This window comes from Coloeus monedula (assembly GCF_965178545.1).
Source record: "Coloeus monedula genome assembly, chromosome: 2".
NCBI lineage: Eukaryota > Metazoa > Chordata > Aves > Passeriformes > Corvidae > Coloeus > Coloeus monedula.
In genome coordinates, this window is record NC_138782.1 from 54,396,896 (window position 1) to 54,507,584 (window position 110,689).

Below are 110,689 nucleotides of genomic sequence, written 5' to 3' on the forward strand. Positions count from 1 at the left end.
AGAAAAACTAGCACTGTATTAATGAGGTTTTATTCATGCAACTGGCTGATTCCACTGAAGAGGCATCTCTCAGATATGCAGGTTACTGTATTCATCTTCATTCTTTTTCTGTTCCATGTCCTGTATTTCAGAGCACACTCCAGGGACTTTAGAAAAGAATTTAATCAACCCATACTATAAAGGTAGAAAACTACAAACAGGTTACTACAGAAAGTAACTGCTGAAGGACAATTCAGAAAGTGCAAGAAATTTGTAAGAAACAAGAATGGGTGAAGCCTTACAGCTGATCCTTTTCCACACTATAGGCACTACTCTCCAGCAGAAGAGCAAAGGCACATTAAGGCAAGGAAATGTTGCACAGAGCAAGTGCAAAACACAGAAGGAAGCATGAATTATTTGTGTTTAAGTACAGAACTCTGTGTTCTGCAAATGTTAAATTATTTCCAAAGCTACTTGCAACAGGGGAAGAGTGAAAATATTTGGCAAAATTGGGAATTTTTTGTTATATTTTGATATTGATACTTCATTTTAAAAGGAGTTAAAGAACAATAAAGGTAGTCATGTGTTTAAATTAAACTCATTTTCTTACATATATACTTCCCATGGGCAGGCAGATGTTCAGCCGTCTCCAGGAAAGCTGGGTTCCATCATGTGTAATGGTTACTTGGGAAGACACACACTGTAACTTCAAACATCCCCCCTTTCCTCCTCCTTCCCCCAGCTTTATATGCTGAGCATGACAATGTAAGGTATGGAATGTCTCTTTGGTCAGCTGGGGTCACCTGTCCCAGCTGTATCCTCTCCCAGCCGCTTGTGCCAACCCCAGGCTGGTGGGGTGGTGTGAGAGGCAGACTTTGTGCAAGCGCTGCTGAGCAGTAAAACATCCCCATGTTACCAACCCTGTGTTCAGCACAAACCCAAAACACAGCCCCCTTCAAGCTACTGTGAAGAAAATTAACTCTACCCCAGTCAAAAGCAGCATACTGTCTTTTGAGGTGCTTCTGACCGTCATATAACTCTTATGTGCATGTAGAGCTTTAGAGCTGATACTGGTCACAAACATGGAATAAAAGTGAGATTTAAAAAATAGTTTAAAAAAGTTATTCTGTCAGTTAAGAGCTCAGTGTTCCATTTTATTGTGGCTCAAGTCTGTGAGCTTAATTTTGGTACTTGGAGGAGGCATTTTTGATAATGATTTATTTTAATATCTGCAAGTTCTTTACAATGGTACTGTTTGAGAAAAAACAAAACACCACCCCACCCTCCCAAACAAACAAACAAACAAAAACCATGTAAAAGCAACCAAAACCACACTCAGTGCAGTAAAAAGGCCTATTAAAGTACAGGGTAGACAGAAACTTTGGATACAGCGATAAAGCAATATGGCATTTTCAATATTCATGCATGACAGGAACTTTGTTTTGAAATTTCATGTGACGAACCATGTGCTCAGCTTTGTGCAGGTGGACTTACTAAAGCAGAGGACTGACTGAAGGACAAACCTAGGAACAAAAAAAATCTCAAATTTCAAGCCACCTCTGTGGGTGTTTTTAGATCAGTTTCCAAAAAGAAACAGTGCAATATTATGTAATGATATTAGAATGTGTCCTGTATCTGTATTCTTAGGTATTTAATCGCAAACATTATTTCAAGGTCTTAGCAAGAAAGAAAATAACAAAGCATTCTTCATCAGGAATGAGGAGATAAAAGGCATGAAGCAAGCAGAGCTAATGGTGAGCAATGCAGCAGTTGTGATGTACTGAAATAACTTACCGAGCCTCATCCCTGTGAGCATAGATGCTCTGCTGTGGAGGCGTGAGCATGGAGCTGAGCCTTCCCAGAGCACACAGCCCTGGGGGAAGGTCACTGCTCTGAATCCTCAGAACAGCTGTCTGCACCTGCTACACTTCTACCTCATGGAGTAGTTCCCCTTGCCCCTCATAGTAAAAACAACACAACCAGTTGCAATAGCAGGCAGAGGAGCTGGCCTTCCTCCCAGACCGTATTTTATTGTCAAGAACAACACTCAACAAAAGGGAAACTATTTTCCCTGCATTAAAAGATGCTTAACCAAAAGATTTAAAAATTCAATATTAAATCCTTTTCTTAAAAATTCATACACCTACTTCCACTCTCAATTCCCTTGGTTTTATTTTGTATGTCAGGCCCCTGAAACAGGAAATTCTCTCTCTCATTTGAAGCAAACCTAGATTGACCGTAATGATAAAATGGTCTTAATCCAGCCTTGTTAAAAAATACAAAGCAAAAAACAAAGTACATATGAGAAATAAAGCAGGCCCATTTTTGCTGCAAACAGTGAAGGAAGTGTGCTGAAATCTCCCAGAAAACAGACCAGCATAATTTATAACCAATCCTAAATAGCTCAAAATCAAGACAATTTACACTTGATCCTAAATGAATCCTAAGACTTCAAACTGACGCTAAATGTTACTGTTTCTTTGCTCTGTTTCTAATTGCAAGTGACTCTGTACTGATTTTCCAGTAAAGAAATTAGAGAATACCTGAAGCAAAATTTTAAGCAGACCAGCAGTAGACAGAATAGTCTTCCATCAGAGACTGACTCTTGCTTCAACTATGCAAGAAAATGAAAATATAAGTAGAAATAAATATTTCAAACAAGTTTTATTTGGTACTTACATGCTATATATAGTTTTAAAGAAAAACTACATATTTTTGACACTTCAAAATATTGTGGCTATGTACACGGAAAACTAAAGAAAGCAAGAAAGGAACCCAATTCATTTTACTGTGTCACAAGTTACTAGTGAAAGCACTGACTGAATGGCTGTTTTTTCCCTTCCATAAATATTCTGGCAGATGAAGTCTCTTTCATTTTATTTCCATTGCTTTTATCGCATCTCCTCTATAAGATGAACACATGGCAGCAGCAGAAATTTCTTCAAAAATTCTTCAGCTTTTGTCTCAGAGGATTTCTTCTGCTAGCACAGACTTTCTGCACAGCTTCCTAGAGGCCTCGCTCAGTGCTCGCTAAAGGCAAGTGCAGGAATCTTAATGGTAGATTCTCTGTTAGCAGGAGCTGAGAGCCCATGAACCTCCATTTCCCCTACCCAAGGATCTTCTCACTGATTCAGACAGCAGTGCCTCAAGCCTTCAGTGATGCTTCAAACTCAGATACCCAGAGCAAGCTTTGCCTCCAACAGCATTGTTTAGCAAAGCACAAAAATGTGCAAGATTTTACAGTTCTGCACAACAGCAACCAAAAGTGTGGGATGGAGCAATGAATGACAGTAGAAATCAGCATCAAACTAAAGAGAAAGCAACCTGCATCATTCCTCTTACCACTCAAACCGCACTGCTTTATAAAAACCACACACTACATAAAAAGCACAAACAATGACCATTTTCCATTTGCTCTGAAACGAGCAAATCCCAAAAGTCCCAAAACCTGCATCATCATCCGAAACTCAAATATCCTAGGTTTCACACAGTCTTCAATAGTCTGATAAGGCAAAGGAAAAGTCTTCCATCATTGGGAACAGCAGCAATTTACAGGACTCAGAACAAGGTATTTCCTTGTATGTGTGTGCACACGTGTGCACATATGCATACACATCTTTTATAGTATTGTGAACATGGATGTAACTAAAAAAAAAAAATCAAGTTTGCTGTATCTTTTTACCACATTTGTCTAATTTATTCAATTAAATTTCTGTACTGAGCAAAATTCATAAATACATCATCTAGGAGAACAATAGGTTTTCCTCTTGTCCATGAAAAAATAATGCTTTCAAATTTTCACATTTTAAAACCTGTCTTGTTTTGTGTTTTTAGAGAAAATGTGAGAAGATCATAGTGACGTCTCAATTTACAGAATGTCCCTGTAGGAATTACATTTACAAGAACCTGATACAGAAGCCTATAGTGTGCCCCCATAATTAGAGTTCTCTGCAATAACATTTAAACCAACAGGTTTAAATAAAACACCCCATTAACTCTACTTGTAGAGCAATGAGGCATTTATTTTTCAAGTATTAGAACTACAAAGTGTAAAAGATTCTTTGCCAATTTTAAAATTATGCCTTTTAAACCAATACCCACCTTTTTAAAAAAACAAAAAAAATCAGTCCCACCACCCAAATCAGCCCATTACTTTCAGATTCCAGTGTCTTGTGTCTTAAGGAATGCAGAAATATTCATTTACTAATAAAAGAAGCTTGTTGGAAATAGCCATATTAAGTAACGCACGTGAAGCATGATTTTTTCTAGTGATGAAAGCTATTAGAATGGTGATCCAAGTCTATTCCTCTCATTTCTTCTGCTGGTTTTACTAAAGTCCTTCCAAAAAAGATACTCAAGAAATCTTTAAAAAACTGGAGAGAAAAAATAAAACACTCCTTCATTGCATGGAAGAAACTCCACTGACTGCAGAAATGCTCATATCACCTTTGGTTCTTCAGAAGAAACAATCAGATCACTTCTAAAAGAGAAGATAAAAATGACAGATCAGAGTGGCAATTCTTACTTCAAGATGTTATGTGCTTATGCAATTATTTTACTGTAAGATGATTTTCATTGCATTTTTAGGCCAGAGAAAAATAAAGTGCTATCCAATTTAATTTGCTAGATTAGTATTTGTTTACCAAACATTCTTGAAAAGTTATGATATAATTCAGAAAAATCCAGTGTCCTGCAAACCATCCCTCCATGCCTGCAAGAACTTAATGAGGAAAGCACATCCAGAATTTCAAAAAGTAGTTTGTAAAAAGTAGTAGCTCCCCTTCTGCATGTGCGTGTCAAGCACTGCACTTGCAAAACTGGAACCCAGTGGCTGATCATAAGGCCAGAACAACAGCTGTCACCTATCACTTCTGTGTGAAAGTACATGCCAAACCTTTCCAAGCAACCTCAAATGGCAGAAAGTAAAATATATGTGAGAAGCCCTCCTCCAGGAAAAGATAAGGCCTCAGCATCTTTTGCACTGCATCTATATGTGTTTGGCATGCGTAGCTTTACAAAGAGGACATGTGTCTCCAAATAATGTGGAGTTTAAAAATGCTTAAATGAATCAACTTATATTAATTGAGAGCTCTGGGACCTCTGTCAAATACAACACATTACAAGTGTTAGTGAACCACAGCAAACCTACCTGCTGTTTGATGTGTTTGAACACTATCTACCTGAGGCAAGAGAGTCCCCTTATCTTCAAAGGCTAGAATAGGATTCAAAGGAATTTCGGGACTATTGTTTCCATCATTGTTCATAGCATCCAGCCGGGATGGTTTAGAACCAAGAGGCAGGTTCATGATCTCTTCAAAGTTATCATTCTGCATAGACATTCCATTTTCATTTGCGTTTTTCTCTGGATTGAGATTGCTGAAAGAGAAACATAGAAATTTTTCCTTACATACTTTATCTAGAACAGAAATTTAGTCATCCTCAAAGCTATAGTACAAATGTAAGAGAAGTCTGCATCAATCCCAAGCATTCTTTTAGCCAGAGAAAACAAAACTATGCTTCTACAAGAGTAGGAAGTACTCTTTTCACAGCCAAGTACTTGGTATTCCTTCACTCAAACCCACGGGATAGTAGTTACTTTTGGCTACATGAGAGCCAGAACTACAGGGTGCTCTGTGGACACCGCAGTCTGAGAAGTGACTGCAGCACCACCACTACCTGGAACCACGCACATAATGCAATTTACAGCCTCTAATATCTTTTTCAGATCTCATAGTCTTTGTTGTACCCTTCCTCTTATTGCAAACCAATGTGATTGCCCTTCGATAAGATCACTGTAATTTTTATTATTTCTTGGATCACCTCCTGCCACCAGTTCTGGAGCAGCCTCTTCTATATACCACTTATCCAGAGAAAAAACTCCCTTGTCAATGCAGTGCTCCTTTCAGTCCCTCCTCCCATACAAGCTCTGAGGGTTTATTTCCAAGATACTACGCAGCTCCACATTTCTCCTGTTGATCATGTCCAAGCCAAAAGCGCCTCCCTCCCTCCTCCTGTCAATCTGCACTTTCATTTCCCATCTCCCACATGACAGAGATGCCTTATGAGCGAGCTCTTGTACATCTCCCCCAGTCAAGAGCAGCACAAGCACAGACACTCTGCTGTTACACATACTCTCCCCTGATGATACTTGCTCATGTCTTGCAGCCTTTCTCCTCCTCTCCCAACCCCTTTATTAGGTGCTGCAATTGCCAAATCCCTCTCACTCTGCAGATGGCATGTTCTATCCTGCCAGAGGGGAGAAATTAAGATGCTACTCCAGTGAACAGGATGACAGTAATGGGACCATAAGGTCCTCAAGCAAGAGCTAGTACTCAACAAATACTCAAAAATCTTATGATCTTTCACAGGTGCTTCTTAAGGTCCTGAACAGTTAGATCCTGACAACCTTGAGTACCTATTCCCTATTTGGACCACATCATAAGTGTTCAGGTTGTTTGGAAATGTTTCAGTCACAAAGGCTCAGATGCAATTTTCCTAGATTGAAACTTGGCTATCAATTTCCTTAGGCCATTTCTCAGTAGGTGGCTTGGTTTCACAGGCTAATTTTCTCCTGACAGCACATTTACTAGTCTTAAAAAGAAACCTGCTTATAATTGGCATACAGTATATTTTCATTTGTTGGCTTCTTTGTGTTTACAACTCTGCACCAACAATTAAAGAATTGTTTTACAGTATTCCCCAAGAGACAGAAAACAATCATTGCTTTTTTGAAAGTGGCAATGCTTTATCCAAAGCCCAGATTTCCTGTGAGAATCACATGCTGCTGTTCATATCAAGCCTTCCCAGGTTTTTCAAACCATCACCAGTTCTTTCTCAGAAAGGCACTCCTTTTTTTTCAACTGTGGATATGCTGGGCAAATTTCAAAGTGAAAAATATGTTTCACTGCATTGAATTTGGGAGCAGACACAGAAACCCTGCTGGCTGCCTGGAGAGCTCCTAAACCACATCACCCTTTTGTGCCAGAGATCCACATCTGCAAGACAAAGAGCAGAATCTGTGAAATGCTTTAGGTCTATTAAAACCTGCTCTGTAATGTACAGTCATTAGGTTATTATTCACTATAAAGTATCCTATTACTTATTTTATCCCCATCTACTGCCAATAACCGTACTAGAGCTAGGATAACATGTCAAGTTTGATGAATGGGGTAAGCAAGAGGTACGAAGAGAGCAACTGCTCATTCAGATAAATTAAACAGCACGGTAGTTCAACAAGTATTAGAGCAATGAAGAAGCTTATTGCTTCTGCAAACAGAATTTTTCTACCCAATTTATCAGCTGACAATGAAAAAATAATTCTTCATATTTAGTATTTGTCATTGCACTACCAGTATTACACACAGAGTTAGATCAGGATTCATTCAGACTTGAACGATGCCTTTTGAGACAGAGGAGTCTCTGCAATCACAAACAAGGTACAGAAAAGGAAATCAGGACTATAAATACTCTAAATTTTGTGGTATAAAATCTTTTAGATTCTATGCTTCTTGATCCACCTAATTGCTAGAGGAGCAAATTTAGACAAAACAAAGGAGAAAATAGAACAGTGGAATTAATTTCCACTGGACATCTTAGAGGCCACAAGCTCAAAAGAAGATTAGATAAATTCCTAGGAGATTGGTATGCCCTCCAGCTTCTGGTAATTAGCAGCTTAGGGACTCCTTGAGCCTATGGTTGCATTTGGACCACAATGCTTAGCAACCCTTCATTGGCCAGAGGATCTCCTGGTAATTACCTTTTTTTCCCCTTTACATTGTGCTACAGGCCATTAAAGCAAAGAACACAAAAAAATAAAAAAGGGCTTTTGACCTGCTACAGCTGTTCTTTCTGTCTTATATTACATTCTTAATGTTGTCTAAGTGTCTAATGCAACACCAGAGATGTCCTTTTCAGGCATACAATTCTGCAGAAAGAACTGGATAATTTTGGCATTCTAATATATTCCATAAGTATGCTTGTAGCAAGACACTTATGTAATAGAGGGGAAAAAAAAAGTTGCCTGAGTTGTTCAGAGTGCATTTCCAAACATAACAATCTTGCAAGCATCTGAAGGACATCTCCATGGCAGCTGAAAAGCATCTCTGCAGCTTCAGACCAGGACACATCAATATTAACAAGATAGACTGGAAGATGTTGAGAAAAAAGAAGCCAGTTTACTTAAAGGAACTGTAACATCCAAAAAATTTACAATTACTGAAAATTATATCTGTTGTAGATAATTTTAGCCAAAACTCTATGTAGCCACAGACTGAAATTAGAATTACAAGAGACTAAAAATAAAGAAAGAAGGCCAGAATTCAGTATATCTGTTTCTCACCATTCAGCGGAAAGCATCACTGAATAGGAAAAAATAAAATACAAACTTGCAGGCCTTTGAAAAATGCCAAAATATCTTCACAGCTGGTATTTCTGATCTGAAGGACAATGTCAGTCACCTCATTTATCGAGAGGATTTTTGCAGAGGAGACATAGATAGACATTAACAGCAAAACGGATGCCAGACTTTTGGATGATAAATGGTGCTTATTTTTAATCCACTGAGACAACAGCACTGAAACCAGCCAGCAATAAGGAGTTTTCTTTTCCAGGACAAGATATGAAGGCAATCACCCAGACCAACTGTATATTTCTAAAAACTGGTTATCTAACCTGCCCAGAGACCCAACTCCATGCACACAGGATGGAGACACGAGGTGACCTGTGCTCACCGAGGCATTTTGCACTGCATTGCAAGTGTTTGTAGGAAACAGCACAGAAAAGAGGAATTACAGAGTAAGTACCATAAGGAAAGTACTGTCAACATAAACCACTGTACTGAAATAACTTTTTCTAAGAAGTAGCAGACATGATCTATCATGGGCAAAGAATTAGAGAATGGAGTACAAGCAAAAATCTGCAAGTGGGCTATGGATTAGGCAGCTGTAGGATTCTGCATCACACTGTCCTCTCACCCACACAAGCACATGACACAAGTTCCCCAGGTAACAGCTTTTTAACTTCTGCTCAGAAATCTCAGCACTCTTGCCCTTAAAAAATGATTAAGTCTTTTTCAGACAAAAGCCAGATCTTGCTGAGGGCTGATTATGAGTGAGGTGCTCACTCAGGAGACAACCTGCACCCACTGCCCCTGTGTGTGCTACCATGTCAGGTGTATCTGGCTGCCAGACAACCACAGCACACAAGATGCAGTAGCAGTGGTGTTGGCACCTGTGGCTTTTACCATGTGACAAAATCTATGGGACACTACCAAGTGCTTCAGGCTTCACCTCCTCGGTCACTGTGGATGCACCTCTGAAGCAGACACATTCCAACCTGGCATGCCAGTTCTCCCTTCTACAACCTTACATGCTCTTCCTACTTTTGTCAGTGTTCTTTGATCTCATTTATTCGTTCTTCACTGTGGGCATTCTGAGGTTCCTTCCACACAGATTATAATGGTAGAGGACAGCACTCATTAGCGTGGCACATTTTGTATTTCAAACATCAAGGTGCTTGTAAGGCTGGGAGTGATTAACATTTTAATAGCTGCCCAAGACAATTATGAGGCAGCTCATCCAATGTAGCTCAGTGTCACTGACAGAACTTCCCTCAGCAGGAGCATCCTTGTCAGCATGACAGCAGGCTGAGATCCCCCAGGCATATGGAGGGATCGAGAAAGGGCAAATTCCTCCTTCAATTAGTGCCAATCACACCCTGAAGCTGTGTCCATTACAGACTGCACAATGGCTTCCCACATTCAAGTTTTTCCATGCATATTCTGGCACTACCTGCATAAAACATGAAAGGACTGTGAGATTATTTGGCTTTCTGCATCACTAAAATTAAAATAACTGACAGCTCATGCTTATGTAACAGATGTCACTCAGTTCAATACTGAGGTTTCAAGTGTTTCAACAATTTCTCAAAGTCTGAGTGACTTGTTTCATGGCTACAGAGAGCTCCCAACATACAATATCTGCCTCCCCAAATACTCCTTATGAGGAACAAAGCTGTTTTCTTAAAAAGCATAACCAAAGCGACTAGTCCCGTATCTCACACAAAAGACGTATCTACAACAACACTTGCTAATACTTCAAGCAGTTCAGAAATCAAAACAACTAGGCTGAAAGCACAGTAGTCATTATTCCAATTAAGAAAATCACCAGTACAAGCCCAGAGTGGGTTTTACAAAGCTTAATTCAGGGAAAGGAACAGAAAAAATTTCCCTTTCCATTAAGTTTCAATAAATATAATAATTGCTGGCAAACACACTTTGTTCCAAACACTGCAAAGAACATGCTCTATTTTTTTTTTTAGATTTTTCCCTATCAGTTAGCAAAAATCAGTTACTGCTATTTGAAATATGATAAAGCTCTTTTCTGAACACAGGACAAGATAAAAACCAGGAAACAAGGCAGATTGAACAGCTGCCTCTTATTTAGTTAATGAACACATGGATCTGAATATAATTTATTACTCTAGTAGCCCTCATCCTCCAAACACTTCCCCTGACACTTGGCAATGTTTTACCTGTCCACATTTATGGGGGGCTGGTTTGGAGCCACCACGCGCGTGCAGGCGGCCGGAGTCCCATTGTGCGGAGGTGGCACTGCGTGCTGGAGCTGAGGCCCTGCTGCAGGCTCCAAGGGAGAGGCAGGACCGGCTGCGACTGGACAGAGAAAACAGGCTTTCATAAAACCAAGCAGCAGCATCTACCCTGTAGGTCAGGGTAAAATATTTTCTACAAAAGCCAGCAAAGCCAAGGCGAGTTACAGTTTTAAAAAATACACGGTTCCCACGCCCTCCCCTCTCTCTCTACCCAACCCTATCTCCTTTGTCGAGTTTTTGGGCACATAAACCCTTTTTCAGGTCCAAACTAAACGTCACAGATTTCAAAGCCATAGCTTTGTGAACAAAAATAAACATTTTACAGTCATATGCACAATTCCAACACATAAGGCAGTGGGCAAAAGAGGCTGGTATCTGATAGAATGTTATGCTGGCACTTTTCAAGCAGCAATAGAGAATGGAATAGAACAACACTGGGACATTACTAATTCCATACATTGGTATTTCTTGATTCCAGTAACTCAAAAAGAAATCAAGAAATAAAATCCCCATTGGGAAGGATACTTCTTTAAATAAGTACCAAATTACTACTCTAAAACATTGCAGAGAGCTACATAAAATTAGGTTATCTGTGTCCCTCATGCTGAGACCACGTGATATGTGTTTCTAGCCTGCCTCCTGGTTTCCTTTTAAAGTACAACTACAGCCTTCTGCATTGCATCTAGAGTCCCTCTAATTCATACACAGGTCAGTGAAAGGAAACAACTGCACCCCACCCATTCTAACATCTGCTACAGTAATTGCAAGGACTATTCAGTATTCATAGGCTTGGACACATTTATACCCATTACCCAAAACCTCATCTGAGAAGCCCCTCCTTCAGCTGCTCTGTTTTGCTGTATTCTAAATGTTTGGGCTGAAGACTTCTATACCGAATGTCTTAGTCTGATCTTTGGCAAGTTTTTATATGGAAGATACTGGAAATAGAGGTTTCTGTGCTTCTACAAATGGAATAACAGGAAAATATATTTGCTTTATTATTTAAAGGGAAAAAGCAGAAGCAAAAGTTGTTCTGCTTTAGAAATTCGAAAGAACCTCCTATTTTGAAGCAGAGGCCAAACAAATGACCAAAAGGTGATGGATTTTTTCATTGTATGATTTGGCCATTCCCACAAAGGTCTCCTCAGGTTTTGGCAAAGAGTAAGACTTAAGAAAAAAATTTTAAAACAATCTATTTGTGGATAGTCAGAGGTCTGTTAAAGTACAATATGAAAACTCATGTGGCCAGAATGTGCCCATTAATCCATACCTTTAACTCAGTGGCATATATAGATAATGAAAAGCCAAACAGTAGAGCAGCCCTGAGGCTGAGAACAGTTTTCTCTTTATTCAGTCACTCAAGGACTCCAGCCTTCCCTTGGGCCTAGGGAAATGGAGATCCAAAGTCTCCTCTGCCTTAGGAAACTGATAGAAGACTACTTCTCTTCTATTTCTAGAGGGAAAACACTAGCCAAAGGTTATGGAGCCCTTTATAGTTTCAGGAATTATTTAAATGGTTTATAACACCTTCAACAATACCCACAGACAAAGATGGCATCCCAGATGAATCCTGTATTAGTAGCTTGCAAACTTTTTGACCCAAGATACTATGTAAACAAATAACATACACATGTAATGAAATCAGCATTAAAAGGTTTCCTGACAGTGCTAATTATAGTGTTCACTTTAAACATCAAGAAAAAAATCATCCATCAGCCAGTGCTGCTATCTTCCCTGTTACTCAACCCAAATACAAAGGAGAAAAAGTTTAATGTCATTTAATTTGTTATGGTACAATAGGATAAGCCATTTGATAGCGTGACTTCAGTAGCTTTAAACAGTGCTAATTCACACCTGGCGATTGTTGAATATAAGCTATATTTTCTTTTTCTTCCTTTATTATAAGTATTAAAGTCTTATATAGAAGATTGCCTAAAAAGAAATAAAGATAGACAGAATGGAGTAGAAGGAAAGCATAAGAGTGTGGGTGTGACAAGAAGACTAAGCTTTTGTAGTAGCTCAATTTTGTCAAAAAAAGAAATAAAGACCAAGTGAATAAGGCAGCAGGTGTGGAAGAAAGAAGTCACAGGGTGATGTTTAGAACAATGAACACTTTGTTTTGATGACTAAGAAGAAATAATCTTTTAAGCAAGTGAAGTAAATCTGCAACCACATCTGAAATAATATAAGAAAGAAACTGTAGAATTGGTTTCTTTTGTGATCCAAAGCACAAAATAATTTCCTTTCACTTTATAAATAATTAAACTTGTTAAGAAAATTCCTTTTGCTAAACACCAATGTGACAAAGTTGGTAAAACATTGGACTCATTTAGTAATGGCTAACTACCTATACAGAAAGGCTGAATAATTTATGTCTGCTAAGATTTCATTTATACTCCTCTCATAGTTTACTGCAATTAGCGTGCCAAGTTTCAGAACTGTTTCTCAACTCCCTGTGCTCAGTAGGCACTTATTCACCTGTTGTGCTCAGGGCACAGTTAAACACAATACCTGCTTCTCCAGTGATATTTGCCTTTGCTATATGTCCATTTTGCTGGTCATTGGGTTTCTACAAAGGAAGCACAGTTTTGCAAATTAAAAATGGCACTAGGGAAAAAAAACTGAAATGTGTTCAATATTTACACGTGTTGAATAGCAGCACTGACCTTATCTACAGCTTCTACCCGCCTAGTTCTCTTCATGATCTCCTCAAGCCTCTACAATGAAATGTAAAGGGGTAAAATAATATTTGCTGGCATTAATTTGAATATCTTTCTCCCAAACCACAACTGCTTGTCATTTATCAGCTGTATCTGTTTATTGCAAAAAAGATGAATTATTCATTACTGTTGGCAATATTCCCTTCATTGTCACATCAGGCCAATGAGGACTGCAGCTTTTATGAGAGCACATTTATATAATTTACTTCCTACTGCCGAGGTGGAAACAGACTTCTAAGGCAAAACCAATCACAGTTTCTCTTCATGGACTGAGTTACCTTCTTCCTTTCCAAGCGCTCTTGCTCTTCTCTTTGGAAATGCTTTTCACGTTCTAATCGAATCCGCTCTGCCTCTTCCCGCAGGCGAGCTTCCTCTTCTTTCTACGTTGGTGGTAAAAGAAAAAGAAGTGGGGAATAATTTACTATTTGAGGACAGTTTTATACTCTATGCTTAATTATGCATATCTACAACACCCTGAAAAGACACTTTTGAGGTTTACAAGTCACCAAAAATCTTGTCAGGTGGAATTACACATTTCTTGATCAATCTCCATGTTTTGCATAGCATTAGGAGAGTGGAACTTAACAGTGGACATCATGTTTGGTTCTGTGCCTGTTCCAGAGCACACCAGATAACAAATAAGGAATAAATTTTCTAGCCTTCAGCATTAAAACAGCATCCAGAAAAATATTAGAGAGATCCATGCTTTGCGTGGTGGATGTTCTCGAGAGTAAAACAAATGCAGTAGAATGCTTTGTTTGGCCAACAGAGTAACTGTTTAATGAGATCAAGGGCAAACAGCCACAGGCCTGTTTGCACAAACTTTCCATTCCTGCTTTTTTAATTAAATGCAAAATTTGTCTGGAATATACTGTAGAGGGGCCTTGCTCCCTGACAGTGACACTGTTGTATGATGGAACTACTACAACCGATCATTTGTCGCATCTGTAACATCCAAAAAAGTCTTGACCGTGTGCTATTTCTGAGTGCCTCAGTTTAACATTTCAAAGAAAGTAGCACACATCTTCTGAAAAAGGCGAATGGAGCTTCTCAGCCATATTCACTAACACAATCCTTTATCATCAATCCTTTTATTATCAGAATCATACATTTACACACCAGAAGAAAACCTCGTGTCTACAAGGCAAATTGAAGTGTTGGATTGTGGAAGAATAAAGCACATGTAAGAAGTAAGAGGACATGTGAGAAGAGAAGAATTCTATCCAGAATGCTTACCACAGCCTCTCCTGAAGTCAGTCATTACGTCCATCAAAAATGAAAGTACTTGAAAAACTTAATTTTCATTTATTTACTCTTATGTCTTTTGACTAGCTACTCTGATTTCAGGAAGACTGTGCCACATAAAGGTTCTCCTTGGTTTGATTAAATCTCCCCCTTCCCACCAGTCCCAAAAGCAGTATTTGGCACAGGATTAGAACTTAGCAGTACTGTATCTCTAACACAGTGAATAGTTATCTTTGCATCTGGACTTTCTATATCTGTTGGGACAAAGAATTCTCTGGTATAACAGCATTTATCGAAACTCCCCAATACAACTGTATTGATTTTTTTCATCACAATTTATGAGGAGTAAGAAAGGATTTGTTCTAAATACATTGTAAAGGGAGAGGGAAAAAACCAAACCAAAGCTCAACTCCTTATCCCATGTTTTTGTCAAGTAGAAATACCTCTACTCTTTGAACTACTCTATGGAATGAACTCTGTCCCAACACCTTTCAGATAGAATTTAAATTTTAGATATTGCTCTAATTTAGGTGCTGTGTAAGAGGTGCTGCTTCACCCACTTCACTGTCAACTAGATTGGGCCAGAAATTCCAAGAGGGAAGCATACTTGTTTCTGAATGCGCTCCATCTCTTCTTTCTCCTTCTGCTCCCTCTCTTCTGCCTGGCGGCGCAGCCGTTCTTCCTTTTCCCGCTCCTCTGCATCCTTCCTTTGTTTCTCTGCTTCTTGTCTGCGAGCTTCCTCCTCTTCCCGGCGAGCTCTTTCTTCAGCTATCCTCTGTGACAACTCTTCTTTCTTTTGCCTGCAATCATTAAATAAGCATAAGAGAAACAGGTAATAAAAGTAGGGGAAAAAGCCAAACCACCAGATTCCTGACCCAGCACTGCTATCCCAACTGGATAAAGGATGTACTGCTGTCTTATTCCTAAGTTGTTCTGCTTCCCATAGGGACCAAACATGAAGCCTGATGGAATACAAAAAACTTTGCAATGCAACACCAACACTCCCCCAGCATACATCTGCCTGATCTATGACTCACATACTTTCTGAATCAGAAATAGTATCTTTGATTAATTTATTTTGCAAAACAATCCTTTTTGCTATTTCATATAATCATATTTTGAAATAGTATGCATTTTTGGCACCCATCTCACCTCATGGCAAAGATTAAGAAAAAGTATCTAATTCTGCTGGTTTTTGAAGGTTACTTCCTAACCTTACTAATGGCCCCTCATCCTTGTATTATGGAGTGAGTAGCTTTTCCTCTTAACCTTTGATGTTTCCCAAATTATTTAGGAATTTTTAGGCTATCTTCCCAGCTGAAGAATCCTCACCTGTTCAGTTGATATTCATATGGGAACTGTATGGTACTTGTGATCTTCCTTGATGTCTGTCTGCACTTAATTTTCTAGTTTTACTGATTTTACTATCTCGAAAAAATATAAAACTCAACATTCAAAATGTAGATTTATCTTGATTAGTTCAGAATGACATTTTCATTTTGTTCTTGTTTTCTTTTAACTTGTAACAGTTCATTTACTTTGTCAACTGTGACTCACCTGATACTTTCATATATTCAACCCCAGACAAGATCTCTTCCCTCAGAAATAATTTGGCCAGAGACCACCAACACAGGAGTCAAGTTAGGATTATTTCCTATACACATTCCTTTATGCTTATCAGTACAGCAATCCAGCTTCCATTTTGTATCTCAGCAACATAAGGTATGTCTCAGCCTGTTCACAACTGACATCTCACTGAAGACCAACATCATCTCACTGGCCTCAACTCCTTTCAATTTCTTTTATGACGGCATTGCACAGACACTGGAAACTCCTTTCACTGTGAAAGCTGATTTTTTACTTTTTATTTTTGGTCTTTCAGTCCTAGTATATATTCACCATATTACTCTTATACCACAGCAGCTTTTTTTCTTTAAAACTCTTTTTGAGAGTGTTGGTATTGTGAGCCTTTTGGAAAGCCAGGATATTCTAACTGGTTCTGCCTTGTTCCTATCAGCAAAGTGGTTAAAGAAGTCCAACAAATTCCAGAGATATGGTAGCCCTCTAAAAAGCACTCAACTTGTGCTATAGCCACAGTCATAAGTATCCAGAAGGGCTACTCATTTGCTAATAGGAAGCGAGATGCAACATCAATTACCCTCCAAAACTGTTGGGAGGGTGGGGGGGTTCTTTGTTTTAAACGAGAAAACAAAGAGGTTTAAGTCACAACAGTTGGACGCCTAAAGCACCACCCACGATAGAGATCTTACAATTCAAAGTAAGAAACTTTGTGCCAATCACAAAGTTAAAAACAGCCATGCAGAGTTCTCTAGCTGGAACAAACAAATATAGCTTTGTTAATCTCTGAGAAAACAATGAATCACAACTGCAAGGATCTGCTCTCTCCTCCTGTCCTGTTTTAAAGCACTACTTAGAATAAGTTTTAATTAACCTTACAGATCTGCTTAGGTATATATTGCACCAACTGAAAAACCCAACAGGAAAATACGGTTTTGGGGAATAACTTGTGCCTCCCGCAGTTCAGTGCTGTGCTTCATATATAACAGCAAAATACACACAGGAAGCTGCTAAAAACATATCTTCTCTACTGCAAAGAAGATATATATTACCTTTCAAGCTCTTCTCTCTCCCTCCTTTCCTGCTCCTCCCGTTCCCGCTGCTCACGGGCAAGACGCCTCTTTTCAGTAAGCAGCCTTGTTGCTTCTTCTGGGTCAGTTGTACCTGCAGAGGGCTTGGGGGCTGCTGGGGCTGGAGAAGGAGCTGGTGGAGCAGGAGGTAGGGATGGGCTGGCTGCTGAAACAGATGGGAAAGAAAATTAGTTTGTACAGACACAGTAGCCGAGATGTCACTCTCTGGAAAGGAACAGAAAATACTTTTAAATGCACTGCAAAGTATTTTCAAGCTTATGTGTTTTTTTAAATGATTCAGAGGAGGAAGGGGTTTCTAGATGCTAGAGGTTCACATACCTCCAGGGAAGTTTGGTTTTACAGGGTATGTGAAAACAGCTGCAGCTGAAAGGGTAAGTCAAGTTTTCTGTCAGAACAAATGCTGACAGGAGCTTAACAGGAGTTATGCTGACTCAGCTAGTCCCTACCATCACATTTCTTAAGCTTGCCCAGTTCTGTTCGAAAAGCAGAAATGAAACATTGTGAAATTATATTTTCTTCTGTCTGATCATCTACGTCTGAAGATCAGAGCCAGACTGTTTGGGGATAGTCACTTTTGGTGACTTGGTGATCTCAAACAACTGTGTGAAGTGATCTGCACCAAGGGTAGGACTCCAGCTTTCATCAGTTTTGCAGCTGCTCCAACCTGAGGCAACTCATGGGACACAGATTTTTTAATTTTGCCACTATTGGTGAACTGTGGCTTATGTTCAAATTTCAATAGTGCCTTCGTATCAATTCTTTATTCAGGGCCAGCTTTGTCCATGTGACAGAGAAAATGTTACAGGTTTTTTTCAAGTAAAGACTAGTTCATATTTCTCTAAGTTTGCCTGGCATTCTCTAGCACAGGTACATCACTTTTTCTCTAGATACCAAGGGACCATTACCAACATACAAGCTAACTTAGGGAAGCATTCCCAGAGTAATCCCATCTGGGAAAGCTGACAACAAGGAGAGGGAAGACTTTGAACTGTCAATGAAATCAGATTCTGACCCTAGGAATATATATGTAAAATAAGTCATAAGGAACAGCAAGGAGATTATTTTAGATCTGCATTTCCAACCACCCACTGGGTTGTGACAATTTTCCTCACCTCACTAACAACTTCCAAAGAGGGGTTTCCTCCCTGATTCCCCCCCTTTTATACCTCATCATGTAAACAAACAAATTCAGTTGCTTTCTGTGCTTAATTCCCATCTGCTGACCTTTCTGCTCTCCTCTTCTATCAGCTAAAAACTACAGAGGTCTTTCTGTAACTGCTTCAGGGCTTTCCCTGTGAATTCAAATTATATTTCTACACCAGTAATTTAAAGAGTGCCAGGGCCTGTTCTCTAACCTTGAGGTGAGCTGGCACAGTTTAGCACTAGTGCAATGGAGAACTATTCTCTCACATTACCAAAGCAGGTATTCAGCCCAACCCCAGGGAACAGCCCAGGCCTGGGCTAACCTCCAAGATGTAGCTGGGAACTCAGAAAATTCTGGGATGTTGAAATATAAAAAGGTAGGCAATTTGATCACTCTAAATCTTGGGAGCCCTTTAGAGCCATGCTCTTAGTAGCTTTGGGGACAGAAGGTAAGAAAATGAGAGGCTGCAATTACAGCCTGGATCAGAAACATACCAGAGAGCCTTTGTAATTGTAAACAGTATAAATGACAGAGCTCCTGCACCTCAGCCCTTTTTAATTTACTAACATGGGCCAAGGCAAGGCTGTTGCTTTGAAGGGAGCACAGCTCTGTGCTGCTTAGGGCTCGCTTCTTGCCTCAGGTGCTCAAGTTGACAGCATAACAAGTAGCTTAATGCACACCTGCCCTGCTGAAAAGATAACACCCAAAAGACCTTTAAAGCTTCATTGGTATTAGTGAAGTTGTGTAAGATTTGCCTGCAAAAGCTGGAACAGCTTCATCAGCAATTGCTACCTGCTGACCTCCTGGCTCCTCTGAACACAGAGCTAGAAGGCAGCTGAGCCAGACCAGTGAAAGGCCAGTGCTGTTACCTGTAGGGAATGAGTTGTATTCACCTGCAACACAGTCCCAGGAGAATCAGCAGCATTCCTCTAGCCCCAAATGCCATACTTGCACCTCTCTAGATTCTTGAATTCAACCAGTGAGTAAGTTTTGGCATGTGGGGCCTCCATTGGTAGTTCAAAGCCATCCTATAACCTCACATGTAAAATGCTCTGTCTGAGCTCTCCGTCTTTGGTCCCAACCACCACACCCTCTGGCTTTGGGAAAAGACATTAAATTTGAAGGGCTGCTCACCACTTTGACTATAGTATCCTTCTCTTGCATTTGTCTCCACTTTATATTCTTGTTTGTATTCTTTATTGTGAATACAAACTTTTGAATACCTTTATCCCACAAAACCTGTTTCAATACTAAGAGACCTCATCACGAACTCAAATATTGACTGATGTTGCAAAGAAGTGGAGTTTCTCTTCCTCCTGAACTAAACAGTCAAGCAAGCATGACGGTTTTCTCTGGCCTGTGCCTTGTACTGGGGAACTACAACTTGTAAACACTTGCAAAGTTATCTCAGTGGTATCCCTGAAACAGTTTTAAAAGGAAGCTTTCTCCTCAAAGGGAAGCAGGCAAAAGATGGCAATTAAATCTCCTCTACATGCCTATGACCAACAGATACATCCATTCAGTATTATAAATATCTAGCTTTTTGTGGGGTTCCACCTTGTGTGGTAGGACCTGGGTATCAGACAGGAACTGCTGTAACAGAGCTTAATAAAACAGAATAAATCAATTCACATGAGGTTTTTTCACAGAACAAGCCCAAACTACACCTGCTGCAGTTAAATGCAAGATTACTAATACTTAAAACTGTTATCTGAAAGATAACTACAGGGCAGTCTACGAATTTTAAGTTCAGAATCCTAACTAACCCAGCTTGTGGATCTCAGTGGTCACATTGGCCTTTCTATGTCATCTGCAAGAGACAGTTTATGCCATATTTAGAATGAACTAAAATGTCTGCTAGAACAAACATACATTTTTTCATTTCAGATTTACCTTTTGCCCTTTCTACACTTTATGATCATTATTTTATTTTTTGTATGCATCCTTTTCTGCATTGCTGCTTTTCAGGGTTGGTAGGGTTTGTTGTGGGTTTTTTGTTTGGTTGGTAATTATTTTTAGTAACTCATTTTCCCTTAAAAATTCTCCCTATTCCTTTTTACTCTTCTCCTTGCTTTTTGCATTCCACTTTATTCTGCTAATCTCTCCTATGATGTGGTCCTCTTGTAATATTATACATAAGCTAGCAGTGTTATCAGCACAAGTGCACTGTGTCTAGCAGAGTTGGATGTCCTCACTGCTCACACTACCTTATGTGGTGTCTTCTGGTACCATTAAGTCTTCAGACCTTTATTGTTCTACTTCAACAGTTTGTAAAGAAGCTATGTTATGATAAGGGGGGGCAAAATTCCAGTCCAAAAGGGCAGGGAAGAGTCTTGTGAAGCCCCACTGTGTGAGGCAGCTAGGCGTGTTGTTTTGACTTTGAAGTAGGAGGGCTTCAACCTGTCTACAATTTCCTCATAATGGACACACATCTGCAGCAGTGTTGTGAAGAATTCAGATTAACCTTTGACAGAAAACTACTGAAAGCTACATCATCTCAGAGAAAGGGAAGGAAAAATATAGGAGGCTCTGACCCATTCCTTGTCTTAAAGTAGTACGTCTCCTTACCTTGAGTTGGCTCTGCTTGGACAGTGAGCTGTTCCTGACTTGCAGGTTCTCCAGCACCTGCTGAAGGTCCTTTACTCTCTTCTGTCCTCACCTCATTGGCCTTTTCAGCCTCCTTTTCTGCTCTTTTCTTCTCACCCTCTGGTTTGATCTCTTTTTTGACTGGCCGGATGTTGCCAGGAGAGGGAGGACGTGTCTGAGCAGAGGAAACTTTGGAGGAACCAGGTGGGGAAGTTATCTGCTTGGGTGTGCCAGGCAAAAAAGGCAAAGACTTTGACGCATGCCTGTGTAATCAAAGAGTGACAATGCTGGTTTCCACCTATATGTCACTTCTACAACCACAGCAGCTAAAAATAAAACCACTTCTCTGCTTCTCTATCAAGCAGGACTGCTGGCACAACTAATTTGCTTTCATGCAAAATGCCTCTCTGCAGCTCTCCAGATGTGTGACTACTGAGCCCAGCCAGGAAAGCATTTTCCTGCCCTTTCCCCTTCCCCAGAGTAGTAGCAAGATATTTTTAAAAGCAGGACTGTCTTTCATTTTTTTTTGCAGAGAGAAAACATCTACATCATCAAATAAGTTTGCCCTGTTTCACATTTAATTAATAGAACAATCAGAGCTCATGTCCAGCTAAGCGTGTACTTGACTTACCAAACTGGAGAGGGAGCTGATGATCTAGCTTTGAGGCTGGAAGTAAAATGACCTCCTTTAAAGTTGGCTGAGAAGCTGGATGACAAATGGTCCTTTTCTCTTTTGTCAGTCTATAGCTCAGCAAACAAAAAGACAAAGTCAAGCCAGAGTTCACACAGCTAAAGAAAGCAAAGCAAGCTCAGTTAAGAATGAGGAGTTGGGGGGCTGAGAAAAAGCAATGCTGAGTCAGTGGTTTCTACAGCTTGTTTAACAGGTTTTTTAATATAGCTCCTGTAACCTGACACCATCTTTGTCAGTAGATATACATTTGGCAACAAGAATCCTTCTTAATCATTCTCTACTGTCCTAAGATGCAATGGGCTAATTTGCAGAGGCTTATTTTTACACAGGCAAAAAATTACCTTTTATAGTTTGATCTTTGCTGATTGCCACAGAATACCTTCCACTACTTCCCATAAACACAGTATTTCATTCAAAGAAAAAACAAAACAAACTCCCCCTCAAGTATGACTCAGCTCATACTTGGTCACTGTCTTCCTGTATAGCATAACATTTTGGGTTCATGCTTACAAGGGAACACCAGAGATGTCATCAAAGCTCTCAAATATGGTACACCAGTTATCCTATTCTTTCTTTTCTTGGATGATTTTACAGCACATAATTTTTGCCATTGGTTCTTATACATGAAAGTGATATCCTTTTTCATTCTTTACTATTAAAAAATAAAATCCTAAATTGAGAAACATTTCTAACAATACAAACCAAAGCTATAACAGAACTACTGCTTTAAGGGAACATATCAGAATTTAGGCATCTATATACTTCCCCTATTTAAGTATAGACTAAAAACTTCATGGTTTTGTAATAATGAGCTGAGACTCTAGGAGCCTGAAGAATGTGAATAATGGAAAGTGCACTGAGCTGCCACTCAGCCAGCATAATGCAGAGGCTGCTGCTCACCACCTTGGCTGGGGCTTAAACACAACCCCTGCAGCAGGTGTATCATGAAGTGTGAGAGCCTCATCAGCTGAAAGCTGTGCAATGCTCGTCCCCTGAACTAAAAGCCAGGTTAACAACTGGAAAAGAAAGGCTGAAAACAACTTCATGAGCACATGATGTGCTGAGTTATCAAAATAAACACAGCCAGAATAAATGCATTACAATGAACAAGAGTTTTGGCTTGCTAGCAGTAACTCTCTATTGGATCTGCTTTATTAGTACTGAAAGCAGAGCATCAGAAAATTTTTCTTTCTATCAATAAAGTAAAAAGCTGAATTCATACAGAAGTTCACAGAAGAATAAAAGATTCTCCACATTATACAAGCTATTGGAAACAGCTCTTAACTCACTCATTTTATATTAACGACATTTTTACATCACCTCCTCCACCAAAGAGTAACAACCTTTCTTCTTTTAATTCAGAAGAAAAAAAAAAAAGCCAAACCCCAAACCACTTGTAATGAGAAAGACTCAAGAGGAAGAACCAATAGGCCAGGAGACTGCAATGCACTATGCATGTGCCATGAAATTTCTTTAGAGATACATCCCAGTGCTATGCCTTAGCTTAAACTTCAGTATACTACCCTCTGCCTGAAAGATTAAGTACTGGCTATGACCCATGCCGCTTTGATTAACACTGCTTCCAACAAGGATGCCAACAGCAGCACTGCCTCTTGACCTTCTGCCCTCCAGGCTGAACAAAAATGCAAGCACTTCTTACACAATCTTTTGCAGAGATAACTTCAACTCTTCTTGCACTCTAAACTAGCTCAGGTTGTAGAGTACCAGGAAAAATATAACTGCTCAGGTTCAGCAAATGAATTTGAACTGGATCTGACTGCATCCCATTGGCTTGGAGCACAGTCAACACGAGTTTGTTCTACCTGTATCACATTGTTCTGATTTTCCTAAAAGCTCAGACCAGTCCTAGTACTGCTGCTAAATTGTTCAGAAGGAACAGAAACCTGTGGAAAGCCTTGCCTATAAACCATGCTCCTAAACCAACTTCTTCCTTCCCAATGAGGAAAAGTTTACTAGCCTGGTCTTCTAAGAAAGTACAGATGAAATAAGAGTACTCTGTGCACTTGTGTATAGAGACATGTGAGTGCATGCATTCCCCCTCTTTATTCTAGGGGCTCAGCTGAATTTTCTAGAGGTCTCAGATGACATCAATTTCTGGAACCTTTGTGAAAACAGCCTGCTGGGAAAGACAAGTTCCCCTCTGAGGGAAAAGTGGCAACACCACCTTAGGCCTTAAAAGGCAACAAAGAATCCACTTGAGAACGAGGCACTGTGACTGCCTCTGTGAGAAGCTAAGGCATCTACTCTGCAAACATGGGTGTTTGGAAAACATCAGTGTTTTCCACATGGATTCTTTGGTGCATAATCAGGCTATGCCACCATGTAACGTGGCATGTTTCAGTTAAAATCCAGCCAACAATGACACAAACTGGAGAGAGTGAGGACAGTGCAGAGGGTAGGAAGCATCCCTGCAGCTATTCCAATCCTAACAAGCAGTGTGGTCAGGTGGTCATGGCATGGGACACTAAGCACAGGTGCCAAGCTTACCCCTGCAAGGTGCGTTGTTCTCCGACGTCCAACAGCATCAGTAGAAGCATAAAGTTTTGCTCGTTCTCCTGAATTCCTGCAGTTCATGGCCTTGTAGGACAGAGGACTGAGGGGGCTGCAAGATGCTGAACGGGGACAAACGGGGATAACTACGGTGTTGGTTGGGTTTGTTATTTATTAGTTTTAATTACAGAGTAGCATTGGAGAATTGACAGAGGAAAGCCAGCAGGAACAGAAAAGACCGAGAAAGACAGAAAAGAAAGAAGGTATTAATACATTGAGAAATCACTAATTATCAAGTCAGAACCATCATTTGACACGTTAGCTTGGCCACACATACAGTAAGGATGCAAGTTCAATAGGTGCTCGTGCACTTTTCCATTTGTAAACTAATCATTTCTTTTTTAAAAATTAAGAATTATGCCATGATAGTGGGTAGTAGATAGTATCAATATTTTCCTGTTAAGGTTTTGTACAACTGGTGGTTCTGAAAAAGCAGAAGAAACAATGGCTGGTCTGACAGGTTAGCTTAGTACATGCATTGAAATGAGTTTCAATTACATTCAGAATAGCAAACAATCGAACTAAAATCAGAATGCCTACGAATTGCATTGGAAGTGAAGAAAAATTAAAGGAGACATACACACAAAGATCAAAACCCATTAACAACACAAAACAGTTTCAACTAGGAAATCAATGAAATTGCTGTCTACAATTTTTAGCAAGTGATTTTTTTTTTTTTAATTCCTTCTTTTTAGGATTATTTTAACCCACCATATTTCTTGATACTGCTAGAAAAACAACTTACTCAAATACATTCTCAACAGCAAACTATTTTACACATTAAAAAAAAAGCAGGCTGACAACAACAAATCAGCTTGGCAATTAGTATTTGAGTAACCAGGATGGCAGCTTTTGTTGGTTTGCACAAGGAAAAAGATTATTACCAAAAGACCTGACAATAGCAGGTATCAGATATACAGTGTTCTGATTTTATCTTCAAAGAGAACTTTAACTGCAAAACATAGCATGGGAAACTTCTTGCAGCAAAGTGTTCTTGGACTTTCTCTTGATTTAACTGAAGGAGAAGATTGGGGAAAACTATACTGTTACTGCAGAGTTTTATTTGTCTGCTCCTCTTTGTCTCTTCTGGCCATTTAATTGAGTTTTAGCACAATTATTATCCAGCATGTTACTTGAGGAAAAAAAGGGGCTCTATATAGTATCTTTCCTATTCTTTTTTTTTTTCCCACATAAAAGAAATTTAACTCCTCTGTTTTCTTAATAAAAAAAAACCAAACCAAATCAATATTTCTTGCCTGTATATCCCTCTCTGAGCACACTTGAAAGAATGCAGTTCTACATACAGTTAATTCTTCTAGTCTGACAAAAGTACAGCTGCTGTTACAGGAAGAGCTCATAGACTTAACAGTACTAATGCTGCAAATTCTCCTGCACCAAGAGATTAACATTATGAATAAAGAGTCTCATGTAAGTGTTACAGCAATGGCACTAATGCTTGCCTTAGAGTTTACAGAGATTTATATTTAATGAGGAATTATGACTAACTTAAAAACAAGCAAGAAGAAAGAAAACAGGGATTTTTGTTTATGTTTTCATTTTGGTTGAGGGCATCGTTAAACCAGATAGGAGGCAGCAGCATAATGTATGTTTTACAGCACTTATAAATTTATGTGGCTTCTGCTCTGTGATTCAATTCCCCTTCTGCATGCTAATTATCTGAAGTTACCACCAAGGATGACATCACAAGTATTAAAAGACAAACAGTTCATTTTCATTTGTGATGTTGCCAAACAATGCTTTAGGCAGCACTTCCAATGAATCATGTACTAACAGGATTACATCTATTCAGAGGAGCTTTTTGAAAGCCATTGAAAAAACATTTTGGTATTGAAGGATTTATTTAAAAATAGATCCAGTTGTAGTCTTATGCTGGATGTCCGTAAGAGCCCACTTAAAATTTAAGGACATGAATTCATATTTAACTCAGTTTGGATTTTTTACCTTGCAATTTATTTTTACAGCCAAAGGGCAGGGTAATTTTCTAGGGAAAAATGGCAGGCTGGGATGAGTGGAGTGCTCAGAGCACAACTGTGAGCCATTGCTATCACCTGATCATTAATCTCCAGGAAGCATCCTGTACGAAGGGGCTGAAGCTATTGCTCCTAGAGAATAATACCTGGAAAACAATGAGCAGCTGGATTATGTTTCTGAGTGGTATGGTTCCAGTTAGCATAGGGAAGGCATTTCAGGGAATCATCTCAGACTGAACTGACAAATCAGTCTTTCCTGCTACTTGTAGCCTTTCTCAATACTCCACTCAGTTTAGACTTTGTTGTGCAGTATAAACAACAGCAGTCACAAAAAGCTTCATGCTTGCTCCAGGAAGGTAATCACTTGCATGCTACCTTCTCAACTATTCCCTAATGAAGAGCTGAATTTCCAATATCCTGCTTGGTAGGTGACATTAAATATTAATTTTACAAGGTATCATTTTCAAAGAGCAATAAAGAATTCTGCGCTTGTTAATTCAACTATTTGCAGAATATCATCCACATTTTTGCTCCTACAGCACTACCCCTGTGGAAATGTACTGCAGCCTAATTAGTTACAAGAGTTCTTAAGTGAAAGCTTCTTTAAAAGTAATCTTAGCAGATCTCTGTTCCTTCTTACCTTCTATGTTCTTTAATTAGAATAAAAATCCTGTCCACATCAGACAAGAAAGACTTGCCTAGACTTACAGTAATATATTGCTGCACGTGCTGTGTGTAATGGTAAAGTTCCCAGTGGATGATTATAAAACATCCTATTATAAAACATCCTATGATAAAAGAAGAGGCAGCTGTCACCTGCCTAAAACACATGATAAGCAAGTATCCCCCGGTTGTCTTTGCAATACAGTTTTGCCTGGGCCTTCAGTTACCCCCTAGTAATATCATCACATTTCTGCACATTAATTTTCCCTCAGTAAGTACCATCAGGGAGCTGTTCTGGGGTAGGCAGACAACTTTACAAATATTATAACCTCGCTAAACCTGCACATTTAACTTCACGTGTATTAAATGCACAGTAGCCAGGGCCTATCTTTATACAAGTCTAACTTTCTCCTTATGGGAAGTGCTCTGGTAGGGGCTGAAACTCCTTTGCAGCAAGCAGCTGACAGCTTTAGCAGTGGATGTGCTGAATCAGCTCTTTCCAACGAGGTGTGCATTTCCTTATACAGCCATGGTCATCGTGATGTTGCCCTGCATGTTTTGTACTCATTTATTGCATTGATGAAGAGGCAAAAGTAAGAAAGAGGTGGTAGGAGAAAGAGAAAGAGGCATAGCAAACAACTGTACAAAAAAGCTTTCATGCTGTCATGCACACTAATCATGGATATTCAAGTTCATTCTGGGTGCTACCACACACTCATAATTAGATCAATGACTTTACAACATCCTGCAGGGAATCTGCAAAAATAAGTGTCTGAGACATGAAGCCTCTGTTTTTATAGGATTACCTGCATCTCCAGACAATGCAGCTGTGCTTTTACTCCGAGCCAGGAATGAGTGAGTGGGCGTCAGGAGCCTGCTAACGATGCTGCTCTCCCATGGACTGAGCTGAAGACGGCGAGCTGAACATGCACCATACAAGCAAGATGTTAGATCAAACACTTCACAAATAAGCACATGCTGCAGGAGTATTAGTACTATTTCCTCACTGCTGCATACCATGAAAATCTTGAAACTATCCTTCAGAGATCAAAAGCATACAATAGTTCAGTGTTTTGCATTTTATTATTACTCCTTTTTAGCACAAGAACTCCTATAGAAACATATACACCTGAACATTTAATTTGTGCTACTGCCTGTGGCATTATGGCAAATTGTTACCAAATTAATACAGATATTTTGCACATCTGCCACATTCCGTATTAGGAATGATAGGATAATTTCCCTACTGGGAGAACAGTTGCCACTCCTAAATATAGACTTCAACAGAGATGTTTGTGTCCCAAACTCTTCCTACACAAAAGATGTATAAACCTTCCAGTTACACTTAAACACCTTCCAAAGTTTGCCACCTACCTAGAATAACCAAAGAAGGTTACTTACTGCAATACAGAGAATTGTGTCAATGAGGTTTTATTGAAGCGTTGCAAAAGGAGAGTGCACCTCAACTGCCGATACCAAGCTCAGCAGCTACAGTTGTGTCAGTAATAGGTGAAGCCACAGAAAACATTAAATATATTTGATCATGAATTCTCTGCCCAAAGATCTCTGCCCAATGATCACTTTCCATGTAGAACAGTAAAAAGAATCAACTTTTCGCATCGTTGCTCTGTTTTGAAAATGCACTAGATGTTGACTTGGCTACAATCACACTGTTGCTTTGCTTTTCCCAGTGTTGTCTAATGCAAACACAGCTTGTCAATTAAGTCTTTTTATCTTGTAAGGTTTCTTTACTTTTTAAAAAAATACTAATTAAACATTTATCATGGTGAAGAATTAATAAGAAAAACTGCATAAGTTAATCTCTGTGTTGAATTGGGTATTTCCTTGATATTCCAATACAACAAAATGTTTTATAATGAGCATCACAAACCAAAACATTCAAGTAGTTCCCAAAGTAGTTCATTATAGCAAGCTTACACTATAGCAATAACCTTGATATTGCAAGCGAAATCACGTCTTCTTACATCTTAGCATTCATTTGCCTTAGTTTAGCGTTTGCAGCAACAAAACTGCAGCTTGAATCTGTAAGGCTCAATCTCTGTAACATTCATTGAAGTGACTGGCTGTAATAAACCTGACATTCATTTGCATTTTTAAAGGAAGAGATCCATCACTTTTAATAGACATAAACTCTGAATCTGTCTTTAATCTACTCCTTGCTGAGCCCCATGAAAAGACAGGCTGATCTCAATCTCCTCCTATGAAAATATAATTGCTTAATCTGCCCCCAGTGCTGTTTTGCACTTCTCAAATTGCTGCCTTAAATTCTGCTAACTCAATAAGGGGCATTACTATAGAAATATAAGACTCTCAAACACAGCAGGCTCTCTTCATGACTGTCCTTTTACATAATGTACTATTGCCAAAGGTTTTTGTGATCAATGGTTCCATTCTGCAATGGTACAGATCACACAGACACACAGAATACCCTACAGAACCTCCATTACAGCACACACATTTATCATTAAGCTTGCAGTTTAACAATGAAGAAATCACAGAACTACCATTAAACTGGATGCAATAACAGTGAAGTCTTTGCTTCCTTTCATCTCCAGGCACCGTGCTCAGTATGATCACTGTTTAAAGCTACTGTTGCAAGACAACAGATTCTTTTTTGTGGTCTCAGGGTTTAAAAGTGAGGCTCACAGGTATGATTGTGGATCACTCTGGAGAAACTCTTCTACTGTAGTTTAACATAAAGATCACACAACTTGAGAAAGCAGTCCCTGATGTTTTAGGCCAGTAAACATATAAATACTATATATACACCATTCATTTCTTGGAGTTTATCTGTACATTATAAGTAGATGTCACAACATAAATATGTCCCTGTGGGGCAGCTGCAAGCCTTACCTCTCATTGAGGCCACAGAGAGGAAGTAATCTCAAGAGGATACAGCTAAGAGACTGATTATTTAGAATACCAGTCTCACCTGCCATGTCTCACATGTCCCTCACCCTAAAGATGAGTATGGCTTAATTATTTTTGGCCCTAACTCTGGGGAGCTCGTATCCTATTGGAAGCAGTCACGTGTCCATAGCATCTAACTAAAGCAGTGAGGCAGTGTTTGGGAGTGAGCTAGCTGATACACACAACAGTGAGCTAGGAGAGTCCTACAAAACCTTTCTTCTCCATATAAGCAATAAGCCTGGTTCAGAGTCAAAATAGTTTTAGCCAGGATCTTGGAGTGAAGTCTCCCTGAATCTCTATAATGAGTTTAGATCAGAGTTCTTTTAGATACACATACTGAATTTTCCAAAGGCTCAAGTCCCTGAAGGCATCATACTTGACACTTTCAATAGATATTTTACTGATTAGCACCACCATTCACCTAGAACAGACAAACTTTCACCCACTTAGTTCCGAGTACAAGGGTATTAACACCTAAATGCATTGAACAGCTTCAGTTTGGTGTCCGAACCACACTGGAGCAAAACTGAATACCAAACAAAGTGCATCCCAAAATAATAAGATCAACTTTAAGATAATGAGGTCAGGGTTTTTTTTCTTGCTCTTGTTTTTAATGCCTCAGGGTGACATTTTCAAGAGTTAGTGTTTAAAACCATCTGACAGACAAGAGCAAGCAGTATTTTTTGTTCTCATAATGTGTTAAGCTATCATTCTGAGGGCTGTTTCATAGAATAAAAGAATGGTTTGGGTTGGAAGGGACCTGAAAGATCATCTAGTTCCAACCTTCCTCTCATGGGCAGGGACACCTTCCATTATACCAGGTTGCTCAAGGCCCCATCCAGCCAGACCTTGGGCATCCACTACTTCTCTAGGCAACCTGTTCCACCTGTCTCCACCAACCTATCTCACCAGCCTCAGAGTGAAGATTTTCTTCCTAATATCTAATATTAATTACCTCTTGGCCCTATTACTACATGTCCTTGTAAAACATCCTTCCCCAGCTCTCTTGGAGGACCCTTTTGCTGTAAAGTCTGCCTGGAGCCTTCTCTTCTCCAGGCTGAACAAGCCCAACTCTCTCAGCTTTTATTGCTCTGTTTTCACACAGGAAGCACATTTGTGGTAGGGTTGCTGGTACAAGCAATTACCCTTACCCACAGCCATAAGCAGGTTATTTTTAACAGATTAAAGATCTTTATAACTTAACTTGTAACTAAAAATCACACAAAGTGGCAGGGAGCTGGCAAAAGTAAACTGGCTACAATCATCTGTATTTGTCTTCAGGATATACAACCTGAATACTGGAAAGTTGTCTTAGCAGCAACAGAATAATTTGCAAGTAAGCAAACAGCAGCAGTTGATTAGTTGTAGGAACAGATGGGAAGCAGGGATTTAACAGGCCTTCTGATGAGCACCACAAAGGAGACTCTCATTGATAAATGTGGTGTTTGCTTATACACATACACAATATGGTGACGAGTAGATAGGGGAAAACTGCTCTTTCAACAGGAAACAATACTGGAGTCCCTGAATGTCTTCTCTAATGGTTGCAGAAAATGATGATGCAATGATTGAGACCATCATCTGCTTGAAAGAAAAGTCACTGCAGAGAGGGGGAAGAAAACAACTAGGGTGCGAGTTTTGCGAAACTTAAAGTATATGACTCATTCTTCATCAAAAGTATTATCCCCTATTCTAAGCTCTCCTTAAAGAGCACAATTGCCAAAATCTAGTGGTCAACAGCAGTTTTCTCCACTTGAAGATGTGTGTTTATGTTTTGTTACAATTTCAACTATTCACTAACTACAGTAACATAAAAGCACAATGAGAAGCCTGTTCTAGCTGCCCAATTGTACAACTGTGATAAAGAGTTATATGGCAATGCAACACTTGAAATGCCATTAACCAGTCTTTTAGCCAATTAGCTAATGAAAACTTTTGTCTTTTGCTGCACCAAAAAAAAATATATCTATATACTGTCCTTCAAAGGATAAAAATGTGCTGCACAACAGATGACAAGTTCTTGTTGACAGCTGTAAACCAATTAGTAGGTAAGCTTATCATCCTTATCTCCAGCTCATGGTTTTGCAGGTAGGAGTCTGTATTACAGACAAAGTGTGATTGGGTGCCCTCTGGAAGGTGAAATGGAGAGCAGGCAGTCGCAGCCTTCCTTTAAGCACCTGCCCTTAAGAGGTTGAGGCCACTGGAGAGACTAGTGGCATTTCTCCAGATACATGGCTCAACTAGATTTAGGTATCTGACTTTGCATGAGAAAAAGCATTTATAGCATTTGGATTTCCTTTCTCTCTTGGAGTCTGTGAAAGTCACAAGAGACTCCTGAAGAGTTCTGTGCTGTTTTAGTAAAAATGCCAAGCAAAGAATGCCTCAGCATTTTGACATCAGGCCATCACTTCCATATTCCTTTTCCTTCCTTACCACTAGACTGCATAGTATTCAGTTTAACTTCTCCTGAATTTGAAATGGGTGGCAGAAGCTAAAACACTGTGTTACAGTCCATAAGAAACTATTCTTCATACTTAATGCCTGCTGCAGTTCACCTGCCCACATCACCAAGATCCTTCCTCAAAAAAGCATCCCCTGGCAAAGAACAGCAACCATCTGAAAAAAATATACACACCTGAAAAGCTAATAAAGTTAAAACTGACTGGATTTCAACATTTGGAGCAAGAAATGACTGGTGTTCAGGAATAAATTATTTCCTAATGCAATACTGTATTTTTCACCAGTTACCAGGCTGTACAACTAGGTTAGCCCACTAGGATGAACATGGCTCATCAAATCAACCAGATACACATGTTCAAGCAAACTTGGAACTTAATTCAGACACACAAATAATAACATCGACCAGACAACACAACTAGAAGTCCATTTAAAAAATTGGTTTTTAAAATAACTTTATGGATTGAAATGGGACAGAACTCATTCTCAGTGGAGGACAAAAAAAATCCCTACCAAGTACTTTACTATAAAGCTCTTTGCACAAGTTACACAAGAGACATTCTTTTATGAAACTTTTAAGCTCAATGCTTCAATCTCGTAAGTCCTCAGAACAGAGGCAGCAATTCAGCTATGTTAATTTTTAAAAGCTTGATGGTTTATAATTTCTCAGACTTGTAAACACCAAAAATGTACACTGAAATGAAGCAATCCTTGAGAAATAACTGGACACAAAAAGTCAATAAACAGACAATATGAGAAACACACATACCTCTTCCATAAAGATAACCAAAATTGGTAATAAAAAAATTGTAAGAAAGTAAAAATTGTAATAAGCTTGAAAGCTTCATGCAACATGTTCTTAGACATTCAAGAACTATTACCAGAAAAGAAAGGAAAACAAAATAATGACAAAGTGGTCTAATGCAAATAAAAGTCACACGATTGCATGCACTATGGAGTGATGTATTTTTTCAACAGTTGTACCTCATTTACTAAAAACCTGACAGAAGCACTGCTTTTATTGTTTGCTAAAGTAGGATTGTTTAGGTAAGCTCTCTTGTTTTGAAAAACAAGAGTTCTTTGTTCTCACAGGAAAAAGTGTTCAACCATTTACTTGTCACATTTGAAGTCTTTCCACTATCACTTAGATGAAATGAAAATGACTTCAGAAGCTTGTTTTATGTGCAAAGTAATACCTCAGTATAGAAAATTCTTTCTTGCTACTCTTTTAATGCTTTTTTTCTTCAAAACTGTACCTCTGTCTGGAGAATTTAGTAATGTTGCAGATGAGGAGGAGAGCCGCTTGTTAATGACTGGATCAACATGTTTCGAAAGGTTCATTGTTGAAACAGACCGCCTGTCTCGATCTAAAACAAATGGAGATAATGCTAATTGACAGCCCACATGCAATAGTGCAAGTTCCTAGCTCACTAGTGGGAGGAGGAAAACAGGACTAGGTCACTCCTGCTCTACCACAAGAACTTCCAAAATAGAATGGATTTCTCAGCAGATGTTGTACAGGTGACTCAAAGACTGGGCACAACACAATTTAAGCTTCAAATGCGTAAAATATTCTGTTCACTGTCACTCCATGGGTTGCAATCTAAAGACTTTCAATATTGTCAGAAAATCTTTGCTCATGACTTACAACAGAAAGCTTCAGGAAAGGACCAAGATTCTTGGAAACACAGTTATTCACAAAAAAAAACACCTTGGCACCTGAATAAAAGGTGACAGGGCACTGTTACTAGGTAGATGGTCAATATTGTGACAGTGCAATGCTGAGAGATTAGGGAAGACTAGCACACAAAGGAAGTGAGGGTAAGCACAAAATAAATTAAAAGATTTTGTTAAAAATCCCACAGTTATGTATAGGTGCTAAGCCACCCACCACAGAGTTATTTTCAGTGTGCTGAGAATGAAGTCGTAGTGAGTCAATCCAACTCAGCACACACCTTAGCAGATTAAAAAAAATCAGCTTCTGAGGAAGGTACTTATAATGCACCTACTTGGCATACATAACACAAAAGATTTATAATTTTATTTTAGTTTCTCTGCAGTTTCTCTAGCAGTATTACATCTTTTGCACAACTGCCGCAGTCAGCATCTGCACCCTGCTGAGGGGGTGATGGTTATTTCAAGAATAGAGACTGCACACACTTCATGCATATGCGTGTCACAGGAAGTTTGCTATGTCCTTTCTTTTCTCTCTCTCTAAAAAAACCCCAAACAAAAAGAGCTCCAAGCTCCATGTATCGACTACACATTCTCCATTACAAATTTCCATTTGTAAATCTGACGTTCAAAAGATGCTGTGAGAATCAACACTGCTCTTGCTTATGTTTTAGCATGTACTGAACCTCAGCACTACTCAGCAAGGCACTCAACCATGCTGAAATTCAATGAGGCTTGAGCATATGCATAACTGCTCTGCTGATTCATATTCTGTGTGTGCAAAACTTTGTCTGTACACTGTTTTCAAAGCAGATACAAATTCAGGACAATGACAGCATTAAGGATGGTGCTGCTGAAATATTATTTGCCATTGTTTATTTATGGCAAATGTATTAACACTGTATTTACCTGTTCTGTCCTAATAGATTAAATTTTACTCACTGTGTACAAAAAAATTTCATAGAAATAGAGTATATGAAAAATACCTTAACTCTCCCCAGTTCTAGGAACTATATAGGATTCACCATAACTGGTTAGACTGAAGAAAGATTCTCCCTACCCCATGTGATTATATGCAGGCTTTGATGTTAGAATGACTTGGCGAGGGCATAGAACTGGCGGACTGGATACTGGGAGGGGAACGAAACTCAGAAATGGGTTTTAAAAAAGGAGACATCTGAATGTTATAACTAAGAACAAGACCTCTGTAGGCTGGCAAGATGATCCCACATTGATCTACGGGGTAAATTGGAGAATGCCCTGTGCAAGTCATTACTGGAGACACAATGCTCAGGCTTCCTGAGAACAGAACAAGATTTGTGGGAATGGGGTGGTGATTTTGATCTCAGGTCTCATCTGCCATTGAGAAACTACGTAGTGTATCAGTACAGCCATAAAGTTTCTACATATGGCAGAAAGGCTGTACTGCATAAACTGGCTTTCTGAAGATGACAAATGACAATATTGAAAATCACCTCTGATATTAGGCATGACAACATTTCTCGTGTCAATGAACCTTATTTAAATGAATGACATTCAGCATAAGGATTTGCATACAAATGTCAGCAATACGAACCCTATAAATGTAGAATAGGCCAAATGCAATCTATTGCCTGGAAAATTGCTGCTTTCTTTATCCAAAAAAAAACCCAAAAAAGAAACAACAACAAAAAAGGAATTAAAATACCCATGAGCAACAAAACGGCCAACGCAGCTGGTTATGTGTCTGTGTTCATGTGCAAAATAATTGTAAATCCTGCGTGCAGTATGCAAAAAGTGTTTTAGAAAATAACAAAATATTCAAATTTCCTCTCCTTGAATTCCAGTAGATAGAACGTTATGCTTCATTTCAGTGAATTGTGCCAAATCTTTAGAGTCAGCCAGCAGTAACTCTCCACCATAAAAACAAACAATAATGAAAAATCTGGTACTAACAACAGTTCTAATCTATCAGCATGGTGTTAAGCATGCATTGCAACTACATGAGGGTGGTTTAGTTACTGATGATCTCACTTCCTGAGAACTAGCTATGGGTAAGGGAATAACAAACCACAGCATTATGTACCAGGTTTTCTAGCACCACCCAGAGATTTGAAGTGGTGCTCCAGGCCTGCTAAATCGAGAAAGGTGAATGATGATTCAAAAAAATAACCTAGGGACAGAATGCAAGACAATGATTTTTCACATAAAATAAAATAAAAATCAAATAAGTTATACAAAGTTAAGCAAAAAAGTAACCTTTTATGAAAAATAACTGTTTATTGAATTTATATATGACAAAGATTTCAGAGCATTCTTTTCTCAATTTTTTTTTTTTCTCCCCTGATGAAAGATTGGACACATTGAAACTATAATAGGAAGAAAAGAACTTTAAGTATAAATTTCTGTTATAAGAAGTAAAGGAAAAGTTCTCTTTTTGGGGTGTTGATTCATATTTAACAGGGCATATACACATTAATGATTGGCAGATTAAGTTAGAGAAGATAATTGGGGAAAAAAGCATACAGCTAAAATTCACTTAAATTTCCAATCTTTAAGTTTCTTTAGGGGAAGAAAAGGGACTTCTATTTCCCAAAATATCAGTGCAAGGCACAGATAGCTTATCACATAGAACAATTTTTCTTCCTTGTGTCTACTTTAATCTCAGTATTTGGTCATTTCCACCAGACCTACTTTTTGAGACGCATAGCTAGCATTTGCCACAGTAGCTCATATCACAAGATTGACACAGCACAAGCACACCCACATATACACTCACGAACAACAGCAAAGCTGCAGAAGCGAGAAGCTGCAGCAAGGGAGTTACAGAATTAGTCAACTCCTGAAACAAGCTGTAACTTTTGTTCAGATTTCTCCTTGTTATCTTTTTGCTACACAAGAATGTCACAAACATGCCATTGCTAACAATAATAGGACCAAGAGCAAAGAATTCAAACTAACATACACTGAGTTATCCTTCCTTTCAGAAGAAGAAAAGTAAATGTCAGTTAGCTGGCGGGGAAGGGAAACTGGCAGGCAAAGCAAGCCTCCCTCTTTACCTGTGTTATTAATGCGGTTGTGTAGTGCTCCTCCCCAGGACCACCTGTTTTGCCTTTGTTTTGGCTTCTGGCTTCTTTCAATTGTGCGACGTACAACGGCTTCATGTCGTTCCTTAGGTACAACAGGATAATACATTTGGATGCTATTGGACTTTTAACTGCATTTTCTCATCAAACCCTGCTACCCTCCATCCACATGGACAAAACCAAGCTGGCAGCTTACTATTGTGTTTAAGCTTACGTGCTGCCTACTGAGACACACACTAGAACAAAATTAAGCAGCAAGTAAGCCATAAATAAGTTAGAATGTTAACTGAAATTTTGAAAAGGTAAGATCTTGTGTAGTGGCCCCGCCACTCTACAAACACATCCTAGTGCTACTTCCCATCTACTAAATACCAGAGGAGTGGGAGAGATAGGAAACCAAACACCCACAAGGATGAGGTGACTTACATAGGATCACACTGCACGTACTTCCCAGCTTAACTGAGACAAATCAGCCAAGAGCATATTTCATTACACACTGATTTTTAAAAGGTTTTCTTAGAGCAACTTTTATTTAACTACTCTTAAATTGAATGGCTAAGAATTTACAGATAACCCTACAAACCTGACCCAATTTGTGTTTTTCTGCATGAGTTTGCGCAGTGCCATACACTGTAGTCCAGGCATGCTCAAACTTCACTGCATTTGATTCATAACAGAAGCAGTACCTGTGCAAGCAAGGCTTAAAATCCTTCCAACACACTCTGTCATACTGACCATGGTTCATGTTGCATTTTTTACATAAGCTCTTGGAGAAGAAGGTTGATAGTACCGTATCTTACGGCAAAAGAAGTTGAAAAGTGTTTTCATGACATTCATTCTTACCTTCTCCTCTTCTAGTTTCTGCCTTCGCTTTTCCTCTACGGCTGCTCGCCTTCTCTCTTCCTTTAGTCTCTGCTCTTCCAGCTTCTTTCTGCGTTCCTCTAGGTGTTTTTCATAATGTTGCCGTGCTCTCTCTTCTCTTTCTAACCAGACAGATTCTCTAGCAGCTGTGAGAAAAATCAGAAATAAAAGTATTAACTTGCTTTATGCAATGAAGTCTTTAATACATTTTGAATAACCAAAGTAGATGGAAAACCTTTAGAACTCATTTTCTTCAGACATATATAATATCTTTATCTCTCCTCCTGTATTAAAATGTACCCTGTCCACACATTGGTATCATTTAATCTCAATTTACTTATTATGAATTACCAACGGTTAAATTATTTGAGCATACAGTTTCTTCATGGAAGAAAGGATTTTTTGCTAGCTTAAAATGCCTAAATACTGAAGTCAGATGTATGTGAACCAACTTCTGTTACACAAACCATGATAATTCTCTGTAGTATTTTACTGAAAAAATACCAGAAAAAGAGAGATAAAACTATCATAACTTTCACCTTTACTGATTAATACAGATCTCTTATGATAGAAGTGGCTGGGATAAGAATTCTAGCACCTGGACCAACAGAAGGAAAGAAGTTATCCACCAAAGAAGTCTAAAGGTAAATATTAATCTGTCACATGATTCCACTTCTTCACAGCTTCAAACAACGTGTTTCAGAAGAACTAATCAAGACAAATCAAGAAGCCCTACACAAGATCAATTTTTCTCTGTATCAGGGTCTGAATTTTCATGAATTTTGTAGAACGGAGGCTTAAGCTGCAGTCCACATGAAACCATTGATGTAGAATAGTCTGGATCTCTCCCCACTGCTGCCTTGAAAGCTTTGGGGCCCAGAAGAGTGGAACTAGATTGTTCCCTTATGCAACATCATATGTTTGCAGTCTAAGTTAGAGCTACCTTCACATAGGAAATGCTCCAGACTCTTACAGTATTCTTCCACCATAGTGGTTCATAAATGAATAAAAAAAACCAAAAACCCAACCAAAGCAAACCAACCTACCACAAAAAACCCCAAATCCAGCACACAGATCCTGTTACACAGACCCTGAACACGCTAAGTAACCCAAACAATGTAGTTGTTCAAAATGAATTTAATCAAACCATTTTGCAGAAGTTTTGAAAAATCCATTCTCTTTGAAAGAGCTAAGAGCATCTAAGAAGCATAACTGCATATATCTCATGAAAATCCAGCTAGCTGCAGCATGTCAGCTTTTAATGAATAGTCACTTATGTACAGACTCTAATGATCATATCAAGACAAGCCACTGCTGTGAGCCACAAGACTTCCACAGATCCTGTGATGAACTGGCTTTTTTGTGCCTGGAATCTTCTTATAGTGGCAACCTAGCACAAAAAAGCTCTTTGGTTGTCTGCTGAAAATTAATAAATTAAGATAAGCAAAAAGAAGCCCCAACAGCTTTCTTAACTGATGCCACTGGAATATTAATTTGCCTATAAAAGACATGAAGATTATTTCTTCTTTCTGGTCTTAATGTAAATGGTTAGACTTTCTTGAGGTACTGGTTATGGTGATTTCCATAGGTTTCAGTCTGTCATGCTGATTAGAAAAAGTAATGAAAATAGAACATTTGAACTTTTAAGACTAAATTCAAGAAGAGAAAGGCTGAAAATATATTTATGTACATTCTTAGTGATGGTAAGACAATCTGGATGCTGGACCTCTGGGTAGAACACTTATCTTCAGCTTTCTGCTCCTCAGGGAAGGAATGATAAAAATCACACTTTTGTGATACAGCAAGACAGCTCAATAACAGAAAGACATATTAGTGATGGATTAACCAAGGAAAATGGAAGTGTTCGGCTGGAATAATTTTTAACAAAAATAATAGATCTGATTCAAAACAAATACCAAAGCTACATCTTTCCATCATCTTTAAGCTACAGGCAAAAAGCAGCAGAAAATGTGCGCTCATCTGCTAACATAAGGAAGTTACTAATTTTATGCTTGGACCAAGTATTTAATGAGCACATGAAAGTATGATTTATGATACATCTGTTTGCTGAAAAAAGTGCAACATCTATTTTCATTAATTTAACTTTTTTTGAAGATAGAGAAATAATCTTAACTACTTTTATTTTTTTTTTCAAGTATCAATTCCTTAATTTTATTTTGTTAGAGAATCAAAGGAGAACATCTGCTTTGTTTTCACTGCTTCCTATATATGCACTACTGACATTCTTCTGTGAAATTAAGGGCTCAGTTTTTACCACCTATAAGGTAGGTATGTGCAGTGAGATAAGTTAGTGTCCTTAGATATATAAGGGTATCTTCAGGGAAAATAAGAAGTTTAAAATAACATTTTTATTTCATTCTTATGTTCCTATTTATGAATTTACAGAAACATTTTCCTGCCACCCCACACAGAAATGAACAAATCGTCTTGTAGAATAAAAAGTTTACTCTTTAGACCTCTGATTTAACATAAAAAATTAGGGATATATTAAGCTTTATTCTGGACACACAGGTGTGCTTCTAGAAGCACACCATCAAATGCCTTGCTGATAGAAAGAATCAGCAGATGAGCCTACAGGAAACTGAAGGTATCTTTAAAAGGTTTCATCAACCTGAAAGAGCAGCCAATTTGAGGATGTCAAAGGGAAGAATACCAACATTTATGATGGCGAGTATGGTCCAACAAAAAGGCCTTTTCTTGGGCCTGAGCATTAACAGGTTCATGATCCTTCTCTCCCTTGTCTGACAACATGCAAGATTCATTCAAGGAAAGTTTGGTCATCATTCAGATAGCACCTGCATGCTGAAAGCTTGAATTCCATAGGAACAACTACCTTAAAGCTGGAAAGTACAAACAAAAGTCACAGCCTGATCCATTTTCTATTTCATTCCTTAGTACAATCAATACATTTGAACACAGTCATGTGCTATAAGGACACAAAAGTAGAGCATAAAAACAAGATTTAGAAACTGAGCCCTAGAAATGCTGTTAAATACCTTCTGCTTGTTTGCAAACTAGTAATGCTGGATTAGATTACAACGCAACATAATTAAGGCTGTGTTTCGGACACTTCTGAAGTAATAACAGAGCAAGAGAAAACAAGGTCAATCAAGAAAGAGACACTCCAATATTAAGAGACACATAAGACTTGAAACCAATTAATTTTACACTGGAATTAACTAAGGTAATGTGGAAGATGTTAGCTGCACACTGTGCATGTTTCTTTTTCGGAAACAATTTTGTAGCTTCTTTCCCCAACCATACACACACAGAACTATTCTTTGCAGGGGTTTTAGGCTGTGAGGGAAGGAGGAGCATGCACTAAGTGTCAAAGCCTTTACTTTTTGTGTATCTATGTGAAGTAAACAACGTGTCCCCAGATTCTCTTTTTCTGTCCCTTCTACTGTCTCTTCACTTCAGTCCTTTTTCTTCTGGTTTACTGCCTATATAAAGGCAGATCAGTCTAGCACCATGCTTTCTCAGTCTGCCTTTTGAATCCACCTCGGATGGACAGCTTACCTGAGTAAAGATCCTATAATCTTTGTCAATCTTCCCAGCCTTTATCTTTTCTAACTTTACAGCACTGACCTCAGCAATAGCTTTCTCCTCTGACCGCTCTTTCACCTTTGCTCACTGCCAGCTCTGCACCAAGGCTGTGATTGCCTCCTTGCTGCATTCGCAGTAAAATGGATCAGTGATGTTTTAACCATACCTAAAAATGGGGACGTTACACAAAAGTGGCTGACTGAACGAATCAGAAGGTGAACTTCAGAGCTGTAATTAAAGGCGAAGTTAATGTGAGATTCTCTAAGCCAACCTTTCCCCAGTAACCATGCTCTGAGGGACATACATCACAGAAATTTTTAAACTAGTCTTCCTTAAAAATTGTTTTCTTGTCTTATAAACCCTTTCGACATCCAAGTTCTCCAAGCACATCCCAAAATTATTCATATGCTAGGGTCAATGTTTCCCAGTTTCTGTGGGGCTTCTTTCTGTGGAAATGTTGGATGAAGTTCTGCCCCCAAGTGCCAAGGAAGAAAATAGACCAGAAGGAATTTACTCACAGAAAAAAAATTGTAATTTTTATTAATGTTACTATTTTGCCAATGATCACTTTCAAATGGGACAGGAATCTGCATGGTAATGTGATTTTTAAAATATTATTTTAATGCTTATGCCTGTAAGTATTAAGAATTTAATGAATTTAGCAAACTTGAAACTCAGATACATTCTAAGAACTAAGATTAATCACTCTTCATTTAAGGAGGCATGCTAAGTCAAAAGGCAGTATTACCATCTTTTGTTCCCAATGCCAGAAATGAAATGAACCACGTGTCCTTGTCAGGATCACAATAGTGATTTAAAAAAGGTCAGACTTCAAGCAGGATTAGTGTAGGTAAAACATGCACAGAAGTGAGACTTAAAACTGTTTTCTCAAGAATCAGGGACCAAGATACTGCTAAGTAGTAACATGGAAAATTCTTCTTCTTTGCTAGGTCACTACCTAAGGTTACCAGAATGAAACCTTTTTTAAAATCCCAGTTACTTTTCCTGTTGAAAAACACATTTTGATTTTTCTTTCTGGTTAGGCAGGACCAGGTCTATGCTCTGGAACCAGAGACTAATGGGCATGGAACAACTTTCACCTCTACTATTAGACTTCCACCCTCCAAAATGGTGACAGCACTTAATCAGCACATGCAGAAAAGCCCATGGACCTTCCCTGCCAATTCCCAAACCTTGTCTGGGAATCAGGAAGCAGACAGCTAGTTGGCTGGAGCCAAAACCCTGCCAGGATCCATTATAATAGCTTTAGAGCAAGAACAATTAAGTTTTAGCACCAGGGAATACTCTTCAGCACTGTTAAATTTGGCTGTACAGATACAATCATTATAGCAGATAAGGGTAAAGTCCACATGATGAAAAAGCAGTAGTTTTCAGTAAAATTTTCCAGTTTGACCAGGCCATCTACCATGTTTGCCTTCATAAACAAGTCAGTTCCAACATGTGTGTGTCTCAGTATCCAGTGCCAGAACACAGCTGCTCAGCCTGACACATGTAAAGTGCAAAGCTGGAGCCAGAAATGTGATAGCTCCCTTTGCTTTGGCCTCTGGGAACAGTCCCATTTGACAGCTATCACCCTCACCTACCACTGCCTCTCTTGGGATTTCCATCTTGCACAATCCAAGCGGGTTAGTCTCACACAGAGAGATCTGATATCTATGTTTTAAAGGACAGATGTTAACTTTTATGCATAGGTGCTGTGGGAAAGAGCGCTAGTGGAAAGAGCACAAAAATGAAAACGTGGTTACTAAAAAGCAAGTGACAATACTGGAACCATTACTTAGAAATTCAAGCAAGAGCACCCAAATAATCCTTTAAATGTCTGAATGTGCATATAAGCAATACACACATTAACAAATGGCCAGGAGAATAAAAAGATTGAAACAAACCCCCATCCCAAAATTGATACAACTTCAGTCATGCAAAATAGACTGCACAGAAAAATGTCAAAGAATTAATATTTTAGGCATGTTGGGATGGCATTTCAAAAGCAATGCCTTTCCTACAGTGAAGGAACTAAAAAATCATTCCTTCTTGATGGCGTGATTTGCTGATTGTGTCCCTGTGTATCTTCTGTGTTATCTAAAGAAAGGCCCAAACCAAAACGTGAATATACTAAAGGTGAAAGGGGCATTTTTGGAGAAGCTTCTTTAATCTTTTCAATTAGGTGGCTCAACATGACCCTCAAGAAACAGCAGATACCGACAGTCCCAGCACATATATGCTATATATATCCAGACAGCAAAAATGACAGCATTTCCTACTCTCTGAACTCTAATTAAAAACAAGAATTAGACACCCAAGTGTACTAAGTAGGATAAGACTGCTAAAATACTATTTCCAGGTGCAAGAAAATCCTCAAGAGTTCAGAGCACACACCAACCCACTTTACCACAGGAAAGCCAAATCTATCACAGCACAGCAGAACTTGAAAAAAATTAAAACTAGAGAGTAAAAAAAGGGGGGGGGAAAAAGGTCTTAAATCATCTCTCCTGTAACATCAGAATATTGCCCAATAAATAAACATAATCCTTATTAAACTGGTACTCCACATGTTCTTAACAGAAGGGTCAAACGACTTAATTTTCCTCAAAAGGCTGGTAACGACCTCCAGGAGTTCAAGCTGCTGAAAGTACAAAACAAAATTACCACCAGCTCTACACCTAGAGAGCTGAACACTGTCTTTTCCCTTTTTTTACAGCAAAGAATAATTTTACTTTAGGTATGACTGAAATTCTCAACTTCTGCTTAAAAAGAAGTCTTTGCTAAACCTGACAGATCCCCTGAATCAAAAGGAAAGGAATTAAGTTTAAATCCAACCTAATTCTATTGAAAAAAAAAAAATTCCCTCCTTCAGTTGCTTTACTGCTGCATGGCTGATGTCCCAGTATTAACAAAATCCAACTTTAATTTTTAGCAAGACACATTTATGTAACAATATTATACAACTTAATGTTTAAGAGCGACAGCTTAGGAACTTCTTTGCTGTGGTTCACATGACATGAGTGACTGATTATCTAGGTTCTGCACTAAAATAAAATAAAATAAAACAAAACAAAACAAAATAAAATAAAATAAATTTGCATATCATTGTAAAAATCATTGCTTTGCTGTACTGGAACACAAATCTCGAGAAACAGCTCCTAAATCATAGCAGACAAATATACAGATGAAAGTACAATGCGACTTTCAGTTTTCTTGTTAGTTCAAAATAATTCTTCATGCAAGAACACACAATACACCCATACATCATAGGGACATGCAGAACTCTCCCACTTGGAAATGAAGGATTCCATGTCAAGTTATAAAAACTCCTGATGGTGCTTTTATGTTGCTTTTAAAACATGTCACACAAAATGACACATTTCTCAACAGAAGTCATGTCCTTCTGGTAACAAATACTCATTTATCAATAGCTAAATCAAAGGTGAATTAAATTCAAGGAAAGCATCTTTCTCTACACTTGAGTAAAGCATTGTTATTACACAAGGATCAAACCTGAGAAAAAAACAAATTCAAGACATGGAACCAACATCTAAGAAAAATGAATTAAAATGGGCCAGTAACATCCATTTGCTCTGAAACCTGAAGAAACCAAGCCTACCATTAACATACCATTAACCTCAACTCAAGAAGCAGCTTTTCAGGGATTTGCAAACATCCTGTCATGTTACCCCTTGAGCAAGACAAAACCAAAACTTTCCTTTTCCCCTCCAAAACAATCCTAGTGCATGGCTACTGCAATGTTATAAGGTGCTGGAAAGAAGGGAGGATATAAATGCTATCAAGACCTAGGTGACAATTAATCATGGCTCTTCAGGTTAGAAAAAGCAGCATAACTGTCTGGAGTTATAATATAGTTCAATAAACTTCCAGAAGTTAGAAATAGGAAATAAAGAACTTCTGTTTCTCAAGTCCTAAGAACAATTCAGCATTGAAAGAAATCAGAGTAAACATATAAAAAAAGAGGAAATACTTGTATTTCCCAATCTCCCAATTACCACAGAACTTTGTGGCAACCAAACATATAAATGTTGTTCAGAAAGCCATCACTATGGCTTGACAGAATTCTTAATTCTCTCACCATCATATTCAGTATACTGCCCGTCAGTAGTCACTTGTTAAGTAGCCCTCACTATTCGCTTGAACTGTGTTATACATATTCAGGCACAGGTGACATAAGATATTGAGCACATCTATTTGACACCTACTAAAGGTTTGACCTGAAAAAAGTACCCCAAGTTTACATTAAAAAATTCAAACCATACATTGGCAACAAATTCTGCAATTCTATTTCATGGTATTCAACATTTTAAGTAGTCTAATCTTAATTGGTAAAATATTCTACAACTTCAAAATTCCATTTACATCAGTGAAGCTCCCTTGCATGATTTCATAATTAAACCTACTTTTCATTCACATTCATAAAAAGAGTGAGAAATATAATACTGATGAACTAAAAGATCTACTTTAAAGATATGGTAGTGTATCTAAAATGACACTATTGCATATCTAGCACTATCATTTTGCTGAATGCCCCTAAAAGTAAACTGGCCATAACACTGCATGCACATGATAGTCCATTAAAAACAAACAAAAATCAGAGCAGGCCTTACCTAGCTGTTTTTCTCGTTCTTCTCTTCGTTCTCTGGCAAGCCGCTGCCTGTCATCAACCCTTAGTACTGTTGGATGATCTACAAATGGAGGAAGAGAAGTATTAGGCACATAGCAGAAAATCAAGTACTACCAAACCCAAAATTTTAGGAAAATGGCTGTCAAACAACTCTATTTATTCTGCTAAAATAGAACATATTTTCAGAAATCCATCTTATTAAAAAACCCCAGAAAACTGATAATTAGAATGCACTCGTATTTTTAAAGATATACAATACTTCCAAAGAATAGACTAAGGTGTAACTGTGAATACCCAGCCAGACTACCACTTGTGAAAACCCAGGAAGAAGCTTTGTTTTGTTTCCAAGCCTAAAACAACTTGGCTGCTAGAGAGCATTCTGAAAAAATACTGTTTATTATTCCTGTCTCTCAGAAACGGATCCACAGGAAAATGTACTATAATAAAGCATCGTCTTTTCCTTGATAATGCCTCAGGACAACCAAGAATCCCTATTTCATGACACAAGAACCTCAGCACCCAAGCAAAACACTGATCTGGCTGAGTAGTTCTAAAGTAGTTCTGGCCGAGCCTCTGGAAACAGCATGACATTGATCTCAAAAGATGTTTGTGTGCACATGTGTTAAAAACTCTGGAAAATATATTAAAGACAGTGAGGGCATCACATGCATGGACTGGTATAATACCAGTCGAGTAAGATGATAGCTTTAACTAATCTTGTAGATTGAAATTTAGCTACATGAGTAGTTCACAACTGTCTGCAACTGGCCGCTTGGATCACAGCAGTTAGACTAAGATAATATGAAAAATCTCTGTCAGAGCCCAGGCTTCACTTTAAACATTCAGGTTTGGTTGGAAAAACATCACTTGCTCAGTGATGATTCTGGAAGACAACAAAGTGCTGAACTGCTAGCATCCGACTTCCAGTCTCAGCAATGGAGCTATTCCAGACAAAGGGAACAAAATCCAAGTTAGCAATTCATCTCAGCATGCTGCCAAAACTAATTTCCTACTCAGCCTGTTCTGTTAAACCTGGAAAGCTCTTAATTTTATGTTTTTTTCAGTAGCACCAAAAAAGTCTGCTTTGCATAAGAACACAATAAACAAAAAACCCACAGAAAAATAAAAAAGATTTCTGGATATAAATAAATGGTCTGGTTAATTTTAGTATTGAGGGAAACTCAGTTTTAAAGTATTTTAAGATAAAGAATTACCTAGAATACTGTCACCATTAAAGTGCACAAGACAACAGAGTCTTTTCACTATTCACTGTGAATTTACATGTAAGCAACTTGTAAAAACATGCAGAGTCAGCCTACTTGTGTATAGGCTGCATACCTACGAAAAAAAGTTATTAGCAAACAATACAATGTGTCACAAAACTGAGGTTAAAGATATTCACAAAAGTGAGGCTGTGCTAGACTAATTTTTAAGAGTTATTTGAATCAGATTTTTAAAAAAATCAATAATGTGCATTTCATCCCCTAACAGAAGTTTCTGCTTAAGCATGACAGGATTTCTTGGGTGAACCAGTTCACTAACAGCTATCAACAGTTTAATTACTCTTGAACTCCAATCAGTGAAAAACTATTATCTCAACAACTGTCAGACTAGAGCCCCAATTAAGAGTGTTAACAGCGATGCAAAGTAACAGCTGCAAGGAGAAAGCCCATCGCACAGCTGGCAGGGAGAACCTTCAAACACGAAAGCCCCAATGAAAGGTGCAACAAGTGAACAGGTCACCAGCAAAGACAAAGTTAATCCATCACCCAGTTACAGGTCAAAACTTTAATGTTGGTTGACTAGCTCATGGTGCTGCCATTTATGACACTGCTCAGCCAGGCCGTGGCAGAGATTTGTCCACTGCATGGTGCATTTGGCTGATGTTCAGCAGTGTGCTGCCTCACACACAGTCCCTTTAGCATGCAGACACAGGTCAAAGGGGTAATAATATTCCTTTTCTCTTGTGACAGCACACAAGATTCACAAAACATGAATTTCTGCAGCATGAGTAATTAGTGCTTGTGGAATAATGCACATTTCCCCTGGAAAACGAGGATTCCCTTCAAGGGCTGTCAGCAAAGTCAATGTAACATTGAGTTGACAGAAAATGATGAGGCACTGGGGAAAAAAGTAGAAACCTGCTTCTTTCAGAATATCCTTCCAGTGGGGGTTTTTTTTCCCTTTCTGGAGAAGAGAGATTTCCCTACAGGGGAGAGGCAACAATTCTTCAAAGAGGCAGGAGGGTTACATGGACAGGCAAACTGAAAAGGTCTCCCTTAAGGATTCCTAATTATAAGCAAAGGAAGGAATAAAATAAATTTTTAAAGTTGCCCTCTGCCAGTCTGTTCGAAGAGATCCAATTATCTTTCCATATCACACACCTGAGTGTGTTCACACAAGAAGAGCCCCTCTCCCAATACCCCAGGATGTTAGAACAATCCTAAAGAATTCACATTAAGTTGCAGGCTATGCAGAGTGTAAGTGTGTCTTCAGTAACAAGCGATTTTGCATACATTTGGGATCACAAAGAGCTAAATCAATATTAGTACAAAGATGAGGGTAACACCTTTGTAGCAGACCATCATTGCATTTGCTCTGCTACATGCTGGAGCACATATTATGGGTGCAAGTCTTACACTGATACTTAAAATGTCTCCACTAAGCCTTGAAAATGATCCTTCATAGTTTGGCTACAAGCCCAACCTCCAACATTTGCATTCTGAATCCAGATGTTCTGCTGGCACCCCCAGTGCACAGCATCAATAGTTTCAAACTGTGGCAAAACAAAAGAGTTCATTGGGACTGCTCCCCATTTTATTTTTCATGTCTCTACTCATTAAAAACCCACCAGGCAAATACCTGGGGGATTAGCATTTCTTATTCAGTAGGAATACCAGGACAAACACACAAAGTACTTTGTACTCTCTCTTGTTCATATCCGTCATCAGGCCATAAGATTTAAGTTGCTGCGAAAGGAGATGGGAAACATGTCAGCTGCAACAAATCCTGCAAGAATTTATCATTTTTTAGAGAAATAGTTACCAACTGGGCATTTGCAAAGCCTAACAGACAACACTCCAGGAAGAGCCACATGCTGCTTTGGAAGTTGCAGTCTGGTTATGCTGCAATATGTGGGAACTCACACTCAACCACCTATTTCCCTTCACTTATGTAGCAGGCATGGGATTAAGCATTTGTATGATAGGGGTGTTTGGAGAATAAATAAGCCATAGTTCTATAAAGGAGAAATTAATTTTGTACCTGCTGCTGGAAATTAAGCCTCTAAATTACATATGAAAACAGTATATGTCCATATATTTAGAACATTTACTGTGAGTTCAAAATAATTTTAATAAGTTAATAGTTAATTTTGAAAAGCTTAGAAGCTGTGAACAGTATTTATTTTGCAGAAATTCAGCACTGAAACATCAGTAGGTATTTGTCCCTAATGATATCAACAAAAGGAACAAACAAGTTTTACAAATCTTCTGTAGAACTGATACTCAATAAACTGTTAAGCACAGTTGATATTTGTAGCAATTAAGTTCCTAAATTAAAAATTTTCTTATACACTTTGTACATATGGCCAGTTTTTGTGGCTCATACTGTCAGCTACACTCTGCCTTCCCTCGCTCCAGCCCCAAGAATTTTGGTTTCCTTTCTACACCCCAGCATAGATGAAGGGAAAATTGGAACAGTTAGGACCCCCTCCTGAGAAATGAAAACTGGATTAAACTATTGCAGAATAAAGTGAGTATTGAACACTGTCCAACATGAAGAGCTCTGGTTTTGCTGTGGAAGGAGGTAATGTTATCTTTATTTTCTCCTCTTTTTCCCACTGCCTATCTGACTGAGAGCAGCCATGAATCCTGTGCTTTGTGCAGGACCCAGCATGCCTGGCAGAGCATGTGAGGTGTGATCTGAACACAGACAGCACTGGGATTCCTTCCCTCCGGGGACATAGGCCAAAAGTACCCAGTTTGGGGATAGAGAAGAATCCGTCACTACAAAACAGTCACTGAGCCGCCAAGCTGTCAAGGAGTTGAAAGGGGAATGTTACAGTGTGCCTACTCCTCAGCAAAACAAGCACCTCTGCTTTCTCAGGCATCTAAGCAAAATCATTTTTAACTGCATAATTTAATCTTGGGTACCTGAAATGCAACACAAGCAGAATTCAGATATCTAAGTCATCTTCTGGATCTTGGTCTAAGCATGCAAGTGGAACAGACCCATGCATGACACCAAGGACTACATTAAGCTTTTTAGTACATACACTTTCAACTGTGTAAGCAAACATTAATTAAATCCACACAATGTACCTGTGAGGTATGGTGAAGTAATGAGAAACATTTGCCCACTGCATAGAGCCCATTACAGAATATGGCATGCTTTGTGGTAAGTGAAGAAATGGCTGAACAGAAGCACATTTATAAAAAGCTCCAAATCTTTGCCTACAGCACATAATTCTCATTCATGCACAGATGCAAATACAGTGGCTTCTGTTGTCTTTTCTCACTTCCCAACCCTCATTCCTAAGCCATTCTAAAATACAAGTAGATTTTTCCAGTTTTGCTTCATTGCAAACAATCACAGATTCCAGCCTATTCAAACATCAACAGTCATTGATACCAGTTTTGACTGAAACACTAAGTGAGGTACGAAAGCAACAAACTTTAGATGTTTCTGTGACAACAGCTGTTTTCCACACACCATTGAGGCAAACAACCTTGAAACATGGACCATGTGGAATGGTGTACCTGGTTTAGTTCCAGCGTTGCTTTGTCCTGAAGTGACTTTCTTATCTTGTGTTTCAGAACCTTCAGTTGCTAAAATAAAGAAGAAAAGAAGATATTAATCAATGATTTTACTTAATAATAGGTCACTCACCTTATTATAATGAAACTTAAATATTGCTGGATTCCCTTTAAAATCACACTGTTCGAAGATGTGATCACCTTAATGCCATTCTACATCATTTTGCATAGAAAAAAAACCCCAAAGGCTACACAGAAGGCATTGAAGCCACAACACAAGTTCCCGATTCAAGTTGAATAAAGAGCCACAAGAAGATTGCATTTTAACAACATGTTTTAATAAGATGTATAAGATGACTTGCAGATCCCAGGTTTCTAAAGGTATGGTACAAGATACTGGTAAAAAACTTCTTTACAAATTTCTAACACTCCCATAATGCAGGACTGAAGAGAGGACTGTTAATGACCTGAATGAAGTCTAACGGAGGAGATATTCCCATTATTTGCAATAGACGTTTAATCAGGCCCTACCAGCCTAGAACAAGATGTAATTCTGGAGCTCTGAATGCCCTTTCAACAACCCTTTATAAAGAAAAAAAACCCAGGTGATTCATTACTATTATTCAAATCACAACCATGTCCTTGGTTCAGCATCTGTCTCTAATCAAAAAACAAGCCAAGAAATTAGATGCCATGATTTTTTTCATCTTACTACTCATCTTTGTATCCAGCAGTTCCACTATAGGAGTGTTTGAGTCCTGAACACACCAATCTGGGAACAGCCTGAAGGCAGACTGTAGGAATTCTAAGAAGCCTTCCACAAACAGCTTGAAAGTATTTGCAAGCAAGGATAAAAAGTTATAAATAAAGCTTAGGGGAGGAAAGACACCGATTCATTTGAACAAAAATATCACTAGAAATGAAAGTTGGAAAAAGCCCTGATTACTCCAGATTTAAAAGCTAAACAGGCATTACTGTATTAGACCCACTTTAGAAAACATAATTAAAACAAGTTTTCTTCGGAAGGCTCCAAGCAATTTCTTATGCATGTCAGCTTTACCAATATACACTCAGTACCTCAGTGAGTTCATTCCCGTCATGCCCTCACAGAAGTCTTTGTTTCCTTGCTTACCTCCTTCCACAAGCAAGTTTCAGGATTAATTTAGGGGGTGAAAGGTGGTAGGAAGAACCCATATGTTACATGTACTGTAGCTTTTTTGCAGGGAGAAGGTGGGTGAGGGAAATAGAAAAACAGTGTTTTCAAATGTTTAGTGTTCAAGAGCAATGTTTTGCCAAGAGCAGTGTTCAAAAATCACATCATCTCGCAATAAAAATGTGTGAAATCTTAAATAATTGTCAGACACTCCTCTCCCTGTCTTCTGTATTGAGTCTCTTGCAATAAACAGAAATAACCACTGTTGAACTTAAATACTGATTCCAAATGACAATAAGAACTGTAACACCTTAAAGGCAGCCCAACACAAGATTTTAGTATTTACCATTTTAAAGGCCTCTTACAAAAGATTAGTTTGACCTGTGGGTAGATGGATTGATTTTTGGAAGGTAATTTGAGCACCACTGAACACTTGCACCACCAGGCTTGGTAGGCTCTACCATTATCAAAATCCATACCTGGTGCTGGAGCAAGTCCAGAGAAGGCCAACAGAGTTGGTGCAGGGTCTGGAGCACAAGTGCTATGAGAAGCAGGTGAGGGAGCTGGGGGTGTTTAGCCTGGAGAAAGGGAGGCTTGGGGGAACCATATCGCCCCGTACAACTCCCTGAAAGGAGGGTGCAGTCAGGTGGGGGTCAGCCTCTTCTCCCAGAACAACAAGCAACACCATGAGAGGAAATGGCCTCAAGGTGCCAGGGGAGCTTTAGACTGGATATTAGGAAAAAATTCTCCCCAAAAGAGTAGTCAGCCATTGGAACAGGCTGCCCAGGGAAGTGCTGGAATCACCATCTCTGGAAGTGTTCAAAAATTTGAGGATGTGGCAGCTGGGGCCATGGTTTAGTGGTGAACATGGCAGTGTTACGTTAACAGCTGGACTTGATTTTAGAGGTCTTTTTCCAACTTTAACACTTCCGTGATTCTAAACTCTTTATATCTTACCTCCCCTTGAAGGTATGGCAGTAGTAAAACGAGATTTTATCCTGCATGTATAAACCATTTAGAACACTCTCAGAATGTAATTCAGTGGGACTACATCACAGTTCCCATCAGCCTGGCCTAGGGCATCACATAGAAAAGGAAACTGTCATAAAATAGAAAAAATACTATTTCTAAGAGTTAGTGAGTACACTGATGTTCTAAGAGTGTCAGCACAAATTTCTTTGCATCTTTCATACTGTATATGGTCATTATTTTCTTCAAGCATTGTGCCATGGGATTATGCAACACTCCATTAACTTCAGAACAGTGGTTTAAATGCCATCCAGAAAATACACTTGCAAAAAAGCCTATTACACGAAGTAATACTTTTTTCCCATATTTCCTTGTCTAACATTTCCTTGGAATATTTTGTGACACAGTTTGAATACACATTCATATGGCCACTCATATGACAAGTGATGAAAAGAACAGATGGCACACCATGAATTTTAACGATGCTGGATATCAAACAAGAATTGGCACAAGTATTTAGTAACCAGTGTAGGTGTGCTCCCACATAAAATACCTATTGCTCTAAGATACAAACAGATTAACCGGACAACTAAACATCTAAAATCCACACCTAAATATTGACAACACCAGTTTCAATACCTAACAGATGCTAGAAGAGTTATAATTTAACTACCTAATACTTGTTCTGCTGCTTATCTTGAACCACTACCTTTACATAAGGGAATAAAAGTTGCATAAAGAAGTGTTAGAGAAGGATAATTTTCTCTGAAGCACAGCTCCTCTCTCTCAGCTCTGCCATTACTATATGGCACAGCATGGAACAGAAAGTTGTGCCTCAGCTTCTCTCTGTGAAAAGAGAGGAAAGGGGCGGAGGGGGAGGCAAGAAAAGATATATATATTGTTACTGAATAATATGCATTTGTAAATGCTGAGCTTTCAAGTAAAACCAGTTGCAGGATAGAATTTGGTATATACCAAGACAAGTAAAAAACTGGCAGATTACTCCTAAAAGAGCAGTTTTGTAATGGAAATGAAATCTATTTTAGAAATCTTTGATCAGTTACGATATGTCTGTGTTCACAATCAGACAGGTTTAATCAATATTTCTATTACCAGGATAAATACAAGCTCTAGAAGGACTGACAAGCAATTTCATGTAGGATGTCAGCTCACCCCATGTCTCATACTGCCATTATAATTATAGTCAATTCCTACAGCAGTTAACAATCTCTGTACCAAGTACCTGTACCAAAGTTTAAGTCCTAAAAGGGGAAAAAACCACTTTATAATAATCAGAACTACTTCAAAAGAGCTGTTCCATGATCAGTATCTGTCAGACAAAAATGCCTTTAATAACCTTACTGTCTAAGGTGTTCCTCTTGAAGTAACAAAACCCATTATCTCCAGATTATCCAAAGGAGGCCTGTGTGAGCAGAAGTAGGAATTGCTAGCAGTGGGGAGCAAAACAAGTGCAAAGAGAAATTCTATATTAAAAAGATTCAAAGCTGATGAAAATTCCCATAGAAAACACTGAGAAAGGAGGAAAACTGTAAGCTTTTAGTGCTTCTTTACATGGCAGGTAAGCTCTGGACAAAGAAGACTAGCCTGAGAGACAAGATAATACATTCAAGGGGGAAAACTTAGTTGAGAATTATATCCCCTGGAAGGGTGTGCTGGAAAGCAGAAAGAACATTCACCCAGACCCTGGAAAAAGCACTGATTGCCAAACATTGAGATGGGAAGCATCACACTGGCATTTTGACAGGCTTTTTAAAAAACACAAGAGCTCTGCAGAATACAAACACTTATTTTTCAGACTGTGGCACATCAAGCACATGTTTGCACGATGTGAACCAGCTATTCCCAGTGAGGTGAATGGCAAACCAAAGGCACCACAGCAAGGCTGAGGAGCTGGAAAGAAGATGCTTAAGCTCTGTTCCACTGAAGAAGGGAATCAGCCATAAGACAGACACAGTTCTATTTCCAGAAGGTCTCTACCCCCCGAAGTGTAATCCTCAAGAGATTAAACACAGTATGAAGGGGCACTTGGGGACCACAAGCAAGAGGTGCTGCTCAGACCTGTGTCAAGGTCAGGATGTGCACAGCAGCCCCCCCCGAACTGCATCCTAGCACGGGTCTGGAAAGGGGAGCTGTACAAGGGCTGCAGAGCTGTGGATGAGAGCACAAGCACAGGAGAGCCCCAGGCCTGCAGAGAGCCATGTGTGCCTGACAGCGCAGGCACACCTCTGGGTAAAGGGTGCTCTGAGCACCAAAGGGGAGAGACCACCCTCCAGTTTCCTGCTCTAATTCTGCAGGTGAGAGAGAAATACTGAGAAGCAGCCACAAGAAAAAAGAAATAGCTAAATCAGAGGAGGAGGGATTACAGGGAAAAAAGAAAAAAATCTAGCTATTCTGTACCTGCCACTTGTCATCTAATCCCCCTGGTATGACTGAACAGCTACTTTTTTTAGCTGCCAAAGAGTGCTGGGGGTGTGTGTTGAGAGATAGGGAAGACATCAGAAATGACAGCTGGAACAAACTCATGCCTCAGTAAAAAAGTGCTGCCAATACATAGCTGAGGAAATTCAGCATTAAACTGGGAAATTTAGAACAGAGCTAACTGGGAACTGATACTGATATATTCTTTACTCCTTAGCATCCAATCCTGCTACCTCCAATTACTTCCTTATGAACACTGCTCAAAAAAAAAAAAAAATCCAAACCCAAACAAAAGCCCCACTCTTAAGTTCATTTGCTTATTTTATACAGCATGTCACGCCTGACATGCACAATCTAAAAAATGCATAGTTTGAACTACTCAGAATTAAGCAGAGAACAGAGTATTCTAAGTTTGTAGAAGTAATAATAAAGAAGTGGGTCTAGTCTAGGCAGTTTTTCTAGCCTAGGCAGTTTTATCTAGCCACTGGGAACAGTGGCTAGATAGCATGTCAGTCAAGTCAGAGGTATTGCTGTGCTGGGTGGAGTGTGTTCAAAGTGCAGATACAGGTCAGAGCTGACAAAGTTTATTAGCCTAAATTCAGAAACACATTAAGACCGAAGTCCTGAGTACCTGACTCACCGTAAGCACCTGAGCCTTCAGCAACTGGCTGTTCTGTTCTAAAGCAACATCAGTGAACTTTAAGACTAAAGAGTCTCTTTAATGGCAAAACTGGATTGTTTATCCTACAAGCAAATTCCCATGAGCCATGATCCAGGGGCTGAATACAAGGAAAAGCAGAGTTCAAAGCAAGTTAAAGCTTTTCCACTGCTTGTGACTTTTGCCTCTTCTTACATCCATAGTTTATGAATAAGACACGTAAAAACTACTCTTCATATTTACAGTAAAAATATATTTTGCAAGTTTTTAGCATTTCATATTCTTTGTGTTGCCAATAGTGACTATATATATTTAGACAAACAGTATACTAAGTAATATTTTAGTGCAATTTATTGTTTTAGAGTTAAGTAATGTGTTCATTAAATACTTGTACCCCATACTTACCTTCTACTTGCATTTTAAAATTGTAAGCTTGGGAACAAAGGAAAGTAATCTTTCCAGAGATAAAGAGGTCTCAAAGTTCTATGGCTGGCCAAAAATTACCAAGATGCATGCAGTGCAGCTGATAGATAAAAAAGTAAAAAACAAGCATCTGGATGTTTAATATTAAAACCTTCCGAGTAAGTCAGGACAAAATTCTGATCTGCTCTCTTCTTTAGAAGTGTTGGGGAAAATAAGTTGTAAATAATCCAATTTAAAAACTCACTTGTTAGAAGCTAGTTTTCAAAATCCACTTGTCAATAATGACTCTGAAACTTCCCCTCAAGAAGAGCTCGGGTGAGTTTTGGCCTGGAAACTTGTTCCAGCACAGTTGGAGACAATGTTTTCTGGTGCTGCTGCACTGTACTGGACACTGGACAGACCAAATTTCTTATGCTGCTGCTTCTGCCGTCTGTGTCTGAGCTGAACACTTGGTCAATGCTACTCCTTGCTGTCACAGTATAAGTACACTGGAGTCCTAATCTTGTTCAGGGCCTGATATGCTTTTTCAGAAAATTATTATAAAACAGTGCTTTGAGTGAACCAAAATTGTACTGCCACCAACACTGGCTTTGCTTTTGTAAACTCCCATGCCTGCAAACATGACCAATACCAAAGTCAAGTCCTTCAAAACAAGATAGGAAGGAAATTCTCACCTTCAACTAACACATGCTACAATATGACCCTGCTGAGAGGCTTGAAGATGGATTAGAGACCCAAACACAACAGTTTGAACACAAAACCAAACCATCTCCTTTCTCTCATCACCAAAATCCATTTGTACATACGGCACAGAAGAGCTGTGTCCAAGACAGTTACTCTGACCCTTAGACCATGCAGGAGCACAGGAACTAAGCATCAGCATTTTATCAATATAAAAAATCTCCTCCTTTTCTCCCCTTCTTCAACAACTTAAAACTTCCCTTCTGTGCAGGAAGTAATAAATGGTGCCTTGTGGGTTGCTGTTGGCTTCCAAAGAGCAATGAGCCTGACAGCAGTCAGCTCCTATTCACAGACCATTTTGAAGCAACCTTCATCCTTTGAAGCCCTTGCTGCAGAGCCCTTCCTGTGTAGCAGATGTGCTGTCCTGGTAGTTGGCAGATGCTCCCTGAGCAGTTGCTGAGGACAGGAGCAAAAGGGCACAGTAAGAAACCCCTGCTCACATTCACTCAGGACAAAGAGCTTCCTAGTGCTTCCAGGAAGGTTCAGAGACCAGTTCAGCAGGGAGTTCAACAGACAGGCTCAGAGCAGTGCTGGGACTGAGCTCAGGATGGGAAACAAGAGAAGTATCTGAGGACTGTAGGACCTAGGTTGCAGGAGAGACAAGAAGAGGCACAACTTCAACATGCATCTTGCAGAAGCTTGCTCTCAAGAGATGTAAGCTTTCTAGGGAATGGGGAAACCAAGACACTGATGGTGCACTGCCCTTCTTTCAGGTTAATCCTTTGGGGAAGAGCATACAGATAGGAAAAGAACTGAAGCACCAGCTTGGAAACTACATATATACTGTCCACACTCCATTCCACCCAAAAAACTCCAAGCCCTCTTGAAAGCAGTGAACACCAGGTTCAAAGGAAGCACTAGAAAGATTTCTCTAACAGAGCTACCACTTCAGAAGCAAAATAGAAACACATCAAAACCAACTCCTTCAGGCTTCTTAATTTAAATTCTTCAGAAAACTCTAGGCAGGATGGGTAGGGCTATACCATCAAATAAAAATCTTTTTGTAACAAATTTTTGTTCTAATTTACACTGATAAAATTATTTCAGGAGCTTTACAAGGTTTTCCCAACTACTACAGCAGTGAGACAGTAAGAACTGCACGAATTCTGCAGAAGGCTTGGATCTAATGCACTCCAGTGTTCTAAAACTAAAATCTAGATTTCTGTTTTGAAATAATAAAGACATGTACCTAATTTTGGTTAGATGTCAACACTCAGATTCTCTTGTTAAGGGGAGTAGGTTGAAGTGATTTCTGACAGAAGTAAGGTGAACCAAGAATACTTCCAGACTATAGATCAGATTGCTTTTTTTTTTTTAATGCAGGCAATACAAGTCTTCACAATTTCAGATAAAAACTTTAAGAAATTTCCATCATTAGAAAATGGAAAAATGCCTGTTCTTTTACAGCCTAAACAGCAGTACTTAGAAAGTACGATAGGAAGTTAGAGGTTTGAGTCAGAAGAGAGACAGAGTATCTGTTTCGTTTCTATTAACTGAACCATGCCTTATTTATTCATGCCTTATTTAAACACACCTATTAATTAATTTTATATTAAAATATTTTCAATTCTTAAAAGCTTAATGCTTTAGTACATCTTTTCATACTTCCAACAGTGTGGAACTTACCAGTCTGGTTTGCAAATGTAAATAAATTATATGACACCAAGCTGCAGTGACCAGACCAGTTCCTTTTGCTCTGGCACTCATCATAGAAGTCTACCATCAGAGTTGCCAAACAAAGCACTGTTACCAATGTTCCTCATCTCTAATGTCCTGGCTGAGCAAAGCAGAGTGAAAACTCCCCCAGCATTAGTGTTTACTGCTCATGGAATGGTATAGAAGTTGCCATTGTTTTCATCATATTGTAGACTAGAAAGATAAACAGATGATTTAAAACCGTCACAGCTAATTCAGCACTCAACTGCAAAACATTAAAATCATAAGCATTAATAGATTTCTTTGGAAAGAATCCGCAGACATAAACCTGGATGATGCAACTGGCTTTAGGGAAAGGGACAACTTTTTCCTTTTTTTTTAAAGATTAAACTTGTGTAACTGTTCCATTGGGAAATGCATATTTATAAAAGATTACTTTTGGCTGACTATGTCAGCTTTAAAAAGCATTGTATCCTAAAATATTAAATAACATAGAAGATACCAAACCAAGTGCATTGGTAGGGAGAGTCTTAGAATCTCCTAAGGATGATAAAAGGAACACAGTGTCTGTAACAGCATTTTTTAAAAAGTTGACACTCATATCCTCTGGATAATTCTATTTCATCATCTTACTGCAATATTGAACAAGGATATTAACATTAAAGGATCCCTGGAAAAAAGGTCCCTGTTTTCTGCTGAAAAAGCCTGTGCTGTGAAGCCAGGTCTGCAGCTGACCAGAAGGCTGGCAAGCTCACCCAGATGCAGGTGAGACAAGTGAATGGAAGCTTTTTAATTACACATCACCAAAATGAAAGCTGAAATGCCACTGCCTGAGGGCATGCAGGACAACCTCAGTTCCAGGCAGCCAGCAATTTGTGCTGTGCAGCTTGTCTTAGGCCATGTGCTCTTCAAACACCAAAGGCAGGCAATGTGCAAGATGCAGTGATTTATTTGTGAGACTGTTTTACAAGGGCAAACACCTTCAGCAAAGGTGCAAGAGTACCAGCTGCTTCTCCTCCTCAGATTTCTCACTGCTGCAGGCAGCATTTGCTACCACAGTGTCAGACAGATTCCCATACCCAGGATCAGTGTCAGTGTATTGCTGCAGTAGTTGTACATGGAAGGTCACCTCAGAGATTATGTGAAATGGAGAACCTGTACAATTTTCTAGATGAAAAACTCTTCTGGAGTTCAACTAGAGATCATTCTTCAAACTATGAGGTAATTCCCGTGAGTCATTCCAAGTCACAATGAAGCTTACACCTACTGCTGAGAAATGGAGAGTTAGGCATAGACCAGCCTGCTTTCTATATCACACCGATTCCAAGGTGAGATTGCTTGGCTGCAGAAAGCAACTTGAGTTGCTTGATATCCATTATTTGATATCCTTGCTCAGAGGGCACAATGATCAAAGTATATTGCAGCCTGTGAGCGTTAGTGAGACAGCAACTGCAGTAAAGTGAATGTGGGCATGGAGAGAAGGGGAAAATGGATACTTTGCTATACATTGCTCTATTGAGCAATTTGATCTTGAGATACAGCAATTTTTGAAAACAATGCAATCTCTTTGGTCTCAGATTTGCAAAAAGAGGACATAATCACTTCTCCCCACCAAAGTAAAATAAAATGAAACATTCTTTTGATGCAATACATATTTTTAATTTAAATGAGTATGTCACAAAATGAACAGTATCTACAGATTAATTTAGGATACTCCCACCAACACAGAGCTTTCCAGACTGACAGTGTTTTCTTCTTGCCACCCCACTGACATATATAAGTCACCACACCCCCACTGAACTCAGTGCACACCCATGCTTTCATTTATCCTTTCAACTCTACCGACTTAGCTCCCTGTGCACTGAAGTTCATAGTTATCATCCCCGTGACTTCATGTTTTAGACAGAGTACACCCATAATAGTGGCACTTCTGCCACCACAGAACCGCAGAATAAATCATAGAATGGTTTGGGTTGGAAGGGACCTTAAAGATCATCTACTTCCAACCCCCCTACAATGGGCAGGAACACCCTCCACTAGAGATCAGGTTGCTCAAAGCTGCATCCTACCTGGCCTTGGACACTTCCAAGAATGGGGCATCCACAGCTTCCTGGGCAACCTGTTCCAGTGCCTCACCAGCCTCATGGTGAAGAATTTCTTCATGCATGGCAGCATACTGATCATTCAAAAGCAAGGCAGTACTGTTTTTCTGTATCACAGTGATTAATTCCTTTCTACAGCAACCAAGTGATTCTGTTGCCTTGTGGGGACATCCCCACACATGCAGACCATTTTCAAGTGTGGTCTCAGTGTGCCCCGTGTAAGAACAAACACATGTTGTCTTCACCAACATCCGAATGCTAAGCCTTGCCCTTGCCAGGTGAGGTTTAGACCATGGAAACAAATGAGGTTTTAGAAGTGTTTTCCATAGGGAAAAAATTTAGATAGGTACTGGCTTTCTGAGCATCATATAGAAGAGATAGATTTCAGTAGCTTTTTTTCTGCTTTCATAATCTCTCTCTGCTGTGTGTGCAACTGCAAGCATACTCTAAAACTAGGGTACTTCTAGCATTTCCCACACACACAAGAGCAGCTGCAAGAGGCATAAGACACTTAAAAAATGAAGTGATACAAACTTTCTAAGCATTCGAAAGTTCAAAAATAGGACTGTTCTCCTTCAAAGCCTTCTTTCTTTGGTTACTCTGCACTGCCATCTTACACAGCTATACAAGTGAGAGTACAACACAGTTCTCCCACTGCATTGCTTTAAGAATACATTCACCATCTCCCTGACCTTCTGGGTACCTCCAACCACTTTCTTTCTACAGAGCTTCAACCAACAGTACAGCAGCTCTCACTGGATTCCAAGTTACTAACCTGCCACACAAATGACAATTCCCTCACTACCCATCCCTATTAAAAGATACCTACAATAAATCTTAAGAGAAATCCATTATCCAAGATTTCCCCTCCTCTGCTTTCAATTACTTTAAACTCAGAATCACTGTGTCTGCTGAACTAAGTGAACTCCTGGCCTTCATCCAGTAATGCTTAAAAGCATCTTCAGTCTCATCCTTTTGCGCCTATGAAGAAGATTGGGTTGCAAGAGTAACTTTGTTCAATTACCTCATTTGGGAGGGAATAAATGGTTACTCATCACAAGAAGAGAAACAGGATAATTTCAACCCAGCCTATTGATTTAGTGGCTATTTTCATCTTACAGTCAGCCATAATAGAAGTACATTTGCACAAACAGACAAGTGGCCTTAGACTGAAAGTGTTTCATGCCCATTGTGGTTTAGTTTCACAGGCCAACTCCCAATAAACTGCTCTGCACTGGCTCTGACAACTGCCTTTGGTGAGATCTTATAAATCTTTTACCAGAGAATGAGTAAAACTTAGGATGTTCAAAACACAAGAAGAGAGGATAAGGGGGAAAAGAAGAAGTATTATTTAACGCTAACAGGCTAAGGCACTTAGTGGTCCATGCAAAGGAACATTGCGTAAACTTTGCTGTAACTGGCTACAGAAGCGGCAGAGTTTTCTGCAAGATGCAGCTTCTAAATAAAATAATGAAGTACCACAACCTTGTTTACTAAGGAAAAAGTTCATTGCCATGTGGGTTTCAGCTCCTGACTTGGCACCCTGAACTGAACGTGGGAGAGCCGTGTCAATACCAGGCTCCACTGCAGAGCTTGACTTGGCTGAAAAGCTATGCTGCTCCTGGTACCTAATTATCTTCACACAGCAACACTTTAGGCCACTTAGATTTATGCCTGGCACATTTGCTGGGATTTCTCTTCCAGAGAGATAAATTCTAGACTACCTATATGTTAGTGAAATCAATACAAGTAACATAGGTAATCATTTCATTGCTGCAGGGTTTCCCAGGGAATGCTCCCTGCAGCTCAAATTTTGCAGAGATGTTCCGAGTCCTCCTTCCGGCCTCAGAAAAATAAAACATGAATAATGCCTGCAAGTTGCTATAGCAACAACCACCTCTCAACTAAAGACAGCAGGAAGATTCACAGAAGCCAGGCTTTGTTTATATAACCTACTCTGGACAGACAATTATTTCCGAAACAGTTAAAACTACAAAGACTCTGGGCTGTTATTTAGCAGTTGAGCTCCTGGATGCACACATTCAAGCCATTACTTTAATTCAGAGTACTCTTGCCTGAGGAAAACAGGCAGTTTTCTGGTAGCCTGCCTCTGCCTTGCTGGAAGGGATGCTGTAACTACTCAGAGCAAGTGCAACACTCCATTTGCTGTTTCTTCTCCTGTTCTTTATATAAAAGATATATCCTATGGACTGCAAGCTAAATAAAACAAGCACTTAGTGTGGTGCAAAATACATATATGCAGAAACAGTGTAGCAAAAAGGAAGGTTTCCTACCACTGCTGAGCAGGGAACAGAGCTGAAACACTGACTTAAGAAAATGTATTTCTGTTGCATGACTTATCCTTAATCACTTCAATCACTGTCAAAAATAAAAGCTGTGCCAGGCCTACACCATCATATTTAAGGAGGCAGAAGACAAATACAGCTAATAGCAGCCAAGAGCTCAACAAGATTCTCAAGACACCACTTACAGGAAAACTTGTGTTTCAAAGTAAACATCATAGGAAACTGGAAAATTTATTTTCAGTTCAGGGAGCCATTCTTTACTGCTGTCCAGCTGTCAGGAAATAGAGCTTCCTGAGGAGCTATGTATTGCTTGGCAGAAAGGCAGCAGAATCTAATTGCTAATTACAACAGTCCATGCACAGAACTGAGTCTGCACAAACAATAATTCCTGAGCTCCATGTATTTGGAAAAATTATAATAAATGAATATGTGTTTAGAAAGGCAAGGATATTATTTCAATAGGAAGGTACTTACATGCAATCTTTAAATAACATCAACGGTTAGTTTTAAAAAGTCTTTATTATGAATACATCAAATGGTTACTAGAGCTCTTTGGCCTTTGTGTTACAAGAATAATTCATCACCAAAATTCATCATCAAAACCAAAGTATATTTTTTACTCAGGTTCTCTCTTGGACCTGAGGCTGAGTGTCACACCGCTAAAAAGTGCATCTTTTCTTTATACACACCCCACACTGTCCACACAAATGCACCACCTGCAGAAGTCTTTTAAAAAATAAAAACTTGTTTCTCTATAGAATCTCCATGGGCAGCTGATTTCTCTCAGACACAGACCACTCTATTGGAAGCACAAACATTTGCCCTAAGTCCAGTACTACAACAGCTCTTCATACATCATAAATGCGTAAAACATTCCAAGTCCACGCAGGTTCTCTTTTAGTTCCTTAAGCATTGGTGTGATTGCCTTTCCAAGCAATTGCTTGTTAGCTCTCTTGGTGATTGGATTGCCTGACTGCCATTATTTGAAGCTCTTAAGCCTTTGGAGACATATATTTCACTTTTTCCCCCCCTCTACAGTCTTCAGAGAAACCTTTTGTCTCTGACTGACTCGCTTTTATTCTAAGGACTTTCCACAATTTCAAAACCAGTCTGAGAGGATTAAGCCATATTTGGGTTACAAAAACCACTGAAAATTAAGTCCTCTGAAGAAAAAATACAAGTAAGAATGGGCTGCTACAGAAAATAAATCAAACCAAGCATTTCTTGGTCTGTTTTCCTAACAGGAGTAACATAAGTCTTTCCTGACCTCCTTCCACTGCTTTTAGTTTGAGATATATATATATATATAGGTAGTCTGTATATCCAACAAATCAAAGAGGGTCTTGAAAAAAAGTATTATTGTCATTGTATTTGATGCCTTAGTTATGTGGATAAAAGCCACCATGGTGCTGTTTGGATTGTGTCTAACAGAGAAAACATAGAATAAGTGTTGAAGTTGTTGCCTTGCTTTTCAGCTCTAATTTTTAATTGTTTTATAGTGATGATGCAACAGAATATGCAATGAAAAACATCTGAGTAAATACAGCAATATGCTATAATAATAAAAAAAACCCCTATTTAGCACCAAGTTTCAAGTATTCAAGAATAAAAACCAAACCTAGATACTACTTTAAACTAAAACCCTCCAGTGTCCAGTATTTTGCCTCTCATTCTTAATATTAAGACATGCACAAACAGCTTTTGGACTGTTTCTAGTAACTAAACTACAGACTCTCAGAAGTTGTTTAAAGTTTCCATTAAGCTGTGTCATCACAGGGATGATCAGGTATGCAGCACTACTGAGATAGATCAAAACCTGACTTCATTCACAGTTATTTAGCCTTACTGATGGGAGGGCTATTAATTTTCAATAACACAATCACATGCTTAATTATTTGATAGTATGTCATGTATAAGTTGTATTAAATCAAGTTGCAGGGTCAAGTTTTACACTGAGATTTCCTAACTTTTCAGTGCTTGGACTTGAAACCCTAAAAGTTAACCAAAAGCTCGCATAATGCACTGACATGTAGCAGTCACCTAAATTTAAAAACATACAAGCATTAAAAATAGGTAACTTTACATACCAGCAAAATTCCTTTCCACTAGCTGCCCCCCTGTTCCTCTTATCCTACTGAACGATATCTTTGGACCCTTTCCTCATGTTACATCCCCCTCCATGTTTCCTCAACCTCCTTCTTTTGCTCCTGAAGCTGCTACACTGCAAGTCTCTTCTCTTGCCTGTCTCCTTTTTACCCCTGTAGTTCTCTGGGCAGCACTGTTCTAACCCAAACACATCCTCATGCCCACCTCTCCCTAGAGGCATCACATCACTCTTCCTGCAAACCCAAGCAGCAGGCACCTGGGCAGCACAGGAGAAAAGCAAGCCTCTACACTCCTAGTTGATGCACCTGGCGCCAAAGCTGCCTGCAGACACCAGGACTTTTTTTCCCTGGCTGCTTCCCCTCAGACCCCAGACGTGAATAATTCGAACACCGATTGGCCCAAAGCATTTGAGAGGAAAGGCTGCTGCCCCAGTTCAGCCAAAAATCCTGGACAAAACCACAACACTCAAATGCTGAATGCATCCCTGACCGGCATGAGCTAGCTGTGACTTTTTATGTCACTAGTTTGAATGGCTTTTCATAAGGTCAGGAGGAGGCATAGCTCTAAAACCAAATTCATACTGTACCCAGTTTCAAATCTTTTCATTAAAGCATTGTGGCCTTAAGCCATCCCTTGAGACTGATAGTAAGATTTTTTTTCAAGAAGCAAAAGTCCCTATTGCTTTCCCAGGCCTAATTCTTTAGCAATTGGTCCATTTGCTGAAGATGAACAAATTAAAAAGGAGGGAGAGAACCTGGCAGAAGAGAAATAGAGACCAAACCATTTAAATCTATCAGAGTTGTAAAGAGATTGAAACAAGACTCTTTAAAGGGGGAATGTTATGCAACCTTTATTATTTGCCATCTGCCTTGTAAAATTCAAATTAAGCATGAGAAGGATAAAATTCTCACTTGGGGTTATTTTATTATGCAAAACATCTTGATTTTACAACATCACTGAAATGCTACATGGAATTACAGCTCTTTAATACAATAAAGTGGCTTCCTCTTTATTGCAGATTGAGAAAACAAAGAATGTAGACCTCTAAACCACATACTTCATTGCAGTAGCCTAGCCTTGACAGACATAACAACAAAGATGAAAGATTCCAATCCCTCTGATAGCAAAGCTAAACATTTCATTTCATGAAAGGTCTTTGAATTTGACCCCAGAAACAATAAGGACTTGTTAATAATATTTTAGATAGTATTTTATAACATTTAGAACATTCTATATATATTTTATATATTTTGTGTCCCTGTCTTTAAGTAGTAAATGTTTTACAAGAATGGCTAGACTAAGCTCTAGTGTACCAAGTATACCTCTAGGATTTATTTTGGTTCAGACCATCTTCTTGGTTCTGATTCTTGTGTTTGGTCAACCAAAAGAGAGAAAAAAAATGGACTGTGTCTCATTACAGTGTTTATTACGAGTGACTTATGTCAGTGCAATACTTCAAAGTATTGCTCTCTAATGCACATCAAATATTCCACTTCAGCAAATAAAAAGAAGCCTCACAGAAATATATGCATTACACAACAGGAGAAGAAAATAGCTGAGCACCATAATGCTGCAATCGTAGTATTGGACTCCGTGCAGAAATGCATTGTTCACCATATTGGAGGTATATTTCTGGAAGCGCAGGCAGCCCGTGCTGGATGCCTGATAGCCATTGGTAGCAGGTCCAGTAACTTCAGACAGGCTGACTACACCTCCCTTTTTTGCCCTGAACAGGGGAAGTGGGGATGGAAAAGTGCTCGAGGCTGCTTCATCTTCAGGTAAGTCACTCAAGCACTGTCCTCCAGCCCTTCACTTTGCTCACAGAGACAGTGGTTGGGAGGCTGGCTGCCAGAGCCATTAAGTTTTCTTGTGTGCAACCACTGAACGGAACTGGCTCCATACCCACAATGCAAGAGTTCCCAGAAATTACCTGCAGGATCTCCACACTCCCCTTCCTGGCTGGACTAAATTATAACATTTTTGCTTATTTGGGAGACACACACCAGGTTTTGTTGCATAAACTTGGGACCACATAGATCAGTTACTGCTGGCATCAGGCTAGTACTAAGCGCTGCCTGGGCTCTCTGTATTGCACTGTAAAAATTATTTTTAGGGTGCAAATGGACTTATCTAAAAGGTTATTCTTTTAAGCCTTGCCCATGTGCATTGCCATTCCACAGGGAGACAGAACTCATCGAACCTGCTTCAATCCTTCCTAAAAGTATTTTTAGGGCAGTGAGTAGCTCACTACCAGTGAGGTTCCAGGCTACAAGATTATTAAAGCCCTATGGAATGTGACTAAAATACATCATCCAAGTCCACCTTACTGGTTTATCTTCATTCAACACAATGAACGTTTCAAAGTCAATCACACTGCAGCATGATGCTGCTGTGTAAGAGAATCACCTTGCTTCACAGCCCTTTGATAAGCACAGCCAAGCAGAACATCATTGACCAGGCTCTGAACAATTAGGATTCATATCACAACTATACAATAGAGGACACAATAACAAGATTCACTCTGTTTCTGTCCAAAACACTTTAAAATGTTACTTCCAACAACTGGAATGCCAACTAACTTATTTTCATCAGTGCTTACCTATTGCCGTGCCAGCTTTGCAATTAAAACAAACAAAACCAAAATAAAATTGTCAGCACTTTTTACTTCCAACAAGCACTTCTCCTGCTTTTAATGGAAGATCAATGCCAAAAAGCTGATGCAACTAGAGACAAACACTGCAAAACTAAGCTAGACAGCACTTTAAAGGTGCCCTCAACCTTTTCATCACCTACCAGTTCTTGTCTGTGAGCAGCAGGTCCAGCAGAGCATGACTCCTAGTCAGTTCACTGATCACCTGCATCAAGAATTGTTTTGGAATGTGTTGAACTCCCCTCCTGGTTTCTAGCACCCAACTGCATTTCCCTTCCAGGAGAGTGTTTAAGAGACACCCGTGAGCCCGTGACTGAGGCTCTCTCCAGCTACCTGAAGGCAGCAGCACTGACATTTCTATTGGCTCGTCACCCACCCCAGGCCAAGCTCCAACCATTCAAACCACTCCTTTATTAGAGAGCACAATCCCTCCTCTTTAGACCCTGACACTAGCTCAGTTGGTGAGAATATGGTGCTAAAAACACCAAGGTTGTGGGTTTAATCCCTGTAAAAGCCATTCACTTAAAAGTTGGACTTGATGATCCTTGTGGGTCCTTTCCAACCCAGAATATTCAGTGATCTGCGAGCTGTCCACTCTCTTTTTTCTCTTTTCATGCAGTAAAGGGCCTGAAATACCTCTCAATGCTCTTCAGTTGACAAGTCCCATGCTATGCATGGTCTGACAACAAGCCTGGGGGTGGATTCTCTCACACGCTGAGTGTTTACTCTGCTGTCCATAGTCTGCTTTGCAGTACAGATCACAACAGATAAGTGGGGAAAATGGTATCATAGCTTTTAAATAGCTTTGTTTGGGAGTATGTTTGAAGGGGATCAAGAGCAGTTTTCAGGCCCAGAAAGCAGAAAAATAGATTCTGAAAAAAAATTAAGCAACAAATACACAAGATCTTCTGCCTAACAACACCATAAAGCTGAATATAACTTTTTTATGTTGAAAACAGACATATGATCTTCAGAGAGGTCTTAGTAACAGAATGATTGGGAACTGATTGCAGCCATCACAATAAGATAAATTATTATTCTTCTCAGTGTCCTTACACAATACAATTTTGGGCAGGAATTAGGCTGCCTGCAAAGCATACAAAGCATCCTAACCACCACAGCTCTTCAACAGACTGATTTTTTAAACTATTTATCAAGAGAATCAGTATTCTTTGCCAATTTTTGAACATCCACACAGCTTTCAAAATCTGTCAGATCTTTGAACAGATCTCTCCTTGGCATTTCTACGCCACCTTGAACAACAGCACCTGATTCAAGGCAGCACCACATCAGTGCCACTATGCAAAGCTAGAGAAAAAGAGTATTGCCCTCTATTTTTAAAGTTCCAAAATTCACTAACAAAAACCAACACCAAACCCACACATTTTCAAACTACACAAATGAACAGTAATTAGTGTCACAGTGAACTGATAGTCATACCTGCATAATTAGCAGTAGGTAGTCCTAGCTGTCATCTCCTCCTACCCTTCTGCAAATTAAGAGCTGTCTAAATTTAGCTATACAAGTTAAACCTCCTGCTATTGCTACATCTAGACTTGGAAGCAACTATAAGTATGTATATACTTATATCTATTTAAGTTAATTTGAAACAGTAGCAAGAAAAGAGATTAATTTGCACCCTTATTTTGTTTATTTTGTCTACATTTGACTTTATTTTGATGACACTAACAATCTCACAAACCAATGAGAGTTGATCCTGAGTTGGGAGTTCAAAATCTTTTTCCTGAATTCTGTTGATAAATAATGTGAAACAATAATATTAATTAAGGAGTTCCAACTTTTATTAACTTCTGATAAGCCAGGAAAATAATATTTTTATTTTGGTAGAAGACTAGACTATGCAATTAGATTGTGCTAAACATGCAATTTGTTTGCACTTCCAGAATTTATATCACTTCATTCTTCCCCTCATAGCTGTGCTGAATGTATGCTGGAATAAAGTAGTATGGTTTTTAAACCAAAACCATTGTCTTTCTACCTCAAAAGAATAGAAGTTTTATTGAAGAGGACAGACCACTTGTCAATTCCCTATTTGAAAGAAACCCAGGTAACATGCCAAATCACATGTAGTGAATATGATTATTCAGGACAATCATTCTGATAATATTGTAAAAAATTTTAAAAAGGGCTGTAAATTATCTTCCCTTGGAAGAATTAATGTTATATTTAGATGACATAAATTTGTGTGTGATGCACTCAGATCTCTGCCAGAACAATAATCTTCTATGGATGTTCCAAGGAAATCTCTTAAGGACATGCTAGTGACTCATCTGGTCAGGAGCTAAAGAACACTGGCTGGCTTTGGAAACTATTCTTCCTCAACATCTAATCTGGGATTAGATATTGTAATGATTAGGAGACTGTAAGCAACCTGGGAGAAGGACACTGTACTCCAAGTAGTTCACACATCACGAGGTGCCACTGTGAGTCAGGCTATGCATCTTCAGTAGGAAGCTAAATAACCTATTTGCATATGTTAAAAACTTCTTTGCACAATAGCAGTACTCAAAGCTTCTATCCTATAAGCACTTCCTCCTATGCAGAAGATCTGCAACCCTTCCTTAAGCCAAGAGACCATTACGCATAAATTTAAGCCCATTCAGACTCTTCATCGGAGATGGATCTGAACTGACTGACAAATCCCTAACTGCCACAGAACAGACTCCTATTCTAGGTCTGTATGACAAAATGGGAAAGTAAGGCAAGTTACCAGGACAGATGGAACAGAAAACAACCAGATTCCTCTGAGCTAAGAACAAATCAGAAGGAACCATACTAGTTGAGTGGAAAGACAATGCCTCTCCATTTCTAGTACTATCATCCAGAAAGTCTTAAATTTATCCCAGATTCACCAGTGTCTAATTGCTACTGTAGGACAAGCCACCATTTCCCCCCAGAAAAGCTCTCAAAACAAGTCTTATGAGAGCTTAGATTCCTAAGCACATGAAACACTGGACAAATAATAAACTATACTGTTACATGTATGTTTTTCATATTTATTCGTAAAACTACTTTCAGAGGTATCCTGTATTGTTTTTAACAGATACTTTGCGTGCCTGATGAGGTCTGAGTCTTACTGGGTCCCACAGACCACTAGCTATTAACAATTCCTACCACAAAGCATTCTGAATACAAAGAAGTGCTCAAGATATTCCTTCTCTGCCTCACGAAGCCCTTAATCCTTCCAATGAAGATATGACGGCCCCTTCCCCAATGGCTGCAGCAGCCTGAGGTGGCTCTGGCTGCTCCTGTTAAGAGGTGGCCACCCAGGCAACTGCATATAATTCTACACCATCACAGGCAGCACACCACCAAAACTCACTGTAACAAACCAGACAGCCCACGTTGACGTGCTCCACCCTGCCCTTAAAACCAAATGGTGGAAAATATTTTGCATTTGTGTTCCTCTTCTTCCTTTTGTCTAAATCATGCAAGTGACCTGAAATAATAAGCATGGGCTGATTAATTACTGCATGTGTTTCCTTCTGCAGAGCTGAAAGGTCCGTTGGGGTAAAAGCAAAGGGTGACATGATGAATAACACTAAACACTCCTGTTTTTAAGCAGCCACCTTGTTCAATGAACCACACACAAACCAAGAAAGGGTTCTTTTCACTACATACACTCAGTCTTAAATGGACCAGCTGAGAAATAGTTACTGAACAACTAACTCTGAAGATGGAGAAAAAGCCTTATGCGGGCCTCCCTCCCAAGGCCAAGAGCTTAATGGTGTATTAAATATGTAGACATCTTAGTGCAGATTTCTAAGGATTTCTCTGTATTTACATAACAGTTGGCAGCTCTCTCATCTGTGGTTGGGGTTTTTTGTTTGTTTGGGTTGATTTTTTTCTTCATAAAACCATCTGCAACAGTATACTTGTTTACACAGCTTTCTTTGTGTAGAAGAGGTGTTCACAACTACATTTTCTCTTACTAAGTGCCACCGACATCATTAGTACTCTTCTGAGTGTGAGGACAGCAATGTAACAAATAGCAGCAATCGTCCCGAAGTGCTTTAATCTGAAACTGCATTTTAGAGCCGATATCAACACTTTATCTGACATGACTTTGTTACATTATTGCTGTACTTGAGTGTTGAAATGCAGGCAGACATACAGTGTATGATTTTCAGAAGACTTTCATGTGATACTGATTGAGGTCTGAAGCAGAAATCCAGAGAGATCAGAGCAAGGCAACACTGGGTTAAGTTGGAAAATTTAAACATTTCAACAAGCAAGAAATAATTCGTTCTCCTACTCAAAAGTGGTCCTCCTATTTTAACCATGAGGTAGAGAAAATTTACTGTGAAGAAGTTTCAGCTCCAGAAATCCCTAACAGTCCTCAAAGTCACAAAAGCTAACACTGAGTCCATTCCCAATCTTGCCATCAATAATGTCAGTCTTTCCACAGAGAAAAAGTAACTAGAGAGCAAGCAGGTGTTTTGAATCTAGCAAGATGATTATACAAATTAGTTTTTCAAGGTACATTATTATCAAATTCTTAAATCACTTACTTCAGAGGCTGTAACAAGAGAAGGCATGCACACAGGCAGAGCCGCGTAGATTAAGCAATGAAAATGTTAATTAAGAAAGTTACAGAAGGGAAAGGGAATAATACACTTCCTCTGCATTAGCATGTGGAGCCCTGGGCTCAGTCACAACATGATGAGGAAGACCTTTCTAAAGGGAAAAACTAGTAGAAAGCAGAGCTCAGGCTTTAGAAGGGGAAAAAAGAGTCAAATTTCTTAGTGTTGTTTCCTGTCCTCACCCTTTGCACATCCTTCTGCATGCCCAGGGGACAGAAGTATCAGCCTAACAAAAAAGGGGGCAGATGTTGATGCTAATACACACTCCACCAGCTCCCAAGGGGCTCTGTGGCCAGTGTGTCAGCCCACTTCAAGGCTGAAGCAGTGAGGAAAGACCCTTATAAATCGAATCTCTATTGCCCTGCCTTGGTTTTATTTTACAGGTGCTTCTGTTATTGCAAATACACATATTTCACCAGGACTAGACAGAATACATAAAACACTTTTTTCCAGGACAGATGAACAAGCTTCATAAACCATGGGCACATCACCCACTCCAGGCTGACAAACTAGCGCACAGAAGGCACTACATCATGCATAAGTCTGCAGGCCCCGGGGGGCCTGGGGACACAGCTTCATTAAACAAAAAGAGCTTGATAATGCTGACTGCAAGGCTTGGGGGACCAGGTCTCACCGGGCCACTGTGAAAACTACAGGAAGTACAGAAAGGGCCTAAAGATTCATTGACTGCTTTGAGCGTCACAGCCTCCTTTACAGGTTGTTTAGGTCTGCTGTAGTCCTATGGAATATCACCTTTGCTTCCATGTATGCATTCAGGCTACTAAAGTGTGCATGATTAAGAGCTACCTTTGCATTATGTACAGCTGAGGGAAGGACTTGGTTATGATCTAATTAAACAATGTCACTGGAGTGCCTCCTCCAAATCTGTCCCCCTAAGACTACCATACCCCTCTGCCTTTGTACAAGTACAGATCAAAGCAGCAGAGATGTTGTATTTATCAAGGCACAAAACAATGGCATGCTTTAGCACAAATACACCGTATTTCCGCAGCTAAAAACACACAAATAATCCATGACTGCAACAGCAGCAAGTTATTTCACAATAACCTAGTTTCTGAACTACTCATCTGGCAGACCCAGCAGCAGTACTTCTTGTTCAGGACATTCCTAATGGATGTAACACATTCAAACCACCTACTCCCTGTCCCAATATACCTCTTCATACTCTTTGCTTGCTCCACAGTTTGATGCAACAGTCTAGCTAAAACAGCATTAAGAAATTGACAATAGGGGCATGTCATCAAGATAAAACGCTCTCTCAGTAAAGTGAGTAGAGTTGGAGAAAAAAAAAAAATCTGTGCCCCATTACCAGCTTTTTAAAGATTAAATCTAGCATGTGCCAACAGGCCTAAGAGCAACCTGTCACTGAAGTCCAGAGAAAATCAGCTTCTTGAGTGACTGCATCTAACAGATGAGCTCTCACCTCCTACATGCCTTCTTAAGAATCACCCGGAGTTATCCTAAATTTTACCAGGAAGCAGAAACACTCCCAGAATACTAAGACATTTTCACATGAGTATGGTCTTGCCAAGATGCCAAAGCTGCTCTTTTCCAAGCACTATTTGCCCATATTAGAGCAATAAGCTAAAAACACTAAAGCAGGCTTTGCAGTAGGAGCCTTAGAAAAAACAGATACTGTGAGCTACCAGCTTGAAGGACTTATTTGGCTTTCAGTAAAGAACCTCTCCGACATCTCTTGAAAAATCTTCTATATTCTAGTATACGTTTTATCCTTCAGTTTGCTAGGAATGACCTACACTGGAAACAAGGGGAGCCTAAGGAAGTTCTGAATGTATCTCAAGACATCACATTAAAATTATACATCCAAAAACCAGGCTTCACTACCCTACAGTCCAGGTCCTTTATTACCTGCTATCAAGCTGCTTAATATTTCTCTCTCTGTGAATACTCACACACTTGCAGCCCATTGAGTACTGCAGTTGGTAACAAAACTGATTGAGAAGGCAGGTGCAAATGCTTGAGCACTCGTGGAGAATGGATGGCAGAGAACAACCAGGACACACGTGCATCCTCAGAGTAGTGGGTACTGCCCAGCCGAGGCTATAACTTGGGCTGCACTCCTCCTGTCCCGGCTGAACACAATATATTCTCTTGTGTGCACTTGATAAATAGAGAGTAGAACAGTCAGAACAGGGGTTTGTGTTTATTAAGTTTCAATACATTTTAGTGCAATTCAAACGTTAATTCAAGGAGAGGCTGTTACTTCTCTGTCTGTTGGCTCAAATTAAGCTCTGGTTAACTGCTGGAATGCACCAGGGATAAAAAATGTTAACTACTAAGTGACTTAACTGTAAATACTTAAATGTGTGTCAACAATTTACCCTTCCATTCATTTGCCTCCTTTTACAATGAAAAGAGTGCAAGAAACAAGCACACTGACAAAGTATGTGCTCCTTTCACTAATCACCAGCTATATTAAATTATTTCCAGTTATTTGGACAAGAACACCAACATTTTGTCATCATCTCTAGAAACAGTACTGTAGTTCTATAGGTAAAAGAGGTCGCTGGCCTGTTAAAAAAAGAAAATACATGCATGTTTTAGTTCTAGATAAGACTAATACAAACATTCTCCTCTTCACACCTCAGTCCTCTCTCCTAAAGTGTTCCTGGGTTACCCTGACATAGAGTTACAACAAAAAATTTCAGTTGGAATCCTGTCTTTAGTTAGGCATCCCAAGTATTTACAGGATTTGAAGTTAAAGATTTTAGCTTCCTATTTTTCCTTTCTCACAGAAGGAAAGGTTGTGAATTTAGTTAACACCAACTTCCACATTCCAATATAGTCTGGAAAAGACAACACAAACTAAAAGAAATAAATCTAACAGCCAACTCAATATCCAAAGGAACTCCACAGTTCTCCACAGCCCTTTTTTTTTTAACAGCTTTGAAATAAGTTTTCACCTCCAAATTCAGTGATGCATTCCTGTGTCATGACATTGGTTTTAGTACCAGGTAAAAACCGAAATCCTAGCATGGGATTTTAACTCGCTGTAGCCATCTGTTTCAAGAGGATTATATGGATTTTTTTAAAGTGCTAGACATTTAAAATAGCAGAGAGCTATTCATTTGTTTCATTTCACATGCTTTTTCAGCTACCTGGTGTTAAAAAATATCACTTAAGCTTGAAAGTCAAAGCTACATGACCCTGTAAATTTGCTCTGTCTATTGATGTCCTCTGACATAATAGAAAACCCCAAACTAATAAAAGTAGTAGTACAAGCAACAGCTATTTATTATCATCTCCATTTTCATTATTCATGACTAAAAGAAGCATGTGTAGTCACTTTCTAAGTCTCAGCTCCTCAGGCTTTCATTTAATAGCATAATTATAATTTCAAATATGGCAGAACTTCAAACACTGCTTCATTTTTATTTTGACAACTTAGTGTTAAAATTTTCAAAACCAGGAAGAGAACAGTTCCAAAGAACATTTGTCACCAAATGTGAAAGTCTCATTTTGCTTCATGCATTGACTGCACACTTTCAGAAAACAAACACTGTATATATTTCAGGCAGGTGGATAAATGTCTTTTTCCAAGATGTTTAGTTGCTGGGCAATATGTTTATTTCAAATCTTTTACTGCCCAGAAAAAAAAAAAAACCCACAACAATTTTGTTTGTTTTGATTCAGATACCTGGAGCTGATCTGCTTTCTGTCTGAGCTGTGACTTGTTCTGCATACATGACAAAAAATTACTTTTATCCTATCTCCCTAGGCAGAAGAAGGAAACTTTCCATACATATTCTGATGTATGGATTTTTTCTTTTTCTTTTTACTCCAAGAAACCTGTGCAATCTTCTTTGTAGGTGAAAAAAGAGACCAAATGAAAGAAGCATTATCATTTTTATTTGATCAAAAAAGTTGTTCAGTTATGGGAGATGTATGATGAACTTCTCATCCCAGTAATATCATAACCTCCCTAACGCCAAGCAGGAAGAACATATGTGAAGTCATACTTCAATACATGACCCTAGTTTTGAAAAGTCATGACAAACCTTTTGTTTCATAGGAGTGACACCTTTAGTTGTCCCTATTCAATGCCAACTTTCTGTTAGTACAGATCAGCTTTCAACTAAGCCAGGGGGGCGGGAAGACAGGTCCTAAGGATGTGCATATAGAAATGTGCCTGTGAATGTACGAGCTCCTCCACATTCTGTACATCTTCCCCTTGCATCATTTTACACTGACTTGGCCTCTGCTTTTGTTTCCCATACGAATGTTGGTCACTGGACACAAGTTTTAAGAACTGTAGCAGCTCTGACTCTGTAGCACTGCTTACAAGTACATGACAGCACTGGATAACAGCAAGAGAGGTCAAAAAACCTCACTTTGTAGTATTTTCTTATTTTAAGTACTGAAGAATTCCATAGCAGCTATATAGTCTTCTTTTCTACTAAAACAGCCTCAAAATATAGGAATTTCTTGTTAAATTTGGTAATTTTATTATTACATTTATTTTTTTAAATAGCCGAGTAAAGAAATTATATCAACCTAATTTATAACAGCTGAAAGACTTGCCTTTCTTTGAATTCATTCAGTCAAGGCCTTATAGCAAAATTCTGTCTCTGTTCACATCCTCCAATAATCATTTTCTTACTATATTATACTTCCATTTCTACTTTCCAGTATTATCTGATAGCAGCAGAATTCCACTTCTTTGGTAACCAATATTAATATTTCAGATTAATTAAATTTCCAAAGATTTTGGCAATGCTACAACAGATTACAGCAACAGCTTTTCACATCTGAAGTTCCCAATTATGTTTGAAATTAAAGTGAGGTGGGTGGTCTCAGCTTACTTTTGCTGCTTGTTACCCTCACAATGACTCCACAGTTCAGCATCCCCATTTTTCGCTTCCCTGAACTCTCCGCTCCCAAGAGAAAAAGCCTGCAATCTAAGATCAGGAATTTAAAAAAGGGAGAAATTCTTATAACAGTCAAGGAAAATAGTTAAGCGTGAATGAACAGTAATAAGCCATCAGATAGTGATAGCAACCCTTTATTTCCAGAAGCAATAAGTTTCACTTGCCCCACTTAACTAATAAATTCAAAACTCTCCAGATTATTCATCATCATAACTTCACAACGTTATTTGGAGATTAAAGAACCTCATACTCAATTCACTTTCAGAATAATCCCAATGCAATAGCCATGGTTCAAGCAAATGAAAGTTGCACACATCAAATGAGGCTTCATTTACTAGGACCTCTAATTGTTCAATGAGCACAAATGCATCCTGTGCTGGGGCTGTGCCCTCTGGAATGGTACCATGATGGGCAAGGGCTTATTGGTCACTGCTGTGTGCTAAGGCAGGCACCACAACATAAGGCAACATCTGAAGGTGCTCATTCCTCAGTTTGCAGAATCTGTGCTGACTTCGACCTCTCCACATTAACTCTAGAGTCTGACATGCCAGACAACAATTGTTGGGGGAAAAAAACCCCACTGTTGCAGCTGGCACCTGGGGTACAGAGGATGATGAAAAGGACCATCTCTGTACAGGGACTGTGAGCTGTCAATCCATGAGGGGAGATAAGGGTCAGATGGAAGTGTTGCACATAGAAAGCACGATAGCATCAAGCTACTATTCAATTTCAGGCCACTTCCAGGTATATTAAGTAGCACTTAGAGCAAAGGAAGTAAAAAGCAATTAAGTGATTACTTCAGAGAAAGTTCATAGTAAACAGAAAGGACACCCTTATGACATAACCCAAAGTTTACAGAGTAAACACAGCAGACAACTACCAAAAAGTCAGACATGCTGAATGACAAAATGAAGCAGCAAAAAGAGTGCCTTCATCAAAAAATGGTTTCTTTTTTGTTTTTTTAATATTTTTGCTTTTTTAAAAAGTATTTTTGCTGTGTTTATTCAACAGAAGTAACCTAAATGGAGGTAGAAGGGAAAATACAAAATAATGTTCTTGTTTTCATATTGTGCCTGTACAAAGTTGAATAACTAAAGAGATTAAAAGTTACAAAAAGCACCACTAATTCACCCTTCAGGGAACAACTCTGGCAGTGCTTCCATACCACGGAACATCTTTTGCCAGTTGTCTGGCCTAGAGTGGGTGAAGGAAAGGAAATATTCTGATACAAAAGTTGTTACTACTTTTGGAATTGGGATGTTGCACTGCAGCTGTTTCAGCAACTGCAGATCCTAGCTTATGTAAAAGACTTCATTACAGACGAACAGGCCCCTTCCTGTTTCACAGATTTGAAGTTACAACTAATTAGACAGAACAATGTTGTGAACAAGTAGATAACTGCACTATATATCAAGAGTATGGCTACTTACAACCAAGAGGTCAACTTTAATGAGTAATCTGGTGTTTTAGAAAACAATTAGCAATGAATTACTTAGATATTAACAGCAAGTACTGCAGAAAGATAAAACCTTCACTTTCATAATCTATCTTGAAAAAAAGAAAATCAGAATATGAGAATATATCAGAATAATATATATGTATTAGCAGATTGCTCTTCTGCAACCCCTTGCATCATGTTAGACTCCTTATAGTTAATTATAAAGTGAAAGTACAAAGGAAAACCACTACATGCATCCCACAACTAGAGATAATATTTTCCATTTACAGATTTTAATTGGAAAGCTATTTAAAAGGTCTTTATCTGGAAATATGAAGAGCAAGGTGCTTACCTATTTCATCCATTATATTCAGTGCTGAACACTCATTCGCACCCCAGAGGTCTACTGTGCATCCATAGCATGATTCATGTCACCCCGTATGCATGGCTTCAATCTCCCAGCCTACATTTAAAAAATTCAGGCTAGCAATTTTGCAAACCTGAAGTAGAAAGGAGGTGGTGTCACGGGAGAAAAAGGTGCAGTTTCAGAAAGCGTGGAGAATGCATGCCATCAAGATATCCTTTTGAGGTCAAAACTGACCTGCTCTCAGCATTTCTGGCCCAACATCTGATCAAAATGGAGTTGTCACATCCACAGCATCATGAGATTATATGGAAGGACAGGGAGGGGGGAGAAGTCTGCGGAGCAGTTCCCCGTGCTCTGCGTCAATAGATTTGGGCTTAGTCTCTGTTAAGCAGCTCAAGCCACCGGTTATTGGTGCTGGCAGCTGTCTACCACACTGCCCCACTTCCTATTTCAAAACACACTGCCTGGGAAGGAGGCCTTGGTCAGCCAGCTCCAACCTGCTTCCAAATAAAGTGGAGAAGTCAAACAGTGGAGCCTCCATGTTTGCCTCGAACAGCCCTCCAATTATTTAAAACACACCCTCACCCCCCTTTTCAAACAGCTTAATGCAAGCATCAGTTACAGCAATATTAAAAAATCCAATAAGCATTTCAAGCTCAAAAACTGATTTGAGATGGGGCCTCAATTTTGAAGAATTTTTGCAGGTGTACATAAGCAAATTGTTTACTTAGGCATTTCCAAGATTTTAGTATTAAATATATTATTTGGCATTTTAACATTTTTTGGATAATTCTTGATGTGTTTCTATTGGCTTGATAACACGAGTCTTTTCAACAATCATAATGCAGTCATTAATGTCAACACTTTGCTCAATATTATGGCAAATCAGTTACTAGCAAATTAATAGCAACTGCTATACAACTTCCCTCATCCCCCCCCCCCCCCAAAAAAAAAAGCTAATAGCCTATTTAATCCAGATTTTAAGAAATACCTATGCTCCATGGCCACCTTCTCTATGTCATGTTGAACTTTACACTAAGACACAACACACATCTATGTAATATGACCAAACATAATTCTCCCCTGCAATTCCCTCATTATATATTTTGTTATGAAACAATTAAAACCAGATTTGTCACACCAACAAAATCATGGCAACCTTATACCTCCCATTTCAGTACCAACAGCTAATAAACATGCTGGTTCCACACTAACCATTTGCTAAGCCATAATAACTACTGTACTCGTGTGGCACAAGGGCTTCTCCCACCCACTCTGCATGCTGGCCCATCCACACGAGCTTAAAAAAGGCAGTCAAAGTCCTGTCCTGCAATGTGAAAAGCAGCCATGTGGCTATGATATAACCAGGGAGCCTGGGAGAGTGGGATTGAGCATGTGGTCCTGTCAGAGCCTTCCCATATACTCTCAGCAATGAAAATCCCAGGAGCACTAACCAGCACTTAGCCTCTCACAACTTGGATCTACATCTTGAGATGAAAACATTTCTATTCTCTGCTCTTTTTAGCATTCATTAATTCAAATTATTGGTTCTGATGCAAACATCCTCCCTCAGTCCTACAACTGGTACAACTGAAACCTAATTTTGCTGGGGGACTGGCTACCCTGTTGTAGGAACTGTAACTAAGGCTCTAGAGCTGCTCCCATGAAACTGAGCCTGACAGTTTTATGGAATATTAGGGAAGTAGATTGCTAAACATTATGTAGTTTGAGTTGCAAACTCAAAATAGAGCATGTTAATTACCTTTGACTGCAAATACTAAAGATTAATTATCATTAATTTTATTATCTTTGTTCAGATGATGAGCAGGTAACTTGCTCTGCAAGAGGTGCCCTTGAAGTACAGCATATGAAATATGGAAAGCGCACAAAAAAACCCCAAAACCCAGCTCAGTCAGAACCTGTCCAAAAACACCCCACTGGTAGTGACTGCAAACCAGAATTAAAACCCTTGGGAAAGAACAGGTTAAACTACCAACACTTCTCCCCGCAGTGGTTCTAAAAGCAGTGTTTGGGTATTCTGATACATTCACACACAGTTCAGATCACATGGCCCGAGGATGTAAAAGCTATTCTATCACTGACATGTAGAGTAAATTAACTTGCTAATTCACTTTCTAACGCACAGTTCACTGAGCATACAATTACATAAAAAGGGAGAATAAAAACTCATGCAGCCAAGCGTATTAAATTTGTACGGGTTGCCACACTATACAGAGTTGGGTTTTTAAAAATTCTGATAAATACATATACATAAACAAAACCACATCATTCACCTTTAAATCAAGTCACATGCACAGCAGTGAGCATATGCCATCCCTCCCTGCCAGACAAAAGCTACATTGCCAAAAATAGCCATAGAGTGTGCTGGAGTAGCTGCAGAATGCCCTAGATACATTTAGGCCATAAAGATTGAGCAGCACTAATGCAAGGAAAACTTAGGGACTAAGGTTCATAACAGGCCAGGGTGGGAAAGAGGGAGGAAGATGAATTTCCATCCTTGAAGCTAATCTTTAATAGATGCTATTTTAGCTCAGTTTAAAAGGGAGAGTTAAAAGGGAGAAAGCTGTTTCCGTGCAGAGCTGGAACATATGTGTACATTACAGAAAAATAATGGATTAAAACACTTGGTAGAGGTTTTCTTTGAAAAGACCAGCTAAAAGAAAAATGTGGGGTTTTTTGTTTTAAGAAAAGAAATATATAGAGTTGATGTTACAAGAGTACTGTCCCACACTCTGTAGACGTTTCCCTTAATCGGTTTCTGAATTGTTTTTAAAATAGGATTTCTTCCTACTCTTCTCTTTCTGAAAAGAATAAGAAAATTTAGCAGTCTTTTTCTAGAGCATGTAAAGTACTATAAGCTGGAAGAGGTCAACAAGTAAAGACCAGTGTGCTAAGTGTTTTAGATCAGTTTCTACTGCACAGGACCTGCTGGCAACAAACAGGCCCCGTCTGTCTCAGGAGTTAGCAGGGCTCATTGGGAGAGCTTTAAACTAGATTTGAAGGGGGATGGGGACATAGGCTGAACAGAGGTTGGGTGTGGGAAGGGGAGAATTATAGCAACTATCCTAGTAGTAGAAGGAGGCTAAAGAGGGAATACCTCTAGCCAGCACAAGCAGCCAAAGATGTAACCACAACACAGGAATACGGGGGATCCCTTTGCATCCCCAAGGGGATATTGGCACAATCAAATAGTTCAGTAAGGTGCCTGTACACCAGTGCATGCAGTATGGGGAGCAAACAGGAGGAGCTGGAGATCAGTGTGCAGTCACAGGGCTTTGACCTCATCGCAGTTATGTCATGCAGGGCCATGTGCTGTTTAGGAGAAACAGAGCAGGAAGATGCACTGGTGGAGTTGCCCTCTATATGAGACAACACTTGGCATGTATGAAATTCTGTCTTGGAATGAGGACAGACCAGTAAGAGAGACTTTGTTGTGGGTGTTTGCTACAGGCCATCTGATCAGTAGAAGGAAGCAGATGAGCCCTTCTACCGGCACCTTGAAGCAGCCTCAAAGTCACAGGCACTGGTTCTTGTTGGGGACTTTAAACACCCCGAGACCTGCTGAAGAGGCAACACAGCAAAGAAGAGACTAACAGTAGAGAGGGTTCCTGGAAAGCACTGATGACAACTTCCTGGCACAGGTAGTGGAGGATCCCACAGGGAATGGTGTGCTGCTTGACTTCATGCTACCAAATCGGGAAGGCCTTGCTGGAGATGTGAAAGGTTGGGAGCAGCCTTGGCCGCAGCAACCATGATATGGTGGAGTTCATTATTAGGTGAGGAAGAAGCAGGGCAGCAAGTAAGATTATAACCATGGGCTTCAGGAGAGCTGATTTTAGGCTCTTCAGGGACCTTCTTCAGAGAATCCCATAGGAACAGGCCCTGAAGGGGAGAAGGATCCATAAGAGTTGAGATCACCAGGCTGACAGGCTCAAGAATGATGCATACCAATGAGCAAAAAATCAGGCCAACAGGGCAAGAGACCTCCGTGGATCACTAAAGAACTGTCATTACTTCAGCATAAGAAAATGTGATCAGAGAGTGATCTTCATAAACTTCAGCCATTTCATTTCAACAGATTTTGGATGCACTGACAAGTGTGTGTTTCTCAAATACTGAGTGTGACCAGAGCTAATCTCTGCAGTGGAGAGAGCAGTGTTCTGTCTTCCTAATGCTATCGTCCAAGTTACCTCTGAGGAAGAAAGCTCAGTATGAATGAAGAGATCATTGCCTATATCAACTGACTGAGACAAAATGGATTTCCCCAGATTAGCAGAGGATTGCCCTATACTGGCAAGCAAGGCTTCACCTTTAGGCAGATGAGCAGTAGAAAGACAAGAGGCATCTCCACACATGCCCTGCCCCACTTAATGACTTGACTCTCCAGGCAGACCTTGTAAAATCGACTGTGAACCACCTATTGGTCTTCCCTTGTGTCTATAAATGTCTCCATAATAAATTAGCCTATCGGTTATTTATCATACATGTTTTATGTATTAATTTATTTTATGTATATGTGTTTATCATACATGATTTATTCAATTTTTTTTCCTGTTCTTTATATGTTAAACCGAAAAGAGGATATTTTAACTGCTTGTCTTCTGGTAGACAGGAAACAATCGCAATTATGGGGCAGAAAAGTCTCCTGGCAAGACATGCTTTCACTGTAGATTCAATGTCCTCACAAAATTATTTTAGCACATCAACAGAAAAAGCTTCTGAAAATCTGAACAAGCAGTCACTTCCTTCCCCCCCCCGGCAGTAATAACATAACCTAATTTTATTTTTTTTCTATAGAAGTCAATATTCACTGTGGCATGAGAATAAGCAGAAGTCAGGGCTCCTTCACTGTTCTGTTGGCTTGGCTCCTGGCCCACTGTGTGAGTTCTGTCCTTCCAACTGCACACACAAGGGCAATGCCCCCATACTCAAGAGCAAGCTAGTATATAGACATCAAAAAAACAATTAAATAGAAGTACTGGTACTGAGAGCAGATCTCACATTGAAAACACTCCCCAAACTCCAAAGAGCATTAGCTGAAAACAGCTGAGTGCACTGGCTTAAGACCAAGAACAACAATGTAAAGACCCCTTTTGAAAGCTCAGTCACTTCCCATGGCTGTCCTGAAATAACTTGTGTAAAGCAAAGTATAGCTGGACAGGGGGGAAACTGGCTGGCAGATGACAGATACCAGAAATGTTCCACAGTTCCCATTCAAGGAAGGGGAGAGAAACCCACATCTCTCTTTGTGTCCTCATGAGCCATTTGCCATGAACAAGACCTGTAGGTGATCCAGGTAGTCTGAGACAATTCATTAGATGCTGGAAAAAAGCCCTCTTTCTAAAGCCCAGCAATGTGATCCAAATGTGCAGAATAATTTTTATTCTTAAACCATAACTACACATTTGATTACACAGTTTTAGCAAAGGAACTTTCTTCAACTATGTTGTAGGAGACTTAAGATGCCAAAATGATTTCAAGTATTTCTTGTAGTATAAGTGTAGTTTATGTCACTATACACATTTGGCCTTCAGTTAGGCCTATGTTCACAGAATCCATATTTTTTTAAAAAATCAGCTATTTTGAACAATAATATGGTTATGAGGGAATTTACTTGAGGGTAAGATTTGCTTCCCTTGTAACAGTGTCCTAGAAGAGGAGAGAACTTCAGAGTTATTCCACACATTTATGTACCTAAGCCATGATGTCTGATACACTCTTCAGAAGGAGGCTGACAGGAGGGTCACAGCTTCCACTGTTGAGCAAAAATAGGCAAGTTTCCGTCACAAGAAGTTAACATTAAGCAGCAGTGTATATAGGCTTCCTTAATAAGAAAAGGGAGGTAGAATCCAGAAGCTCGAAGTACCATAATTTGCAGTTAAGTAGCATTAAAGAAAGAAAAAAATATTTATCTTTATTACCATCATTTTGGAGCTCCTAGAAATACAGGCTAAAGCATCTAAAATTAGTTTCACTAGGATGTTATTGGTGGAAAGACATGGGAACTTCAACTAACAGTTCCAGGATAGGCCATTTTCCTTAGGAAGCACACACCTTTTACCAAATGCTTTAGTGTAGTGTCAAAGTGTATCCATGGGATGCATGTACCCTTTAGAACCACAACCATTCACTTTTTAAATAAGCACATCTGTATCTAAATGTGACTACGCACCTACACATCTTTTTTGTGAGAACTGCCAGGAATTGCACCTTGCCTGACATGCTGGTGGCACCTTTCCTTCCAACTATGTCCCTTTCTCCTAGCAGACAAAATGCTGTGGAAAGAACACTCTCTTCTGCAGTTAGTTAAGCTGTATGCTTGGCAACTCTTTGAAGAAACTGCTCTAGACTACGGAATTTGGGGAACAGATTTAAAAAACAGAGCCACACTATCAAACACCGCAATTACTGAACAGTGAATAGAGCCTGAACAACCATGCAGCAGTTAAGTATTTGATTCAGTAGCAGAGTAGGCAGTCTCATTACTCCCCAAAGTGTTATTTGAGGGAGTTCATAAGCTGCAGCCAAATCCTAGTCTTAAGGCAGCAGCCTTGTTAGCCCATGTTAAAGTACTAGCCACAAAAAAAACCCCAAAACCCAAACAAAGAAAAAACAAAACAAAAAACCCCCAAACAAACCAAACCAAAACCAATCAACAACAACAACAAATCAACCAAAACAGCAAACTGAAAAAGCCTCTCAAGCCTCCAAAGCTAGCCAATAACTTTTGGGACCAGTTCACTACTAAATAATGCAGACTTCAGAGACCACATATCAAAGAATTGAGTGTACCACTTAACTTTTTTTTGTGATAGTCTCTCTGAGGCACAGGCTAACTCTATCATTACAGTCGCTTCTAGCTTTTGTGTTTGGAAATGCTGACTTTATACATCTTGGATAACAAACACAATCCATCATTTTAACACTTCTCCCTCTCTCTCTGACTCACAATGCATTGTTTGCAATAAAATAAATGCAGGAGAGTTTAATTCAGTGCCAGGTCCCCCCAGCATAAGAAGTGCAGCAAATTGATCGTAAGGCTGTAAAACAATCTAGACATTTACTGCCAATAGCATAAGAACAAACCCAAGGAATCTGGACCCAGTCCAGCTTAGTGTTTCTCCAGTTCTTGTAAATGCAGCTTTGATCTCTGGGAAGCTCTGAACAGCACAAGTCAGATGAGCTACTGGCACACAAATAGACACTCTTCCAAGTAAACACACATTGCAGGCTTCTGGGAAGCCCAGGTAAGTAAACATTTCGATAAAATAACATGAAGTGTTAAAGCAAGACTTCAAGAACAAAAATACAATTCAAGTAGAAGTAACTCTTCTTTATAATGCCTCTCTTCCCTGTGCCAGACACTCTTGACCTATCTTCCCATTAAATCCTATGGAGCCCTGTTCTCTGATGAGTAGCAGACTGGGTATTTCAGGACTGAAGCCTTTTGTTTCTCCATACAAGTAATACCAGGCTGTGCTGGAGCAGCACTGCCTGCAGTCCTGCCAGAATGCCTCAGCCCTGACTGAGGAGAGGGATGATTCAGACCATTCATTTCATAAGTGCCTTGCTCCAAACTCCCTTTCTGCAAGTTGCCTAATCGCCTAATAATTCCCCACTTGCCAGAAAAAAAAAGTTTTAGAAAGTAACTACTCCATTGCAAAATTATAAAACTTTTGATAGTTCTACTATTTGGAGATATGACTAGATGTGACAGCAGGACATACAGACCCACCGATAATTCAAAAGATAAACAGATCTGGGATTCAAAGGCTGATGAGAAACTTGCACCAATTTCTTCAAGGCAACATGAAGTACTATAGCTATGCCTGTCCTTGGGAGCTTTCTCATTCTTTGAAATGGATATTGTATGGTTATTTTTTTCAAGCAAGAATTAGACCACTAATTGCTTACTTGCAAAATGCAGTTCAATTCAATAAAGCTAGAAAGATCCAGACAGGGCAATAAGTGCTTTCAGTCCATTAGCAAGAGAAGAATATCAGTGTTTTAAGTGTGGTCAGATTCACTACTTTTTCAATTTACTTTGCTTCAGAAGAATGACAAGAGGGAAAAAGTAGGCCCAGTCTTTTTAATGGTATTGCGCAAGTCTAAGCATGCATCTTCTTGCCAGACATCTTTAAAATTCCCCACACATAGCACCTCTTAGGACAAACTGAGCTCTGCACTACCCATGAGTTACAACTCCATAGGGCAGAATTACAGTTGTGCGAAACATTTGCAGCTCTGAAAAGAGTAAACCATTCAGTTGCAACTAACCCATGCAATATTCTAAATACTTCAAGGTCAGTAAACCTTGTTTTTACCTCATACACACTCCTATTCAGAGAATTCTCTTTTAAAAGACCTTTGGAAGAGGTTTCAAAAACCATGGGAAAGGAGCACACATGAACTCTAGCTTTTCCATGCTTATAAACGGAAGTACCTAAGTTGCTAGGTACTTCCTAATAGGTGGACTTCAACTGACACCATGTTGTGACAGCTGACTTTCTTTCCAGTTGTGACAGCTGACTACAAAATTCAGTGTCCATCTACTTGTAGAATTAACTACAGCAGGTAATAGCAGGAAATAGCAGAGCTTTTTCCCCACTCTCTTAGAAGGAAAGTACTTGACACAATAGAGCAAGAACAGGATCTAGAATCACTGTCTACAAGCTTTGTGCTTCGTTTTGCCAAAGCCTGTGATGCAGTCAAAAGGGTAACCTCTTCTCACACTCCACTGGCATTAATAACCTGCTTATGTCTGTATTTGTTTAAGGACTTTTCAAAAAAACCCTCAAAACAAACCATACCCCATCTTCTCCATAGATAAGTGTTCCTACTTTGCTTACCTGGGGGTAAAGGAATGCCTTAGCAATACTTACCTATTGTTCTTTCTCAAATAATCTATTTCAAGTATTGGAAGAGTTGTCAGTGATGCCTCACCTACGTCATAGTATGAGGGTGAAGGGTAGTGCCCTACTTGCACAAGGGCAGATACAGGGACAAAGGCTTCCCTTCACATCAAAAGCACTAAGCACTTAACCACAGCACTGCTCTCTACTTTGCCACAGCAGTCAGTAGCAATCCTTGCTTGGAAAGTTCTGACACTAAGATATCCTCCAAAAGGTACCCACAAGACAGTGGAAATACAAACACCACTGATGAAAAATCTTAGCCAATAAACTTCACCAAAATCACAAACCACACTACAATATCTTAGAATGTCTTACCTGTGTAGGACAAGGAATGGAAATACTTAAAAATTTGTTATTTCCCAGGCTGACTGGGCAGTCCTGTATCTATAGCCTTTACCAAAAGATACGCAAACTGTTTAGAAGATTGTAACAACTGTTGTACATATCTACATCTCATCGAGTCTATGAATAGGCAATCCAAGGCAATGGAAGCAGAGCCAGCAAACCAGCCTGGCATGCAGTCTCCATTTCCATCTGCTTGGCCACCAGCACCACAGCACACACACACCTCTTGGTTCTACTGGAACATGACAGGCAGAGCTCAGCGCACCGTGACCATCCTGCCATGCAAGTGTCCCATTAAAACAGCCCTGCTCTGCAAGCAGCAGTGTGTGAGCAGCTCTGACCAGATACAAGCCATGCCAGCCTGGCCCAACCAGGTCACTGAGTACAGCACCAGGAAACAGCAGAAAAGGCACAACTGCCAATTAACATAAGCCACAACGCTCCACTTACTCAGCAGCGAGCTGCATTCAACACAAATTAGCTTCTCTTTCAGTACAAAGTCCCAATTAATCTTAAAGGCATGCAGGACACCAATAGACTCCTGATTTTCCTCATTTTATTTTTCTCCCTTTAAAAAGCAAAGCATAAAACATAATCCAACATTGCACTACTTTGCAGCAGCACAAAATAAAGGTATTTGGAATGTGGCGTTAGCATTTAGAATTGCACAGCAATGTGTTATGTAACAGAAGTCAGATCTCATTGGATTTTCCCATTTAAAGATTCAAGAGTGCAATAGAGAGCAAACGTTTAAGCATATGCACACAGTGATTTCACATCTTTTAATACTTGCCAGTAGCAAAGTCTTCTCAAAAGTTTACAGGCAAAACATTTTGTTAAAAAAGTATCTGTGATATATATCTCACAAACATATATATGTTATACTACATATTAAATCCTTCTGGAGGATACAATTAATGCTGTTTTTATTTGAAGAACATTTAAGCAAAAGGAAAGTTTGACAAAAAGAAAGGGAGAAAACCCTGTGCAGAGAATGGGAAGTAGGTGCACTGTTGCTCAGCCCCAAGTAATTAGAACCTCTTTGGCTGACTCTTTTCCACAGAGTAATATTCAATAATCCCTACGCAGCATGAAATATTTGAGTCAGATGGGAAAGCTCTCATTATAATCACTACTGTCAGGATGTTCTGCAAAAACAAGTTCCCTCTCCCCAGAGACAGAAACAGGTATTGTTCCTGTAAATGCTACTAGACATTATATTTTTTCTGTAAGTCACAAGAATTTTTATGCTAAAAGGCAGTCTTTGAAGCACAGGTCTCAGACAGACTGTTAATCAATAACTGGTTATCTTTCAATAACCAGTCTCAGAAGACAGAAGCTTTAAAACTAAAAAATAAGCTTTCCTCAAGTGAAGAGCATGCCCCAGTTTTTATAAATATACTGCTATGCCATCTGGAGAAAAAATTTTCATGAGGACACGTAGTGACAGTACAAGGGGGAATTGGCTTCAAACTGAAGGAGGGTAGCTTTAGATTAGATGTTAGAAAGGATTTCCTGACTGTGAGGGTGGTGAGGCACTACAACAGGCTGCCCATAGGAGTTGTGGATGCCCCACCTCTGGAAGTGCTTAAGGCCAGTTTGGATGGGCCTCTGAGCAACCCAGCCTAAGGAAGGTGTCCCTGCCCACAGCAGGGGGGTGAGAACTACATGATCTTTAAAGCTCCTTCCAACCCAAACCATTCTGTGATTCTCCTGACTTTTGTAATTCTCGCTCACTCCCAGCCAGCGTACACACTACATCAGTGTCAGGTTGGATAGTCTGTGCAGAGAATTTGCTGTGAGTGAGAATGGCAAAAGTCTTTCAAAAGAAAGCAAATTACTCCCCCTCTCCTCGGACACGCATTGCAACAGGTTTTATAACCACAGAGAAAAACTCAAAAATCTTACTTTTGTTAAAGATATTAGATTCTGCTTACCCCACAGAACATCCCATTTATAAGTACACAGTAACTCTACCAACACACTTTGTTTTAAGAAATATCTTGGCTCACTTTAAGGACTGATAAAACATGTTACCAACACCAGAAATGCAGAAGTGAACCTTCTCATGAAATTGCTCCCTATCTTATTTCTTCCTAAAGCTATGTTAGCTTATATAATTTCAAAAGCAGAGTGCTTATGTGACTCTTTGGATGAAGTGTGTCAAATCACTCTCCTCGGAGGCATGAAAAGGGCATACAAAAGTGAATGGTAATAGGCAACATAACCTCTCTCCCTAACACAGACTCCCTTCCTTCTGAAAGCTCCTGGGAACTTACCAGGTCAGGTTTACAAACCCATATTGCTGTTTCACCTACTTAAAAAATAAAACAAAAGAAAACCAACCACACCCCCCCACACCTCTCCCGCAACAAAGCCAGAAACACAGAAAAGGCCAATGGTATCTTAAGAGTATCCCTGCCCAAGAACTCTACTGAAAACTGGCTGGCAGAATTCGACATCACCAAACCCTCTTGCCTTGATCTATAGAAAAAAAAGCAGCTTCAGTTTAACCATCTGGGACTAGATTTTAGTGATAAGAGCTTGCTATTGGCAATTATCTAGGTATTTTTGAAAAGAAATCCTAGGACAAGTGTAAGAAAAGTCCATAATCCAAGCCTGGAGTACAAAGAAAGACCAAACAGCAGCACTTTCTCAGAGTGGTAGCTAAATCTTTACCGAGATTAGTTAACAGTTCCCTTAAAGGAAACTGCTAAGTGGCAGCAAAACACACTGAACTGTTTATAACCAGACAATAGGAGGGCCTGTTTGCAGAGCTAAAATGAGCAGAAATCACCTCTGCAAATCTTGGGGTCAGAAGCCTTTTCAGAACTGCAACACAATTATCATGGAGATGCTGTCTTCACTTCTCAGGAAAGGAAGATCAAACCATCATACTATCACCTTAAATATTTCACTTCTGGAAGGTTGCTCATCATGCAGATGACACAAACATGTGAAATCTGGAAAGAATTTTTTAAAAGCCTAACCAAAAAAGGAGGCATCCACAAGCATCTCTATGCTGTGAGCAGCACAGTCTGCACAGTACTGTTTTCCTTTGTGCCGCATCAATTATTGACTACAAAGACTTAAGTTGAACATACTGTAGTGAAAAGCCAGACTATGCTGCATGCAGCCTTCAGTGACACTGAGTATGTGAGGTACAGTTTACAGCAGCAATCCACCTAACTCACAGGGATGGTGAGGCTCACAGAAATTCCCTGGACACAAACTATGACAATTTTGTTTCCTAAAATTGAGAATAACTGGGTAGAGATAAATACTAGCACAGAAGTAGATCAATACATTACAGAATAATTCAGAACAAACCAGATTGGAAGTGTAAGAACATACCAAAACACTGAAAACCCAGACACAACAAGCACAAACTGCTTGGTCTGCAGCCTGATTTTATTGCCAATACCTCACTCAGCAGCTGGTTATTGCTGTCCTTTTCTGGTTTACAGACTGCAACTGCCATCTGTTTTTTTTCTTTACCTCTTATTTTGCAGTTCAGACTGCAAGTAAATACATCACTACCATAGTTAGGTGGCTAGAGAAGGTTGTATTTTAAAAAAACCAACAAAAACCCCCTACTTTTTCTTCCTTTGCTGCAGAGAGTAAGAGTGAGGTAAACATGTTTTCGTTTTTCTAGTGAAAGGGAATGCACATGAAAAGGGGAAGTAACATTATCTACAATTTGTATGGATCGCATGTCCAAGATGGGGTGTACATTCCTCAATGAAAGCATTGTTACAATTTCGAAGGAATGACAGGAAAGAAACCTTCTTTCATTGGATTGTTCTCCATCACACTGCCACTATAAACTAGTGCAAACTCCACTGACATGACATCTCTGTCTTCAGAAACAGCTCAAATGTGTTCGGTGTGATTTGTGGTGTCTTAGCACACAGGCCAAAATTCAGTACTGTAATTTTCACCTGTGCATTTAGTCAGCATACAGGCAATGAGGAAATTGACTAGGAAAAAAGGAAAAAAACCCAAAGCTACAACTGGCTGTGTAAAAGAATGACTTCTCATGTCAAGGGCGGGTAACTGGATAAACCTGCATTTCCAAAAGAGCTTTCAGAAAAGCTTCCTGAAGCAGAATTGAGAAACAAGATAGCTTTGTACACTAAGATACAACAGTATGAATCAAGTTCTGTCAGCACTTCTACAATAAGCCTTGCCTGTGCAGGAGTTTAAAATGAAGCTGAAAAAGATCAGGAATTCAAGAATGAAAAAAACTCCACCCAAGTCTCTTCAGCACATTTAACAAAATGTTTTAGACTGTTATGAGACTTTATGTGAAGGACCTTTAACTGGACTTTCAACTGGTCAGACTGTCTGCCTAGGACATCAGCACTACAACTGCTATTCCCAGCAATCAAATCAGAACTCAGGCATCCTACAGAAAACTTAGTTTTGAAAGTGTTACTTCCTCAATCCTTTTCCTTATTGACTTCCAGGAGAAAGACAATAAAAATTCTTCCTAATATTTTCTGTGTCATTGACTATCCTCAGATCTTTCAGGGAGCATCCCTGCTCTTGATTAGGAAAGAGAACACATTTTTAGCACAGCATACCATGCCATACAAGGTGGGTATGGCACTGTGCTGCAGCAAAGCTCTTCCAAAGACGAAATTCCACCAGCTGGAGTATTTCCTGCAGGAGTGTGCAGTGGCACCAGCCTCATTCTATTACCCTCCAATGCTAAACAAAAAGCCAGCAGCAGATCACAGAAGAGGCCTGTGAGCAGCTGTGCCTGGTATGCCAGATTGTAGAAGGACAGTTGTTCCTATGTCAGCTTCACATATGAGAGGAAGACCCAGAAGAACGTTGGCTGTGAAAATAAATCAATAAATAAATCAATCAACCTCTATGTGAAGACTAGGCCAATTAGTAGACATGACTGGAGGCTCAGACTGTAGTGGTATTAAACAAAAGAAATAAAGACTGATGAGCAACCAAACTATAAATTTAGTCTCCAAGTACATTGCCTCCCTTCTGGGAACTCCAGTACCTTGACCATTTCTCCTGGATTGTTGAGGGGTTTGGGTAACTCTCAGAACAGGAGGCAAAGGGTCAGTTTGCCTAGGAGTTAAATGCACTATAGATCTGGCCTCTAACATGCACTATTGAAGACACTTACTGAGATTAGAGACCAGTTGAAAATCCGTAACTGTGACTTCTAACTGGAAACTCCTGCTTTCCCTGAAGCCATCTCTACAGACACTAGTACCAGAAGAGTGCTTCATCTAACTGAATTTTTATTCCTGTGTGATAGGCTTCCACTGGAAGATCTCTATAATTTGGAATCTCTGCTACTTGACACATTTACGTCTCAGCAGATACCTGTGCTTGATTTGTTCCAGCTCTTAATTCCAAATCCAGTTTCCTCTTGTTGACAAGTGCACAGGTAAACTGTATTAAAAATGTGCAGAAATACAGCTAATCTCTGAGACAACTGTGTTTCCTCCAGAGAGCTGAAGGGCAAAACTAGGCTTCAACAGATCTGAAACAACTGGATAAAAATCTATTTGTCCAGAAAAAAGGGAACAAAAACTTCAACAGACATTAAAAGACAATCTTGTACCATCATCCCATTGAAGCTACAGAAGGTATTTATCTAATTCAAAACTACCCAAGAGTTCCCAAGCACAAACACACAGAGTACAGAGCAGTTCAATTTTCCACTGGTATAGCCTGCTCCAAACCCCTTGTCTCCTCTACTGCTGCAGGGACACAATTCTACTTTCTGGAGAAACCTGCATCCAGGTTAAGCTGCAGTGACCTGCCTTCTGGAATTTTGTTTGCTCTAGCCATTATCAGCAAGTTAATCATTTAAAGGAGAAAGTGAACCTAGCATTCAAGTGGTTCTCCTCTGAAACTGCCAGCATAAAAAGAAAATTTATACCATCTGCATGCTATCCCAAGTCATTCCTCTTGACTTGAACTTACTAAGCAGTTATGGCTACATCTATACACTAAGATAGGGCTTGGGACAATTTAGCTATTCAATGGTTCTCATAGTCAGACCTATAAACCAATGAGAGTTTTATGCAGAATTTGGTAAAAGTGATTCTACTCCACTGAAAAAAAAAATTTACTTCGAGCAACAAGACCTCAAAGTCCAAGTTCTAGAACACTCCCTAATGTAATTTGATATTTTATCTGCATTTTTATTTGCTTATTAACCATGGCCCCTTAGTCTCTCTTACATTCATTATACAAATCTGACCCACACACATCAGCGTCCACTCATGCTTTAACTCAGTGTATCTAAAACTCATGCGTTTCAAGTATTGCTTGGCTGCAAAAGCAGCGCACTGTGAGATGCACCTTCAGTGACTGAAGGCAGTTCATTAAAACAGAGCAAATTGCATCAGTCATTGTGGCATTTGTTCTGGCATATTACTGTTGTGGCCTGAGGTTGGGTAGACTAGATTAAATAATATCATCACATGTCTCACCAAACAAACAAAAAATCCCACAGCCTCAAATCACTTTGGAAGAGACTTCTGATAATACCGCAAGACTCTTTTGAGATGCTTTCATTCTCTCTTAATTCTCAAATAACAGAAAAACAAGATCTCCAGTTGTAAAGTACAGATTGAATTTAAAGAAGAAACAAAAAAAATTTAAAAGGCACAAAAATTACTCTGTAGGTAGGTGAGAAAGCAAAGAATGCACACATGTGAGCTTGTGTAGGAAGAAAAATTATGCACTCCCACTGAATCAGCTGATCCTAGTAATACATAGAGCTCCATCACCACTCATGGCCAGAAGCAACTCTTTAGGCCAGTGCTCATTAATTTCTCTGGAGTTCAACATGACAAGCAAAAGCTTTTCCCTTAAAAATAAATCCAGACTGCTACGTACCCAGGTACAAAGCCAACTTAGGATTGAACAGATACAGCAGTTCCTGAGCAAGCTTTGCAAACAGCAGCAAGAGCACCAAGACTCTTGACAAAAAACACAATCACAAAAACATCAGGGGATCAAACTGCAACATATTTCTTTTAAACACATGTGCTTAGCTATTGCCTCAATTTTTCACTGCAAAATAAAACATGGTACTACCTAGGCATGTGTAATGCAGTACAATAGGACACTATTGTAGAAATCCATTTCTTCTTGCTGTCAACTTATTCCAAAGGCATGTTACTGTATAAAGTCCTCAAAAGAGTATTATTTGCATATTTTCAGGGAAAAAAGAATGCAACAAGACCCCAGAGAATTTCAAGATTCTTGGACAGATCTATCACTTTCCAGGTTGCTCTCTTTCCTATAGGAAATGGCTATGAACCTACATTCCCTTTACATGTATTTTCCACAGAGATTCATATACCAATTCCAGGTTTTTAAAGTTACAACTCTTACAGAGGTAATAGTGAATAAGGAAAAACTCCACTGCTTGCTATCAATCTTTCATGAGTGGTGTTTCTCATACAAAGCTTTCCTGAGAGTTATCTGTAAAAAACTGAACACCGATCCTTTTGCAACTTCAACAAGCACCCTATCCTGCAAGGACAGTAGTCAAATATTGCATCCCATTCTCACCAGGACAGTTCTGCTGAACACTGTATTATCATTCAGACCTTGGTTGAAATCACCCCGTTTACTTACAAAAGTTATTTTTCAAAATTCAGCCTTTCCTTAAAAGGGATTATCCTCAGTTCACATGTCAAGTTAAACTGAATGAACTTTAACAACTAATTTAAACTTTCAAGACTGTCAACATCCCACTTTTTTCTTTTACTTCTGCCATTGATGTACTCAATGTGAAGTATGGTCGCTGAGCACATGAATAGACCACAAGCTGTTTCACCCCCAAAAAGTAGTCATCAAAATAACTGAACACAATCCTCCAGAATCAGCAGTGGAAGCCTCTTCTCACAAAGCTGAGCTGGAAGTGTAAGATAATTCTTACCCAGCACAGATAAGCACTGCAAGGAATCCCAGCACACACTTTGATGAACAGGCTGTGTTACAACACAAGCCAAGTCCTCAGACCTTGGGCTTTCACTCTGAAAGCTAGAGGGACTGAACAAATCAGATTTGCTCCACTGGTCTGCAGACATATTCCCTGCTATCCCCTAGACTTCCACATAGTCTCTTTGCTTTACTGCTAATAAATTACTTCATGCTAGGATCTCTTTGTCGTGGTTACAAATGGGATGTTTGCTGCTACCTGGCATCTACAGCTGTGAATGGGGAAACCCTACAAACAGAGGCAGCAGTATCCTGAAAAAAACACAAGTTCCTTTTGTACCCCCAACAGCTGCACTGTAGGAAAAGAATATAGGGCTTTCTAAAGAATGTACCTCCCAGATACTTTGGGAGTTGTTTTTAGACCTCATTGCAGTCTACAAATGCCTTGTGAGGGGAAGAGGAGGCGCAGACACTGATCTCCTATCCCTAGTGACCAGGGATAGGACATGAGGGAATGGCCTGAAGTTGGGCCAGGGCAGGTTTAGGTTAGAACCAGATAAAGGTTCTTCACCCAGAGGGTGGTTGGGCACTGGAACATACTCCCCAGGGAAGTGGTCACAGCACCAAACCTGACAGAGTTCAAGAAATGTTTGGGCACACGGTGTGATTCTCAGGGATGGTCCTGTGACAAGCCAGGAGTTGGACCAATGACCCTTGTGGGTCCCTTCCATCTCAGCTTCTGTGATTCTGTAAATAAATGTCCAGAAGAACCACAGATACTTTTGGACCCCTCATCTCCTGGCCTTGGCTAGCAGAAAGAAGGTGCAGAGAAACATTAGCAGAACCCACTGGAATGTGCAGGATGCCAAACCACATTGTCTGGGGTCCCACCCCTGCCCCTTTACACAACCAGCATCACAATGAGAATTGGTACCTTTCCTTCGTTCCACTCACTTTGCCTCAAATGCAGATGGGCAAGATAAGGCTACATATTGTCACAAAAACCTCCAGTACTTGATTTTGGTGTTCAGCCTTTAACAATTGCTAACTGTTTTGCCCCAAACAAACTGGAGGTCAGCCTTCTGACTAGTATCAAGAGGCCCCATTGAGAACCACCATCCCAGGCAGTTTTGCTGGTTTAAAGTGTGGTGAAAGCCAGAGACTCAGCTGTCATTCTGGATCCTGCCTGAGGCACAGACTCTGCAGCGTGGGATAAAATTACACTTCCACGCCCCATGCAATACCTGTTTTGTAAGTATACAGTTTCAGTTTCCAGGACTATCAGTTTAATGCCCTTGAAGATGCCAAGTTCCCTTTTCTTTCAGGTATCTGAAGTTTGCTTTGGCTATAGACACACAGTAACAGACAACAACTGAACTAAAAGTTAGACAATCTGAGTTTAAAAAGAAATACGTATTTCACTAATACATGCAGAACATGGAGACTAAACACCCAAACAGTCATGATAGAAGAAATCTCCTCCATCTCTCTGGAAGGACAAACCTTTCATATGAAATAAGCAATATGCACAGACATTACCAGCCACACAACAGTGGCAAGATCTGCTGGTGATCACTGACATCACTGTCATTCACGAAAGGACTGAAAAAAGCCCTTCTCTTGTTTTCAAGATGACAAAGAATCAGTGCTGCTGTTCAGACAGCTAAGACATGTATGTCTAGCTTTGTATTAGCAATACTCAATCAGCAGATTAGAGGTACCCTCCCCCCCCTTGATCAGTTTTAAATAAACAGGATGGTGAAGGACTCCATTGCTGAGACTTTTCATTAATTTTTCATAAATGTCAAAATTATTTCAGTTATTAAGTATTCAAATCCATAATCCAGAAGCATGAGCATTACTTTTCCAGCCTTGTCAAATGATAGTTTTAGAAACACGTTATCAACAGTTGAGAAAGTCTTCCTTCTAAGAAGAAGGAGAGGAGGCATCACTTAAAAGTTTCATAAAATTGAGTAAGGTTTTAAGACTACATCTGAGGCACACAGAATTAACAGAGCAGAGGAGGGAAATCCTGAGGTTTTTTGAATTGTTTGTGCCTGAATTCAAGGAATGTCTGAAGCTGAAGTTCACGCACATAGGATGGATACCTGTAATTAAACACTAATCTACTCAGTCATACTTTGTGATTTACGTACAGAACCACATAAATACACTCTCTTCAGTCACAGACACAATATCTGTTTTACTACACAAGCTTTAAGGAAACACTGAGGCTGTTAAGTTCCTGTTTTTTCTGGTTTCTTTGTGAATATAGCTACAGGACTTCTGGAAAGCTGGTAACTAAACCAAAAACCAATGCAAGTGCAAAATAAGCTTCTGTAAACCGATAGAAACTGTATTTGAAGAGTGCACTATGTAGCAAAATTTCTGTATGTTATAACAAGAAAGGAGAATAAATACTGTTAATAAAGGTAAAAAAGGATATTCAAAGTAATTTTTATTTGCACTCTTCTACTACACAACAGGATCTCGAGACCCTGCAATAGTGGGTGCCATACAGATATATCACAAAAATGCAGGCCCCGTCCCAAAGCCAAGAGGAGGAAAGGAAGTTAAAATATTTGTTGAAAAAACAGTGAATACAGCTCGCATCAAAGGAAAGGAAGTATCAGGAGCACATGTCTATAAAGGTCACTGCAGGCTTTTAATACCTCCAGACTGAAAAGAAAAATCCTTAACATTGTCATTATTTGTTTACACTGGAGAAGCAAACTCATTGCCTACCTGACTTCTCCAATTTCAATGCAGACAGCCGGACAAGCAAAGGAATGGCTGATACCAAAATCGATTTAAAGAAAACCTCGCAGATGCCAGCTACTAAGACCCACATTAATATTTGTTTCCCAGATCACAAAAACAACTCTCATAAAAAGTCTAATCAAGCCTTAGTACTCTGACAAGACCTGAACTATGAAAATATTGTTTATTTTAAACCTTGCAATGATATTCAAATACCCTTAATGGAGGAAGGAATTTCTTTACTTTGCCGTATCGGATCCATTAAAGGCCTCTTGGGCTTTGTACTGCTGTACCAAGGCAGGTCCAGCATGATAACAGAAACTGCAGATGAAGAAAACATTTAGCCTGTCTCCCACAAAAAATGACACTGACTTAGAATGTGTTAGAGAGACAAAAAATAAAAAAGAAACATCTCAGCAGCTTCAGGTGCTTGCTGAGCAAAAATGGCAGGTAAAGAACTAAGACAAGGCAAACCCTGTAAAGTAGCAAGAGAACAACAAACACTGAAGATCCACGAAAGCCCCACGTGGGTACATCACCCAGACAGAACTGCACTGGAGTGACCTTACTTGGTACCAGGTGAGAAGAACAGCACTCTGGGTACACGCATTCTCCATTACCAGGCATTCCAGCCTAACCCACCTAATGACTGATAACATTCAAATAGATAAACGTAGCTATTTACCTACATGTATCACTGTGTAAACGGCGTTCTGGTCTAGGGACACTATGAGCTATTTTAAGTATTTAGTAAAACGAAAAGCAAAATAATATAGTTTCAGAATATTTTGTACCATTTCCTATATTATTTCTCACCAGGAGCAGTCAAGGTAAGCTGACAAATTTTTATCTTCTTAAAACCACGTGCACTTGCTCGCTTGCTAGCTGTGCTACTGTGCACATTCATCTACTTACATTTCACAGCAAGAAGAGAAAATAAAGGAATAATCAAAAATCAAATCTTGGTTAAAGCAGGAGAGACAAAGGATAAGCATATCTGTATAACTCCTGCAAGTAGAAAACAGTAGTTAAGTCAACAAACTGTTGGGAAACTAGCAGGGCCATTGAACAAAACCAGGAAAATTATTGATTTTTAGCTTTATGGACTGTTGACTCTGGAAGCCGTCCAGCGGGTGATAAAGGAAAGTAGTATGCTTCTTAAAACATTAAGAACTCAATAACCTTACACTAGAGTTTGGATCTCCATTTATATGCGCAGTTTCAAATACACAGAAGAGCAGGTAACTATGTACACAAGACCCTAACACAATAGGCACATTAACAATGACTAGCAATATACATTTTATCATGAAGCTCTAACCAGTTAGGTTTTTTTCCATTCTGAGAAAAAAAAAGTACAAGTAAACTCAAAAAAACCCCAACAAACAAAACTTGAGTTCTGAATTTGTTTGTGAAAGCTACCAAGCTACCTTTTTTTTCTTCAGAAAAAGAAAATAATCAGTTAGCTGTAAATTATTCAGCTCTAATTAATACACATAGTATAAATTGGCTATTTAAATGCTTTCTAGCCTCTCCTGTTACACCGTAGAATAGTGACAACAGAAATTTAAAACAGTGTCTTGAGGCTACAAACTAACATTTGTTTTGTAAACAAAAACTGATACAATCCATCCCATCCTCCCCCTCCCCCCCCCCCAAAAGGGGTGCTCATACACATAGAATCACTTGAGCACCAAGAAGAAGAATAAAAATTCCGGTCACAATTGTAAGTAGCAGAATCCCTGCCAGAGCAAGAGAATTTAAACACGAGGATCCATGTGGGAAACAGGAATTACATGATACAGGACAGACAGTGGGTACACAGGCTTGACAGACCTGCTATAAATCAGTGGCCACCAGCATCCCTCTGCCACCACTGCTTACCTACCTTAAGCACCATAAATATTTTTCTTTAACTATTTGGTTTTGTGTTTGGGTTTTCTGTTTGTTTTGTTGTCAGACTTGTATAAGTCAGCATTTTCGAACAATGTATTTTTCTATGCTCTGCCAAAGGCACAGTGCCCCTCCCGCACACGAAAGGAAGTATAGACAGTTTCACATTGTCTTTGGCAAAGCTGTCTTCTATAGCAGGTAGGCATTTTATTCTGTACTCTCCAAGCCTACAACCACCTTGTTTTTAACAGTTATTTATCCAGACTGTAAACAGAAATCAAAGCAAACACACAGAAACTCACTGATATATTTCTGGTGCAGGACCCTTATCCCTACCAGAAGATATGTGATTAATAACTAAAAAGTGGTTTTTTCTTCATAGCCAAAGCAGCTGATTGCATAACAAGCCAGGGGATTTAAATACACCTATCATGCACAGCACATTTGTGAGTGCCAACATGAACTGCCAAGCTGCACCAGTCACTTACAGACGCTCTGTAGCACACAGAAGAGCTAATAAAATACTGCTGTGCCTGCTGTGCAGCACATCCCACATGCAGCCCTGATCACACTGCAGAACAGCAACGTACCTTTCAGTCTTTTGGAATTCCCATTTTTTTGCTGCTCATCCTCTTCATTAATGGTGAATAAACCTGGGGGACTTGGCCTGGGACTTTTCTTCAGTCTCTCTTGTCGGAGGGCAGTAGTTGAACCAGGCATGTTGCTGTTGCCTCTTGCTTATTAAAAAAAAGTAAGAAACTCCAGCCCCTGATTAGCTGCTAGCTGCAACGCTGTCTGTTCATTTGAGCACTTGTAACAGATCCCCTATGGATAAGCAGTATGCAAACAGCTGACAAATAACAACATCCAGTCGGCAGCAAAAGGCTTGCAGTCAGTCGTTCCCCCCTTTGAAGAAAAGCCCTAATTAAAGGCACATTGCTTTGGATGCTGCTCTTTGCTGTTAACCTGCTCAATCAGATCCCAGCTCCAGGTTCCTTGTGGCAGCACCTTCTTCCCTGCAACCCTCTTCCAGCTACAGCACACTAAAATATTCAGCACGCAATACAAGAGGAGAAAATATGATACGCCGCTGTTAACAGTTGCCCTGACAACACTGACACATCCTAATCAAAGGAGGGTCTATGAGTGCTGTCTCCTCAGCTGCAGCAAGCCGGCCCTGGGAATGCTGTGTCCTGCACGCTCATGGAGAGCTGGAAGCACCTCGGCAGCAGGGGCTGCTCCTTCCTCCTTGCATGGCAGCCGGAGAATGGAGCTGTGGTTGCACAAGCAGATGAGCACTGAGTGAAAAGAAGCCTGGAAGGCTCCAGGCATGAACCTGCTTTTTGCTCAGCTGCTCTGCTTATTCATGTTTAGAAATTTCAGCCTAACCTAAAATAATGAGGATGAGTCCTCTTCTATAGTTGCATGTCTTGGGTGTCATGTGTGCCACCACCTCCCCACCCCCCTTAATCACCTTCCTATGCAGTACATACCTTTTGCATTAGGAATGCATACACCCACAATTACAGGCGGGTGTTGGAACTTTCTTTTCCACATGTGAAAATGCGAAAATGAGAATTTCTAGCTTGCATGGACAACATGGGACAACAAAATTCTGAATATTCTGTACCACACCATTAGTTTTACAGTTCCAACTATTAACATACATTTTGCAAAATGAGCAAAGTCCAAACAGCCTGGGGAAGTTTTAATTAATTGATTTCCCTCACATGCTGGCATTCTGGATTTTCTTTAGCCATTTACAACAGAATGCTTGCTCACAAGTTTTGCAGTCTGAATGTTCCATCCTTCACGGCTGCAAATGCCACTATGTAACATGCTGGATGTTTCAGCTGAGAGACTCTTTAATCGTCATCCACATCCACCTCAATTCAGTGTGTGCTCACCATTTCAAAATGCTACTAAAGAAAAACTGCCAGCTAGAATCACTCTATAATTGTAAAAGTATAATACTTGATTACTTTTCCTCACTTCAGGGTTGTTTTGGTTGGTTTTTTGTTTTGTGGGTTTTTGGGGTTTTTTAAGAGAATCTTGATGTAACCTGATCAGCCACCACAAGATGGCACAGACATTAGCTGACAAGTCTGTAGGTGGCTCATTGAAAACTCTGAGTTATACGGATGTATATGATGGATGGTATATGATCACCTCAACGACACGGGTAACAATATTGAAGAAGGGTCAGAGTTTATGACACAAACTATGTTGACTGTCACGGTGGCCTGGGATGCTCTTTACAGAGGAGTCCTGGATCATGCTCAGCTGGCAGGATAGCTCTGTTCTTGCACATCTCAGGCTCATGAGCCAGGAACACAGTGGATGGAGAAGAACACAGCACCACCTGAAGGCTCAGCTGCACTGTTCTTCCTTCTCCAGCTCAAGCACAAAACACCCAACCAAACCAGAAGCATTTTGCAGGAGGGCACCATTTCTCACCGTGCCCAGAGCCCACCTCTAGTATGTATTTCCTCCTGGCTACATCCTGCTTCTTGGCTACACCTTGGACTCTGGGCGTACACGGCAGCTGTACATGATGACATCTGTCTACTGTTAGAGACACTTTGTACTACAGGGTGTGGACAGAAGAGTAAGGAAAAAAGCTCTAACGCAAGCTATTCTTTGGCTCAGCAATTTGCCTTCTGGCATTTGTACGGGCACTTCTACTTTATCCCATAAAGAGAAACAGCTTCATTCCTCCACCTAACGCCCATCCACCTAATGCCTCCCACAAACACTACATAACAGTAGACACATTGCCACAGAAAGTGGACAGTAGTTAGCACCACCATTACTTTTCATATGTGCCAAGACCTGCCAACAGAACAAAAGTAACAGAAAACAATAAGTATATGATAACTTCATTAAATATTCGTTTCACTGCTTTAAGTCACTAAGTAAGGATTCCTACCCTTTTAAAAATGATGTTTAATCATCTTTGATTGCTAGACTCCTTAAATAGGCATTTCAAAAAATATAAGTATATAACACACAAAAATACGCCTGAATGGAGTGGCTTCCCAGCTTACAGGTATGCTGACTGTTTCAGCATCTCCATTTCCTATTATTGAAGGAGTCATGCAGAACAGCTACAGGACTGAGGATGACTTCCTTGGTCCTTGCAGGATCTCCTGCACCCACCCATAAAAGTGACTTGCCCTCTGTACAAAATGCAGTAATAACCGAGTTTGGTGAAGACTGATTTGGGCAATAACACACAGGCAACTGAGGTATTGGTACAAATTTCTTCCTGTTGTCTTACTAATGCAGAGGTGACAGAGGAAAAGTGTCAATATCACATTCAGCTTACACAGCAAGATTTTATTTCAAGGTCCCTGTGGTTAAAAACTATGCCAGCTCACACCATGTTTCCAAATGCCTAACAAAATGTGACCTTTTACCTACAGAAGACACCTATTATAATAAAAAATACCCCAAAGCTTTAGGCACGTGGGGATTTTTTTTTTTTTTTTGTGAAAAACATTCCTAGAAACACTATTAAGCATACATTAAAGGTACCAATACTGCATAAAAAAAGACTGTACTGACACCCCCCCCTTCCTCAATCCACTGGTTTAGGGCAGAAAAAGAAGTTCCTGAAGTATCCCTATCAGGAAAGCTTTTCTTATTTCAGCTTTGTCTCATCTACATGGGAGCTTCTATACGAAAACTGGGATGAAAGCAACATTCCCTTGAGGGAACGAAGGGGTGGATAATTTTAGCAACAAAGCTGTTAAACTCTTCAAAAAAAAAAAAAAAAGACAAAACAAAAGGAACAATTTTCTTACATAACCCCTATTATTGATTTTTTTTCCCCCTCTAATCATTAGTCATCATATGTATAAAAACAATCACAGCTGAGCTCTCTTACTGATGGAGTGAGATTCTCTCAGTAGATGGAGTGAGGGCAACTGCATATCTTGAGGGCAATGGGTCATTTTGGGGTTTTCCTTTTTACAACACCTGCAAACTCATTATCAGACAAACCACTACACTTAAACACACCCACTTGCATCCACTGGATTCTATAGGTATAATTACCAGCCCAAAACATCATCTGATAGACAAGTCTTAAACAGCAGCTTGAACAAGGACTATTAGGACAATTATAGCATGATATGGGAAATGTAAATATTTATGACAACATGCTGAGTGATGTTTCTGCTTTACCATCACATACTAAGACTTGATACCTTTACCCATGAAATGAAAAGGAAGTTGAAGCCAGTCACTTGAACTTTAGATTTGCTATCCTCTTTCACTGACAGGATTGTTTCATCCCCTGTAAACTATCCAAACTGTACATCGAGCTATTACTGTGATTTAGAGTATAATGAGTTGCACGTAAATTTACATTCCACAGCCACTGCCCTGTGAAAGGCTCCCCTCAACTTACATGTGTTTTGTATCAAGAAATAGATCAAGTAAATATATTATTTTAGCCTACATTCCTTTACAGATTGCCACTATTTCATTGTTATTTCTGATTTTCTTCTAACTGAGGGGTTTAGGACAAGGTAGGTATATATCTTATATACTTATGACAAGAAATGATATAGAATTTTGCATTTACAGTCATTTTTTCCCTGCATGAAACAATAGGGTTCCACTGGGAACTATGTTCCAAATGTTTCTTTCTTGGGAAAAAAAGATCAGGAAAATTCAGTTAAAATCTCCCATCCTGCAAAAACATTACAACAAAAAATTTTCAACATAACTACTCATCAAAACACACAATCATATTTTGCATAGACATTTTCAACATTAATCATCTATGTCAAAAACTTTTTCTAAGAACTCATTTAAAAATACGTAATACAGGCAGTGCTAGATCATATAGTATCTCAAATTTGAAGGGATCCATAAAGATCATTAACTCCAACTCCCTATTCCTCACAGGACTATGTTGGAATACACATACATGAGATAAAATTCAAGCTCAATCTATTCTTAGTTTTCTTCGGGAGTCATATGTCTGTTTACTTTCTACTTCACTAGGTTTTAAATCAGGAAGTCAGGCCTAAAAGATGGAAATAGTAGGGCCTTTTTTTTTTTCCTTCCTCATATGAGAAAACAGCTATTTACCCAGCATCAGAGGACTGGAAAACTCCTTTTCAATGGCATGTAAATCTAAGACAAAACAAACTAGCCTTAAAAAGACAGGCAGGATTCATCCCTACACCTGGTTTTGTGGTTTTTTACAGTTAACTTGGAAATAGCAAATATAGCCACTGTATCAGAAAAAAACACTTGCTTCCATTAAGTCAACCACTGTCTCAAACACCTAATTTTTTCCACTGCTGCTCTCTATTTTCTCTTCCTTCTACCTCTTATTTTCCAAAAAAGACACATAATAACCTTGTCTTTACAGAGGTTTCTAAGTTTCTCTTGAAAGATATCTGTAAGGCCTCACTTTCATATATAAGACAATAAAGGCTCAGCCAATTCTTTTACTGCAGTAACTGAATTTTTTTTAAACAACTTCAGTATACAAACATCTGATATAATAATGGATTTCTTCTTTTCACCTTCTTGGAAAAAAACAAAACGTCCCTTGAATTAATCAGTAAGAACATAAAATGCTAGAGAATAATAAGGGAAATCTTCTTCCCAGTTTGCTGTCCCTCTGATGTGTGACAGTGCCACACACTGGAGTAAGGGCTATTAAGAGCTCCTCAGAAGTGACTAAACAGAAGGTAAGTGTTAACTCTTTCCCCTTCTGCCAAAGAAAACTAAACCTGTGTGCATTTCCATGCATAGGAAAAATTTAGGAGAAGGCCGGAAGCCCTGCCCTGTTTTGAGTCAAACTCATTCATCAGCACAAAAAGGCATGTGAACATGAGGAGTTCATCAAGAACTTTATCAAGAGTCTCATCATTCACAAACACTTTGCACACATACACACCAATAAAACAATCAAATACAAGACTTACATTAACAAGTGTGTCACATTTTTTAATTAAATTAATTTGCATAGTATGACTAATTAGAAACATTGCACAAGGCACACCACAATGAATCAAAAACATATTAGATCATTCTTAGTCAATGCTCTCTATTTATATGTAACAGAATGATATTGGATTATGCCCCATAGTAGAACATACCATGTAACTTCAATCAATGGTCAGTTAAATAAGGAAAGGCAGCAAGGAATTGGGAGTTCAAAGGACAGTAGGAAACAGGAATCTGGTAGAAGACAGAAGTCACCAATTCTAATTGCTCTACAACTAATAGCCAGGGCAATGATGCCACTGCTTCTCTCTTAAAAAAAAAAAAAAAAAAAAAATAAAGCTTATTTTTTAAAATACCTGCATTTTATGTGTGTCAAGAGAACCAAGCATTTGCATAGCACTCAAAATTAAGAGCACTTATGTACATACTAAGCTTTTCAGTAGAAATGAATACCTCAAAGAAAAGGCTCCAAGCTTTTTCACAGAAATGTGGACATGAAAGAAAAGGCAATATGCCAAGACCAAATTAAATTTTTTTTCCATTGTTGTATTACTGACAGTATCTGATGGATGGAATCCTATGAACTGTGTTAATTACCAGTGCTTTCCTGACATCTTAGTTCCCAACATGTTTCTTAGAAGATGACCAAGATGTCTGGACTTTTGGATAAGGGAGAACACAGAGTTTCAGATAGAGAGATGAGGAATATTTGGAGATGTCAGTACTGTATTTCTCCCCTCAATAATCTAGTCTCACAGTGACTCTCCTCCTGGAGCACAGATCATTCTGTCACCTCTCTGAAGAATCTCATTGTCAACAAGAGTCAGGGTTTCTAACTCCATTTATTTGAACAGTGAGGGAGCCTAGTGCTGCCTGTCATCTTAGCAGACAACTTACGGTTGTTTCCATTGAACTCTGACAGATCTCCTAGAATACAAATATTCAAGCTTTCTCCCTAAAGCCAGGAAGAAGGATATAAATATACCTTCTACTTGTTTTCATGAAAGCAAATATGGCATGACTCCAGAACCAACACTACAGGAGAGCTGCAGAATTAAACCTGAACCAGTCTCACAAATACACCATTTCTCATGCATGTGTAAGGTAAAAAAAGAATATAATATACACATAACCTGTTCTGCCATAGTTCCTAGCAGGCCACTGCATTTCTCTAATAGAAGTCACATAGAGGGGATCCTCTTCCTGAAGGAAGGATAGATATGCAAAGAGAGTCACGACAACAACAGCAGCAGCACACTGTGGCTTGTATTGTGGATGTAGACTTACACATACTTTTTTCAAGTGGAAAAGAAAGTATGTTGTTGCAAGGTTATGCAGTATTTACATAATTGAGGCAATTATTGCTCTGATCATTTAATTACCTTTAACACCACAAATAATTTTCAGCTCTAAAGTATTAAAGTTGTTTATCTGGGATACTAATAAATCATGTGAATAAAATATTAGCCATCTCAGAGTACTGTGAATTTACAACATTTTGCAGTTTGAAACAGCACATACACAAGTACATCTCTTTTCAAAATTAAGCCCAAGAAAAACAGCAATGCATATTACTTTAACTACATTAGTAGAAGTTCTCTTTCTGTACTGGAAGTACCATGTAAGCCAGATGTTTGACCGTCACGTAACAGGCCTGATTCTTCATAAACTCAGATTTTTTTTTTTTTTTTTTTGTGTCAGGGTTTGGCTCTGTGGGTTTTGTGTGCCTGTGCGTGTGGAGTTACTTTGGGTTTGAATTTTTTTTTTGGGGGGGGGGGGAATTTTTTTGGACATGGTTGGATTGTTGTTGGTGTTGAGTTTGTGTTTGTTGTGGCTTGTTTCCTACACACACATCTCTCTCTCTCTCTTTTTTTTTTTTTTTTTTTTTTTTTTTTACACACTAGCAGTGCTGGGCATAGATGAGTGGAGAAAGCCTGACCCCCATTACACAATAAGCACAAAGCCTGACCCCCATTACACAATAAGCACATAAAAAGGCTTGTTCAAAGTTTTCCACAGTGTGCAGTCCTTGCACAGACATTACTTGACCAATGAGAGATACCAAGACACAGTACTTGAACAGCTTTCTAAAGCTGAGGGACAGCTGCTATGAGGATTTTAAACTAAATTTAATTGTTTCATTTTCATTCTACAAGATACTGATAAATCCGAGTCTCTGTGCATTCAGAACTGCCTCAGAAATTGTTAATGTGGGACCAAAGATATAATCATAAGCTCTGATACACAATTTCAAAGTCCGAATAGGTTTTAATCAGAGGAGGATGGCAACAAGAATTGCAGACCCACAGTTTATATATTAAAAGATAGAAAGGCTTCACAAGGTACTAATATTTAGGTGATCATGGATGGAAATTGGAGCACGCCTACCACCCACAAGCTTCAACACTCGCAGCATTGTGAGCACATACCGTCGCGGCAGTGTCCATTTGGCGGCAGGTCCCCGCTTCCCCACGGCACCCGGCGCTCCCACAGTCCCTGTTTACGGTGCTGGTGAGCGCAAGGAGCCGGCGCGGCGGTGACCCTCGGGCGGTGCCGCAGCCTGTGCTGGAGCACCAGGACCCCCCCGTGCCGGTGGCTGGGCACGGGCATAGTCCATCCCCTCCCGCGGCCGCAGCGACACGGGAACAGCAGCGCCCTGCAGCCGGCAGCTCCCCTTTGAAGGAACATAAATCGCCTGAGCCTGCCAGAGACAAAACCCGCGTGTCACAACACACTCGTGTAAATCCTCCCCAGCAAAACACGTTGGCACTGCTGGGAAAGAGCCATGGGAACCAGAGCACGCCTTCAGCTCCCACCCACTATATACTTTCGTGTTTTCCCTAATAATTTATCTATTTGTCGAAAAAAAAAAACCAAAACAAACACCGTAAGATGAAATTTGATTTATTCTCAGATGGAGAAAATACCAGGATAAGCAAGCAACAGATATGAAGTCCCATCAGCAGTTAAAGAGGGAGCACGTCAAGTGCTCGGCTTTCACAAGCCACCTGGCACTGGCATCATTTAAAGTGCAGATTTCTTTTGCTGCAAAAAGTACAGAGTAATACCAAGCTCACTTAGAAGAGAGCACTAACTACAACAGTACACAAAAACATGGCATTAAAGCTTCTTTGCGACATTACAAACAATTGCTCTCTCTGGTATCCCAGAGTTTAAGCAAATTGTTACCTGCGCACAGAGCTGGCCAAGGCAGCCCTGAGCACGCGCGGGGAACTCTCACAGGCAGTGTTTATGGATGGGCAGCCATAAAATGAGGTGCCTCAGAAGCTTCTCCGTGTGGTATTACCCACAAGAGGGCCCCTCTCATCTCAGGAATCATTGAAGAGCTTGTTAGTGCTATTAGATGCTCGAGTAGCTACGACTGAAAAATTCTAACTGGTATATGTTAGTATATCCCCTGAGCACTGGACTCATTTTGCCACTTATACATTTATGAAAAAAAAAAAAAAAACAAAAACCAACCCTTCAGCCTGA

At 39.4% G+C, this 110,689-nt stretch overlaps 1 protein-coding gene across 1 annotated transcript; it reads right to left on the reverse strand.

The window, feature by feature from the left end:
• Window positions 1-4,280: 4,280 nt before the first annotated feature.
• On the reverse strand, window positions 4,281-101,956 carry MAP7 (microtubule associated protein 7). Its single transcript, XM_082303001.1, has 18 exons — window positions 101,812-101,956; window positions 50,834-50,902; window positions 46,057-46,134; window positions 37,838-38,001; window positions 36,968-37,079; window positions 33,512-33,622; window positions 27,674-27,787; window positions 24,151-24,299; window positions 21,583-21,692; window positions 20,934-21,214; window positions 17,183-17,366; window positions 15,160-15,352; window positions 13,586-13,687; window positions 13,254-13,304; window positions 13,099-13,156; window positions 10,510-10,648; window positions 5,129-5,355; window positions 4,281-4,459 (listed from the first exon to the last, which is right to left on the reverse strand). Exons 1-18 carry the CDS (start codon window positions 101,939-101,941, stop codon window positions 4,449-4,451), a joined length of 2,283 nt encoding a protein of 760 aa, XP_082159127.1. The 5' UTR covers window positions 101,942-101,956; the 3' UTR covers window positions 4,281-4,448.
• Window positions 101,957-110,689: the final 8,733 nt, after the last annotated feature.

Excerpts from the sequence above, each read along its gene's own strand:
- MAP7 (XM_082303001.1), bottom strand. The coding sequence starts at position 101,941 with ATGCCTGGTTCAACTACTGCCCTCCGACAAGAGAGACTGAAGAAAAGT. Across the intron at positions 24,300-27,673 it reads TGCATTGTCTGGAGATGCAG|TTATCCCCGTTTGTCCCCGT; the intron begins GTAATCCTATAA and ends CCAACACCGTAG. Across the intron at positions 21,215-21,582 it reads TCAGCTCCCTCTCCAGTTTG|GCATGCGTCAAAGTCTTTGC; the intron begins GTAAGTCAAGTA and ends TTGATTACACAG.